Here is a 144179-nt window from a genome sequence, read left to right as displayed (position 1 = left end):
CGTTTGACCTGTTTCTGAGAAATCTATCCACTTTGCCAAAATTCTGTCATTTCGGGCTTTCCGCAACTTTTTCAGAATTGTACCCAATTTTTTTCCTAGGTTGCCCTTGTCATGAGGATCATCACCGTCTATTCTTTTCTTTTTTCCGATCTCATTCCACCTGCTTTTTTATTTTTCTTTTATTTTTATTAAGAAAATCATAAAAAATAAAGGAAAATAGCAAATTGAAGCCAAAAAATTCCAAACATACACGATAAATATCTGGTAACCCTGTGTATATGAATATACACTTCTTTGTGATTTTTGGACTTGGATTACCACTTTTTAGCTCCAAAAACACTCTTATTTAGTGATATTTACACATCTAGAGACCCAAATTCATCATTTGATCTCTTCTTGTTGCAAAACAAGGTATATAAGGGCATAAATATTATCAATATCCGCAATCAAACATAAAAAATGGCAAAATCATGTAAGACACTGCCCTTGTAATATAATTTTTGTTTTTCTTTGTTTTTTTCCGCTTGTGGCTGCTTTGTAGCTCCTGTATACCTCCCCCCCTCCTAGTCTGAGTCCTCCCGGACGACTATGAAGTGTCTGTGGGTGAAGCATTGTAGTTGTTTTGGTCATCAGTTCCCAATGCAATTGTAGAGCGATGATACAACAGTCTTTCCAATAAAGCTGCTCTTTGTTTGATTGAAGGATTGGTGGTCGGGTTTTGGGTTGGTTTTGGCACTTTGGTAGTAGAATCAGTAGATGGATTCTTCGTTACCTTGTTGTCTTTTTTTACAATCCAAATCTGCTTCCGCTTTGCTTGTGCTTGCCACAAACTCTTTGCGACCCAAACCTGCTTTTTTCTGTTTGTTGATTCCTCTCCTTGAAATACCTAGGAGTTTCCGTTGATTGTATTGAAGGGAGTTCCTTTTTACAAATCTTTGGGATCCAAATTTGCTTGCTGTAGCTTTGTGCCGTCATGAACTTCTTTGGAATCCAGATCTGTTTCACTGTCCTTGATTGTCTGGGATCACTCTGTTGTCTGGTATTGAAGACTCTGTTTTTCACCTTTTTGTTCTCTGGCACAGCCTTTTTTGGTCTCCATACCAACTTTGACTCCGTTGTTTTCCAAGGTTGAGCTGTTATATTATTGCTTGTCTTCCTTATCCACTGTTGAGAATTCCTCGTCGAAGAGTAATCCGGTTGTATAGAAACTTTTGGTTGCCATTGCTTCTTCTTTTTCTCTGGTTGTTGTTTGCCCTTGTCCGTGGATTCTTCCTTTGGAGTTGGCTCTTCTCCTTTGGTGAACTTAACTGATTGACTTTCACCTTCGTATTTGATAAGCACTGAATTAGAACTCCAGTCAATCATTGCATTGTATTGCTTCTGCCATGGTTGTCCTAGCAATAATGGATGTTGTGTAGCTGGTCTTCAACCACGTAAAACATATGAGGATACACATATTGGTTAATCTGTATATGTAAAACTGTGCATCCGACAGTTTTGATTGCATTCTCAGAGTAACTCTTTAACTCTTGCTTGGCAGTTTGTAGTTTAGTGTCATTTGTCAATTGTCTATACAAACTGAGTGACAGTAGGTTAGCTTGAGCTCCTGAATCCAATAGTGCTCTGGCTTTGATTTGGTTGGTTCCTACTTTGCATTCAATGATGGGTCCTTCTTTGTCATTCCCCATTTTTGTTATACTAACTGCGTTTATTCGTATTGCTCTTCATTGCGCTGTTTCTGACGCAGTAGTCTTCTTTTCTCCATTCTTTCCTTCGCCTCGGCTTGCGCTTCCTCCTCAATCTTTTTCTTTTTCTGGACACGCAGCTTTTCTTGATGTATTTTGAGAAGCATGTCTTGGGTTAGCGGCAAAAGATACTTTTTCACTCTGCATCCACTAATCCAATTGGGCATTTCTTCTCCGTCTAATGTAGCAAGTTTGACGGCTCCACTTGGTGATAGATCTTTAATCACCAGAGGACCCATCACTCGCTTTTTAAGCTTCTTAGCATGCTGTTTCAGAGTGTAAACTAGGACGTAGTCCCCAACCTTAAACTCTTTAGTCCGCACATGCTTATCAAAAAATTCCTTTTGTCACCTTTTTTGAGCGTAGATGGAAGCTATTGCTTTTAGGCGAAGCTCATCTAGCTTTTCCAGGTCATCTATTCTATCAGAGAGCTCGTGCCCTGTCCACTCTAGATCCTTAGCCACCCTTAAGGTTGAAATCAAGAATTCTATTGGCAAGATAGCATTTAGCCCAAAAACCATGTTATATGGGGTCGTTCCTATGGATGTTTTATACGCCACCCTATATGCCCATAATGTTGAATGTAACTTTTGGTCCCAGTCAGTTCTCGACTCAGATACAATCTTCGTAAGGACCGTGCATATGGTTTTGTTTGTTGCTTCAGCTTGTCCGTTTGCTTGTGGATGATACGGGGCTGATTTCCTATGGATTACCATGAATTCATCTAGAAGGATCTCTATCACTTCATTTATGAAATGTGTGCCTCGATCACTCACAATTTCTATTGGCAATCCATATCGTACAAAGACGTATTCATATAGAAATTGTGCCGTGGTCCTGGCATCTGCTTTTTGAGTTGCCTTTGCTTCGACCCACTTTGTTAGATAGTCTGTAGCCACAATGATGTATTGTGCATGAGTCTTATATGCAGGAGGTGAAATGGGTCCGACATAATCAATCCCCCATTTTGCAAAAGCTCTTGCCCCCATCATTGGTCTAAGCGGCATATCATCTCTTTTAAGTGGTACTTTGGTCCGCTGACAGTCATCACACCGTTTAACGTATTCCTCAGCGTCCATATGTAATGTTGGCCACCATATTCCTGCGGCTAAGACAAGTTTTGCTGTCTTATCACCTGAGAAATGGCCTCCACCTACTCCTCCATGAGCTTGCTCCAGGATTATCACATACTCAGACTCTGATGCGCAAATCCTAAGCTGGTTGTCTTTACCTCTCTTATAGAGTTGATCTCCTATTAAAGCGTAATCTCTAGCTTCTGTCTCTACAGATTTCTGACGAGCTTTTGACGTTCCTTCTGGGAAAGTTCTATTTGTGAGATATTCAACAATATACTGACTCCATTCTGGAGCGATCATTATCTGATATAATGTTGAATACTCGGCTGGCGGTTTTGATGAACATACAATACATACAGTGACATATTCATGTACGCTTTCTTTCATTCCTGGCCAATAGACTCCCAATTGTAACAAATTCCTATATGTGTTCCTTCTTGAACAATGAAATGCACATTCCTGAACATGTGCTTCGCACAGATATATATTATATTCCTCAGGATTGATGCATAGTCGTAAAACATGATCATTTCCCAATTGATACAACCTTCCTGCAATCAATTGAAGATTCTTGGATTGCTGAATAGCAATATGTTTCAGGTTGTATTCTCTTCTATCGAACTCTCCTCCATAGGTTAATAGGTCAACGACATTTTGAGACCACTTCGGTATCATTTCTATGTTGAACAAGTACGCGTCTGGCATGTCGTCATCTACTCCTATAGGGTCTTCTCCATTCGTCAATCGCGAAAGATGATCAGCTCTAAGATGTGTTTTTCCTTTCTTTACTACTACCGTGAAGTCGAATTCCAGTAAGATAATGAACCATCTCACTATTCTCCCGGTATTGCATGGTTTATTCACTAGGTAGAGCAAGGCTTGGTGATCCGTAAAAAACACAAACTTGTTGGCTAGAAGATAATGCCGAAATTTCTTCACAGCATAGATCATTCCTAATCCCTCTCGCTCTGTTGTGGTGTAATTCTTCTCTGCATGGTTGAGCTGTCGACTGGCGTAACAGATAGGAAAATCCATGTTTCCTTCTTCTGGCTGAGCCAGAATGCATCCTATTGCATATGCCGAAGCATCTATATGCACATGGAATATCTTCTCCCAATCTGGTGATTTCAAGACTGGAGCAGTAATGAGTGCCTCTTTCAATTTCTTGAATGATTCCTCACACTCCTCTGTCCATTCAAAGTTCACTATTAGCCTGTAAAGTGGTTGGCCTATTATAGCGTACATGTAAATGAATCGTCTATAATATCCGCAATGTCCCATAAAGCTCTGTACTTGTTTCGCATTGGTTGGTCTAGGCATATCCACTATAACTTTTATCTTCTCTAAATCCGTGGATATTCCGTTTTGTGAGACAATATGTCCCAGAATTCTGCCCTGTCGGACCATAAACACACATTTCTCAGGATTGAGACAAATGCGATATGTCCTACATTTCTCAAATACTTTTCTTAGGTGTTCTAGATGCTCATCTCTCAGTAGAGAATGTACACATAAGTCATCCATGTATATTTCGAGAAACAGCCTTAAGTATTCTTTGAAAGCATGCGTCATCAGCCTCTGGAAGGTTGCGGGAGCATTGGTTAGACCAAAAGGCATAACCCGATAAGCATAAATTCCCCACTCCGTTGCAAAAGCTGTTTTATGTTGATCTTCCAGTGCTATGGCTAGCTGGTTATATCCTGAAAAACCATCAAGAAAGGAGTATGCTGTTTTCCCTGATACACGCTCTAGAACATGATCAGTTATCGGCAGGGGATAATTGTCCCTGATTGTTGCAGCATTCACTTTCTTTAAGTTGACACACACTCGGAGTTTTCCGTTCTTCTTAGGTACTACCACAATCGGAGATACCCAATCAGTGTGTTCAATCTCGTATATGAATTCAGCTTCCATTAGCTTATCTATCTCTTCCTTGATTCGCTTAGCAAAAGTATCATTATATGTGTATGGTCTCTGTCTGCTAGGCTTTGCGTCTTGTTTCAGTGGGATTGAGTGTTGGCATATCGATGGGTCAACTCCCTTTAAGTCCTTATAAGACCATGCAAACACATCCCTATACTCTCTGAGAAGACTCAAAAGTCTCTCTTCCTCGCTTGGAGACAAATCTGTGGCTATGTACACCGGTCTAGGCGTCTCACCTGGAGCTGCTAAATCAACTTTTTTTGCATCCTCCGGTCCGTCATAAGATTCGTTCTCCTTCCTCTCTCGAATAGGTGGGGTTAATATCACCTTCCTATCCTCTATTGTGAATTTCCTATAGTGAGAGGGAACATCCATGTTTTCCTTGATTTTGACGTTTTCGTCCTCTCCACTCTCAATTTCTGTCGTCCAAACTTCTTTCAGAGTTTTCTTGAGCTCTCTGTACTTGTTTCTACGTTCTAACTTGGACTCCGTGTATTCTCTGTTGCGCTTGTTCTTTTCTGATTTTTCTGTTTCAGTTTTCGTTCCATTCTTTTGAACTTGATTTCTTGAGCCTCTTTTGTCTTTTCGTAAGCTCTTTTGATCACTGCCTCTCATTCTTCCAGAAATCTTATCCTTAACACAATCTTCAGCCTTTACTAGCATTAGGAATTGATTTTTTCCTCTTATTCTAGGCATCGGATTGGTTCTAACCCCTTTTGTTTTTTTCTTTGCTCTATAGTGTTTCTGGCGTTGTTTAGTTTGGTTCGGAAAATCATAAAATCGGACATCCGTTATAGTTTCTTCGTTTCCGCTTGAATTGTCCGTTGACTCGTTGTCTGCTTCATTTCCCCACTCTGGATGATTGGGAATGTCGTGAAACACCTCTTCTTCATCTTCCTTTTCCAGTGTATCGTTCTTTTCAGTTTCTTTTTCGAGTACAGTTCTCAACATGAAATACGGAACCACGTCGTACCCGTCCTTGTCGCAAAATTTCGTTGTGGGACCATCCGGAATTGCACAAACATCTAGGGTTGCTAGAATGTGTGTCCATTCTAATGGTTCAAACGTGTCCTCTGGAAAGGGTTCTCCTATATAAGTTTCGTCTTCGATAGCCCTTTCTAAAACACATTCTTCTCGTTTCAGACTTCCACATTTCGAAGCTCCACACATCCATAACTCCTTGGGTTTACCTAACCAAGCTGGAAATTCGGATCCCGCCAAAGTAGCTGAATCAAACTCCTCTACCGGTGTTCGGTTCACATCTTTGTAGCTATGGTCTTTCAGGTTCACACGTGTAGTGGTTTCCATATTTCTCAGGTATATGTGATCGTAGCCCCAATCTTGGACCATTTTCAACTGTCTCATGAATGGTCTTCCCAGTATGATATCATAGTTATTCTCCTTGCCAAAATCGACAATAGCAAAAGTATGTTCGTATTCAATGCCGCAAGAAGTCACTACAACTTTCTCTAATAACCCCATAGGTTTCTCCATGTGTCCATCTGCTAATTGGAGTTTCAACCTAGTCTTCCTTATTGCTGGTTTCCCCCATTTTTTCCAGATTTCTTTTGTAGCAATGGCTACCCCAGCTCCGCTGTCTAGTATTGCCATCGTGTTCACTCCTTGGAATTCAACTGGTAAGGTTGTATTCCCCTCTTCACCTTCGCAATACTCTCCGACCTTGTTTAAGGGTACAGGCTTAGCGTTCTTTTGTGGCTTGCTCAGCTCCTCAATGCTCTCTTGCAATCTCGATGTTGGATCTTTTATCCCGAATTTCTCCAAGCATTTTCCTACAGTGGTCCACATATGTGGTCTTAGCCTCAAAAGCTCAGCTAGAGTGATAGTGCATGTCACTGGTGTTGACAAAATCTCTATCAATCCTTGCGAGTCCATGACTTTTTCTGATGAGATTTTTCGTGAGGGAAGTGCTCTATGTCTCATGTGGTGTTGACCACTCTCTCCTATCCTTACAGTACGTCCATGTCACGTGAGACACGAGTCTGCTCTAATCCTCGGATTGCTCATTTGTTCTTCTGATGTATCATTCCAGTGTATGGAATGTGGCTCTCTCTCCTCATATGTATCTTAAAGAGTCCTTCTCAACTTCACTCTCAGTGTTTTCAGATGAGGTTTGCTCTCCATTGTTCTAACAGAGCCCCCATCTCCCCATAATGCAGATCCAGTCCACTTGAGATCCTGCCTCAAATTCCACTATGGGAGGATTCCTGATGTCCTTTTCCCAATTTGTCTGATTAGCTTGGCAACTTAGCTCGTTTGCAAAGTTTGCCTCTCTCACTTGTTTCCAAAATTCATTGTAATCATCATCTCTTTCGTAGCTCCTCTGTATGACTGGATGAAAACTCTCGACCTCCTGATCAGTTGTGTTCAATACTATGCGGTCATCCTTTTGTGTATTTTCAGGCTTTTGTGCACTGGGAGTCTTTTCAGCTACCCGTGAAACAATAGTCTCTTGCTGAATTGGGTTTTCCTTCCCACAATTCATCATTTCTTTTGGTGGTTCTAATAAGGCTTGTGCAGTCTCGATCATTCTCTGGCACATTTCAAGTCTCTGCTTTTCCAATTCCGCGTTTGGGTATGTCATCCACCTCTGTTCTTGTGTTTGGTTGTTCTTTAACCTAGCTTCGTAAGCTCTCATCAGTGCGTCCAATGGTTCGTGTACTGTGTCGACTAGCACTGATCCCGCGGAGCTTAAGCTCGTTGTTTCTTTGATACTCTTTTGTTTCGTTCTTTCCGGGCTCATCTCTCGTTTCCCGTTTTGACTCTCAAGTTTTTCTAATCTAGCTTTAGTTTGCTTTAGTTCCTCAGCTAGAATAGCGTCTTCACGTTCTTTTCTCAACTTCATGCGTGCTTTTCTAGCTTTCCATGTGTTTTTCTGACTCCGCGGTCCTTGACTAACTACGTCAGTCGCTAACTTTCCATTCTCAGGTTCTCTAGTGGTTTTCTTAGCTTGAGCTCTAGTAACAACTTGCGTTGGTATCAGAGTTTCGTTTTCAGACCCACTGCTGGTAGGAATAGTTTCTAGCATATTCAATGTCGTCTTTTGCACTTTGTTTGGATTCTTTAACAATCCTCAATGAAGTGAGTAACCCCACACTCAGTGCAATAAGCGTTAATTCTAATGATTTCCGTATGTGGGCAAACATTCATCAGATGGTCACCTCCACACTTGTAACAAGGTCCTAGTGCTGGTCTTGGTCCCATTTGATTCGTCCTTTGTGGATAGGATGGTCTCTGTCCTGCTAACCCTCCATGAGCTATGAACATCAAGGTTCTTGCGTCCATATTGTATCTCTCTTCATCAGAAGCACTTGTAATGTTGGTATTCCAACATTCCCCATCATGCCCCATGGTTCTGGTTGTTTTGGTTCTTCTGGTGGGTAATACACTGTCGGAGACATGTGTGCACCGATTCTTCATAATAGGCTTGAACAGGCACTAAGGCTTGTTCTTCCTGATTCTCTAAGGTTGGTGCATATCTAATGCCCACTGGTCTTGCTCCTGGTAAAGGTGGTTGTTGTCCCAATACCGGTTGCGGTCTTTCTATCCCCATAGGTCCAGGTACATTTCCCATTGGGTATCGAGGTACTGGATGTACTTGAGGTGGTGCTAATTGAGCAGGAGGTGCATACTGGCGCTCCCTTACATACCCTTTGTTGTAATAGCACTCCTCTGTTGGATGATTTGTCCATTTTTGTTCAATAGCACACCATTTCAGTGTTTTTGGCAATGGTTTTTGGTATGGTGCCATCCTTTTTAGAGCATCTTCTATCATTTGCTCTACATTTGGCATGGTTGTTGTTTGAACATTCTTTTTAGTGGTAGTCTCGCTCGCTACGGAGGAGGAGCTACTGGATGCAAAATCTGTATCCGCTGACACCTCTCCATAAACCGTACAGTTATCCACTAAGTACAATGCCTCTCTCGTTACTTGCTCGAAACTTGTACAAGCTTTCAAGTGCAAGTCCTTCTTGAGAGTGTCGTCCCTCAGTCCCTCAATAAAGAGAACAGATAGTCTGTCATCTTGTGGTCGTTCACGTACTGGACATCTCTCAATGTATTGTTTGAAGCGAAGTGAAGCTTCCTTCACTTTTTCGTGTTCTCTCTGTTTAAAAGCATATATTTGTGAGACCGTATTGTGCTTAATCCCTCGTTTTGAGAATTCCTCAGCAAACTCTCTTAGCAAATGGTCAATGTCATGGAATCCCCCAATGTTCATTGGTTGAAACCATGTCAATGCAGTACCTTCTAGAGTAAGACCAAATCCCTCGTATTGTGTATGGAAATCTGTTATCTGCTCAGCTCTTAAGACTTGCTTAAAGAGTGACACATGTGCATACGGATCTCCTGAACCACCATACTTCTTTGGCATACACTTGGCTACTTGAGATGGTCTCATACGTCTATGATCTACTACCAATCTCATTGCTCCTGTGTCTCGGCTAAAGCTTTCTCTAGCATCATGGACTTCATGGGTTACCCTTGTCGGTTCCCCTGCCCTGAATCTACTACTAGGAGGTAAATGTGATGGTTCCGCTTCAAACCTTGGACCTGGCGTGGTATAGGTGGGGATTGGAACTGCACTACCTCGATTCGTCTCCATTGACTCTCTGGAATGTAATGATCCCATTGGTCCGAGCTTCGAGTCCCAAGGTTGACTGAAAGAGTCAGCAACCTGAGTTCTTTTCCTCCTGTTGTCATTGAGTTTCGCACTCCATTGTTGGTGCTGGTCTATGTGAGTTAGAAGTAACATAATACTGATGTAGTGGTCCCCCAAAGTATGTATATCCTTCTAATTCTTTCTTGCCCATTGTTGAGTATTGCCTGCCATACTTATCGTAAGCGGCAATTTTCACTTCCGATCCCTCTGTGTAGGTAAAGACATAAAGTCTTTTTTGGTCTGTCAACTCTCCGGTGTAGGATTCTTCACATCTATAATAGAGATCTTGCTCCCCATTATTATATTTGTACAGCCCCACATAGATGTTATCAGTGTTGATCCTTGTAGTTTCATTCTCTCTTCTTAACCTCGCATTAGGGAAGTTCATTATTGGTGCTTTCTCCTCGAGTTCTTCATCTATTTTGGCTTTGGTGCCCATCAATCCCCACTTGTCCACAATGTTAGGGTTTAGGACTACCAAGTACATGGTACCCTCGTCATCTAGATATCTATCTCCGCTATAGCTCACAGGCACTAAGTCCTTGAACTCACTAGGTCTATCTTCTATCTTTACACAATAGCGGTCCATTCCATCTTTGTAGATCTTGGCACCTTGCTCATTGTCGTACTGGTATTTTATGAACAATAGCTTCATGGTGGCGGAAGGGTTTGATGATCCTGCTGCCATATTTTCTCTGTTGTTCAGGTTCAAGTGTTCCAAGTTTTCGGTGAAAATCTCGTAAGATCTCTCCGAAGAAGTATCAGAAACACTTCCTTCAAAGATCGGCTCTAATGGTTGCACCCAACTTTGGTTTACACTTCCCTCGGTTGATATGACACTTGTTGGTTCCCCCTTGTTTTGGTTGATTATTCCGGAGATTCCTGCCCGATCTCAAATTCATCAATTCCCCTAAAGGACTGTAGCTTTTCCGTCTCGGCAATTTGTTTTCCCCAAGTTTTTGTGGTCAGAATTGATCCAAACTGATTGATACTTGGTCAATTGTTTAATCTTGTCAGTTGGACAACTTCTGTTTCATCAAGTGAGAATTTTGTTACTGTTATGCTGAAAAAGACATTATACGCGTATGATGTCTTTTTTCACAGATTTTGACTATTTTGGTTATGCTCACTCTCAGTGGCCCCTTTATGCTCTGTTCACTCACAAAATTCAGTTTGAACTCTGTTTGAGCAAGTTATGGCTAGTTCAGGCTTTTCTTGGCAATTTTCCGCTTTTGACTTGTTTTTTGGGTCAATTGTGATCCAAATGGTATGAAACTTGAAATATAACCTCTAGACAGCTATTACAATGGATCTGTGTTAGCAAAGTATCAAAATATGTCCAAAATTAGGTCAAAGACATCATACGCGTATGATGTCTTTTTCATCAATTTGGGTCCAAACTTGATATTTATGCTTTCAACAGTGTTTGTGACAATCTTGTCAGGTCAGATTTCAAAAATAAGCAGTGGATGTGCCAAAAGACATTATACGCGTATGATGTCTTTTGTCCCAGATTTTGACTATTTTTGGTTTTAAGCCTTCTCCAATGTTTATAATTGAATTTCAAGTGTTTTTGTCAGGTTTGAATGTAAAAACAAGATTTGAATCCAAAATTTCCTATTCTTTGCGTTTCTTGGACTCCGACTTGTTTTTTTTTTTTGGGTTTCTTTGAGTGTTAATGCTCTTGTTTTAAGTTGATCTTAGGGTAAAACACCTCTTCTAAACACTCTGGCAATGTCAAATTTTCAATTTTAGTCTCTGTTTAGGTCCTAAGACATCATACGCGTATGATGTCTAAAGTTGCAGATTTCCAGTTTTTCAGCACAGAACTCTTCCAATATCTCTTTTAAGTGCTCAGCAACAATCAGTTACACAGAAAATTTTCTGAACTTTGTTTATTGCATATTTCACTACCAAATCGACTTTTTCAGTGATCTAACATGCAATCAAACACATCAAGCAAATAGAACACCAATTGATAGCTCTAGATCAGGATCAAATCAGGCCCTACCTAAGCTACTTCTAATCATAAAATGGATTTTTTGCAATTGAAAATATAAAGAGATTTACTACCACACAAGGAGTAGCAAATGCTTTTTATGTCAACAACCACTTAAACACCATAAAAAAAAACAATCTAATCTAAGCTAAACTAAAATTACTGTCAACACGGAAGACCCAGGAATACCCCACTTCCTAGTATCTCTAGAGACCTTCGGAGTCCACCACTCCTAGATCTTTTCTAACTAAAGTATACAAAGTAGTTTATACGACTCACCTCGTAGGATTAGTCTAAGGTCACCTACTTAGGGCTCTCGTCCCCGGCAGCGGCGCCAAATGTTAAGGCGGTTACGCCGCTAGCGGAAGCTAAATAGCGAGAACTCAACCAACAACAGAATTTGTCAGACGAGGACGAAGCTTGACCCGCAGGCGCATGGAAACAACTAGGTGGGTGTCAAATCACCTACTCGACCTTCTAATGACAATCACTACTAAGGAAATCAAATCTAAGTTCTAAAATACGCAAGTGACTGAAATCCGTACTACGAACGAATGCTATACAAACAGGATCTAGAATCATCGAATCGATCTCAAACTCAAGGGGAAGTCTATACACTAGGTAAGAACAACACCCTAAAGACTTGAACTGCAAAATCAACCTATAACCACTCCGTGCGGTAAACGCGTATGAAGACAGGCCGAAAAATACAGGTGACCGAAACTTGACCCCGATGGTACGAATGTGTAGCTCTACTCGTTGTGGTTCTATAGATATGCTGCACACTCTATTCCGACACACGAGTTGGAAGAAAACTCACACCGAAGCTCGTAGGAACTTACCACACGTAGAAGCCGATAGCGCGCACTCTTGGTATCTGTGCGTAGCTCTCACCGTTGCTAACACAATGGTGGTGTCGCTTCTCCAATGGCAGCCCCGTAGCTCGCGTAGCAAGGAGATAAGACTCTCTCTCTCTCTCTCTCTCTCTCTCTCTCAGACACAGTCACGGCGCTCAAAAACTCCCCTTTGATTAATTTTGAATCCTCTCTTAGGTTACAAAACTTTGGCTTATATACCTCAGCCTTGGAGGTGAAAACATCTCTAATTATTTACATCAGCAGGTGAAATTACGTCGGGATTACAAGCTGGAAACTCAATTGAGTCCCGTTACTTAATGAATGGCTCAAATCAAAATTAATGTCGGAAAGACATTTATTACAATCAATGGTTACAAAATGATGGGTGTGAACAAAAATGCGGGTGTGATCCTCTGCTGGCTCAACACCTAGCTACCTACTATGATAGCATCTTCGAGCAACATGGTACTACAACCTATAGATGAGCAACAAGCAGGAAAACTAATGTTAATGTGAGGGGCGTGTGATGATAGTATTAAAAAGCCTCAGTTGCATGACCTCTAAAAATTTGGAGTTGTTCTTAGCCTCATTAACAATAAAAAATGGCACAGAGGCTATTGCGTCACGCATTGTTTGCTCAATCTACCTGCCTCCAAAAATGGTCCACTCTGCTCAATTTTTTTATGACTTCTACTGGACCAAGACGCAACACTGCAAGCTCAAGTACTAGGTTCACTCCTTGGGTTCATGCTATGGAAATAGGGTTGCAAGAAAATGCACACAGCTTGGAGAAGACGAAGGAAGCTCAAGGCACACAACAGAGAGTAGTATTACTTAGTGTGCAATGGAAAGATAAGATAGCCCTAGAGTGATGGGCGTATATACAATGCACGGGGGGGGGGGGGGGAACTTGAGGGAAAAATGCTTTGGTGGTCTTAAGTGTGTTCACACACATCACTACCACATGTATATGGTAACAAAACCCCCCTGGGAGTGATGCACTGAACGAGAGTTGGCACATGGCACATAAAGTATAGGGAAGTGTCATGCCTTGAGGACATGATCAATCCACAAAAGGGTGTAATCCCAAGCTTTGTGAAAGGCTTCAAACTTCTCAGGAGAAAATGACTTTGTGAAAAGGTCTGCAAGGTTGTCATGTGTTGGCACATAAGCCAAGTTGATCTCTCTTGTTGAGAGTCCCTCTCTGACATAGCGGTAATGCACATCAATGTGCTTTGTGAAAGCATGAAAAATTGGGTTTCTCACAACCGCCAATGTGCTTTGATTGTCAGTGTAGATGATGTTGGCAGTGTCCTATCCAGCACCCAAATCAGTCATGAGGCGTCTGAGCCATACACACTCAACCGCAGTTTAAATACTTCCCTGTACTCACCCTCTAGAAGTGGCCACAATAGGTTTCTTCTTGCTCAACCATGATATGCATGAACTGTCAAGCATAAAATAGAAACACTTGTGGATGCTTGCATGTCAAAACAACCAACCCAATCTGAGTCCAAAAAAGCATGTAAATTTGGCAGTAATGATCCCCCCCTTGGGAGAAAATGAACCAAGATGTAAAGTGCCCCTCAAGTAGCAAAAGATCCACTTGACAACCTGCCAATGCTTAGACCCTAGGCTATGCATAAATCTACTAACCTGTGAGACTGCAAACTAAATATTTGGCCTTATGTTGCATACATAAACAAGGCATTCATTAACAGTTTGGTAAAGAGTGACATCAGTAGGATCACCAGTATCGTGAAGACTCGATTTCAAACATGTCTCCATGGGAGTGCCAATAGGTTTTCAATCCTCAAGTCCAAACTTACATAGCAATGTATCTATGTAACTTGTCTGACACAAGGAAATACCACCATCACATTGCTTAAACTATATGCCCAAGTAATGATGCAACAACCGCAAATATTTCATCTTGAAAGTAGCATTCAAATCAGCCCTAAATTCAGCAATATGTGCCTCATTCAGACCAGTGATCAGCAAATCATCCACGTATAGAACAATGATGAGAAGTGCATCGCCCTCACATTTTACATACGAAGTACTTTCTCTTGGACTGTTACAAAAGCCTCATTTAACCAAATGAGGGTCAGCTTTCTCATACCAAGCATGAGGAGATTGCTTCAACCCATACAAATATTTCTTACATTTGCACACTTTATCTTCCTGTCCTTTAATGACAAAACCGTGAGGCTGCATTACATAAAATTCCTCAAATAATCACCACTTAAGAAAGCAGTAACAATGTCTGATTGATGTACATCCCATCCAAAATGAGCTACCAATGCACATAGACATGCACAGTAGTTATACGACAAGTGGGAGCAAAAGTCTTTTCATAATCTATGCCAGCAAGGGTTGAATAGAACCTTCCACAAACACAACATTTTGTGAAACCAAGATACACTTTGTCTGTGGATGGTACAACCTATAACCTTTACTTTCAGCACTATAACCAACAAAAATGCATTTGACAGCCGTATCATCCAATTTTCCATGCTACGTTTGCAGCACCAAAGCATAACCCAAACAGCCGTAAACGCGCATGTGATCAATAGATGGCTTTTGATCATGCCATGTTTCATAAGGAGTCATAGACTAGAAAGCTTTTGTAGGACACCTGCTAAGTACATAAGTAGCATACATGATGGCCTCCACCAAAACGAATGTGGCAAAGCTTGACTCTTCACAATACATCATGCCATCTCTGTAAGTGGCATGGTTTTCCTCTCAACAACACCATTTTGATGAGGTATATACAAAACTCTACATTGGTGTTTATCCCCTAAGTAGCCATAAATGCATTAAATTCATGAGACATGTACCATGACCCCCACCCCCCCCCCCCCCCCCCCCCCCCTCGATCAGAACGGAGGGTGTCCATAGTACATTTATAGACATTTTCAACCATAGCCAAAAATTTCTTGAAGCAAATAAACACTTCGGACTTAGCTTTAAGGGGATATACCCATGCATGCCTGGGGTAACTGTCAATGAAAGTCACAAAGTAAAGGTAATTTCCCAAGGATGGCGTTTACATGGGCCCACAAACATTGCTATGCACAAGTGCAACCTGTATGTAGCCCTTATTGAACTATCCTTTGGAAATTTTGAACGTTGTATCTTACCCAAAATACAGCCTTCACAAACATGCTTCACAGGTGCTTCAAGAGGTGGCAAAGAAGCAACCATATCAGATTTCTACAAACGTAGCAAATTGGAAAATTTCAGATGTCCAAAAAGTGCATGCCAAAGTTTTTCATCCAAAAAAGCCTTTAAATCCACAATGACATTTGAAGAATTTTTCCCACACTTGTCATACAAAGTGAGATTATATAGCCCACGAGATAAAATGCCGAATGCAACAATTTTATCACCAAAATTGAGATCATGAAATGTACATTTTTCATCCACAAATTTGACATCAAGACCAAGTCTAGCAAGTGCAGATACATACAAAAGGTTTCTTTTAATCCTAGGTACATAAAGTGCATTGACAAGTGTGAAAGTACTGCCATTTTCACAACAGTTAGCACAATCTTTCCAACTCCCTTAACCGGATAAGAGGCATTGTTTGCACAAGTGACTGTATTCCCGTGAGAGACATCTTTGAGAGAGGTAAATAAGTCACGATGAGAGGTAATGTGCTTTGTAGCACCATTGTCAAAGTACCACACATGAGCATCTACAGCACTGACATGCATGCATCAACGATAGAAGGATCGTAAGTGCACTCTAGACTAAAAGCCCACTCTACATCTACATCAACATCACAATCTCCTTTCACAAAAGATTCAACAATGCTGCATTTGTAGTGGAACCAGCCTTTTTCTTCTTAGCCTTTATTGCCCTCAATTTCAAACACAATTTGATCAAGTGATCATTAGCTTTGCAATAATGGCAACGCATCTTCTTTTTTCCTTTTCATCGAAATTCCCAGACGAAGTGCTACCAATAGAAGCATTAGGAATAGGTGCCTTTCCACTTGCAGAAGAACCATGAGAAGTGGCTACATCGTTGTTACCACTTTTTCTTTGATTATCAATAAAGGCATGTTCAATTGCACTTTGTTTAGCCATGTTTTTTCTTGAGAGTAACTCTTGCAATAGCAATGTAATAATGCATCAAACTTGACAACTTTAGAATTTACTTGGGTCATAAGTCTCCAAGTACTGGCAAAAGTTTGGTAAGCATTTGGCAAATCATCAAGCATATATAGAATGCACAAGGGAAAAAACCTCCTCATAAAGAAAAAAATGCCCTGACGGTCCTAAGTGTGTTAGCCCATATCACTACCACACGTATATGGTAACACATGCCACCTCGTGGGCAACTTCATAGCCAAGTGCATCGAGCTTGTGGTAACTACACTTCAAGAAGCCGCTTTGCTACTCTTCAAGTAGCAACTAAGCTCACCTTTGCACAGATTGGCCAATAGTCACAATGAGATGCTCAACAACTTACTTTAATCATTATCGTCTCTGCCAAGCTCGCAATTCTCTCAAGACATCCCATCCGCTAGCTCTTGTACATCGAGGCATGAGGAGTGCTTCTAGTTCAATGTTGGTCATTATGCTGATAGTGGCACTATGTAAAGGCAAACCATCCGTAGCAAAGGTGGGTTGGGTGGATATTTGCATTGCAATTTGTGGGTGTACATGTGTGGCTAGGGAGGGAGAGAGAGAGAAGGAAAGAGAGAGAGAGCTAGATGGCAATTGTAGCAAGATAGAGAGAGAGAGAGATAGAGGGGGGGGGGGGGGGGGAGATAGAGTTGGTTGGTTGTTCTAGCTCATGAGGAGTGTACGGGTTGGGAATGTGGTTGGATGGGAGAGATAGAAGGGGGTTGGGTGGCAGATGTTGTATGCGATTGAGAGAGAGAGAGAGAGAGAGAGAGAGAGAGAGAGAGAGAGAGAGAGAGAGAGAGAAAGATAGAGAAGTTGATCAAATTTTTCTTACATGCGCCCGTGCCCACACACTTTGACGGCTGCAATTGTTGTTCCAATGGGCTCCCTCTACTCCTTGCCAGGTTGCCTTTGGAGTGTTAGTACGCCGCCTCAAAAATATTGTGGGTAGGTGTATACACCAACTATCCCCACTGCACTAGTAGCATAGTTGTTTCCCAATGCTAAAAAACGGGATGGTCATGAAGCTGTGGCTGTTGTTGCATGAGATAGGTGTGAATAGTGTTCGGTTTGCGTCCTTGAATGTGAGAACCTTGAGATAATTTCTTGCATGCATACATTTGGTGTTCAATGCTTGCCTCAAGGGAAATGGCAGTTGGCTCATAGGTGAGAGGGTAGATGAGTGACGGCCTTAGTGTGCATGCAGTCAGCGAACACAATGGGAAGGTAGGGTTGTGTGTGACTCCTATGATCAATATTTTCAGTGTAAGAAGCACTCTTGGTACCTAATCACTTTTGTTATCTGCTTGTGGTGCACCCCTATACTTCTCGTTGTTGTCGACGTCAGGTGCAAATCTCTTAGCTTATGGCACAGCGCCCGTGGACTGTTGTCATCAATAGCATGAGTTGTTGACTCGATTGTTGCAGCCCACGGTGTTAAGTTCTTGGCTTGTTGGGAACATGATTTGTGAAGTCTCCTTAGATTGTTACTACAATGTAAAAGACCTCGACAAATAAAAGTACTCCTCTCTTTTGCTTTCTCTTTCTTTGACACTCTTCTCTATCAACACGCCTTTTTCTATTACTCCTTCTCTTCGGACATCACCCTAGCGTAGTCGATTTTTCAACATTTTTCCTTTGTGACTAACAAGTATGAAGGGGATCGGGGAGCACCACAGACGGAGAGTGAGAGAGAGAGAAGGAGACACACACACGATGTGGGTGGGGAGACTGTGAAGTGGCAGCTCCCCCTATACAATATACTCACTATAAGTATAGGGTATAAGGCCAATGTGCCTTTAAGCAAGATCTACTAGTGTACAACTAATAGAAGGTGAGATATTCTCTCAACCTATGCCCACTGACTCGATGAGCTAGTGCATCCGGCTCTACTGATAGACAAACATCCCGCTGCGGAAGCCACACAGAGCTAGCTCCAAGCTCTGCAAAGAGTCTACAAGAGCTCATGCACTCCTGCAAGTATCCGTCCAATACCTGCAAACCTCCCCTATGCTCTATGCCAAGATTAGTCATCGAACAACTAATCAACCCTACTGCAAATGCTCCCACTGCAGCTGCTATGTCGGGCCTCGAGATCAGCATCTCGTACATGAGGACACCGAACGTTGATGCAACCCTGGCAACGTCTGCCACCTCCAACTCAGAACTCAACTCATGGCAATCATGTCCCCTATCATAGAGACCATGGCACTCTGACTCCGAGCTCTGGAGTGACTCCTCATGCCCGCCACATATCACATGTGTACCAAGAGTATCCATCTGTCCTGAATCTGCATCAAGCTCTGGCATAAGCATATCAAGAAATGACTCCACAATACCCGACATCTCAGCATCCATGTGAGTCATCTCTGTCATCACCTCTGATGACTCACCCTGCTGTGACTCACTATAGCTGTCTCACTCTACCTGTGCATCCGTAGACGCAACCTGCACAACAAGGTCACTGCTCTGCACTCCATGCAAAGCATCCTGCAACCCACAAGCAAAAGAGACTCGCCTGCTCTCTCGCTCTCTACCTGGATGCATGATCACAGAGACAACACCGTCTCTCCCGTGACCCACATGCAATGGGTAACCTGTACCACTCCTGGCACCTCTCGCAATCACTAGCGAACCCAAATGCATCACAAAATCTCGCTCTCGTAGAGAAATCTGACATCCACAATCTCTAAGCTGACCAATCGAGATCAAACTCACTGTCAAATCTGGTACATAGCGCACATGTCGTAACAAGTAAGATGCACCACTCGGTAATGACAGTCTCACATCTCTTGCACCTACTATCGTATGCATCGATCCATCGGTCAAACGTACACTGCCAAGCATCCCGCTAGAATAGCTACAAAACCATTCACGATGCGGCGTGACATGAAACATAGCATCTGCGTCCAGCAACCACTGCGAAGGGAGTGCACTATCCACATGTATAGCATCTCGTGCATAGCTCAAGGTAAAAGTGACATCCTCGCCACTAGTATACTCCGACACTACATCTGTCTCAACTATCAAAGCAACTGAGTCCATGGCATCACTACATACATCTCTGAGACTGTCATGTCTCCTACGATGTCGCATACGACGAAAACAGCGCCGTCTAACGTGTCCAGAATGACCACAATACCAACATGTCACCTGTCGGCGTGCTCGTGAATGTACATGTCTCACACGAGTCCGTGATGACTCAGATCTATCATACATATCATGTAATCTGCGCCAAAGTGCTCTCGAAGTAGTCTCATACATAACAAGAGCATATACAGATTCCGCAAGGTGCAAAGAGAGTGTAGATAGCGCCATCTCCTCTAGCTCCTGCCACTGATCGTCAGACATGTTTGAAGGTCTACCTGCATCACCACTCAATGGTCGATGCAACCCTCGCTGTGTCAATGCATCAAGCATACACTCTCTCCATGCTGCAAAGTCTGACCCATCAAACATGCACATTTTGGAGAGATCATAATCTGAGCGATCACCTGTCTCTGCCATGAGCACAATGTAGCAAACTAGAAAGTAAAACCACCTCACCAACAACACCTAGAAACTGTCTACAAATATGGCCAGAAACACAATGTAAAACCTATGAGACACACTCCAAAATAGAGCTCCCGCAATGTCAATACAAGCCTCGCCTGCTCTAGTATCACACTGCAATCTGTGAGCTAATCACCAAGCCCACACTATGCGGTATCGATGCATACACATACACAAATCTCCCACCTGCAGAGAACACCGCACACAAATGCTGAGTGCAACCCGCAATCTCTACCTAGATCGCATAAATGATACGCATAAAACTCCTGGGAAAATTTCGGCAGAGTTTCGACGCACAATGGCTATCAACACAAAATAACCATTGTCCTGCAAGCTCAATACAATGAGCAATCAATGCGCATCAAACTACACTCAACATACATGCATAAGCTCTGCAAAACTATGGCAAACAATGCTCGAGATCACAAGACTCTCCCACCCGAGAGCAAACCACTGTCTCAAGCAAAGAAAGATACACAACTCCTCACTCTTGCGAGAGTGGATACAAAAACACAAAACTGTGTCCAAACTGACAAAACCTGTCAAAGTGAGAGTAAACTCGATCACAAACTATGGCGAGAATCTGGGAAAAATCCGACAGAATTTTCCCTGAAAATTGAGCAAAAAACTCAAGTACAATCTCTACCATAAACCATAACACTACTCAATGCCAATGAGTAGAAATGCCAAAATGGCTCCACATTTTCACATACAATGGCAATCCGCACTCAACGTACATCAACGGAGTGACCGCGCATAAGCAAGCGCCAAAAGATTTGCAATCTGGAAACTTGATCAATGCGAAAACAACACTCTCAAGAGAGCTCACCGGCACTTGAAAGTGCTCGCCAAAATGCATGTATAATGGGCATCAACCATGCACCATAACCATATGCAAACCATCAGCAAAGACCATGAATCCAAGCACAAAATCACTGCCAAAGTATCCTGTGAAAACTAGTGAAAGAAGCTCCACCTGTGTGCTCCAAAAAATTGTGTTTCTCAAGAGACCGCCTCGGTGGTGTGTAAACGCCTCCGTACTTCGTTGCCCAAGTCTACCAAAAAACCCTCAAACCACAAGCTTAACACAAGCTGCAATTGCATCTTCAGCTCAGAATTTATGCACTCAACTTCAAGCATCTCCTGTGCTTCCAAAAGTGCATCAAACTCGCACACAATGCGACAACAGAAAATCTGGAATTTCTGTATACAGCCAGTCTGAGCTGAATATCAGCAAAACGGTGAGGAATTTGCAAAAAGTTTCTTCTGAAAAGTTGTAGACCACGTCGAAACGGATAGGCGAGAAGGTCAGAATTCTCAGATCAGCATTCTACAAGGAGAAAAACGAATCTGAAAACAGTGCTGCTGTGCACACAGTTTTTAGGGCAGCACCTTCACTTACACACAGTCTTCCACACTCCTTTCTGAGCTTCCACAAGAGCATACATCACTCTCAACTGAGCTCACAAGCTCCCATTGCATTCTCACAAAGCTTCCAAGTTTTCTTAATCTCTCTACCATTGAGAGCGAGCGAGCTATCGCCTCGAAGCTCTCAAAACCGTCGTGCTCTCCGATGTCACCATAGCTCTAATACCAATTGAAGGGGATCGGGGAGCACCACAGACGGAGAGTGAGAGAGAGAGAGAAGGAGACACACACACGATGTGGGTGGGGATACTGTGAAGTGGCAGCTCCCCCTATACAATATACTCACTATAAGTATAGGGTAACAGTGGGCGGGCACCCATGACCTGGGCGACCGGTCAAGGCACATAGGCCTTAACCCCAACAAAGTATGGAGTGTAAGGCTCATATATGTATCTCAAGATTGCTCCTATGATGACAAAATTTCTATGAATTTCTTATATTCTTTGATACGTGCTCTTGATGATGAAAGGGAGTCAAGAATACTAGGGTAAAGGCATTACACCTTTGCCCGAGGCCGGACGTCCAGTGTTTGACCTCCCATTGTATGTATATACACATTCCTTATTCTTTATATACACAAAGAATAGAAACTCCTCACCACATTCTAGGAGGTTGCTCCACCCACACAATGTGTCTTCTACACCGCGCATCGCTTTTGCACCTAGCGCTCTCACAAGTGGTATCAGAGCTTTGGTTTGCGCGGGTGTAGTGTGTTGATCAAGTCGATGACTTTGCAATGACAAGCGTATTGATGGCAGTAGATTCAAGAGAATGGAGAAGGGAGCAACTTGGCAACGTATGTGCATCACAGGTTTGCGAGCGGTTTTGCTCGTGTACACGGAAGCTTCTACGTCGGCATTGTGTGCACACAGATTGCAGTGCAAGAGAAGCCCAAATTGCATATTTGAGCTTGGGCATTTATATTCAGCTTATGTAGAGACGTCCCACTCGCTCCCAAAAAGGTAAGAAAACATTGCATTGGATTCCTAAACAACTATTGGAAGCCCAAGGCTAATATGAAGGAAATGATCAAATCTGGGTGCCAAAACGTAAATTGTGTTCTTACCTGTCACCTGACCCATGTGAGTCAAATTCTATGACAATAAAGCCGATTAAAGATCGTGGGAAGGAAAAGGTCACAGAACACTATACACATGATCCGGAGCTAGTTTGGGTACCAAAGAAAGAACGATTTATTCCACCAAGCTCAAATATAGGGAAGTCAAATGAAGCTTCTTGCTCGTCATGTAGTTCTTATACGGAAATACAAGCTTCAACACAACCTCGACCTACCATTGTAAATATCCGTACAAACAAGAAAGAATTTTCACTTCCCGTCGTAAGTTCACCACCTACAACAACGTTGCAAATAAAATCATGGGAGAGTACCTTACCACCCTTGCAACTAGATGAAACGCCTAGAGCGATCAAAAACTATTGGTCAAAGTTTTACCCATAACAACTTGGAACAATTGGTTTCAAAAGGTGACGACATCATTCCAAAAGGTATGATCTACCCAAGAAAGGGGGGAGTGTTTGCTAACATCCATCATTCGCTTGCTCCCCTCTTAATCTTCCTCCCTGACCTCTCAATCTTCCAATCTTAGGGAATGTATATATATTGCCTTATACTCACAAAAACAAAAATAAAAAAGTAAAAGATGAAGAGCCACCAAACAAAAATCTGGAAACCTACAAGTTCTATATATGACACAAAATTATAAAAAGACATTATGCACAAGGACACGACCTTTTGACACGACTCTTAGAATATTTGCACTCTAACCATCATCTATCTGTGTGTACAGATATGGCTAGTACGCTAGAGTCGTCCACTCCTACCTTGGGTGAGAGGTACCCTCTTTACTTTTCACAAGTGTTTCACATAGTCTACTCGGTGCTTGCATGTGAATGGGATTTGGTAGATATGCTAGCGTGTGAGAGGAATTTCAAGGAGTTAGAATGGCCGATACGTCTCTTGACCACGACTGATCCATACTTAGTAGAGGATGTCTCTCCGATTGCACAAGCTTACCCTCTTGACCAAGATGACTATAAATGCCTAGTGACGTTCTTAGTGAACGTTTGTGCCTCTAATGATGAGGAAGAGTTACATGATTTCACAGATGGCACGTAAAATCTCAAGGATGATGAATTTGTTTTTCTCGATGATGACAAGGATAGGGGTTTATCCTTAGGGTTACCTCCCCATCTCTACAATATCCTGTTCCCTTGACTCTCTAGGGGGGGGTGCAAAATAATTAGGTTAGGGTTTCTTATGTTGTTTGATTGTGTTCAATAATGGTTGGTGCCTCTTCCCACTGATGTGCCTCCTAGAGGTATTCCTTGTGTTTTCTAGTGTGTACAGGAACGTGTTGCCGTGGTTAGGATTTTGGACTTCATGGAATCTTTCTCTCGTTCACTCTTCAAGTCGAGCACGATCATCAACACGAAATTGCATATGCGTATGAAATGATGAAAACAAATAAACAAAAAAATCAAAAGTGCCACAACATAAAATCTTAAGCTGGAAAAGAAATCCCAGCTTGATTTGGTACTTCACTCACATGTATCGCCTATGATACTAGAGCCATAGAGGTTCCCAATGTGGGCGCCTTTCCTTGAAAAGCAAGAAACCCAAGCCATACAAAATAAGCACACACATCAAACAATGAATCAATGTGAAAATACTTTGGGGGGTCAAAGAAAAGGGAATAAGTCCAGGCGATGATTTCATGAGCAATTCCTTTTATCATAGCTTAACTACAAGGTCTTCTAGGTATAGCCTCTAGTCAGCCCTCAGACATGAAATACTTGGCTCTCGCGATTAAACAGCTTAATTGACCAGAGAAAATTGAGAAACTTGTCCATGGTATTAATAGTGGACCTCTAATGCCTTTCGATCGTTAAATTAGTGACCCCATACTTGTTTATTTTTTTACCTTTACAACTGCTTATGTGTTTGATTATATCACATTTTAATGTTTACTGTTGACAAATTATTTAATATTCTGTTACCGATCAATTTGCGTGTCTACAATTGCATATGCTTTTTAATTATATATGAAAATGCAGTTACTGTGCCAATTTTGGTTAATTTTGTAGTGATTGAAGAAGGCTAAGAACATTCAATCTCGGATGCTCTTCCACCTTGACGAACGGGCTTCATCTTAATAGCTTCCAGGGACGGAATCTACATTAGGAAGGGGGGAATGTTAACCCTCACGGACACCCTATCACCTTCGATGGACGCCTTATTATTTATTTGATTGAGTCATGGACCAGGCTTGTCAATCCAATAGGTGTGTAGGTGATCGTCAATGAGAGGCGCACCACTTATCTTATTATCACAATAATTTTACAATGATTGGCCACTGTGGACGCCCATGTATGAATGGGTCAAACTCTTATAAAAGGTCCATTTGACCTAAAAATCCTCATTCTTGGAGGTGTAAGCTAAGAATTTCCCTTGCTCCATCTCTGTCTCCTTCTCCTTCGTGTGCTCTCATGTGTAGGTGTGTGTGTGTGTGTGTGTGTGTGTATGTTTGAGAGAGAGAGAGAGAGAGAGAGAGAGAGAGAGAGAGAGTGATCGAGCATTGTGGTGGCATCGACGGTGGCTTCTTCTTCTTTGCAGCACAGGATCCTTCACGACAGAAGCATTGAGCGGTGAGTGACACACCATTGTTTCTGTGAGCTTGCTAGGACTGTCTAGTTGTGTGCTTGCAGCCTTTCGAGGCTCACACACAGTGCACAGGCAAGTTCCCAGTCTTCGACACGTGCAGCAAAGCGCACAACTATAGTTATTTTAATCTTGCTACTTTCCATGTTACAAGTCCATTTTCGTTACAGGAACAAAGAAATTTTGGTCATCCTTCACATCTCCTATAGTCACCCTTACATTTAAACAAGCTCCATATAGCTTCCTTGATGAGTTATTTGCTGCACGAATCATCCATCTATGATTTATATCAATTGGCCATTTTCCTTTGTGATATAGACTCTTTGACATGATTTAATCTCTGACTCATGATTTATCAGTGCAATGTATGGTTCTTCTAAGTCTCCCATTTTTACTAGGTCTCAATAGTTGCTCTTTCCCAATGACTCTTGAAGTAATAACTTGTGAGTTGTCTCGATTTCATCTTCATCATCCAAGAAGCGAACGTGTTTTACTCTTCCTCTAGACTTGTAGCATCTAACAACGGTTTCACCACCTTGCTCACCATAAACATGTACTCTCTGTGCATCTAAAGTCTCGCCTTAACCTTGTACATGGATAGCTTCAATAAGAGACTGTTGCTTTCTCTTAATTAATGTCAATGGTTTCTTCATGGAACTCCCACTTTGCTATATCAAGGACCTCCCTAAGGTAAATTCAACATCACTGTTAAAAATCCTCTCTTGAAAAACCTTTCTGAGATTTGTTGCTAACTCTATATGAGATTGAAGCTTGTAAGTTGGACTCTTTGCTTTACCTTTTTCTTCTTCTTTTCTTTAGTAAATTCGTGCATAGGCACTTCAGGTATAGGAATTTCTTGTGGAGAAATTGTTCTAGAAGGCACTGTGTCATTTATGCCTCCACTACTCATGGCCCTCTTTGAAAATCCTTCATCCCCATTCTCATGAACGTGTTTCTCTTCAACAACGACCTCATTGGCTTGACATTTGGCAATGTATGCATGCATTGACAAAGAGTCTACAGGGTCATCCCAACCTGTTTCTAGCCAAATGAAATCTGTAGCTTCATGCAAAAATTCTTCAATCACTTTACCCTTCATAGTAGATTTTATTGCGTATGGCCACAATTTTCCAATATCATTAGATACTTTTTCTTGAACCTTGACTCCCTTCTGGCTAATAGGATCTACCTTGAGCCCGTAAGCGGCTACCTCAACCATTGAGATGGCATGGCTAGTAGCCATGTCCTCAACTAGCTTCTTCATCCATCCTTTGCCAAAGTTTGTCCCCAAGGGCTTACCTGTTTCATTTAAGTGAATCCTGGCACCTTTAAAGACGATAGTAGATGGAGAACCCCTAGGACCCGTGAAACTACTAACTCACTTTGTAACAAAGATCAGAAGTGTCTACTGATGATGAGCAGGGTTAGTGTGCAAATCTTTCTCATCTACATCATATACCAAAACCTTCTAGCATTGCATCTTCCAATGTCTTTGGATGCAAATGAGTAATTGTAGCATTTATTTTGGGATGCAATCCACGAAGAAAACCTCAAAACTTGTGGAACTCGTTCAATTTATCGAGCTTAAGGATAGTCTCTTTGTACTTGGAGATATAACTAGTTAGAGAAGAATTGTGTATGTGACAATTATTGGGGCCTTCTAATTCTTCTCTGCCTCACTATTGGGTAAATATTTCTTTTGGAACACAGTCTTAAATTGTGCCCACATTTTGGATTTTTGTGTTGGTGGAAGAGACATCCACCACTTGTAGAACTTGCCTTCCAAGTCTAGTAGGGTCTTTGTAGGCCAAAATGTATACAATGTAGCTTTAAAAGGATGCCCATCCATCCACTTATGAAGAAAAGTATTGATGGCATTGTTGTTACATTCTTAGTCTTCTCCTTTAAAAACCACACGTTTAAGATCCTTCTTTCGTGGTGAAGTTGTGAGCATCGGAAGTATGTATACAATGTAGCTTTAAAAGGATGCCCATCCATCCACTTATGAAGAAAAGTATTGATGGCATCGTTGTTACATTCTCAGTCTTCTCCTTTATAAACCACACGTTTAAGATCCTTCTTTCGTGGTGAAGTTGTGAGCATCAGAAGTATGAGCATCTTATGCTTCAAGAGAATGTGATGGAGGAATCTCATTTGAGCTAGTACGGCCATGTGAAGAAGGCATTGACCGACCAATCAACTGCCAACCGGTTCATGAAACTAGTGATTAAGGTATATAAATGGATCAAACTGGTGTTGAATAATGCCAAATTTTCCTTGATCTAGTGATTACGAGTGATCAATGCATTGAGACCTTGGATATCGATCAATCCATGACTGTTTTGAACTTTGGTGTGCAATTGCATGCAAAATGTCCATCATGGGAGCATCCAACACCATGTGTGGATGCAGTTGCTGTCATGCTAACTTGTACCACCTAAGATATGCATACAAATGATGATGAACGAGGAATGCAAACTTTGACGACCGGCTTCTAGGCGATTTTGTACTACCGTAGTATTATTGCTATCGTACAACACTATCAGCTTTGCGAACATGGCTCATGCAAAAAAAAACTATTTGAAGATGGCCATAGGCTCAAAACTTTAAGCATGAAAAGCTGCTAATTGGTAGCCTCTGTTTTGGAAAAGAAAACTTGAGAACCCATTTTTAAAAAACAAAAGATATATTATTTTAAGAAACATCTCAAAAAACAACTCTAAAGATAAAGTAGCCGTGAGAAAACCCTCTACTTATGGAGGGGGGTCACCCAAAATAGGGTGATCAAATTAAGTCACACACTAAACATATGAAACTTCAACTCGTTAATGGAGATGGTAGCGAGCAGGTTGCACCGAGTAGAGAGTTGTGTTCACGTAGGAAAGGATGGCCGTTTTGATTGACAACTCAGTAGCAAAATATGTTGGGCATCCTAGGGCGATCAGTGATAGCTTCAATTTCGTTTGAAAATATGGAGGCCAACATGGCCCCTTCGTTCTCACAAGAGATGATTCCTATGCTGCTTTGTGATGGCATTAGTGCTAAAAGATGGCACCTACGACTTGTCTCATGTAGACAGAAACAAAGTAGAGAATCGAACTTGGCTTTGATACTGCTATAAGGTTGTATGCCAAAACGTCCTACTCTCCACCTAACCATCTCCCTTTATAAGAGCCCCTTAACTCTAGCACCATTTAGCTTTGGTCTTATCTCTAGCGTAGGACCTGGTCCCACATGACTCTTGTCTTAACAATAGACGACATGGCCACATGGGATGTCAGAGGCCTTGAATAACCATATCAGTGGTTAGCCTGGCGCACCTCAAGCCTGATCAAGCTTGGTGAGTGTCTAGCCAAGTGTGAACATGCCAAGTCAAATTCTTTAAATGGGAGTCCTATGGTTGGGTGGACAACTATTGGCAATGCTCCTAGTTAGAGAGGTCCTTGATGTAGAGCTCAGGTAGAGAGGCTACGACGCTTGCATTTCACTAGAGCTCTCAATGAGAGGCTACTATGCGTATGATTCACAAGAGCTCATGATAGACTATGGTGCCTATGTTTCACCTACCCTACAAGAAGTTTGCACACTATCAAAGTGCTTATAGGCATTGGATAGAGATCCATACTTTATAGTCATAGCTTTCTCAAAGGTACATTGGCCTTTTGGTGAAAGGCTGTTAGATATTAAGGGCCTATTGTCTTTAGCTCTCGGTCCACTAACACTAACCTCGGTAACTTCATTATGTCATTTAATATCAGTACACTTAGGAGTAAAGCTAATACTGCATAGCTCCACCCATCCACTGTGTGATCTCCTTGCTTTGACTTGCATCCATGATGACATCATTATGTGAACTTATCTTTGAGTGACCTTATTTTGCATGACCGATAAAATAAGGTCGGTAAGAAAAGAACCGAGTCCAAGTTTTGTATCTAGTAGTTTGCTAATGCAACATTTCGATGTTTTACTACAAAACTATGGCCGTGAATTTTTGACCACAAATAGAAATTATCCTTAACCAGAAATTATCTTCTCTTCTATGCTCCGTGTTTTTGCTAAGCTGTGTTCTCTGTCTCTATGCTAGAGAGAGAGAGAGAGAGAGAGAGAGAGAGAGAGAGAGAGGAAACGAAGGCTTTTCTCTTACTGTGCCCATGGGCCGCGTTGAACGTTATAACCTGCGTCTTCCCATCTCGGAGTGCCGTTCGTCCTTGGGATGCCCACATTCCTTAATGATTTCCAATAAGTGTCACTCATCACTCTCTCTCTTGAGTGATGAATGACACTTATTGGAAATCATTAAGGAATGATTAGTGTCACATTCCCTTATGATTTCCAATAAGTGTCACTCATCACTCTCTCCCTTGAATAACAGGTCTTGAGTTCAACTCCTCGTCGACTAGATCTTTAAGGTCTCTTGGGATGTTAAAACTCTCTTCTTCTTCTTCTTCTTCTATCTCCCACACACACAAACACACGAAAGTCTCTCTCTCTCTCTCTCTCTCTCTCTCCTGAATAGATTCCACGTGCAGTAAGATGCGACGGTAAAGCAAAGAGTACAAAGGCGTTCGGAGAAACGGTTGCAGCTTGAGCCTTGAAGGCAACGAGCAAGTCCAGTCGAATAAAATGCAGCAGAGAAAAGGAGTTGTCGCTATGAGTGAAACGTAAGCAGAGCTCTCGAATAGCCCTCTCTGGGCGCAAGAATGGTAAGCTCTTCACTCTTCTTGCGCATCTCTGCTTTCTTGCCTCATAGCTTCCATTTCTTCTTGAATTGCACTCGCATAACTTCCTTTTCTTTTGGGCAGGCAGAGGAATCAACACATTCTTGTACATATTGTGATTCTGAACATACGCAACTGGAGTTCGCCCTCCATAAGATTAGCGCCGTTCATCTGAAAAAGGTACAAAGAGCGCTGTTTCAGCGTGGATTTTCATCTATATGTTTGGTTTGCAACTCCTCTCTGAAGGACTTGAAGCTCATGGAGCTTCATTTGCAAGAGAAAAAACATACAGAGAGAATGATGCTAATGAAAAGCTTTCTTTGCTCCGACAAGTGCACATGTGTCAGTTGTGGTGTAACTTTCTTCAATGAGGTGGTGTTGGAGGCCCATCGCTTGCTGCGTGTACATGATTTGGAAGCAAGCCCTCCCGACACCCCGAAACTCAATGAGCTTTTGAAACAGCTAAGTGGGGTATGTGGAACTCGGTTCCTGTCGAATGGTTCCCATCTCTGTAAAGTATGTAATGTTAAGGTGGATGGAGTTCAAGAGTCAATCATGCATCTCTTCTCACCAGCACACGTTACTCGGTTGAGATCATCTTCGTGTATGGTATGCAAGAAGGACTTTATGCATGCAAGTGACCGTGAATCTCATCTCAAAAGTGGCAAGCACTCACTGGCCATGCGCAAGTGCAGTAACTTCTTAGAAGAAGGTGATACTCAGAGTCTTCTTCGAAAAGGAGGATATCCATGCATGTTTTGTATGATATGGTGTAACAGTTGGTTGTGCCTGGAAATACATATTTTAGATACACACCACAACAAGGTTTCAAACCTACGGAAAGCAATTTTTCCGCCCTCTTCAAGGATCATCTTTCTGGCTGGCTCAGAAGGGAGTGGAGCATCTTCCAGCTGCAATGAGTCTGAAATGAGCAAGTGGAAAGAATGGAGAGGTGAAACATTGGAAGAGAGTATTTGGTGCCATCAATGTGGAGTTACACTGGTGGGCATTGATGAAGCGAATCAACATTTGAACACTCATGGCACTGAAAGTTGTCAAGCGTGGAGAGAATTGCATTTGGTTAATGAATTGGGTCTGGCTCAAATTCCTAAGATCTATGACTGCAGTGTCTGCGCTATGAGCTTCAAGAGTGATTTCATGCTAAGTGTGCACACAGCGTGCTTGGAGCATCATAGAAGATTGGCAGCCTTTAGTTCAACTAGCACTGTTCATTGTTGCTCGAGTTGCGGCATTCTTGTCAAAAATGACAGAGATGGTGATGATGTTTCTATTTGCAAAACCTTGAAAGGGTCGCTGCATATAGCAAAGGACACAGAAGCTGTTGTAAAACCTTTGAAGTCACCATCAACTGGCTGTTGTGTGGTAGATGATTTCAGAAGCTTAGGTGTCACAAGCTTTTTGAAAGGCACTCATCAAAATCGAGCTCTTGTTGCAGCTAACGAGACCATTATTGACGGCGAGGCAGGTCACATACAGCATGATGGCGTGCTGGAAGCAGATGAGAGCAACCAAGGTCACAGCAAGGCAAATCTGCTGGATGTGTGCACGGTGCCGGTAGAGTGGGACCCCAAGATGAATCAAACCAACACAGGCATGATAATTAATGGTGGTATCAATCATGTGGCCCGGGTCAATAGTGCTTATCATGGTGGTGGCAATCATGTGGCCAGTGTCTATAATGGTGACGTCAATCTTCGCCATACTGCCAAGGCTGTTGCCAATGGAAATAACAGGTTGGCTGTGCAGATGGGTGAGAATGCTATTCCAGTTGAAAATAACTTTGAACCTGAGAAGGATAGTCCGCAAACAAATGTGTGGGTTGCTGCTAAGTCGCACAAAGTGCAAAGTCAACCACCACTCGAGCTTACTGAATTTGAAAACAAAGTACTGGTGCCAGGTGAAATGTCTCAAGAGAAGGGAACCATTTTAGTGAATAATGCTTGCCTAGGAGACTTGGGTGTGCCAGTGATTGTTGCAGCTACCTTGGCTCCTCTGAAAGATCTTCAGCAATCTTTGCAGTCAATAGCAGCAATAGTCACAGAAACCTTGTCGGCTGCCTTGCCCAATTTCTATCTTCAACAGTCAACTTCATCCTTAAAGAGAAAAAGCCAGGGTAATCTTGACAATACAGATGATGCGGCCCAATTGAAGAGATTATGCGGGGAGAGAGCTTTAGAAGCTGCATTACAGCAGGGTCTTAGATCAGTTAGTTCGAACACAATTAAATTGGAGAATGTGGACAGCAGAGTTCCGACCTGTGCAGAGGAGGACGTAGTAAGGCATAGTAGCACAGGAGAGGATGAGGTGAAACATGACCTGAGAGCTGTCCTAGCAGTGGCGGCATCAGTCATTCCAAGCGGCCCACCAGATTTATCTAGACCTGCCAGTGAGAAGGATCAAGCAGTCACACAGCCAAGTAAACAAGCACAAGAGTCTGCCGATTTGAGAAGTGAGTGCTTATCACTGGGTGTAATGGGCAATCAAGCTGTTGTGGAGAGGACCTTACCAGATAGGCTCCTTGAGGAAACTCGAGCTCGAGCAGAGACGTTTCATCTTCAGACGGGTGCTGCTCTTGCTTGTCCTGACACTGAAAACCAGACCCAGTCATCGGCTCTGTCTCCCTCTGCTAAAGACAGTAAGAGAGATGAAGGATCAATTCAGGCACAAACGCCTGTAGCACCACCTTTAAAGGCCGACTCGCACTACTCCAAGAGTGAAAGTAATGATGATGATGATGACGACAATGAAGATGATTACTCTTTTTTGGATCCAACAAAATGTCAGGATAAATGGTGGGGCTCAGAATCAGATGACAGCGATAGCATGTAACAAGAAGTCTTCCTCGTGGCTGTATGAATAACCCCGCATATAGATCGTTAACATGATATTGAAACTCACTCTCAGCAGTAATCTCACTCCTGCCCTCTCAGTGGTTGAGCCTCATGGCAATCCAAGCCATGGCCTTCCTTGTTACCATATGAACTAGCTGGTGCTGCACGACAGTTTCAATGTTTGAGAGTGATAGATATGTATTTTGCCTTAGGCCAATCTTCTGTTTCTGACTGTGTAGCTAGTCATACTTGTCTGGCATTTTTGATATGAAACTGTTACCTATACTAATGCCAAAGGTTTTTGTTGGCTTTGTGAAGGTCTGGTGTGCTGCCCATGTTTACATACTGGTGAGTTATGCTGTGTACCAACCAGTGCCGATGTAGAAGTTTTAGTAGTACAGACACAGGCATTTTGTAGTGGTGATTGCGTTGAGCTGTAAAGCAGCTGTGAACTTAGTTTGTGAGCCCCTACGGAGAGATTATTACCCTTTTGAAACTTCTTGATCCAAGTCCTGGACAGGTCTTTGCCCATCATGAAATTGGAACTGGGTCGAGCAGTATGACAGTAGACGTGAGCAAGCGCATTACGATTGAGGTTGGCCTGAGCCACAAATGATTGCTTAGCCGTGGGCCTCTGTGCTGGATTAAGGGAGCTGACACTCTCCACTTTCACAGAAGTAAGCTATACTAATCATTCTTCCATGAGGGTGATCATATTGCATGTTTTGGCAGTTGAACAGAACCTAAAATATAGATATTGGCAGGTTTTAAGTAATTGACACCCATGCAGCAGGGATTTTGAGTTAATACCGACAGGGTTTTTGAATATAAGAAGGATAGGGTCTTGACTTGAGTTAGATATCTTGGTCAGTTTGCTCCCTGTTGCAGATCACTTCTGATGAGATGAATTTTTCCAGTTGAGATACTTTGGTTTGTGCTGAGCTTAAAAGGATGGTTTCATGGGTTTGTGTCACCATTGTCTTTTCACGGTCCCTTGATCATGTCCATTAGGAGTGCTTCTATGTGGCTCTTGCCCCATGGCGCTTGTTGGCTGGAGCAATTTGACTTTAAGTGGAAGCGTAGGTACCTAGGTGTACAGGAGCTTCTCTCCCAGAATGAAGAAGGAATGTGTTTCCATATTGCAATGCATTCATAGTGGGATAAATAGAGTGAGATTTCTTGAGCCTGTTGATGGCTTGCTTTTCCTTGAGCCCTTACAATTATTTGCAATGTACTTTGAAACTTTCTTTAATGATGGGCTTCATGGCTATGAAACTAGGATAAAAGTATTGCAGTCAACTGCCCTTATTTGTGGTCAGTACATTTTTGCCTCACTTGTACTGTTCACAACTATCGGTCACAGAATATGTTAATTTTTTGTTCTTAAACAACCTCCAAATAGGAGACATCGTTTTTGAACACTACCCTTTTGTTTGGCAATCCCGGAGGGCCTTCTTATGATGAGCTACTTGGAGGAGAATAGAATACCTTCATGAACTTCTTGGCTTGCCCAAAAGACAAGGTCTTAGTGGTGCCCTTGGTTTTTGTCTTGGTTAAGATTCCAAATTTTCTTTACCACCCTTGTCAATTTGGCTATTGGTAGAACAATGGACTTTCATTGATATGATTGCTCACAAAGGATGAAAACTTATTTGCTCTACCTATAATGAGAGGCTCCACTTGTGTCATCACTCATGTAACTAGTTATGCAATCCATAATCTTTTAGCATCTTTTGCTTTTTCTCCAATTATGCTCGTGTAGCAGCTCATTCCCTATGAATAACATGAAATTCTTGAAAAGTCTCTCTCTCTCTCTCTCTCTCTCTCTCTCTCTCTCTCTCTCTCTCTCTCTCTCTCTCTCTCTCTCTCTCTCTCTCTGTGCCCTGCTCGCTGCCCCCCCGCGCGTGCTCCTACCTGCGTGCTACTGTGGGTCCTCTTCAGCGTTGCTGTGCCCGCCAGCAGCCCCGCACGCTGTTGAGCCTCTGCAACCCCTGCGCTGCCGCCTCCCCTCGCGCTGCCTCTGCAAGCCCGCCCCCCCTCGTTTCGCCTGCAGCCCCGCTAGGTGTCCCCCCCCCCCCCCCCCCCCCGCGCCCCCCCCTTCCCCTCATGCTACGCGTAGGATGTCCCCCTCCCCCCTCCTCTACGCGTAGGGTGCCCCCCCCCCCCCCCCCCCCCCCCCCCCCCCCCAATTTTTAACGCGTAGGATGTCCCCCCCCTTCTTCTATGCGTAGGAAGTAATTTTTTTTTTTCGACATGGTTTCAGATTCGCTATGTTGTATATATCGTTCGGTCTCATAGGTCAATTTGGCCTTTCGAAGACGTTAATATACCATTTTATTTCTTCTCTTTTTGATACCCCTCCCCCCCCCCCCCCCCCCCTTTCTTCCCCCTTTCTCTCTCCCCCGTCTGCACTCTATCGCCCCCTCCCCTGACATACCGCCCCACACACTCCCACTCGCCCAGCTACCGCGCTCGTCGATAGTGTGGGTGCACACGCATGTTTAGTGCCTCCTTGGCGTACAGTGATCAAGCATGAGGAAGCTGAACGATAAAGCCGACCCCTTAGAGAATGCCATTCAAAAGTGCAAAGAGGAAATGACGGAGATCATTACCAAGATGAACCGCAATTTTTTGGGCACAATAAACATGCTCGAAGGACGCATGCTGATCCAAGAGAGCAAGATAAGTACGCTAGAAGACCGAGTGACAACTCAAGAGGAAGAGATTACGTCGCTCAAGAAAGATCTCGCTGAAGCACAATCAAGAAACACACTGGAAGAGGGCAAACTGCAACCCTCAGTAATCGAAGAAATCAACACAATCAAGGAGCAAGTACGGGCCATCAAAGAGGGAGAAGAGCAACACAAAGAAATGACGACTTCTTTGGTGGATGTTCTTACCAAAACTCAACACAAGGCGGATGAAGCCGAGAAATGGATCAAGGTGGCCAAGAAAGGAAAAGGCAAGGAGATAACGCACATGTCCACACCCACTATCATTAATCAGACACTAGAGGAGGAGCAAAGGAGACGGGTGCGCGCTTTGCATGTGAGAATTTGCGGTCTTAAAGACAAAGGTAATGTGGACGAAGAAGTAAAAGAACTCACAGCCTTGATGGGGGTTCATGAGCCGACGCACACAAGGGCATGGAGAGTGGGCAACATAAAGAAAAATGGAAGCAGTGGAGAAACCTCAAAAGAAAGAGCACTCATCCTCCGTTTTCCCTCCATGGAAGCGAAGAAGTCCTTCTTGAAGAAAAGACCAACTCTTAAAGAGACTGGCATCTTTCTCTGGGATGATCTCACCCTCTCGCAGATCGCTCATATGCAGGAAGTAATGCCGGAGATTAGAGCGGCAAGGGGAAAAGGCAAGATTGCCTTTTACCGAGACGGAAAAGTGGTAATACTAGAGCGACGCTCCACATGACGGTGCGAGACTTATGGGACCACACTTAAAGTGGCTGCCTGGAACTGTGATGGATCTATGCGTCTTGATGTAGGTGCTTTTGAGGATAGCTTTACTCGAAGAGACATCATCTTTTACTCTGAGACACACCAGGCCCCTGGGCAATCGATGCCTCACATCAGTGGATACAGGTGGGAGACAACTTACATATTGGAGACACGCTCAGAACACGGAGGGCAGGGCTCGGGGGGAGTGGCAGTGTTATTTAGAGAGGATCTGCAGCCACTGATACATATAGCCCGCAGGGATGAGCAGGCTAGGTACATACATGTGGGTGAGATTGAAAGCAGAGACAGGCAGATATCCCTACCTAGCTATTTGCTACTTTCCCCCAAGTACATCAGTTTATGCACCACCCAGAGGACAGTCCCCTTTCTCTATTCTGGATGATGACATATGGGAGTTCTCTAGGGATGGTGACATTATCATCCTAGGGGACTTCAATGCTAGGACTGCCCATCACTAGGCAGTGTTTTATGATACTTCAGAAGAGATGCTAAGAGAGCTAGATGTTGTGGAGACTGGCCTGTCCAGACTATCACACGATGTGGAATATACCGAGTATGGGCGACACCTGATAGACATGGGCAATGCACATGGATTGGCCATCTTGAACGGCCTACAGACATTTCCTGCTACTGCGGGAGGTTTTACATGTTTCCCTCACAGGCATGGAGCCAGCACAGTGGACTATGTCATGGCACAATCGAATCTCATCTCTAGTATCCAGGATCTCAAGTTGGGCCCAGACCGGTCGGGGTAGCAGTAGATCATGCTCTGGTGTCGATGACCATCTCTTTCCAGTTCGGTGTAGCACACAGGCCACGGGTAGCAGCCCCTACTCGCTACACATTCACACGGGAGACGGATTCTGTATACATGGACGGGATCTACAGACGCCTATGCACTGAGGACCCGGGACGACCTCTGGAGGAGCTAACTACTATACTGACACAGACATTACATGAGGCAGCAAGCAGAAGCATACCCACACACCCAGCCTGAGCAGAGCCGCCGATCAAGGAGCATGCCTCAGAACAGCTGGTATGATGAGGAGTGCCGCCAAACTAGAGCCAGACTTTAGAGGGAGGTGCTTTTGGGGGACGTCACTCACAGACAGTCACACAGATTGACTTCCGACGCCTGGTACGGTGGAAGAAGAGGGCTTTTTTGGCTCGACTCGAACAGGATCTATATCAGCTATTCTTGATTCAGGACTCACGTGAGGCTTGGCGGCTCTTTCATGAGCAGTCCCCCCCCCCCCCCCCCCTCTGCTATTTCCTCCACAGAGACCTGGGGTCAGTACGCATCATCTTTGTACACAGTACCTGGACAACCGCCCCTCCCCAACCCCCCCGACCCATGCCCACACACATGTGCTTTTTTCACCGCTGAGATGGTGAAGAAAGCTATTGACAGGATGAGGACTGAGAGAGCATATGATCATGATGGCTTAGTCGCTGAGCATTTCATACATGCCAAAGACCTACTAGCAGAGCTTTTAGCAGTTATGTTTAAGTGTGCCATGTGTGAGGGCCTACCAGACACTTGGAGCCTATCTACGATAGTACCTATCTTCAAGTCAGGAGACCCCATGGAGCCTGGGAATTATCGCACTATTATGATTGGGCACACACTGGCACGATTGTATGCATCCATTCTTGAGCAACAGCTGAGTAGATGGGCAGAGAGGGAAGGAGTGCGTGCAACTGGGCAGGCAGGGTTCAGGAGAGGCTTCTCTACTCTTGACCACATCTTGACACTCAAGGCCATCATCGAGGAAGGCAGATCTCATGGGAGACGGATCTATTGTAGCTTTGTGGACTTCTGCAAAGCTTTTGACACAGTACCCAGAGCTAGATTGATGCGCAGATTACAAGAAATGGGAGTACCCACAGAGCTCATTTGGGGGATCATGGCATTGTACACATCAGTAGTAGGGCATGTACGCACCCTGGAGGGACTCTCAATACCGGTTCACTCCACTATTGGGGTGAAGCTGGGCTACCCGCTCTCTCCTACTCTTTTCGGTATGTATGTGGATGAGGTTTCTGACTACATTGACAACGATGGGGATAAAGGTGCACAGCTGGCAGGGACATGGATTCCACTTTTGTTATATGCGGATGATATTGTGTTGATCTCCGAATCCCCAGAGGGAATGCAACGCCAATTGGATGCTTTGCATACGTTTGCCCACGAAAGTGGTTTGTCTGTCACCCTTGGTAAAACCAAGGTTATGGTGTTTAATACCACCCCACAGTGGATCAGGAGATCAGCACCTACATTCACATACGGCCAGGAGACTGTGCAGTACACAGATGCTTACACTTACCTTGGAGTGGTTTTTAGCGGACCCACATCCTCACTCAGAAGAGCAGTAGAGACCAGACTGACTAGAGCCCACGCAACATTGGGTAGATTGGAGAGGATGTGTTCGCTAGTTCAGTTTCAAGAGCCCCGGACGAAGCTATGGCTCTTTGACACCTTGGTGGCCTCAGCATTGCTCTATGGGGCTGAGATATGGGGACCTTCATTGGATCACCACGGGAGGCCAGGTCGCACAGACGGATGGGGGAACATGGAGAAACCTCTCGTCTCTATGATCTCGCGGCTCATTAGAGCCAAGGCATCAGTACCACGGGCCATTATCTGAGCAGAGCTAGCGGCCCCCCCACTAGTGGTGGAGGCGCTCACCAGATCAGTCTCCTTCATAAACCGCACATGGGAACTTCCCAGAGACAGATATGCTCGCATAGCACTTGAGTCCTCTCGACAGTTAGCCATACAAGGAGATACAACATGTTGGTATGGGGAGATGACATCATGGTTTCAGGCGCATGGGTTCAGCATAGACAGGCTACCACCATTCCAGTACTCATTGGATGCACCATCTCTCATTCTTACATAGTTAGAGATCACCAAGCTCATCCGCCAAGACCTGACCCAGCTAGACACCAGGAGGACATGGATACAACCAGCACAAGAATTGGGCACGAAGATGGCTTTCTACAGAGACCACCTTCTCCAGCTTACGGAAGATGGTTTTGTGACGAGACCCAGATACATGGATACTCACTTGTCTCATGGGATACGATGTGCTATTGGCCAATTACGCACATCGTCTCACCTGTTGCGGATTGAAACTGGGAGATACAGCGGAGTACCAGCAGAGGCCAGGACATGCCCCTTGTGTGACATGGAACCTGAGACAGAGCTGCATTATACATGCCGCTGCCCCGTCTACTACGAGATACAAGGCCGCTTCCATTGCTTGTTTAGAGAGGGTTTTGGACCACTCTCAAGAGTAATGCAATACGAAGATCAAAGATGCCTGGGTTGGTTCTTGCTCGAGCTGCGCAGACACAGAGAGAGCCTGATGAATGGCGAGGCTAACCAGTCTCAAAGACGGATTACAAACTTCTTCAGAGCAGACACGGGACAGCCGCAAGAGCCACTCCCACAGCAGAGCTCCTCCTCGTCTCACGCCAGAGGCACACTGATCGACCGAGCGATTGAACTAGGGAAATCTAGGCGCCCATGACTGCGAAGGACTACACAGCATCGACGGAGGCTACGTCAAAAGATTCAGAGCACGCTGGCCAGGCATGCACGACGCCCTGTCAGACTACTAACCATGGAGGAAATTGATAAGATTCGCCAACGAACGATGCTAGATCTTTTGTGATTCAACTATCCCAACTAGCTGCCCATTTTTGCTTAGTTTTCTGCTTAGCTCACATCGACCAATCTAGAATCCCATAATATATATCTTTGTTTTGTACTATTGTTAGGTTATTTTGTTACTGTGACTTTGTATCAGATCCACCACCTTGTAACTTTCTGGTCTCATAGGTCACTATGGCCTTTTGAAGACGTTAATATAACATTTCATTTCTCTCTCTCTCTCTCTCTCTCTCTCTCTCTCTCTCTCTCTTGTATTAGCCTTCACCCCACCCCTACCCACTATTTTCTTTTCAGTTCTTTGTACTTTTTGTACCCAGACCAGGATTTTTTTATTCACCACATGTAACCTTTTGGTCTCATATGTCATTTTGGCCTTTTGAAGACGTTAATATTACATTTCATTTCATCTCTCTCTCTCTCTCTCTCTCTCTCTCTCTCTCTCTCTCTCTCTCATATCTGTTTAGTAATTTTGTAATTATGAGGGTGATTCTATCTAGCTACTAGGAATTGCCTAGTTTTACTGATTCTCGAGTCACTACCCCAATGTAACAACCATCTCCCTCTCCATGTCGAGAGGAGGTACTCTTTTGTATGCATGTTTTGGTTCCAAGGGTCATTTGTGATCTCCCCATAATGAATCTCTCTCTCTCCATACACTCTAGCACTACTATCTTCAAAGTTATAGGTCCGATGATTCAATCACTTGGTAACAAAAACTTGAACATTTGCAAATAAGCTTTTAATGGTAAGTTCAATAAATTTTCAAGCTTAACAATACCATATTGACTACAACAACTTTCAAAATGTTTTTCTATGATAACAAATAAGCTGCTTGAAACATACACTTTTACAATGATTGTTTGTTGAGCTCCTTTTCTTGGAATGGTTGCTAATTTTATTTCTTTGCTTAAGCTTTAAAAAAAGTGAATTTAAAAGAAGAGCCTAATTCCCCTTTGAAGTGATTCTTGAAAGCTGAGTTATAATACCTAAAAGGTACAAAGCTCTATAGTATTTGGTATTTTAGCTTGTTACACTTTCTACCAACTACTTGCGTGTGTACTACATGTGTTATGAGGGGTTTGATTAGGTTACTTGTGTTGTACTTCAATGGATGAGGGCCTTATGTATTTTGATATGACATAACATTGAACAAACAACTCTTCATTCTTTTTGGCTTTCTAAAAGAAACCCTTAGTGTTGGGCTTGGTTAGGGGCACTTTCATAGTTTTCAGTGCATGATGGAGACTTACCTTTTATTTCACATCCTATCCTTACTTTTTTTGCATTCTATTGTTTTAGAATGCATGATGGAGACTTACCTTTTATTTCACATCCTATCCTTACTTTTTTTGCATTCTATTGTTTTAGAATGCTAAAGTGAAGTTTCACCTTACATAATTTTAGTAAATTACACACACACACACACACACATATGCTTTTTTTGCATTCTATTGTTTTAGAATGTTAAAGTGAAGCTTCACCTTGCATAATTCTAATAAATTCTACACACACACACACATATTAATTAGTTCTTTTTATTTCACCTTACATTTCACAACTTCACATGACTTTACATTTCTTGCATTTTATAGCTTGATTCCAATTAGTCTTAACATTCAAAAAATGTAAAGCCATGTGAAGACTTCTACCAGACAATGATGCTTAAGAAGAATTGGTTTAGTCCCCTTAACAAGATATGGAAAAAACAATGGCCGGAGGAAAGGTGGGAGCAAGTAATGGAGAACATATGGAAGCCAAAGGTTTCGTAGCACATGAAGGTATTTTTGTGGAAGGTAATTTGGGGTGCTCTACCGACGGGGATGAAGATTCAGGAAAGAGGGATTGGGTCAGGTCCATGCTTGGGATGTAGGTTGGCTAGTGAAGATCTAGCTCACCTCTTCATGGATTGCCCAACTATCAAAGGCCTCCCAGGGAAAATATGTAAGAGGGTCCAAAGAACATGGAAAATTGATTTTTACAATATTGATATTTTCCTTGGAGGGAAGAATTCAGGTGGTCCTGCCATCCTCACCAGCACTCAAATCGTCAGGTACGTCTTCTTACATAATGTATGGCACACAAGAAAGCGCCGTGTGTTTAAAGGAGGTCTTGAGGTGGCAAGCTTCGTAGAAATTATACAAGAAAGCAAAGTGCTAATATGGACGCTCAGACACAAGAAACACTCGGAGGATTGGTCTAGGACTACTTGTGCCTTGTTGACACCAGAGGGCATGCCTAGGACGGGGGAAATTCTTGGCTATCGGTAATCAAAAGATCTCAGAAGAACATGATAAGGGACCCTATGTATCAAGGATAAGGGGGCGAGTTGGGTGGGATAACTGCCCTGATAGCTGATGTAATTATGGTCCCTGGATGACGTCATGGCTCAACACGAGCATGACAAGACCTTGTAATTATTTGGGTTGATAAATATAATTCACTCACAATTGTGACTTTTGCTAAAATAAAAAATAAAAAATATCAAGAAACTCTCTTTTATTAAGCGGCTGCTGATCGAGTTCTTCCTCACAAAGAAAAAAGATTTGCAAAATGTTTGGACGACTTTCTTACATATTTCATCCGTTTTTCTTTCGTTTACCATGGTTTGCAGCTAGCTAGTCTCGATTTTCAATCGGCTCAAGGCTAAGCTGATGCAATCCTTTCTCAAACACTGATACTAGTTTAAACAATTTTATCACTTTCTTATTGTTTTTGAAAGCCTTCGTGACCCTTTCACTTGTTCTATAGAACAACGCACTTTCTTGTGCATGATGATACAAGAGGATGTTCGTCACTGCTGCCAGGGTCGTTTGGCTGCACCACTTGAGCCCAAGACCAAGGTCACAAAGGACGACGGGTACTGTGGCAACCCAATGCCCTAACCGGGCACACATGTGCATTTCGTTGAAAAGTGTGTGTGTGTGTGTGTGTGTGTGTGTGTGTGTGTGTGTGTGTGTTTACATTTACTTATGCTTGTCTGAGTTTACTCTCTACATGTTTGAGTTTACCTTTCCCAAATCGAACGCCGCTGCGCGTCTCTGCTTTTGTGCGTGGACTTCTTCTCCGTGGATCTCATCACTGGGGGGTCATTTAAGACCCGTGTTCTTTAGTCGTGCAACAGCACCATCACTCATGTGCAAAGGCATGCACACACACACACACACACACACACACACACTCATGTGCTAAGGCGCACGTGCGCACATACACACGCTCTTTATCTTTGGTGTATGAGTTCCTTAGGCCGGGTTCAGACGAGCCCGACGGTAGAAGCTTGCTTTTTTTGCTGCCGCCACTTTATGTGTTCACAAGAGGTGGAAGAGCACAAAGTCCCCATAGCCTAGTGGGAGCACATCCAACATCATGCACCATGCGATTGAGTTCAAGACTCTGCCCGCCGTATCACGTTGAAAAGTAAAGCGGAAGGTCTGTATTCCCAAAGGGGGAGATGTTGCTAGAGGGTTTTCCTTTTGCACCAATAGGAGATTGGCAATCCGAACGCACGCTCCTTTCATCTTCTATGTTGACGCGTCGTCCGAACCCGCCCTTACTAGGGTTGCCTCCCCTTTAAGTGCCACGGGGTCCCAAACCATGGGATCAATGGTCCCAATTGAAAGGCAGGATGGCCACAAATCTGGATCATTGATCGATTAAATCTAAACTCGGGATCCCGAGTTTAGATTTCACAAAACTAATCTTGGGAGGTCAACCACGTGAAACTGTGAGGAATCTAATCTCGAGATATCCTCGCTTCCTCGGTCGAGTTTTGAGCCCTCACCATCATTTTAAGGAGCACACACCTTGATCAACATGCTCGCGTGCGTCTCGTTGAAATAGATATGATTTCACATCAATTTGAAGATAAACTCGAGATTTTGACATAAAAACTAAATTCAAGATCTCGAATTTGATTTTTGTGGACCCTGATGAGTTTAGTTTTTACCCACCCACTACCGAGATCTGCGAACTCCCTTTGATGCACAAGAGCCCTCGATCCCATGGTTGGGACCTGTGGTGCTAGGAATGTTATCCTCTCTCTCTCTCTCTCTCTCTCTCTCCCCGTGTTGGCCCTGTCAGGCCTCTACGAGTGGTCCAGGCTCAATGGCGGGCGCTTCAGCGTGGCCTCTCTTTCCTGGCGCCTGGTGCGTCCCTCGTTCATCTCACGCCATGGTCGGTCCTCCCTCGTCAATCAGCCCTCCTGTCGACCTCCAAATGATGCGCATATTGCCCTCGCCCAGGAGAGCCGTGCAAGCAAACATCTACGATTCTCGCAGGAAAATTGAAGAGCTACCTTCAGTTGAAAATGAAGCAGGTACTGTCTCAACGATGGTCTGCAGTGCGTTCAAAGAATGCTGTAACCAAGAAAATGCGAGTCTACATTCAGTGTCTGCCTATTGGTGGAATATCTCTTTTGCTATGTTTATGCTATCATGTATTCTATGTCCCCATGTATATGTACATACTAGATATGGAAGGGGGCGGGAGAGGCGCTTGTGTGAATGCACAGAGAGAGAGAGAGAGAGAGAGAGAGAGAGAGAGAGAGAGAGAGAGAGATTCTTCCCAAACTTTTACACACTCATCTACTCTGAAGTGCCATGGTATCACACCGTGCTTCTGTGCATCGCATTGGTGGGTTTAACAGGCATCGACATTGGAGTTACATCTTCTTGCCGCTACATCCTGTTGCTTCGTGCTCTATCTCCCCGGGGTTATGAGCTTGCTTGTTTCTGAACCCCACAGCTTTATGTACCAATAGACGTGACGGTTCTACATGTGATGGTATAGTAGCTTTCCAAGCTAGAACCACATGCTGCTCCTCTCGTGCTCGCGAAGCGAAGAGATTGTGCTTTCTTTTACACAATCTCTATGGAGTAACTTTGTTGGCACAACAGATGGTCCATGCATTGTGAGCATGGCAATGATTCAGCTTCATATGTTTGAACTAATATTTCTTGGTCATTGGAATGGGTTGAAATGGCAATTTTTTTGAAGTTCAAAGTTTGAACATGGGAGCCTTGGAGGGAAGCAAAGCTTATAAAATGCACCCCTCCTCACCTCTTTCCTTCCCTCAAGTCTCATGCTCTCAAGCTCGACCAAAGCTCTAGTCTCTCAAGCTCTCTTTCTCCATTGCTCTACGATCTACCCTCAAGGCTCAAGCTCTCAAGCTCTTTCTCCATGAGTCCATAACTCCATTGCCCTCAAGCTCTCTTTCCCTTTCTCTCGAGGAGTCAAGACGCGATCAAGTCATAATAAGGTTGAATGGTCTTCAAATCGTGTTTTTTGTGAGTATTAGAGTCAAAGAACTCTTAACACTACTTGTATTCAAACACATAACGCTAAAAATTGCATTATTTGGGTGTTTTTTATTCCTCCCGTTCCGCACCGTTCTTGTTCAAGGCTTGCTCCCGTTCCCTCGTTCCGGCCCGTCGCCGTTCCCGTTCCGCATTCCGGGTAACTATGGTCCCAAGTCCATGTTACGTGAAGGTTGTGCTATTGTTTCAATGTCATTTTATTGACCTTATTTTGTAAAGGGCAACAATTTATTATTGTAAGGGGAGAAGTTTTACGTGTAGGGTTGTAAAGATGGACACTTGCATCATTGGCCACTAGTTGTTAACGGGTTGTACTGGTCTAGGGTCATTTGTCTGCATCCATCACAAATCGATTCAAGTCCCTTGGAGCTCTATCCACACCCTACGATTATGTAGGCCGGTTTATTGGATGCCAGCGCTTGTGGTAGAGGTGTGGCCCACACACCGACAGCTCCCAAGCTTAGCGATGTGCCCAATTGGCTCTATGGCTGACATAGTGTGTATAATGTGCAGTGGAAGTGATTTATGGTGACAACTCAACACTCAGTGCGTACTCAAGGTTTCTTTTAGTTCATGAGAGAGATGTGCAATGAAGGTTATGTGATAGATTCAGAAGGTCGTCAGCTAGGTGAGAGGACACACATTCAGTGGGCTAGATGGGTTGATGAGGGAGTAGAATTTACACTATTGGTCAAATGCTTCCTTGGTTGAGGCATAGGTGATTGGAGCTACCTATGGGATTCGCGGAGGGGTTGTTGCCCGTATGAGAGAGATTGATGAGGCTATTTCACCCTACTTGCATGCCCTTATCGGGTGTCAGTGCACATGGCTCTGTGTGCCATGTGGACATGCTTCATCGACATCCAGAGCCAGTTTTCCTGTGCTTCCTAGATAGGAGTGTCTAGAATCCTAAGAGGATTAGTACCAGCAATTTTGTGAGCCTCGCAGGGTATGCATGTCCGGATGAGTCTTAGATTAGGTTTTCTAATTTTGGAACCCTCTTGCATAAATGTTTTGTACACGCGCTTTGACCGATGTTATTACACTACAGTGAACATCTGGCATGACATGCATGTAGTTTAAGGATAGAGGAATCCAACGAGCCATCCCCCACGTTGAGCGGAATCCCGGGTGGGTAGATAGACGAAAGTTTCACTCGATTTATGATTTATTTTGTTGGGTCTAGTGGACAGTTTGCCCTACCTAAGCTTAAGGGAGTTCGTCAAAATTGAGCTCTATAAAGAGAAGTGGGCAGCCAAGCATCTGAACAAGTTACAGATCACCTAGCGCTAGCAAAAGAGCAACCTAGCGTTTCCAGTTGCTTGGAATTGCTGGATCAACACTAGCGTTTTCAGATCAGCACCAACATTCTCAGATCAGTTGCTTGGAATTGCTGGATCAACACTAGCGTTTTCAGATCAGCACCAACATTCTCAGATCAGCACCAACGTTTTCAGATCAACAGCCGCCGCTTTCAGATTTCAGCACTTTCCTCACCAGATCGGCCCGGATGTGTGATCGTTAGCCATCCTCGTTGCGGTCCAGTACTAGGCAGCCCATCAAGCCTCCCCTCGGCCATTCCCTCGCTGGCATGGAGTGCTCCATTACTGTTCATCATCGACATCGTCGAGATCTGCGTTTTCAGCCCGTCATTCCTCTCACATCATGAGTGCAAATCAGCCCCAGATCTACCCTCTTGGTGCCAACCCACATGGAGAAGGACCCAAAGGTGCATCAAATCAGCCCCAAAGGTGCCTCGTCTTGAGGAGTTACCGCGGCAACAGTCATCATTTGAGTCAGTAGTGTCTGCACTTGAGGTATTGCATGTGTGTACATTCCATTTACGCAATCAAAAGTAAATACCACATCAGCAACGGTGTCGGGGGCCCTTGAGAGGGTTGTTGGGACCCCATGGTGTCATTCTCCCCCCTTCCCTCCCCCCCTCTCTCTCTACACATCGCTACCGCTCTCTTTCATTCCACAAGGCTGGGTCGAGGAGGCTCCAAATCAGCCCCACAACCATGCTTAATAAATGCTGAAAATCACTTATTAATAAATGGCAGGCTAAGAGGTGGTTCACGCGGCAAAACACCACGGCAAAACACCTATATGGTGAAATGTTGTCCTATGCAAAAGAGTATGTAACTATGACCGGCTTGGACATGCACGTCCTGCTAGAGGCTCCCAAGGGTGCTAGGGTAGGTCCTAAGGTAAGATTGGCGCTAGACTCTAGCAGAAGCTTGTCCACGCGGCCCAAGGGCAATGCGCACGTGATTGTCTAGGAGTTCAAGGCCCAGATGACACCCACAACTTGGTAAAATGCTGGCCAAAGGTCACTTATAGTAAGTTTAATAAAGACGTGTTTCACATACCTATTTAGGCTTGGTATTGCTAGACTATGGAAACATTCCCCAATGCCCACACCTATGAAACACTAGCAATGCTCATGTGCAATCCGAGGGTATGCAACTATGCTAAAGTGTGTGGACATGCATGTCTTGCATACAAGCTCACAAGGGTGCCTGAACACTTCCTAAGTTCCTAGGCTGTCCTAAACCCTAGAAGTAGGAGTTAGCTTGTCCACATGCACATAGTGTTAGATGTGCACGTGACAGTGTGAGCTTGATGCCTATTTCGTATGCTCGTTCTCTGTGCTTGTATGGCTTGTCGATTGTCATATGTGTAGGATGGATGGTGTCCCTCCCCTCCCCGTGTTCAGAGTTTTGGAATCTCAAGTGAACTGCCCAATGTGAACCCATTATTTATTTTGGCTTTTAGGTATTTATGTTACTTATTTGTCAAAGTTTGGGTGGGGCAATTTATTGAGGTTGCTATATAAGCAACCCCTTGCCTCCATTTTATACACAGTCAGTTATTCATTGCCAAGGTTGATTGGTTCAAGAGACTCTCTCTCTCTCTCTCTCTCTCTCTCTCTCTCTCTCTCTCTCTCTCTCGTGCTCACTCTCCTTGGCCTCTAAGCTTCCGCATCATCGACATTGACATGGTATCAGAGTCTTGGCGGAGTAGGAGCACCACCCGTGAAGAGAGCTCCCCAACCGTTGCGTTTTGAAACGCTCTCAACCGGCGCCGCCGCTATTCTTCTTCCTACAAGCGTCTTGAAACAGTGCCTAGGCAATGACGACAGCGACCATCCCTTTTATGTGCATATTGAAACATTGTCAGCCACTAAGGTGTTCTCCCCTTGCAATGACAACGCCCACCACCGGGCCCCCCTAACCCAGTGTTTTAAAACGTTGTGGGTTGAGGTGGATAGGGCATCTTGGAGCCTCGCCTCAAAGAGGGACTAGTGGGGTGGCTTGAAAGAAAGTAACCGAGGAGGAAGATTCTTGGAGTGGCTTGGGAGACAAAAAGGCAAGCAACTTGAGCGTAAGAGGGACAATTTATAGAATTTTTGAGGCTTGGTTCGTGCGGCCACCTTTGGAGTGCGAGAAGGTTTTTGGGATTACCAGATCTTGCAACTTCGACTTGGCACCCCCTTGATCGAGCGCCAGCAACAAATTGAATGGCAATAACTACACTCATTGGAATTTGATCATGCGACTCTGGTTCTAAAGGAAAGCTTATGGGATATTGCCAATGGTTCAGAACCCCGTCCCATGAGGGATCCCAGCAATAGGCACTCCTGCCTTCAAGATGACGAATATCTCAAATCGTGTGTCGATTGGGATGCGGTTAATGCGAAGGCAAGGTCGGCCATTGTGGAATCTCTTACAAAGGACCTTTCTCTAGCCATTCATACTTTGAAGACTGCCAACGATATGTGGTTCAAGCTCGTAGGAAAGTTTGATCGAGATTCTACGATGCGAGTAGTCACCCTTCTTGGACAGTTATTTGCCATCCAGTTCCACGAGGAAGTTCCATGCAATCATTTCTTACGAAGGCTAAGTTATTCATGATCAACTATTGGCTATGAAAGTGCACTGACGAGAAGTAATCTCATTAAAATGAGCATCAATATGGAGTCCCCCCAATACCTGGTGAACTTCACCAATCTTCAATGGTGTCACCATGTAGTAGACGACTCAGTTGAAGAGAGATCTAAGAGAGGTCATCCCTTAGAGTGGAAGGTTATCTTTATGTGTCCACACAAGTGTGAGGAGAGAACACCTTGGCAGTTATCGTGGGAGGGAGTGAAAAGCTATGCTGCAGCAACCTGTGCAAGAGCTCCTCTTAAGACTATCACGGGATCCCATCTTTCTTATTGACTTCACACATTGTTCTTTTATTGTACATTAGGGTTGGAAATTTCGGCTATTTTTCGCTAAAACACACCCCTTAACAGAGAGGACTTTGTGGTCAGATACATCTCTTTAGTTCTGCACACGTTTATGGCCAGCTTTCTTTCTTTCTTTCTCAAACGTTTCCATTGTTCCACTATAGCATCATACATTTGGTACCATTTGTTCAATTGATGAAGTTAAAGGCAATCCCGAAGTCGATTGCCTGCAGGGTACATGGTACGCTTGTGGCTCTTGGGTTTGTCACAAGCGGCACAAACACCCTGTCCCACAAAATGTCGTCCAGCCACGGTTCGATTTCCATTGTAGTTTTCTTCATGGATCCGGCTTGCTAGATCATCTATTGAAGGGACAAGTTTACTGACAGGGGTATCATCGCTAAAGCAAAATATCAAAAGTTATTGTATGAGAAGGGCTAGATCTTATTGAGAGACAAGATGCTAAATTGTATTTAATTTCTAGCTTCTTTTTGGAGAGGTTTTCTAGGCAATTTAGTTCGTGGCTTCCTCCTCAACTATACTTCAAGGTCTTAAGGGAAACAGACTGCTCCTCAGTTTCATTGTTTTTGGGATTCCATAGAAAGTTGGCTCCAAGTTCTGCTGCAGGTTTTTCTAGGTTAACTTCACTATTTTGACAAACCATCTTTTAGGTTTGCTGCGGGTTAAGTATTGATGACAGTTGTGGCTTTGTCAACAGATCTTCCCGAACTAACTGCGCTACCTCCTCCACGAGAAGGCCGAATCAACATTGTGATCAACAATGACAATATTAAGCGTTTGGACTTGTCCCCAGCTCATGAAGTTCTCAGAGGCTATCAATTAGGTGGGTTTGTCTTTATATATCCCACTTGAGGGGAAAGCTTGGGATGCATTTGAAGGCATTGTTCTTGATTGGTAGGTATTGAGGCTCTCTTTCATTCTCATTGCAGGTCTGCCATTGGCTTGCAGGTGATGATGGATCAGGCCCATCACAAGACATTCAACATCTGCTTGAGAGAACCGTGGGTTTCATCATAGACTATGTGCCAGAGGATCCATATGATATTCGCGAGCTTTCAGAGATGTCTGACGTAAGGCTATGGTTTGTGCGGCTTGATGTCGCGTATCCTTGGCTACCAATTGTGTTGGATTGGCAAGCAGGGGAGCTTGCTCGGTACGCTTCCATGCTGGTGCCGCACCAGGTCAGTTTTCAGAATATTAAAGATCACAGTTACTTTAGTGGGAAGCTTGTTAATGGCCACTTTTGAAAATAAATTTGCATGAGTTGGTATTGGCACTCATGTATTAGAACTTTCTTAAGCGAAGTATTGGCCTTCTGACTAAAAAGCTCTTTTCTGTTGACAGATTAGCAAGAGGTTAGGAGTCGTATTCAATCCAGAGGCCTTGCAGTTATTCATGATGAGAAAAGTGTTTGCAAGTCTTCAGTGGTTGAAAGCTTGTAAGTTGCTGGAAGCTCCTCAGATTGTGAGCGACATGTCAGAAGCGTTGGGTTTTGAAGTTGATACGAAGTCTTTGGAGCAATTGGAGTTCACAGAGCAAAATGTACAAAAACCAGACTCCTAAATAGCAGCTAATCCGATTACATCAAAAATCTTGTTAATTTTGTGGCTGATTTAAGCAGTTTAACTAGCTTGGGTTTTTACGGAGGGAAAAATACTTTTTCTTATGGTTTAAGAAGGATATTCTACAGTATTTTGACAACAAGAGGATAGAGTTTTGCATGTGTAAAACATCTCATAAGACAAATCAGTTCTAGTATTATGCATACCTTCAAAAGTTGATATATACATCTACGATTTGAAATTGATCGAAGTTGAGAAAGCCTACAAAATTTAGAAGCTTTACTACAAAATCCTTTAAATATAGTTAATTTTACATCGGCGTTTCTCTCATATAAGTTGTGACTTTCATTTTGGGAATTTTTGTTTTCCAAGTACTGTTGACTTGATGAACATATTTTCAGCAAATTGGGTACCAATTCAAGTTCATGTACTTGAGTCAGCATTTTACCTTTTTCTATTATTTGACACAACCTTTTTGTTTTAGCTCTCAAGGGAATCCTTTCTTTTGAAAATGTCTGTTATAGTCCACACTCATAGTGGAGACGTTATAAAGAATGCATTTATCTAGACCTTATATAATTTACAGACCAAAAATGCGATTACTTGATTTTCCCTCAGCTGGCAACTAGATCAATTCTGCCAATGCGCTACTTATCTCATCTGGACCGTATGAGTTCTTTGTATATACAATTCTGGGACTATCTATAGGTACCACATCCTCTCTTTGGTAACTACCAGTGCTTCTAAGTAGATTCTCTGAACCAAGCTTGACACTTCCCTTCAAAACCATGGTTCTATGGGTACCAGAAAGTAATCCCTCATAATCTGTGTCGCCTCTTTCCCCAACAAATACAAGCACGTTGGAGATGTCCAAACCCCATCTTACAAACAAGTACCTGAAAATCAGTTCAAATCAACATTGGAATAATGTCCCAACTTGGATAATAAAATGGCAGACAATTAACATAATACTCGATTGATGATATGAAGCCGACATGACAGAATTATTAGAACCACATGGCCTTGAAAAGTCACACTAAGCCAGAAGCAATGCAGAACATATAAGAATCCATACAAGACCCTTTCAAGCTACAAAAGAGGCGGCAAAGATGCACGTAAGTAACTAACATGAAGAACATATATGGCCATTAAGGTGTTAACTGACTCACCTCAGGGCTTGTGCTCGAGAAGCCAATAGAGGAATTATGTGCAGCCGACTTGAATTCTGACAATAGATAACATGGCAACGCAGTCCTTGGTTTCTTAGTCGCTTCCGGAACTCATCCACTTTCAAACACTGAAAGCAGAAAACCATGACATCTTCTCACTTACTTTTGAAGTATTAATGCACCAACCAAATTAAACAACATTGGTTTCTTAATCGCTTCCGGAACTCATCAATTTTAAAACACTGAAACAGAAAACCGTGACATCTTTTTAAGTATTAATGCACCAAGCAAATTAAACAACATATGTTTAATCTTGAAACTGTTCTCCCCCCCCCCCCCCCCCCCCCCCCTCTCTCTCTCTCTCTCTCTCTCTCTCACACACACACACACACACCACATCAAAGTCGAGGAACATACCATGCTTGCATTTTTTGCTGTGTAGGCAAGACAGTGGTGAGTGCATCCTTTGTCCTCCTCATCTAGTGCCTCACACAGCTGTTGATTTGTAGCTGCCGACCATTTTGCAATACTCCGCCTCAAGATGTCCCTATGCCAACGATAGGCAATGTGGGCTTCATAATCTGAGTCTACGCAGAACTGCAATTCATTTGAATTGCCCGTATCATCTCCAGTCGACACACTTGGATAAAACAATTCACTGCCACTGCTACATACGAATGCATCGAACTCGTATGTAGAAATCCCACCAGAATCCAACATCTTCAGGATTTCATGGAGCTTCAATGAAGATGACAAAATATATCCAGCACCCCGAAAAGTCAATTTTGATCGTGTCGCTTCGAATATATGCTTTACAACAGAGACAAACTCTGCTGCATCATAACTATCAACAGCTATTGTAATTAAGCGCTTCCTCCTCCTTACCGCGGGAGTTCGAATAGAGTTGCTGTTTAGCAAGACTTTCTTGTAAGGTATTGGCCTCAAGTTCTCGGAAGAGTCCGCCGATGATTTCTCCTCCACTTTGTTTCCCTCTGAAGCAAGCAGCTCACCAATATCAATGGAACCATCAAGAGAAGCTCTATCCCCGTCAAATGATATTTTTAGGTCATTGACATCTCGCAAGGAATCTTCTTGAGAGTCCGAATCAACATCTGAAAACTCTTCGTTTCGCCATTTAGGATGTCTCATCCTACACAAGGCAATTCGGGAAAGATACATCTTGCAATGCTCAGGCCACGAGTACAAATAAATATTTTTTAAACCATTTCGCTGGCATTCTGTCCAATATTGCTTATCTGCAAGAAGCTTGAGTAAGGCATCAGCAATATCTTCATGATTGTGCGGATCAACCAGCGATCCATTTTTAAGCACCTGTAATATCAGAAATCATCTCACTTTAGCTTTTATAATCATACCTTACGTGAACTTATTACAACTTACAATACACTGCCAAAGTTACAAATACAAGCAAGTAGTTGGACAAAAGTTAAGAGCACATTGTTTTGCAGCCAAAGATGTCTGGAAAATAATGCGAGCGAGCAAACCAAGAAAAATGACACCTTCAATGCTTGAGGTTGTGCTTGTAACCCGTTATGATCATGCTCTTGGTCACCAATCAAGGGAGATGTGAAAGTGGAATCAATAAAATTGAAGCCCCGGTCTGTGAGTCCTAAGGCTATTGACCCAAATGTACAGAAGAGAGAGAGAGAGAACGACAAGGAAAGATCGTCTTACTGTCTCAAATAGACCGATGTGGCCTTTGACACTAAAAATGCTATACCTCATCAAAGGAAAGAAAAACCAGCCTAGAGCTAAAAGGCTAGTATAACCCACTATATAAAATAAACATTTAAAATTCAAAATCTGGAAGATATTGAAACGATCTAATTCAGAATCTCTCTATCATGGGAAGCTGCGTCTCTACATGATTGAGATGCCTTGGCATCCTTCTATTGTGACACCCTATAATAGATCTGATCTGTCTATGATGTTGATGTCTGGGTCTCCTCTCAGGTGGGCCTGAGCGTCTTGTCTAGCTAAGCATCACTTCATATCGAGCATGACACCTCTAGAAGACAAAGCCTCTCGATGCTGTATTTTTGCTGATGTTGATGAAGCTCACATGATGTTAGAAGCTGTACTGGTACTCGAGCATGTGGCCATGAAGAAATCAGTAATCGTGCTATGCCTCATCGGCCTGGCTGTCTCCTTTCTTGTAGAATGGCTGTCTGACATTTTTCGAGTTCCAAGAGGAAGAAGCCCAAAAACATCTTTGGTCCTAAAACTGCATGATCCAAGCAGTGGTATCTCCCTTGGATATATTAGTACAATGTACATCTCCAAGAGTAATGCTCCTCAATCTGTGGCTCCCTCTCATAGAGCTAGCCAAATCAATAATCTCCAGGATGCTGCCTCGTAGGAGGGGAAAACCAGGTCAACAGAAGAGCGCCTCTCTAGGGCACCCACTACCCAAAAAGGCTGCCAGTGAATGTCCAGACGGTGATCAAGTGGTACCACAACCTAAAAGACTAGCCACCGGTGACAGCCATGATGATCCGTCTAAGCAACATCAAAAACAAGTGTCCCATGACAAGAGACAATGAAGGAGTATGAGCGGAAGTGCGACGCGAGAGAGAGTGCGAGAAGAAGAGCACGACGATATGGTGAACTCGCTCTATTGCAATGTGTAGAGCATAGTGAGTTCTTATTAGGTTTTTACAAAAGAATGTGTACATACCTGGTGGCCCGCCCACTTACCTGGGCGACCACATTGTGCTTTATACCCCAACAACCTCCCACTTAAAGTCCAATGTGGTACTTAAGTGTGAGAGAAGCTACTATACAAGCTAATATACAAGAGATGTAGAGAAGTGATGTACTACCCTACACCCAACTGCTTGCGAAAATGCGCAAAGCTCTCTGGGGGAAGTCCTTTTGTAAGTAGATCAGCAGGATTTTCTGTGGTGTGAACTTTGACAAGCTGAAGTTGCTTATCCTCGAGCATTTCCCTGATGAAATGATACTTCACATCCACATGCTTTGTCTTTGAGTGATAAACTGGATTGCGAGCCAATTGTATAGCACTTTGACTATCACAATATAACACACGCATCTCTTCTTTGATTCCCAAATCTGTTACTAGTCGATTAAGCCAAATTGATTCTTTGCATGCCTCTGATGCTGCAACATATTCAGCCTCTGTAGTAGACTGAGTAACACAATCTTGTAATCTAGAACGCCATGATACTGCTCCACCAGCCAATGTAAAGACATACCCTGACGTAGACCTTCGGTTGTCTAAGTCACCTGCATAATCTGAGTCTGTAAAACCCTTTACACTTAGCTCCCGACTCCCATAGCATATGCGCATACTCTTTGTAGCTTTCAGGTATCTCAATATTCCTTTCACTGCCTCCCAATGTTTCTTGCCTGGGTTTGACATGTATCGACTTACTACTCCCACTGCAAATGCAATGTCTGGGCGAGTAGCAATCATGCATACATCAAACTACCCACTGCAAACGCATATGGAATCTTATCCATTTCAGCTTGTTCTTCTTCAAACACAAGACAATCTTGTTTGCTTAGTTTCACATATGGTGGCAATGGAACACTCAATGCCTTTCCCTTCTCCATATTAATATACTCTGTTTAAATTAACCAAATCAACTTCTTTGATCTGTCTCTCTCAATGCGCATACCAAGTATATGACTTGCCTCACCCATGTCTTTTATGTCAAACGATTTTGCCATCTTTGACTTCAAAGCTGAAATTTCTTCCAAGTGCTTGCCAGCAATCAACATGTCATCCACATACAAAATAAGGATCAGCCAACTGCCATCCTTAGCCTTCTTTGTATATAGACAGTGATCGAACTCACTACGTTTGTAGCCTTGAGAAAGCATAACTTGTGGAACTTATGGTACCATGCCCTCGGTGATTGTTTTAAGCCATAAAGACTCTTTAACAACTGGCACACCAAATCTTCCTTGCCTTTCTCAACAAACCCTTCGAGCTGCTGCATGTAAATTTCCACATCTAAATCACCATGCAAGAACGCTGTCTTGACATCCATTTGATGCAACACCAAATCTAATATGGCAACCAATGCAAAAAAGCATCTCAATGTAGTCATCTTGACCACCGGAGAGAAGACTTCATCAAAGTCAATGCCTTGTTCTTGCTTAAAGCCCTTGGCAACAAGCCTTGCTTTGTACTTTGGCTGACTATCATGAGCGATGATCTTATACCTGTAAACCCATTTACAAGGTAGAGCCTTTTTGCCATGTGGTAATTTAACTAGCTTCCATGTCTGGTTTTTATGCAGAGCTGTCATCTCTGACTGCATGGCCAATTGCTAATTCCCGGAGTCCTTCATTTGCACTGCTTCCTTGTAACATGAAGGCTCATTGCAATCAGTCAACATGACATAGTTCATGGATGGAACAAACCTATCAGGAGGTCGCGTGGTTCCACTCTATCCTGTCCTTGCTCCTCTTGAGCCCTGACATTTTGTCTTGCACGTACAGGTCCATCTTCTTGGAAGACAACTCTTCTAATCTCCTCAACCCTCTCTGGTTTAGAATGATATTTGGCTTCATTAAAGTGAACATCATTGCTGCGGATAACCTTTCTGGATTCGGGATCCCAAAGTCTGTACCCCATCTCGCATGAATTACCATAGCCTAGAAAGATGCACTTTCTACTCTTTTGGCTCAAGTTTGTTCCTAAATTCCTTTGGAACATGAGTATATGCCTCACAGCCAAAGACTCTGAGATGCTTGTATGAGGGCATTTTGCCTGACCATATCATCTCGGCCATTGAATCCTTCTGCAAAACCTTGCTAGGAGATCTATTTATAAGATGAACAGCTATTGATACAGCTTCAACCCAAAACCCATTTGGCAGTTGTGCATTAGACAACATACTTCTGACCTTCTCTTGTATGGTCCTATTCATCCTCTTAGCAACACCATTATGAGGAGGATTGTAAGGAGCAGTAAGTTCACGTTTTATACCTTTTGACTCACAAAAGTCCTGAAAGGCCTTTGAAACATACTCTCCACCATTGTCAGTGCGTAAGCATTTAAGCTTCTTGCCACTCTAATTCTCCAGAAGTGTCACAAACGTTTTGAAAACACTAAACGCTTCATCCTTGTGCTTGAGAAAGTAAACTTTCCTCGAGTAATCATCTATAAATGTCATAAAGTAAGAAGCTCCCCCTAGAGATAGGTTAGGCATAGGTCCACACAAATCACTATGAACAAGTACCAACTGTGTATCTCTTCTACTGCTTCTATGCTTATGTGGCTGCTGTGTTTGCTTACCATACAGACAATGTTCACACAATTCAAAATCATTAAATGACAAGCCAGGCAAATAACCAGAACGAGACAAGATTTCCATTCCCTTCTTGGACATATGTCCTAACCGGCTATGCCACAAAGAAACGTTCGGCTGCTCGGTTACATTGATTACATTTTTAGAGACATTTGATACATAAATCATGTAAAGTCCTCCAGACTTTACTCCATGTGCTACTGTCATAGAACCCTTGGATATCTTCCACATATTCTGTCCAAAAGTGGTGACGTAGCCAGCATCATCAAGTAAACCTGTGTTGATCAAGCTCTTTGTAATTGCGGGAACATGTCTCACATTCTTCAGCATGAAAGAAGAGCCATTCTAAAACTTCAATTGAACATCTCCAACACCTAAGATCTCACATGTCTGCCCATTGCCTAGCCGAACATGATCTTTAGTGGTCACATAAGACGTAAACCACTCCTTGTTTGGAGACACATGAAGTGATGCCCCTGAGTCTATAATCCAGTCACTCTGTGCATTTCCATCAGATGCTGTAAGAAGAGCTGAGTCCATCGTATTCTTCAAGAAGTAGATGTCTCCTGACACTAGACTGTCATCCTCTGCAACAGTGTTTGTCACATTTATTTCTTGAATCTTCACTGAGGACTTGTTCTTCTCACCATGGTCTTCAGCTTTCTCTTTGCCTTTTTCTGCTTTCCATTCTCTGCAGTCTCTTTTCATGTGACCCTTCTTGCCACAATGATAGCATTCTATGTCACTCTTGCCTTTAGCACTGCGGGACTTGCTACGAGACTAATTCCTCTTTCCACCTTTGTACTTTTCTTTGGTCCTTCCCTTGACAACTAAGGCTGTTCCTTTGCCTTTGTCCATTGTCTTTCTGTTGGTTTCTTCAATAAGCAGACTGCCTTCTACACCTGCTATGGTCAAACCATCTGGAGGTGCAGAATTACTCAAAGCTGTGCGAAAAGTGTCCAAACTTTCCGACAATGTGATCAACAGGAACATAGCTCTAACAGGTTCATCAAACTTGACACCTTGAGCTGACAACTGACTGTAGATGGTGATGGTGTTGAATTCATTCAGATGATTGGACATAGGTGTCCCTTCTTTCATTTTCAAGTCAACAAGCTTCTTAAGCCAATATACCTGTGAAGCTGCACTCTGCTTCTCATAAAGATCACTCAGCTTTGTCCATGCTTGATAAGCCGACATCTCGTCTGCTACATTGAAGTAAACGCTTTCTGCCAAAGTCAGCATAATGGTAGAAAGTGTCAATTCATCCATTTCACTCCATTCATCTTCGTCCATATCTTGTGGTTTTATCCCCTTGAGCTTTATAGGTTTTATCTGCTTCTTTTGTACCAACACATGCCAAATCTGCTTCTTCCACAATGGGAAATTGGTTCCATCCAGCTTCTTGATATTGTAAAGAGCAGTGTCCTGTGATCCAGCCATAGTAACGCTTCACTGTAGTTTACTTTCCTGGGAAAAATTCGACAGAGTTTCTCCTGTAAACTGACCTCTGAACCAATATCAACCTGTCAAATGAACCAATAAAGCTTTTGATTCTGCAGAAATTTCGGTAGAGTCTCCTTTGTAAAATGGCTCTGATGTACTAAAAAACAGACCAAAAACAGACCAAAAACAGCTCAAAAAACCACTCTCTCTAACTCTGTAAGTTGTGGGTAAACCTGTCATGCACCTGTAATGTCTCTCACTGTCCTGTCACTGTCCTGTAAGCGTAGACTGCAACAATGCCTCAACGGCAATAAAGCAAAGATGCAATCCCAACTATCTAACTCACATTCAATACATCCTAGCTGCCTATCTAAGGGTGCTCGAGGGATCGCTCCAAGACCTGTATCACCGAAAGGATCTCAACATTCGAGAATCCCCCAGCTCAATAAAACCTCACTCGACCCTCAACAAAGGCTGCAGTAAATCTGACAGTACATAGACTTCTCACAAAGTCATACATCCACAAATTTCCCACTGTATGCTATAACCGCTGCGGCGGTTGTTTCCTGCGTAACTCACAGCCAACAAACCCTCAACAGACATACATCATTTCTGACAATACATCCCATGTGGAAGTACCTGCAATGTCAGGATGAAATCTTGAATATCAAGCAGCAAACACAAGCTACCCGATGAACTGGTGGATGTCGCCTACAGTCTGTGTGTAGGTGTGCCCGTGTCGTATGTGACATGCCTCCAAGAACTGTAAGCCGTCCTTCGTTGTGTAGATAGCCACAAATCAGCACTTTGGAAGTGCAGATATCCTCAGCAATTGCAGTCGTAGGCCGAAACCCCAAAATTGCAGAGTCGGATCTGCACCCGTCGAGACTACGTAGTCGAAAATGGCTTGCGCAGATCTTTGTCGAAGCCGAACGGTGGCCGAGATGACCTCAGAATGAAATTCTGAGTACACCGAGCTCTTCGGCCTTCCCCGCAAGAATTGGGGCCGTGTCTTCGCCTGTCGAATCTCACTCCAATCTGAGCAGGTGACTCTGGCTACCTGCAAATGCTGCCCCGAGCCTCGATCTGAGCTCTGATACCAGTTGAAGGAGTACGAGCGGAAGTGCGACGCGCGCGAGAGTGCGAGAAGAAGAGCACGACGATATGGTGAACTCACTCTACTGTAATGTGTAGAGCATAGTGAGTTCTTATTAGGTTTTTACAAAAGAATATGTGTACATACCTGGCAACCCGTCCACTTACCTTGACCACATTGGGCTTTATACCCCAACAGACAATTGGTCGACTAGAAGGTGCAAAGAAAGCACACCACCCCTCATGAGAAGGCAAAGTAGCCCGTCCTCCAATAATGCTCTCTCTGCCAGATGCCCCATCACATGACACCTAAGGCACTGGTCTGGTTTGCCGCAACCACAATCCTATGCGAGTGTGACGCCCTATCACGTGCACATTGCACTTGAGCCACGTGGACAAGCTACTACTACGGGTCAGCATCAATCGTAGTTAGTATAGCTTAGGGATCTAGCCTGGCACTTTGTGAGCCTCTAGAAGGACATGCATGATTAAGTAGGTCAATAGTTGCATACCCTCACCTGCACAATATTCTCATAAAGTCACTACAGCATTTAGGCATATGAACAACCCCTTAGTCCATTTAATAATAAGTGAACCCATTCTAATGTGGAGTCGTGGGTTTTCCCCTACTGCTTTGACGTGTTTTAGGATTAGGGTTTGTGCGTCGAGGTCATAGATGCATCCGATCACTGTGTTCGTTTCATCAGTCATAAACTCTCTCTCCCTAGAAAGGTGGTCCATGCTAGTCTCTTTGACAGAGCCAAATCCTCTTTGCCATGATTAGATTTCCTCTCCTTTTTCATTTATTATACTTCCATATGTAATCACCTATGTGGCACTAAGAACATCTGAGTGACCTTCGTGTATTGAACTAACTTGATTGAGTTTTGTAGATCCCGGCTGAGGGGCCTATACCCTAGCAAAAAAGGAAGAAAACAGAAGGTTTACCAACTTACACATCTCAGCCGAGTGGCCCAAAAATTTATTAGGTTAGCTTTAAAAGACCTAAACCCCAATAACTTACAGTACCCCAGTCGTTGGGCCCTAAAGATTCAAATAAAGCGGGCGCGCGCACAGAAAATTGTGTAGCCCAGAGGATGGCGTGGCAGCTGTCCGGATGACCTGCGATTTACAAAAATCTGGCCACATCGCAACGCTATACGGAAAGCCCCAAGGTCTTTACCACGTGAAGAAGCAGATGAGCCACAGAGAGTTGTACCTTGTTGAAGCAATAATAAAGAAATACCGAATGGGACGCTAGTCTTTGGGGCCATTGCCGTTTGGGGGTGGAATTCCGCCGCTCCTATCTCGCATGGATTTTCTCTCTCTTTTCCCCCTCTTTTATAGTTATTCAAGGTGTTTTGAAGTGCTAAAGTGTTGTTGTCACAAAGTGATGATGTGGCATACCCAACTGGAAGAGAAATGGCCAGGTGGACAAGAGAGACGAGCCGACCAACTTAACGAACTTCTAAGCACCAGCCCAGGGGGTCTAATCCTAAAAATCCAAAAGCTTGAACTCGGAGGAGGTTTTCTATAAAATGCGCTGACATGCTGACATGGCACTTCATACAAATGATGACGTGGCAAGAAAGTACAGAATTTCCGCATTTTGCGCTGCTGGTGCCACGTGGCAGGCTGTACGGATTTCGTAAATTACGTTGGCTGCTTTTGGGAGATCCTAGCGCTAGCTTTTGAGAGCAGATGCTTTTGAACTGATTGCTTTTGGGACTCTGCTTTTAGGCAACCCTTGTACTGTTTATTACTGTTTATAAAAACTACAGAGCATCTGGACACAGAGTCTGAGAGCAGAGGATCCTAGGGAGTTGTACTTTGTAGTGAGCAATATTAAAGAAATATCGAAAGGGATGCCAGTCTTTGGGACCAGTGTAGGGTTAAGGTAGATAGGTTAGTATGTCATTCATGGCATAAGCATGCTTGGAGAGGTTAGTGTAGAGCTTGAGAGAGAAACTATTGGACAATACAATATAGACTATATTTACAAATGATAAAGCTTACAGATATTCAGCAGAATGTGCCTCTATATAGGCTTGTACATATAGACAACGTTTTGACACATGAGCACAAAAGGTGGCTTGTGAAGAACACTACTACTAAGTGTGTTTATTCAAAACTGAACTAGACTAGAGACAAAGACACAAGAGAGGAATGTGTGTTTGATTGATTGAATCTGTTACAAGAGGATTTCTTATATAGAATCTGAAAAGACACGATCAAAAGACATGACCATAGGCCAATAGACATGACCATAGGCCAATAGTCGTGTCCCTCTGCTGTAGAGTTGTGACCCTTCGGCGTAAAGGTGCAGCCATTCGCTGAAGAGGCATGGCTATTCGCCGAACATGTGCAACTCTTGGTCGAAGAGACGTATCCTTTCGAGAATAGGGGTCTCTGATCTGGTACATCTTTGTATCTGTAAGAGAATCACGTAAAGAAGGTAAAGAATACGTCACAATCGTGACATTCCCTCCCATTTAAAATAAAACCCTGTTATTAAATAATTGTCATGCATTTATCAAAAAATTCTTGTAAAAGGTTAGGATATTGTTGCATTTCTTCATCCGTTTGCCAAGTAGAGTCTGACTCTACAAGGTCCATCCACTTGACTAGAAACTATCTTCCTTTTGTCGAACATCAAGAATAAGTTCTAGGACTAAAATCAAGTGTTCTTCCTCAATTTCTGGAACATAGGATGAGACATCTGGAATAATTGAATCTCCTGGGATATATTTCTTTAACCAAGAAATGTGAAATGTTGGATGAATCTTTCCCCATGCTATTGGAAGTTCGATTCTGTAACTAACTGTAGAATACTTCTTCAAAATCTTGAAAGGACCATAATACTTAGGCCGTAACTTGGGAAAAACAGACTTTACTGTTTTGTATCGATGCGAGGCAACATATAGTAACACCAAATCTCCTTCTTGAAATTCTGTATGGCGACGGTGTTTATTTGCTTGATTTTGATAAGTCTGTCGAACATGTGTCAATCTGTCCTTGATCTGAAGAAGGATATCTTGCATTTCACTTCCCAATGATCCGCTAAAGCAACTTTATGTTGAATCACAAAGTTTGCGGCAATCAATGGTGTATGTCCAAATGCTGCTTGGAAAGGAGTCATTCCAATCGCTGAATGAAAAGAATTATTGTAAGCAAACTCCACCAAAGGCAAATATTCTTCCTAAGAATTTAGGCGGTTTGTACGTAATGTCGCAACATTTCCTCCAATATTTGATTCACTCGTTCAGTTTGTCCATCAGTCTGTGGATGATAAGCTGAACTGAATAAAAGATTCGTTCCCAATGACTTGAATAAGGAAGTCCAAAAATGTCCTGTGAACTTGGGATCTCGATCTGAAATTATTGATTTTGGCAGTCCATGGATTCGAAATATATGTTGCACAAATAACGAAGCAATATCTGGTGCTGAAGCAATAGTTCTGCAAGGTATGAAATGTGCCATCTTTGAAAATCGATCCATAATCACCAATATCTAAGTATTGCCTTTTGATGATTTAGGCAACGTTGTAATGAAATCCACACTGATGCTTTCCCAGCGTTCATTTGGAATTGGTAAAGGTTGTAATAATCCTTGTGGTAACTGTCTTGAGGCCTTCATAGTTTGGCAGGAGTGACAAGCTTTAACAAAGTTCACTACGTCTTGCTTCATTTGAGGCCAATAAAATACAACTGCCAATAATTTATACGTTTTATTGATTTCAGGATGAGCTGTATAAGGAACTTCATGATGTTCTTGAATAATCATCTTCCTCATGCGTAAATTGTGTGGTACGCAAATTCGGTCTTCATAATATAACAGATTATCTTCTAATGTATATGCTGCAACCAGATTCATTTCTGCTTGTGTGGGAGTATTTGTGCGATGTACTCGAAATACTTCAGCAAAATCTCGATCTGTCAAATATTCATTCTTGAAACAATCAGGAATATCAAAAGTAACTGTAGATATTGCCATGTTTGTAGCTTGTGGCATTCGACTGAGTGCATCTGCTACCGAATTCTGAAGTCATGGAACATATTCAATAGTCATGTGGAAATTTGCCAAGAATTCCACCCATCGACCTTGACGAGGATTCATAACTGGTTGTGTAAAAATATACTGCAATGATTGATGATCCGTTTTGACAATAGAGTTGGCTCCCAAAAGGTAATGTTTCCATGTACGATAGGCATGGATAATGGCGAGGAACTCTTTGTCATAGACTGGGTAATGTATCTGTATAGCAGTAAACTTTTTACTATCAAAGGCAATAACTCTGTCATTTTGCATTAATACTCCACCAGAAGCACGATCTGAAGCATCTGTCATTACTAAAAATGGTTTGAGAGGATCTGCAATGGCCATGACTGGAGTAGTAGTCAAAGCCTGTTTAAGATCATTAAAAGACTTTTCTGCTTCTGTGGACCATGTAAGCTTTTCAAACTTCGTCAACTCTGAAAGAGGAGCAGCAATGTCCGAAAACTTGTAAACCTTAGTATGGTAGAAATTTGCCAAACCCAAGAATGAGCGAACATCAGATATTGTTGTTGGAAGAGGCCACTCAACAATAACTTTGATTTTCTGAGGGTCAACTACTATTCCATCAGCTGATATAACATGGCCAAGATAGTCGATCCGATCCTTGAAAAATTCGCTCTTTTTCTTGTTGATATAAAGCACATTAGTCCACAATATTAAAAACACCAAACGAAGATGTTCTTTATGCTCTGCAATATTCTTGCTAAAAACGAGAATGTCCTCCAAATAAATTATAACAAATTTATCCAGATATGGATCAAAAATCTCATTCATCAATGTCATAAACGATGCAGGAGCATTGATTAGTCCAAAAGGAATTACCAAAAATTCATAATGCCCATATTTTGTTCTAAATGCAGTTTTATACTCATCACCTGCTTTAATTCTGATTTGATGATATCCAGACTTCAAATCAATCTTCGAAAATATTTTAGCACCCAAAAGGATCAAAAAGTTCATCAATCCTTGAAAGAGGAAATTTATTTTTAATTGTCAGCTTATTTAACGCGCGGTAATCTATGCACAAGCGCATAGAACCATCTTTTTTCTTTACTAACAAAACTGGAGCACCAAAAGGACTTTTACTTGGACGAATATGACCTTTATCAAGCAAATCAACGAGTTGTTGCTGAATTTCATGAGATTCGGAATATGAGACTCGATATGGAGCTCGTGTAGGCGGAGCACTGACAGGAATTAAATCAATAGGATGATCCACTGGTCTACGAGGAGGTTACAAGGGATGCCCAAAAGCAGAGCCCCAAAAGCTTCAAATCAAAAGCAATTGCTCTCTCTCTCTCACAGAGAGTCAAAACATGAAAGCAAAAGCATTCTCTCTCTCTTTCTCATTTAAGTAGAGAAAAAGCGAAATTTGCGTCGCTCATCATTTTCCAAAAAAATATATATTTTTTATTTTTTTTAAATAACCGCCTCCACGATTTCCGGAAATTAGGGTTTCTGGCAGAAATTAGGGTTTGCAGGAATTTTAGGGTTTCTGGCAGAAATTAGGGTTTCTGTTGTCCGCCACGTCATCACTTTGTGACTGTGCTCACAAAGTTATTAGAACAACCGCCGCTGTCGACCAAAATGTTAATCGATTTGCCATGTATGAAGCCAAGAAGACTTAAAACCTGGTTAGACAAGGTGTTCGGAACGGGCTTAGCATTATTGGCATTTTTCATAAGAAATGTAGCCACCTTAGAAACACGAATTGTACTAACCACACGCTTGCCTTTATTTTGCTCTGGTGTAGATTGCTCAGAAGTGGAAGGTAACATTAAAGGTGTCTCTGCATTAGCATTGCGTCGCAAATTGGACGGTTGAGGTCTCTTATCACATTGGTACCATCTATGTGGTCCACCACAAATTGTACACTATCCATCTTTGGACTGTTGTGAAGTAGACTGTTGAGGAGGAGCGGCAAAAGTTGAAGCTTGATTGCCATACGAACGTCTGTCTGAATATGAATTTGGCCGAAAAGTTTGACGGCTTCGATGACGTCGATTGAAAAGAGACCAATCATTTTGGAAATTAGGTCTACCGTTCTGCGCTCTAGAACTCCAAACATTAGACCTGGATGAAGAACTAGCAGTTGATTATGACTGCATAGAATTAGGGCCATTTTGTTGTCTGCTACCTGAATAAGAGATTTCTCGCTGGTTGCGAAAAGGAGCACGGGGTCCGCGACCAGATGGGCGATCACCGGCTCTACCAGACTGAAAATTTTCTCTACGATAGTCTCCTAGTCTTTCCACATAACTGATGGCTTCTTTAAGTGTAGAGGGATTAGCCTTATGTACATCATCACGTAAGGTGGGCTCCAATCCGTCAACAAAATAGTGTAATTTTTCCTCGGGACTGAATGTCATTACCTCCAAGTTCAACCTTTGGAACTGAGATACATATGCAGCCACTGAGCCTGTCTGGCATAGGTGACGCAAAGCAGAGCGTGCATGGAAATCGGCACTAGCTGGCACGAAAGCCTTACACTACGCTCGCTTGAATTTTGCCCATGTCGATGTGTGTTTGCCTAAGGTTACCCGATTTTGCCACCATAGGAAGGCGCTATCTTTAAGGAGACTAGCAGCTAAGGCCACTTTCTTGTCATCTGGCAATTCAAGATTATTGAAATACGTGTCCATTTTGAACAGCCATTGGTCAATGACTCGCTTATTACGGCGGCCATCAAAGGGTTCTGGCGGTTTAATGTCTACTTTCTTTTTATTAGATTATGTGAGTAAGCGAAAAAGATATTGGAGTTCAGGATTATTAACTTGTTCTGGTTGATCTGGCATCGGATGATTTCCGCCCTTTACGGAAGAAGCTGCACTAGAATCTGGCGGAGAAGTCGATTGCTTCAATGATTTGACCTCTGCTGATGAGGAATGAAGTAGTGTTTCAAATTGCTCGACGTGACACTTGGACTGCGAATTGCTGCTGGATAGCAGCCAAGAGTGCCTGTCCTGGGTCTGTTTCTGACATGATGAAGTCAGAGTTCGTATCGAGGCGAAGCTAAAAAACTCCACCCTGTAGCCAAAGTTGGCGGTGTGTGAACTGGCTCTAAGAACTCTGCAAACGCCGAGTCGTCCTCTGTGAGATCCTCGACCTCGTCGAGCTCTGGGGTATAATCTGGCACAATTTCCTCCGAATGAGAAGGAACCAATGTGTGCGCAGTCTAAATCTCCGAAAGACTATCAACGAAACACGCTGGGATATGGTGTGACAAGTGCGGAAAACGAGTAAGGATGAACTCGTAATGTTGTAACTCGTCCTGTTGACACTGAATGGTCACTTTCCAAATCGACCAACGCTAGAAGCCAAAGCGGCGCTGACAAATGTGTACCAAGTATTCACGTTCCAGCGGGTTCGGTGGTTCAGGAGAGTACACCGACGATGGAATGGCTGCGGGAATTTCCGGAACTGGAATGGGTTCGGAAACGGGTGCATACGCAGGTTCTGGCAGAATGGGAATCTCTGGGAGAATTTCTTCTAGCACTTCGTCTACGTACGACAAGTACAGAACGGGAACATCGTAAGCGTCATCCTCCATGAGGAATGCGAGACTGGCGCGCAAGAATCACCACGAGGGAGTGTGTTTGCCAGAAAGCCAGCGCTGGAGATTTCCCGTAAGAAGATTGCGCTGCTGTCCATTTTAATTTTTTTTAAAATGTAGCCTTAGGTAAATTAAACCAAGTTGAGTTTTTGATCGGCCGGTCAACTTTTGGGCGGGCAGAAACTTTTAATAAATTTAAGTGGTTATAGGCTTTCAGCTAGCGTAATGGTTTTATTGCTGTAGCGTGGATTTCAGCCAGCGAAAACAAATTCAGCCACGTAAAAAGTCCAGCCAGCGAATAAATTCAGCCTCGTAAAGATGAAACGCTGCAAGGATCAAGCGCTGGGAACAGTACTAGGGCTTGGGGAGAGGTATGGCTCTTGGTGCCCAAAGGGTGTGACTATTGGTAAGACCTTTTATGCGAAAGGGTACGAGCGGCCAATTTGAGCAAGGACTCGCAAGTTGCGGGGTACGTCGCACACACACATCACTATACGCTGTAGTATAGTATAAGTATGAATTGGATAATACACTTAAGTTACCTCATACTCAGATTCGTGTGTGTACCACCGTTCTTCTGCTGCCATACAACACGTAGATTGTCGCGGGTAGGGTGAGCAACAGCGAAGTTAGGTAGACGCGAAGTCCAGAGGCCCAGGAAAAAAATTGCTCTGATACCACTGTGAAGAACACTACTACTAAGTGTGTTTATTCATAACTGTACTTAGATGAAAACTGAAAACTGAACTAGACTAGAGACAAAGACACAAGAGAGGAATGTGTGTTTGATTGATTGAATCTGTTACAAGAGGGTTTCTTATATAGAATCTGAAAATACACGATCAAAAGACATGACCATAGGCCAATAGACATGACTCTAGGCCAATAGTCGTGTCCCTCTGCTGTAGAGTTGTAACCCTTCGGCGTAAAGGTGCAGCCATTCGCTGAAGAGGCATGGCTATTCGCCGAACAGGTGTAACTCTTGGTCGAAGAGACGCATCCTTTAGAATAGGGGTCTCTGATCTGGTACGTCTTTCTATCTGCAAGAGAATCACGTAAAGAAGGTAAAGAATACGTCACAATCGTGACATGGCTGGCAATGCACAAATACAAGTGGCTTTTTTTTACACAAATGTTGCAAGAGGCTTTTCACATGGCTTGACACATAAGGCTTTTCTAGGTGGAAGAGACTATTCACATAAGAGATGCAACAAAACCTCGCATCCCAACAATCCTCCCCTATGTGGGTTTTGGTTGCATATCACTCACACAATCCTCCCCTCAAAACACACTAGGGTGAAGCACACAATTCACAAGCCTCCCCTTGAACACAAAGTTGCCTCTCCTAAACACAAAGGGTGTAGGCACACAAAACGTCAGGGTGTAGGCACACACAAGCCTCCCCTGGCACAAATAGAGGGTAAGGTACACAAGAGAGATAATGCTCACAGCACAAGTCGTTTGCTCTTTGCTGGAGGATTTTCTCCCCCGCACAAATTTGCAAAAATTATTGTAATTTGTTTTGTTCACCAGTTGTAGGGTTAAAGGTGGATAGGTTAGTGTGCCATTCATGGCATAAGCATGCTTGGAGAGGTTAGTGTAGAGCTTGAGAGAGAAACTATTGGACAATACAATATAGACTATACTTGCAAATGATAAAGCTTACAAATATTCAACAGAATGTGCCTCTATATAGCATAGTTACATGGGACTGCGGGTCGGGGTCGGGGACGGGGACGGGATGGCAAAAGTCAAGAAACGGGGACGGGGGTCGGGACGGCAAAAAAAAATTTAGAGTTTTTTTGGCATTTTTTGACCTATAGACATGCCACACACATAGAGCATCACTTTGACCACAAATTTACACCAAATAGACCAAAGAACATGAGTCATATAGACGCAAATGTGCTAATAAAACATCGAGAAATGAGGACCCAAAGGGTGGCTTTTATAGCCATTGGGGTGCTTAAAAGTTCAAACATATGTCTATTAGAGAGAAACTAGCCTCTAGAAATGATCAGGTTTTCAAATTTTAAAAAAAGTCCCCTCCCATCCCCTGCCGTCCCCTCCGTCCCCTGCCATTCCCTACCGTCCCCGCGACGTTTTGCCTGCATTCCCACTTGGCAGCCATTTTTCCGTCCGTCCCCTGCCGTCCCCACCCGTCCTCGTCCCGGAAATGGGCGTCCCCCGTCCCTAGGGTCCGTTCCCTCCGTCCCCTGTAACTATGCTATATAGGCTTGTACAAATAGACAGCCTTTTGGCACATGAGCACAAAAGCTAGCTGCCAATGCACAAATACAAGTGGCTTTCTTTTTACACAAAGGTTGCAAGAGGCTTTTCACATGGCTTGACACATAAGGCTTTTCTAGGTGGAAGACTGTTCACATAAGAGATGCAACAAAACCTTGTAGTAGCCAATATGTCGTCATTGTATTGCCACATTGTGATGTTGTTGTCAATATTTTGATCCAATGCAGAATGCAAAGGAAGATAGAATGCACAATATATGTACAATGGAGGGAAAAACCACGTGGGAAAAAGCCCTCATTATTTATGCTTTGTACAAATAGACAGCCTTTTGACACATGAGCATAAAAGGTGGCTGCCAATATACAAATACAAGAGGCTTTCTTTTTACACAAAGGTTGCAAGAGGCTTTTCTAGGTGGGGAGACTGTTCACATAAGAGATGCAACAAAACCTCGCATCCAACAGCCAGTGCTTCTGTGCACGGAACTCCACCATGCCGTGTCGACTCTCTCTCTCTCTCTCTCTCTCTCTCTCTCTCTCTCTCTCTCTCTCTCTCTCTATATATATATATATATATATATATATATATATATATATATATATATATATATATATATATATATATATAGTAAACTTCAGTGATTTTGAAGTGTCTATTCGTGTAAGGATTCTAGATACTAATCCTTAATTAAGTACTAAAACTCATGATTAAAACTTAAGAAACTTGAACTGAACTCAGAAACAAGACTCAGAAGACTCTGTGTTTGATTGATTGAATGACTCCTTGAAACTAAGTACAATAGGCTCCTTATATAGGAGACGAAGAGACACAAATGAAAAAACACGTCTCTTGGTGAAGAGACATGACTTTAGACGTAAAGACACATCCTTTAGGCGAAGAGTTGCAACAATTGGGCGAAGAGTCGCACCCGTAGAGCGAAGGGGTCGTCGAAGGAGTGTGGCTTTTGGCGAAGAGGCACGTCTCTTTAGCAAAGGGTCGTGACCATCCAAGCGTAGGTGTTCTCCTTGGCATGGCACTTTGCGTATCTGCAACTAGGAGTGTATATAATACTGCAACATAGTCACAATCATGACATTCCCTCCCTCTTTAAATAAAACCCAGGGTAGTTGTAGAAACTACGGGAAGAAGAAAACGTATTGTTGTAGTGCTTCTGTATCCAAAGCTCTTTCTGTTAAGTCCCACGTCATGGCACTATTATTGAACATGACTAATTTGCCAAACTGAAAACTGATCATATCTGCAACTTGATAAGTGCCTTTGTTTAAGTCATTTGTAACTTTGAGAATTGTCCAATAAAAGATTGAATCCGTATCTGCTTCGAGTGGAATTATTGGTAAACTGACTTGAGTTTTTTGTTGAGTGATGACCACTGGTTGAAGGTACTACATTGGTTTGTTTGGAACAATAAAATCCTCCTGAAGGAATGTCATAGACTGAGGCTCAGTAATGCAGGTATATCCATCTGTAAAGGTTTATCTGTGGAACAAGTTGTGTCCAAAGATTCAATTGCAGCCACTGAAGTCATGCTGAAAAGATTCTGTATCTGTTTTATCCTCTGTATCATTGAAAGTAAGAACTGGTATCTTCAAGTTTGAAAAATTATCATTCACCATAGCATGTGGTATCTGTTTAGAGACAAAGGCTGTATTTTGCAAGGGCGGTGACGAGGCGAATTTTCCTGCCTAATCACGGCCAAAGAAGGGGTTACGTGCTTGTTGGTTGTCACATAAGAACTGGAATCTTCTTAATCTTCAGCTTTCTCAACGGGTATTAAGGCTTCCAATTGACAAGGAGGAGGTTGAGAAAGTTGTTGCCTCTTAGACCTCTAAAGGATCCTCTTGCACAAGGAAAGGATCAATAAATCTTCGACTTTACCACCATCAAATAAAAAAGACTTAAATGTAGGGCATGGCTCGCGAGGGGGAACTTGTCCAACGTCATAGTATTCACGACCGAGTACTCGACTAGGGTCGGATATATGTGCCACTAAGTAAGCCCATCTTGATATCTCATGATCCGTTGGAAGCTTCATATTGCTGCTTTTGTTGCTGATAATTCGAATAAGAAGTTGGTTGCTTAGTACTATAACATTTCCAAGAATATTCATGTTGAGACTTTTGCTGCTCACACGAAGATACTTTGTGTCTAGTTGTCTTTGAGAAACCATGCTCTGGGTGAGAAAATTTGTATTCTGAAGGTTTTTGTTTGAGTAGTTCTTCCTGGTTGACCACTGAAGCTTCAAAAGAAGATCGCAGAGGAGTAACATAAGTCCGAGAAGAAGTAGGACGACTCCAAGAAATGTTTTGCGTCTGCATCTGATTCAATTGAGTGTGAAGTGATGCGAGACTCGTGGAAAGTGCTGCCATCTGCTCCTTGATAAGAGCGAGGGCGTCTTCTGATTGTCCTCCTCCTTCCTGTGATGTTTGCATGGTTACTCCTCAAAGGGAATAACGAACAGGTGCAGGTTTGGGTCAGGAATAGGTTCTAGGATAGGTGCTCCGTGAGCAAAAAGTGCCTCTAGAGTCGCGGAATTTGGAATATTTAGGATCTTTGCTCTAGAGAATCTAGAATCACGAACACTTCATGTGTAGGAAAATTCACCCGTAAGATTTCGTCGGGGAATTTCGTGTACTGATTTGCGTCGGCCGTGTGTGCGAAATGCCAGGTGCACACAGAGTAAGCACTAGAGGGAGAGGTAGCGTAAGTGTTATTTTTTTTTAGGTTTAATGAAGGGGCTTTCACACAATGGGAATAGTTGAGGTTTTTTTTTTGTTTTAAACATGGGTGTTTTCACCTTAGACTTTTATTTATGGGGGTTAGCCGGCCACTTAAGCTTTAAAATTAAAGTCATTTCAATAACGTAAAGTTTACTGGTTGCCATCGTAAAAAACTGCCCAACGTAAAATAAAGTCCACCATTTAGGAATTGTTGCCGCTTGGTGAAGCAACGCTTGGGGAAATTTGTTGACGCTTGGGAGAGCATGTGATGCTATAAGTCTCCAGCAAAAGGGTACACGCAGCAACGTTTCAGAATTTCAGCCAACGAAATATTGTAACGCAAGGCAACCGCATGAACAGCCAGCGCATGGGGGAAGGAAGGGGTGTGATCCTTTGGGAAGGGGTGACTTCCTTAGTGCCGTCTCGCGAAGAGGTGCCCTTTGGATATGCAGCAGCCAACCAAGGGAATTCAGCCCCTTGCCAAGTGAATGGGCACACAGGCGAAGCGACACACGCATATGTGAAAGGGTGCCAGAAGGTGAAGAGGTACCATCCTTTCACATGAAGAGGTGAGAGCGCAATCCCGAAGGGACACCACCCAATGAAGAGGCCGGGTACGTGGCACTCCTGCACACCCACATCTACATCTTTGTCTTTTATGTATATAATTGGAACAGAGTAAATTAAAGTTACCTCATACGTGTAGTAGAAGTACACCACTTTCCTCTGCAGCCATACAACACACTAGTTGAGGGTTGTGGGTAGGGTCGGCAACGACGAGGCTAGGTAGACGCCAAGTCCAAAGGCCGGGGAAAAATTTGCTCTAATACCACCGTAAGGATTCTAGGTACTAATCCTTAATTAGGTACTTAAACTCATGATTAAGACTTAAGAAACTTAAATTGAACTCACAAACAAGACTCAGAAGACTCTGTGTTTGATTGATTGAATGACTCCTTGAAACTGAGTACAATAGGCTCCTTATATAGGAGACGAAGAGACACAAATGAAAAGACACGTCTCCTGGAAGAGACATGACTTTAGACATAAAGACACATCCTTTCGGCGGAGAATCGCACCCATAGAGTGAAGGGGTGTGACCAGTCGTCGAAGGAGTGTGGCTTTTGGCGAAGAGGCACGTTTCTTGAGCGAAAGGTCATGACCATCCAAGCGTAGGGGTTCTTCTTGGCATGACACTTTGCGTATCTGCAACTAGGAGTGTATATAATACTGCAACACAGTCACAATCGTGACAATTCGTGTGTTGCTATCGATTTCTCGCTTGAAGTGTCCAAGCTTGAATCAAAGCTCATAAAGATTCTTCTGTAACAAACTTGGACACTTCAAGTCAAGAATCAACCGCGACAGCACCAAATAACCACTTCAAAACAATTCACAGATCACAATAGATTTGCACTGGCCCGGCGGAGTTCCGTGCCTAGAGATATTGGCCCCAAAGACTGGCGCCCCTTTCGGTATTTCTTTTTGTATTAATCAATCATCAAAGTACAAGAGAGCGGTTAGGGTTTCACTCTCAGACTCTGCGTCCAGATGCTCTGAGAAGTGAGGCCCTCACCACTAATTTAAAGGTTACAAGGGATGCCCAAAAGCAGAGCCCCAAAAGCTTTTAAAATCAAAAGCATCAGTTCTCTCTCTCTCTTAGAGAGTCTTTTCTCTTTTTTTTTTTTAATAAAAAAAAGCAAAAGCAAAATTCGCGTCGCTCATCATTTTCCAAAAAAAATAAAAAAAATAAATAAAATTTAATAATCCGCCTCCGCGATTTCCGGAATTTAGGGTTTTTGGCAAAAATTAGGGTTTGCAGGAATTTTAGGGTTTCTGGCAGAAATTAGGGTTTTTGCTGTCCGCCACGTCATCACTTTGTGACATACCCCCCTCTTGAAAGCATTGTAATCGACCGCGATTACGCCTGCAAAACCGACAAAAGCCATAAACCGTCTTAGCAGACACTGACTGTTAGTACCTACGTACTAGGAACACACATCTAGCACATGTACAAAATCGGCAGTCACATCACACGACATCACAGGACATCACCAGACATCACAGGACATCACATGACATTCAACATTCATTCGGATCTTAGACCATGATTTATCGGCAATGTAGCTAGCAATCACATCTAGGTCCAATCGGGACCTCATCGATGTCCGATTGACTAACCCCTATTGCAACCATGTCTATTCGAGATCAATCAGACCAAAATGCTGCAGTCATTTCGTCTATCAGTTCCTGTACTCACAAGAAGTCAAGAACAAATCAGTATCATAATCAGGAATTCCATTTCATAAAGTCATCCAGCAGAATACTGTCAGCTCTCAGTATCTCTGAAGCTCAAAGAGACATCAGTGACTTTAGTATCAAAATCGAGGCATCTGTTGACAAAGGAGTGGAGTAACTCCCCTCTTGTGCATCCCACTGCACCAGATCTTCGGCCAAGCTGAATTCTGGGTTCCATTTGGAGTAGACTATGCTAAACCAAAAGCATCGAGGTAAAGTTTCACAATCTGAGGAGTATCTGCTAGGTCCTCCTCCTCCAGCCACTTCGCATCAAGTGCAGGATAATTCTTGAACTTAACCAAGAACCGCCTTCGAACTTTATCCTTATTCTTCGTATCCTTATGTGCCAAAATCTGTTCAGGAACAAGGATCTCCTCGTTTTCTTCCACTTCGGGTTGCTCATCAGGCTCCCCATCATCAGGCACATCACCTTTAAAAGGTTTCAAGAGATTCACATGAAATGCATTGTGAATCCTCCAAGTATCTGGCAGTTTCAATCGAAAGGAGACTTCATTTATCTTTTCAGTAATCTGGAAAGGGCCGTAGTATCGCATACTAAGCTTTGGAAAAAGCCTCTCCTTTCCCTTGTTCTTTCGTAGGCGTGCCTTCTCAAAACGTAAGAGCACCCAATCATCCTCCTTCAATTTCATGTCGCGACGACGGCGATCCGCTGCCTTTTTCTGTCGTTCTTGAGACTTCTGCAAAGTCTCGCGAACCTTGGCAAAAGCCATATCCAGATCTCGCGTATATTTATCCGCTTCAAAGATCTTATCTTTCGTGCTCAGGAAGGGTGGAACCTTCGCAGCACCTTCAACAATCTCAAATGGCGCCTTACCCGTCGACGAGTGTATCGTGTTATTGTAGGCAAATTCCACCAGAGGTAAATATCTTTCCCATTGAGTCTTCTGATCTGAGATATAAGACTTCAATAAATCTAGAACCACTGAATTGGCAATCTCGGATTGCCCATCAGTCTGCGGGTGGAACGATGACGAGAACTGTAACCGCGTGCCAATGTTCTCCCAAATTGCCTTCCAAAACAAACTCGTAAATCTGGGGTCTCTGTCGGAGACAATTGTCTCAGGCATGCCATGTAATCTGAAAATCTGGGCCACAAACAGTCTCGCTAAGTGATCCGGCTTGACTGTTTTCTTCACTTGAATGAAATGAGCCTGTTTGCTAAATCTGTCAATAACAGTCCAGATACCATCGTGACCACTCTGTGTTCTCGGGAGATCAAAAATGAAATCCATCGCTATACTTTCCCAGGGGCGGGTGGGTATGGGTAAAGGCTGTAACAATCCCTGTGCTTTATGCCTATTAAACTTAACCTTCTGGCATACCAAGCAACTGCGCACAAACTCTTCCACATCTTTCTTGAGTCTCGGCCAAAAGAAATATCTCTCTACCCCTTTCATGGTGGTAGCAATGCCGCGGTGACCCGTAAAAGGTGGACAATGGCATTCAGTCATAACCTTTTCCCTCAACGGCTGTGTAACGCACAACATAGTCTTTTTCATCAAGTAGCCTTCCCGAAGGGAGTATCCAGCTACTATCTCCCCCTCCCGTATCCGTGTGAAAATATCTGCAAAATCTGTATCTGTGGCATACTGATCGACCATATCCTCGAAGCTCCTATGATGTATCGCGGAAATAGCCAGAACCAACGGTTTCCGAGACAAAGCATCTGCCACCACATTCTTCTGTCCCTGCACATGGACAATCTGGAAGTGGAACTGTGACAAGATGTTCGCCCACCGCATCTGTTTTTCCGAAAGCTGCTTCTGTGACAAGAAGTAGCGCAAACTCTGATGGTCTGTAAAGACAGTAAAATCCGCTCCGAGTAGGTAATGCCGCCACTGAGTAAGAGCATGGATAACCGCCAAAAGCTCTTTCTCATAGATCTGTGCTGTCATCTCCGGCCTAGAGAACAAACGGCTCTCGTAAGCTATGACATGGCCTTCTTGCATCAAGACCGCACCCAGACTACGACCACAAGCATCACAATATGCAAGTCCGGCAAAGTCAAAATAGGTCCCGTAGTCAATTTCTCTTTCAATGTCTGAAAGGCAGTCACCTCTGTGGGTCCCCACGAAAAAGGTACTCCTTTCTGTGTCAAGATATGCAAAGGGGAAGCAACCTCTGCAAACTTTCGTATGAACCGCCTGTAGTACGAACATAGTCCCAAGAAGCTTCTAACTTCATGGACATTCTTCAAGTCGGGCCAATCACGGATAGTCTCTATCTTGGCCGGATCCATTTGCACTCCTGCTGCTAACACAATGTGTCCCAAAAAGTGTATCTCTAGTAGGAAAAATTCACTTTTCTTAGCATTAATCACTAACGTGTGATCTCGTAATTGCCTAAAAGACGTGAAGCAGATGATCTCTGTGTTCTGCCTCATTCTTGGAGAAAACAATGATGTCGTCAAAGAAAGTGCCAACAAATAGTCTGTACTCTCGAAAAATCCTGTCCATCATCCGGTTAAATGTCGCAGGAGCATTGGTTAAGCCAAAAGGCATCACCAAAAACTCAAATAACCCAAAAGTCGTCCGAAAAGCTGTCTTGTAGACATCTCCTGGTGCTATCCTGATCTGATGATATCCACTCTTTAAGTCAATCCTGCTAAAGCACGAGTATATCATCGATCCTAGGAATCGGAAATCTGTTCTTGACGGTGATTTCGTTGAGAGGGCTATAATCGATACACATTCTCCAAGATCCGTCTTTCTTCAAAACCAACAACACTGGAGAGCAATACGGTGAAGTACTAGGCTGGACAAGACCCTTTTCCAAGAGGTCTTTCACTGAGTTCATAATCTTTTCATTCTGTACTCGGCTCACACGATAAGGTGGCCGATTCGGTGGCGTGCTTCCAGATATCAGATCAATGGTATGATCTTCAAGTCCTCTCAAAAGCAATCGGCATGAGCGTGGAGAAAAAAAAATCTTGGCGTTCTTTTCTTTAGGTCAAAACATATTCAACTTTTATCTATCGTTCAGTTCTCCCAAAAGAATGAGTAAGAAAACTGAAGTTCATCAAGTACAATCTCTAAGCCCTTCATTTATTTATCAAAGTCGCTTTCTCGGCCCGGTAGTCAACCACGGCATAGTTCTTGTGGTACCAAGGGATCCCGAGTAGAACGTCACTCACGTGCCCTGAACACCCCTGTCATTGCAAACGAAGTTTGCCAATGCTCGGTGTAATGGCAACATCCCATCCGGGTGCCAGTCGAACTACCTCCGCCAGTGGCGTCAGTCTGTCGGCCGCAGTTCCAAATCGAGCCGCCAATTCCAAGTGAAAAGAAGTTGGCCTTGGCTCCTTCAAAAGAGCTTCTTGATCCTTCACTTTGCCCCCAAAAAAAAACGGCAAAGTTTGTACTTTCATTCATTTGATTCGATGCAAGTCCCACGCAATGTGGTACCAGTTCTGCTTTTCTATCTGCCTTTTCTGCCACATTCCTCAGTTGCTCTCGAACTCTCAGACCTGTCGTCGTCTTTATCATTCTGTTCTTTCTGTGCCTTATCAGGGCACTTTGCGGAAATATGTCCATGTTTCCCGCATCCAAAGCACTTCCCCTCTCTGATGAAGCGAGCTCTCTCCTCAGGAGTAAGCTTGGGTCGTGCATCCTTTTTTTTTCTCTGGGTTGCTCTTTTTCATTCTACTTTCATTCCCAGAAGTCTGTTTGGCTCGTTGTGTCATGGCCTCATCTGTGGGGTAGGTCAGACTGCCAGAGTGAATGGCAAAGCCCCGCTTCGCATGACTCATCAACTCCTGAATAGAAGCTGACTTCTGTTCCAAGCAGTGATCTCGGATCTCTGTAGGTAGACCCAAGGTAAACCGCTCAATTTGTTCTCTGAACGAGATCTTCTTGAATGAAGAGGCAGGTAGAAAAGAGTTCCAGAATCTTTCACAGTAAGAATTCACTGTATCGCTCTTGGTCATCCGGAGATGGTTCCAAGCAGCTCGTATATCTCGCTCAAACTCTTGAGTCAACCAAGAAGAAATAAAAAGCCTCTTGAATTTCAGCCATGTAACCGGCACAGTCTTGCTTAATAGAAGCGTGGACCACCAAGTGCGAGCATTCCCCTTAAAATAAGAGGCAGCTCTTCGAATCTTGGAGTGCTCTGAATAGCGTCCTCCCGCGAAAGCGATGTCAAACTGCTGTATAAAAGACAAAGCCTTCGAAGCATCGGAGTATCCCGAAAAAGTATCAAACTTGATCGAGTGGCCACCTTCCTTAAACTCTCGGACTTTCTTGCTTTTATCTTCGAGAAAGTCATACTGGTTGGCTTTGTAAAAATTCTTCTTGTTCGCATAAAACTTTCCGTCATCGGAATCTGAGCTGTCTGTAGACGAGTCCTCAGTAGAACTGTCAGTCTCTGGGCGAGATTTAGCCTTCTTTGCCTTTCTCTTGCCCTTTCCAAAGCGTTGCTTCTTGCTTCGCTTTTTACCTTTTCTGTCTTCTTCGCTCGAATCCGAGGAGCTAGAAGAACTGTCAAAAGAAGAAGAAGAAGAAGAACTGGGTACTCCTTCAAATCGAACACGCTTCTTCCGTTTCTTTGCTTTGTCGAATGTCGACTGACGACCCAAATATCCCGGGAAGTCAGTACCTTTGTTCTGCTTTTTACCGTGCTTTTTGCCTTTCTTTTGCATGTCGAAAAGTTGAGCAATCCGTGCATCAACCACGTTCTCCAGTTCCTGCTCCGTATATTTTCTTGGAGGCAGAAGGTTTCTTGAGAGCGGGTTTCGGGAGTGGTGTTGTGGTTCTCTGCCACTTCATCTGTACCTCTTCCAAAGAGATCTGGTTCATATATTTTGCCATCTTCGGGTCCTTGGCAAAATTGAGCATCATCTTTGTTGCATCGCCAATCAATTGACGACGCTCCATCTCTGTTTGCTCCGCCTGAGTAGGCCGAGGCGGGCCATACTCTCTGTCTGAATCTTCGTTGTGATCCCAGCCCGCATCTCCAGATGCAGAGGGAGTCGACTGATCATTGTCTGAAGCCATAGGTGCCGCGGAAAAAAAAAAATTCGGGGATCGGATTTCCTGTAGAAGAGAAATCGGCCGTGCTCTGATACCACTGTAACAAACTTGGACACTCCAAGTCAAGAATCAACCGAGACAGCACCAAATAACCACTTCAAAACAATTCACAGATCACAATAGATTTGCACTGGCCCGGCGGAGTTCCGTGCCTAGAGATATTGGCCCCAAAGACTGGCGCCCCTTTCGGTATTTCTTTTTGTATTAATCAATCATCAAAGTACAAGAGAGCGGTTAGGGTTTCACTCTCAGACTCTGCGTCCAGATGCTCTGAGAAGTGAGGCCCTCACCACTAATTTAAAGGTTACAAGGGATGCCCAAAAACAGAGCCCCAAAAGCTTTTAAAATCAAAAGCATCAGTTCTCTCTCTCTCTTAGAGAGTCTTTTCTCTTTTTTTTTTTAATAAAAAAAAAAGCAAAAGCAAAATTCGCGTCGCTCATCATTTTCCAAAAAAAATAAAAAAAATAAATAAAATTTAATAATCCGCCTCCGCGATTTCCGGAATTTAGGGTTTTTGGCAAAAATTAGGGTTTGCAGGAATTTTAGGGTTTCTGGCAGAAATTAGGGTTTTTGCTGTCCGCCACGTCATCACTTTGTGACATCTTCTACGGAGGATGCGATCCTTATTGAAACACACAGGTTCTCGAGGAGAATCTGACAGAGCAGTCAAGATTTTGTTTGTGAAAGAATCTTCGTGTCCCTGTCCCAGACTTATTAGGGATTCCCACTCCATCGCACATCGGACGCGCTTCCGTCTTCATTGCTCAGTCTTAAGGGGCATAAGCCATAAAGAACCCAAGAACACACATGGATTCTCGTGGAGAATCTGACACATGGCTGCTCCAGAGCAATTTTCCCAATCCAGCAAGAAGAGGGGGGGGGCAAATTTGTGTGAGGCTGCTTTTGATCATTCAAGTGCTATTGTGTGTGTGAGTATTGGATGCAAGTGATCACAGCTTTAATGGAAAGCTTGCCTTCTCCCTTGCTCTATGTAGCACGATGATTCCACTCTCGTGCACCTCTCTCCTCCTTTGAATACAGGAATCGTGATGCCTCGCTCGAGGGCTTTTCATCTGTATGTACAGTTGTGTGGGTTCATGCACGATTGCCAAGGCAAGGGCCTACAAGGTGTCGCTGTTTGCTTAGAAGCACTCTAGCTCCAAGGCCGTGCTTTGTTTGAAGTGTTAATTCCAGTCACAGGTTTATTCGTGAAATTTTCCTCTATGTCGTAAAGTCAAGTAAAGTTTGTCGAGCAAAGATTCCGGTGAAAGCTAAAGTCTACCACCCTACGGGCCGGTTTCATGGTTCCGTAGCCGAGTCAGAATCACTTTTTCCTTAAAGAGTCAGCCTTGGTTGGTTTGTGGCGAAGACAAAGCATAGGAACTCGGAATTTCACTATGGCTGACCAGACAAACAACGCAAGGGAAGAGGGTTCCTCTTCACAGGACAAACAGGCTATTCCTCAAGTGTTCGAGGTTGGCGAGAATTCAAGGCCACCATTGTCTGTACCTTTTGTTGATTTGAATGCTCCACAAGGTCAAGGGTATATGACTGGGCAACTAGACGACGATGCGTTCAGGACATAGTTGGTTATTGCTCTAAATGTGTGCTCTTGATTGGTGCAGAATCCTAGATTTATGGAATATCTACAAGCGCCGCCAGTGCCACAGCAGACAAGGCAACAGTCTCATGCTGTAGAACGGGTTCAAGCTCAAGCCCAGGTCCCTTGTGCATCCCAGCAAGGAGGGGAGCACTCACATGTTGCGGAGTTACGTGGGGCTCCAAGACAAGTTCCTTCAGTCCACGAACAAGTGGTTAGGACGCCTATTCCACAAGCTTTATCAGTTCAGCCAGCCACCTTTCAGAGTCCGCACGTTGCATTAAATGGACAGGGAACCAATTTCCAAGCTATAAAACATGTTTTCCCGCCACCCACGGTACATCCAAGGTATTTCGGGGGTGGATCAGTGTTTCAAAGCATGGCTGGTTATGCGCCTGGAAACCAGCAATATATGCTAGGAACAGTGTTTGGGGGTATGCAAGGCATGATGCCAAACCCCATGTATGGAGATATTGGCATGCAGCAAGGGTTTTAGAGCAACTAGGGCCAGTTTGGGGTGCCACAAGGCAATTTTGGCATGGCTGGTTTTTCCAACCAACAGTCACATGGCACCAATGACGCAAAATTTCAATGGCCAAGGGGCGCCGATGACCCCTATTACAGTGCCCATGTTGCAAACACTTCCCTATGACAATTTGGGAGCACTAGAAAAGCCAAAAGCCTACAAAGAAGGTGGTGCAATTGTGAAGTTTGATACTTTCAACGGCTTTGAGGATAAGGCAAAGGCTCTTACTTTCCTCCAACAGTTTGATACAGCTTATGAAGGGGGGAATTGTACAGAGGCCACTTTCTTGAAAGGCAATGCCCTTACTTGGTGGACGACATTGTTGATGCAAGGACAGGCACCCGCCACATGGGTATACTTCAAGCAAATGTTTGCATCTGCATGGCTATCAAATGAATTTGAAGCCGATGTCATGAGGGATTGGCACCAACTCACTACGGCTACTTGCAAGAGCCTACAGGAGTACAATCGGAGGTTTTGTAAAGCGTTGCTCTCAGTAACCTCCTACAGGTTTTGTGCCACCGAGAGAGCAAATTGAGAAGTATTGTTGTGGGCTGCCTACAGGGCTTCAAGATTATTGTACAAAGGACAGAGTGGCTACCCTTCCTCAACTTATGGAAGTTGCCAACATGGCTCCGTTTTGAGTGCCGATCGCATCCGTAGCAAGCCCTCGAGCTCCCGCACCTGTAGGGCTACTTGCCCTTTGGATCGGACAAGATTTCTCGCGTGAAATCTCTCCAAATTCACATGTAACTGCGGGGGATTAGCAGCTAGCTAATCCAGTACCTGTGCAAATGGCTCTTGCCTCGGCAATCGCGCATGAACCCACACAATTGTACATACAAATGAAAAGCCCTCGAGCGGGGCATCACGTTTCTGTATTCAAAGGGGGGGAGAGATGCACAAGAGCACAATCAACGCCCTACATAAGACAAGGGAGACGGCAAGCTTTCCATTAAAGCTGTGATCACCAACACCCACTAGAGTTCACTTCTGAGTCAAATCAGCCTCCTCTCGTGCCCCCTCTACGACCCTCTAACTGGGAGCACATCGAGCAAATATTGTGTCCGCGCCTCCAATTATCAGCCAGTTTGAGTCCGTCTACTCTCGCGAGAGCCAGCACTCTCTCTTCTTTCCTATTCATGATAGTGCTCCTATTGAGCTGCAGCACGTATCCACGTTTTTGTTGAAAGCCGGCCGTCTTATAGGGCCATAACGCTAGGCACGAATGCCTCTCATCCCACTTGTCTCATGCGTGGTAGCGGACTGTGCTAAAGTCAACCGCTGGGATATACTTATTCATCCAATTCTTGGTTCTTGTCGTCCAAGTCCACTTCTAGAACGGTTGGTTGTTAGGCTTCTTGTTTACCAGGGAGCCTATCCACGTGGATGAAACCGAGCGGTACTTGTCAAAAGCCCTTGCTCGTTGTCCCCCACAAAAAGCAAGTACGGGTGGGATGTTAAACTCATGGTGGAGAGTTGTCGTCTCTACAGAGGTCGACCTTGCTCCCTTCCCGAGTAACATTCGCATCCCGGTGGCGACGAGGCGCTGCAGAGAGTGAAGGACACGCTGATCATGGGCCCCCATATTTTCCGCGCCATAACAAATCACTGGATACATGCACACCTTAAAAACAGTTAGTTGAGACCAGATTGGGATGGCTCGGTTTGCCAGCAGGGGCTGACATGCGAATAGGCTTTTCTAACCCTTGTTCGCTCGTTCCTTGACGATGCGTTCAATGGAGAAGGTCGAGTCTACATCGATGCCAAGGTACTTGTATGTTTCACCTACTACAACCATCTCATCATTCAATAGAAAGATCCTCATAGAGAGATCCTGCAGGTCCCCGTGGAACACCATGACCAATGCATTTTTTAATTCCAAAGGTCATGCCCCAGGTCTGTGTGGAGAGAGAGAGAGAGAGAGAGAGAGAGAGAGAGAGAGAGAGAGAGAGAGAGAGAGAGAGAGAGAGAGAGAGAGATGAAACGCAATGTTATATTAAACGTCTTCAAAAGGCCAAAATGACCTATGAGACCAAACTGATACAATCCCTGTGGATCTAATCCAATGTCTGGGTACAAAAATAAAATGAAGTAAAGTGAAAGACTAAAACTAAAAGACTAAAATCGTCAAACTGAAAATCATCATCATCATCATCCATGCCCACGGATGCCCGGCATCGTGCGTTGTCCGAGAAAGTATTGCATCGGTCGTTGAAGAGCTTCATCAATATCCGCCTCTGTAAATAGTCGTACCGGGCGTCTCCCATGTCGTACTAGGATAGTCCTGATTCTTTGGTGGAGCCTCCACCGATGTCGTCGTCGTCCCCGTAGACGTGGGCGTCTAGCTCTCCCGAGCTTAGTGGCTGTCCACTAATATACCTCTGGTAGAAGTGGGCTCTGAAGTCTGTTGTGGCAACAACCGCCCCTCCTTCCTCCCCCTCCCCTGTGCCCATTTACCAGGGTGTCTTGGCTGCAATTGTCAATTGTGGATCTTATCAGCCACATGTTTTTCCTCTTTGTTTTTCATATTTTGTTCCCTGATTGTTTATTTTCTCTTCAGCTCTCCCTTGTTTTGGATCTGTGTGGAATTTTTTCTGTTGCTTTTTGTTTCATTGTTGCCTATCTTTTTCCCCGTGGTTTATATTCCCAGGACCCAAAATATCTCAGGGATTTTTCCCTGCAATGAATCTCCTAGTTATATGGTTGTATTAATTGCCTCCAGCTTCAATATTATGATCGTTTCCAAGCCCCTTTTCTCTTCAAATGAAGAGAGAGATTCAAAATAAGTCAACAAACAAGAAAGGCCATAAAAATATCAAGCTAATTTTGACTCAAAATAAACTTAAAAAGGTGCTGAAATCCCACAAACCACATGTATAAAAATTCATCAACCTCATGCTAGATTGTATATTAAAGCGCCCTTCCCTTAAATCTGTGAACTCCATTCCACAGCATCAGCAGGAGCAAAAGTGCTCCACCATCTCCCATACAAAAATGAAAAATACTGCCAACTTTCACATAAAACCCTTCTTAGTTACTAGTGAAAAAACAAGCAATCATCAAACATTGCTTATCATGCTGGTAACCAATAGAGCAATCCACCAACAACGATCATCTTTTTTTCATCGGGCACTCCAAAATAAATGTCAAGTTTACCGTTTCCATCAAAACATGTTTTGATGCCATGAATAGCTAATCGTGTCAGTAGTGCAAGACATGAAAGTTTTTAAACATTGTGTATGCATATATTGAATAAGCAGTATACTGTTCTTCCCAAAAGGGTGTTGGGGGGGTTTTGGGGTGGGGGGGGGGGGGGGGGGGGGGGGGGAACAAAGCTCATGGACTTATTTACACTCCTTTATTATTAGAGGTGAGAAGCCACTGCACTTACACGATGAATGTCAACAGGCCCTCCATTTCTTGTTGCAACAGTTGGTAAACCATTTGCTGCAGCCTGCAACACTCAATGTAAAACAAAATGTTACAGCAGTCCTCGTTCGTACCCGACGAGATGATAAATGCTATTTATCATGATACCTCTATCAAAGTAAGCCCAAAGGGTTCCACCAAAGCAGGGTTAACGAACACACCCTGTGACACAAGCACAACCATGAGAATCAAGTCGGTATAATCATCTATAGTTGAACAAAAAGACACACAAAAAACTTGCTAAACTTCCATTGATCTCATCATATAGACAGAAACAGGTTGGTTGATTGATTGTAACCAAACTCTAAAACATTCATCTTCAACGATGCAGACTTACAAACAAGACTGCCTACAGCTTAACACATTATTGCAAAACGTGACAAGACATCTAAATGAGATGTATTATGCAAGACAAATTAATGATTATGAACAGTTGCATTTCATATGCAAGCCAAAGTGTGTAAGAGAGACAAATGCGATCGAATTTAAACTTAGCTATGAACAAGAAGAAAGTGTGGCATTTTCTAAACCAGGTTTGAGTTAGGCATGAATAATGACGAATAGCTGGCATGCTCGCTGCTGCTGTCTCTCGCCATCACACACTTTTTTTTTTGGAAGAAAAAAGGGAGCTGATACCAAGGACAAGTGGATCTCTCGGGATGCTCGTGAGAGCCTCTCACCCAAAGGAAATACAACAATGTGGGAAATGTCACAAGACGGGCACCATGTGCCAATAGAAAAGAACAGACTGAACAGACTTTTAGCACTTCATTAACAACTGAACTGAGAGAGAGAGAGAGAGAGAGAGAGAGAGAGAGAGAGAGAGAGAGAGCCAACACGCGACACGGAGTGGCGGAATTCCACCCCAAAGAGTATTGGCCCCAAACCTTGGCGTCCCTTTCATTGCATCAACACAATACAAGCCGGTACTCTAGACTATGCACCTTCGCCAGGAAGCATGCCAGAGAATGAGCCCTAACCTCATATTTAAAGGCCCTTGGCCTGAAAAGCAGTTTACATGAAAAGCCTTCAAACTCAAAAGCTTCTGGTCCAAAAGCAAAGCAAAAAAGCTTCCAACGTAAATCACGGAAATCAGTACAACCTACCACGTCATCAGCTAGCGCAAAACGCAGAAATCCGTACAGCCTGCCACATCATCATGCTAGCGCAATTTTTGAAAATCTACCACGTCATCAGTTTTTGCGTGTGTGTGTGTACAGGTCCTGCTTTATTTAAATCTTTGTCACTTGGGGCCCCATCGGACGGGGTCCCCATAAGTTGGTAGGACTTCTTCTGTTACTTGTTCTTAGGGTTTAGGCCCCTCGGCCACATCTGTAAGTTGGCTCCATTCTTTAGGCTTTGACACGTCAGCAGTTTGTTACATCTCCCCTTCTTGAAAGAGAGTAATCGTCCACGATCACAGCATATCTGCAAAACAACTCAAGTTAGCTCAAAAAATTTCCGAGGGACAATCAGTGTGCTCTTTTTATTAAAGAGTAAGCTTCTCCTTTCTACTCTTTTGATCAAGGAGTTAGCTTCTCCTTTCGGTTGTTTTGATCAAGGTCTTTTGATCAAGGAGTTAGCTTCTCCTTTCGTCCAGATCGGAACTCTTGATATTCCGGCGTAGTAAAATTAGCCATCACACCCAGACCGTACTGATCTTCTACGGGTGTCTTGATGCACTAAAATTACATACCCAAGCAATCTCATCCAATTAGGAATATTCAGTAATTGACACATCACAATGCAACACAAATGCTCACATATGCATATTACAAGACACAACAAACAGCGCCGTTGAGCACTCCCCCGAGACAAACGGTCTGCAGTATGAAGCTACCCTCGTCACTCCCCCCGCAAATAACCTAAAAAGAACCGAGCCATGAGCTCAGAGGACTATACAACCAAATGCTCCCCAGACCGCAGTCTTCGTCGCTTGGAGGTTCAAGCATACAACCAAACGCTCCCTAGGCATCGGCCTGCGTCGTTCAGAGGTTTTCTAGCATACAACAGAACGCTCCCCACGCATCGGCCTACGTCGTTCCGAGGTTTTCAAACATACAACGAAACGCTCCCCAAGCATCGGCCTGCGTCGTTCCGAGGTTCAAACAATACCAAAACAGTATTTCTCACTTCTCCACCCGGGAGTAAAATCACCAATCATTGAAACCAGTATCAAACCAGAGTCAAACAATTCAAATCGGCACCAAAACAGGTTCAAAACAGATACCATCCATTTCAAATGAATTCCAAACAAGATCACCAAACAAGATCAAACAGAACTCAAACTTAAAAAGCAATCTCGACATTAGTCAAGCTCGAAAAGTCGATTGACTTTCCATCTTGAAACCTGCACCAAAAATTAGGGTTCAGTTCCTTCCATGAGGTCGTAGCCGAGCACAGCATGGTCCATCAGCTCTTGGACAGACAATGTTTCTTTGGTGGCGATGGTAGTCCCAAGAGATAGCAATCACACCGAACCTCCAAGGTCATCTACTCGTGAAGAGACATCTACTGAGAGATGTCGAGAAATTTCAAGTTATAATCTCCTAGGGTTTCCATGGCAAGCATTTCAGGATACCCCACTCTGCCAAGAGTTGCACTCCGAAGGAAGATGTCAGAAACCATATAACTTTGGACAAATTTTTTTCTTGAAAGCTTGCCAAGTACTTGGAGTGTGTGGCTTGGTTGCTATAGACATCAACATCTGCATGGCACTGCTTTTGAGAAAAACAATGACTCGAAACAAATCTGGATCCTTCTCTTGCAAGTGACCTTAATTGGCTTATGCCCTGTAAGACATGAGCGGTGAAGACGGGAGCGCGCCCGATGCGCGATGAAGTAAGGGTGGGAGTGGCTAGTAAGTTCAGGTTGGAGGGCGGAGATACCTCAAATAAAGCTCTCTCTACTCTTTTGTGGCACCGGTATGCTTTCAGAAAAGCACACCTGATGCTCTGATACCACTGTCACAAGACGGGCACCACGTGCCAATAGAAAAGAACAGACTGAACAGACTTTTAGCACTTCATTAACAACTGAACTGAGAGAGAGAGAGAGAGAGAGAGAGAGAGAACACGCAACACGGAGTGGCGGAATTCCACCCCAAAGAGTATTGGCCCCAAACCTTGGCGTCCCTTTCGGTATTTCTTTATATTGCATCAACACAGTACAAGCCGATACTCGAGACTCTGCACCTTCGCCAAGAAGCATGCCAGAGAATGAGCCCTAACCTCATATTTAAAGGTACAGCCCCCCAAGTCACAAAGCCATGCTGCAAACCAGCTTGAAGGTACATTGCTGCCAAGTAAGGTCATCACCAGATTGGGCAGCCTAGTAGCCCCCGTGAGCTAACATCTACATGGGGTATGAAATGCGCTTGCTGAAGCCCCAATCCAAAGCCTTTGTACATGCTTGTGTGTACATAGAGAGATGTGATCTCTCTATTGCTTGTATGTGTGCTCTTTTGAGTGGGTGTATGTGCTTATATGAGCATTCCATGCTTGATTGATGAGAATGCATGCTTGCTTTTTTTATTATAGATTGTAGCAATATCATGGTACTTGGAGCAGACTGAACTAGATATATACCATGCATGATGATCTTGTCTTTCCGGCAATTATGCATATGACTATGGAGAAGCAGCATGTGGTATTTATAAATTTTTACTTGCCAAGTAACAGCTATACAATTGAGTTGATTGATAATACATACTCAATGTGGAATATCTGCTTGGGATTTTGGGAGCTCTACAATGCGATGCTAGCCCTACCTGTATGTACTATGAATGAGCGGTGGATACTATAATCACATGGCTGTCTCATAGAGTCGAGGTATATCAAGAGATTGGTCATATACGAGTGAAGATGCTTTCACAACATGAGGCCTTGAAAGATGATAATTGCCAAACTCATCGATTTTATGCTTGGTTTTATCCTTCCTATGCTAGGTAAGACATTGTAAGGTAAGAGAATCCACAAGGTGAATCGATTACTGATCCTCAAATGCATCATTGAGTTGTGCTCGCATTTCTATGGTGAGTTGTCAAGCTCTTCTGAGGTGATGTTTATCAAGCATGTGAGAGCATGTTGGGATTAGTAAAACTCTCTTTGGGCATTGCTCTCCTCTTAATGCAGTCATTACCGAAGAGAAAGTTGCATGTGTGCTTCACCATCTACCCAAAGACAAAAGTCCGTGTTGGAATGACATCACTAATTTATTGTTTCTTAAAATATGCTGAGGATTTCCATTCTGGTAAAATGCCCCGTTTTTGGAAGTTTGTTGTGATTAAGCTTTTGCCAAAGGTGCCTTCACCCTCTAATATGAAACATTGGAGACCGAACTCTTTGATATTACCCGATCTGATATATCCGACTCAATATGGATTCATATGTGGGCACAATATCTCTCATAACATCCTTAATGTTCAAATAGGGATAGATTATGCATATGTAACTGAGCAAGAGATGGTCATGATACAATTAGATCTCGAAAAGGCTTTGATCATGTCAGTTGGCCTTTTATTGCACAATTAATGCAGTGTGTGGGCTTTGGTAGATGTAAATCACAATTGATTTATATGATTACCAATGGTTCCCAGTCTTGTGTGTTCATTAATGGAGGAATCACTAAACCTTTTACGTTAAAGAGTTCTTTGCAGCAAGGTTGTCCATTGAGCCCTCTACTCTTTGCTTTGGTGACTCATTCCATGCTTACACTCCTTACACATTTGGCTCAAGAAGGTCAATGATGACGACTCCATTTTTTTGAAAGCCGAGAAAGCTAACATTGATAATGATATGTTTGCATGGTCTTTGTTTGCCAAAGCATCTGGATTACGTTTAAATACACGAAGGGGGAAAATCTCAAAGTTCAAGCATGAATAACCTGCAACTAACCCAGAACTTGTGTAACCCACTAAAGGTGGATAAGAAGCCATTATAACCAAAGTAGATAACACTTTCTAGGGGGCATTTTGGGTAAATCAAGCATCATCGACCTAGCATGGGGTGTATGTAATGTTTGATTCAATATACATTTCATCTTTTTACTTAATTCTCATGTACATACTCCTCTTCTTTTCTGCTTCTCCTCATGTACTTCTCCTTTCCTATCTCCCTCGATCTTGGAAACTGTAAGGATTCTAGTTGCTAATCCTTCATTTGTCACGTGACACATCCAACCCTATGTGTCCGTGGACAAGCTACAGCACAACAAGGGTTCAGTCAGTCCAGATTTAGGAGTGTTCTGGCACTTTTGTGAGTCTGTTCGCAAACCGTGCATGCCTAGGCAATTAGAGTAGATGCATATCCTCCGGTTGCACACAGCATGATCATAAGCATTCCCATCAGAATCCTTCAAGGGAATTTTGCAGTGCATTTAGCCTATTTTTCCTATTTTTGACATTTTTCATTTATTATTTTTAAGTGACTTTTGTTGGAAAGTAGGTAGGGCAAATTGAGTAAGTTTGTATATAAGCAAACTTAGACTAGCACTAATTGGCAGAAGAGGCAGCAAGAGCTCCATTGCTCAACAGGCAACTTCTCACACAAGAACCTTGGTGGCGGTTTCTCCTCCAAGCAAAGACCCTCAGCCTTGGCGTTTTCCCATCCAAGCAAGTATCGCCAAAGATCCTCAATTGCTAGCGTTTTTCCTCCAAAGAAAGCTCTGCAGCCCTTGCGTTTTTTAGAAGCCCTAGCGTTTCCAGATTTGCAGTCTTTGTGCATGGCCATTTTTCAGCAGATGAAGACCGGCAGTTTTCAGCCCTAAAGCCATCAGTTTTTCAGCCCTAAAGACTTGCAGTTTTCAGCCCTCATAGCAGCAGATTTTCAGCGACAAAGATCAGTAGATACCAGCGTTTTTCCTAGCGTTTTCAGCAGTAGCAGATTTCAGCCAGCAGCGTTTTTGGACAGCAGTTCATAAGCGTCAGATTTCAGCCCTTAGATCGATCTCGCCATCCCTGTCATCGTCGTCGATATAGCCTAGACTTGCATCAGTCCCATGCATTCAGTTTGTACTAGTTTGTGCAATCAATAGTAGACCACTCTCGCCGACGAGAGTGGGGCCTTCGAAGGAGGGTTTTACAACGTCTCTGGTGTCGTATTCTCTTCTCTCTCAAGCACAGTGTCCATTCACTTTGTTTGTGTCCACTCTCTCATTAAAGAACGGAGGGCTCTCCCTTCTAAAAAGGAACCTTGAGCACAATTCAAAGCACTCATCTTGAGCAAAGTTCAACATTCATTCTGCTACTGTAACAGACACTCCAAGTCAAAGAATCAATCGCGACAGCACCAAATAACCACTTCAAAACAATTCACAGATCACAATAGATTTACACTAGCCCGGCGGAGTTCCGTGCCTAGAGATATTGGCCCTCGGTATTTCTTTATGTATTAAAATCAATGTCAGAGTACAAAGAGCGGTTAGGGTTTCACTCTTAGACTCTGCGTCCAGATGCTCTACAGAGTGAGCCCTAAACCGTGTATATAAAGATTACAAGGGATGCCCAAAAGCAGAGCCTCAAAAGCTTGAAAGCAAAAGCAGATTCTCTCTCTCTCTCAATGAGAGAAACAAAAAGCAATTATGCCTTTCTCTCTCTCTATCTTCCAAAACGTAGCCAAAAGCTGAGATTTGCGTCGCTCAAAAAAAAAAAAAAATCACCTCCGCGATTTCCGGAAATTAGGGTTTCTGGCAAAAATTAGGGTTTCTGTTGTCGATAGCCACGTCATCACTTTGTGACATACCCCCCTCTTAAAAAGTAATCGACCGCGATTACGCCTACAAAACCGACAAAAGCCATATATTGTCTTAGCAGACACTGACTGTTAGTACCTACGTACTAGGGACGCACATCTAGCACATGTACCAAATCGACAGTCACATCACACGACATCACAGGACATCACTAGACATCACATGACATTCAACATTCATTCGGATCTTAGACCATGATTTATCGGCAATGTAGCTAGCAATCACATCTAGGTCCAATCGGGATCTCATCGATGTCCGATTGACTAACCCCTATTGCAACCATGTCTATTCGAGATCAATCAGATCAAAATGCTGCAGTCATTTCGTCTATCAGTTCCTGCACTTAAAAGAAGTCAAGAACAAATCAATATCATAATCAGGAATTCCATTTCATAAAGTAATCCAACAGAATACTGTCAGCTCTCAGTATCCCTGAAGCTCAAAGAGACATCAGTGACTTTAGTATCAAAATCAAGGCATCTGTTGACAAAGGAGCGGAGTAACTCCCCTCTTGTGCATCCCCCTACACCAGATCTTCGGCCAAGCTAAATTTCCGGGTTCTGCTTGGAGTAGACTATGCTAAACCAAAGCATCAAGGTAAAGTTTCACAATTTGAGGAGTATCTGCTAGGTCCTCCTCCTCCAACCACTTCGCATCCAATGCAGGATAGTTCTTGAACTTAACCAAGAACCGCCTTCGGACTTTACCTTTAGTCTTCGTATCCTTATGTGCCAAATCTGTTCAGGAACAAGGATCTCCTCGTTTTCTTCCACTTCGGGTTGCTCATCAGGCTCCCCATCATCAGACACATCACCCTTAACAGGTTTCAAGAGACTCACATGCAATGCATTATGATCCTCCAAGTATCTGGCAGTTTCAATCGGAAGGAGACATCATTTATCTTTTTAGTTATCTGGAAAGGTCTGTAGTATCGCATACTAAGCTTTGGAAAAAGCCTCTCCTTTCCCTTTTTCTTTCTTAGGCGTGCCTTCTCAAAACGTAAGAGCACCCAATCATCCTCCTTCAATTTCAAGTCGCGACGATGGCAATCTGCTGCCTTTTTCTGTCGTTCTTGAGACTTCTGCAAAGTCGCGTAAACCTTGGCAAAAGCCGTATCCAAATCTCGCAAATATTCATCCGCTTCAAATATCTAATCTTTCGTGCTCAGGAAGGATGGAACCTTCGCAGCACTTTCAACAATCTCAAATGGCGTCTTCCCCGTCGAAGAGTGTATCTTGTTATTGTAGGCAAATTCCACCAAAGGTAAGTTCTTTTCCCATTGAGTCTTCTGATCCGAGATACAAGACTTCAATAAATCTAAAACCACTGAATTGGCAATCTCAAATTGCTCATCAGTCTACAAGTGAAACAATGACGAGAACTGCAACTGCATGCCAATGTTCTCCCAAATTGCCTTCCAAAACGAACTCATAAATCTGGGGTCTCTGTCGAAGACAATCGTCTCAGACATGCCATGTTATCGAAAAATCATCGTGACCAATCTGTGTTCTCCGGAGATCAAAAATGAAATCCATTGCAATACTTTCCCAGGGGTGGGTGGGTATGGGTAAAGACTGTAACAATCCCTGTGCCTTATGCCTGTCAAACTTGACCTTCTGGCATACTGCGCACAAACTCTTCCCCATCCTTTTTGGGTCTCGGCCAAAAGAAGTACCCCTTTCATGGTGGTAGCAATGCCGCGGTGACCCGTAAAAAGGTGGACAGTGGCATTCAGTCATAACCTTTTCCCTCAACGGCTGTGTAACGCATAACATGGTTTTTCTTATCAAGTAGCCTTCCCGAAGGGAATATCTTGCTACTATCTGCCCATCCCGTATCCGTGTGAAAATATCTGCAAAATCTGTATCCGTGGCATACTGGTCGACCATATCCTCGAAGCTCCTATGATGTATCGCGGAAAAAGCCAGAACCAACGGCTTACAGACAAAGCATCTGCCACCACATTCTTATGTCCTTGCACGTGGACAATCTGGAAGTGAAACTGTGACAAGATGTTCGCCCACCGCATCTGCTTTTCCGAAAGCTGCTTCTATGACAAGAAGTAGAGCAAACTCTGATGGTCTGTAAAGACAGTAAAATCCGCTCCGAGTAGGTAATGCCGCCACTGAGTAAGAGCATGGATAACCGCCAAAAGCTCTTTCTCATATATCTGTGCTGTCATCTCCGGCCTAGAGAACAATCGGCTCTCGTAAGCAATGACATGGTCTTCTTGTATCAAGACTGCACCCAGACTACGACCACAAGCATCACAATATACTTCAAATGACTTCTGCAAGTCCAACAAAGTCAAATCTGGTCCTGTAGTCAATTTCTCTTTTAATGTCTGAAAGGCAGTCACCTCTGTGGATCCCCACGAGAAAGGGACTCCTTTCTGTATCAAGAATATGCAAAGGAGAAGCAACCTCTGCAAACTTTCGAATGAACCGTCTGTAGTACGAACATAGTCCCAAGAAGCTTCCAACTTCATGGACATTCTTCAAATCGGGCCAATCATGGATAGTCTCTATCTTGGCCGAATCCACTTGTACTCCTGTTGCTGAGACAAAGTGTCCCAAAAAGTCTCTGAAGCAGATGATCTCTGTGTTCTGCCTCATTCTTGGAGAAACAATGGTATCATCAAAGAAAGTGCCAACAAATAGCCTGTACTCTCGAAAAATCCCGTCCATCATCCGGATTACTGTCACAGGAGCATTGGTTAAGCCAAAAGGCATCAGCAAGAACTCAAATAATCCAAAAAGTAGTCCGGAAGGCTGTCTTGTAGACGTCTCCCGTCGCAATTCGGATCTGATGATATCCACTCTTCAGATCGATCCTGCTAAAGCACGAGGATCCTTGTAACCTGTCGAGTATATCATCGATCCTAGGAATCGAAAATTTGTTCTTGATCGTGATTTTGTTGAGAGCTCTATAATCGATGCACATTCTCCAAGATCCGTCTTTCTTCAAATCAAACAACAGTGGAGAGCAATACGGTGAAGTACTATGCTGGACAAGACCCTTTTCCAAGAGGTCTTTCACTGGATTCATAATCTTTTCATTCTATACTCGGCTCACACGGTTCGGTGGCCGGTTCCGTGGCCTGCTTCCAGGTATCAGGTCAATGGTCTGATCTTCAGGCCCTCTGAAAAACAATGGGCATGAGTGTGGAGAAAAAATCTTGGCGTTCTTTTGATCAGGTCAAAAAAGATTCAACCTTTATCCATCGTTCAGTTCTCTCACAAAAGAATGAGTAAACAAACTGAAGTTCATCATGTACAATCTCTAAGCCCTTCATTTATCAAAGTCGCTTTCTCGGCCCGGTAGTCAACCACGGCGTAGTTCTTGTGGTACCAAGGGATCCTGAGTAGAACGTCACTCACGTGCCCTGAACACCCCTATCATTGCAAACGAAGTTTGCCAATGCTCAGTGTAATGGCAACATCCCATCCGGGTGCCAGTCGAACTACCTCCGCCTGTGGCATCAGTCTGTCGGGCGTAATTCCAAATCGAGCCGCCAATTCCAAGTGAGAAGAAGTTTGCCTTGGCTCCTTCAAAAGAGCTTCCTGATCCTTCACTTTGCCCCAAAAGCGGCAAAGTTTGTACTTTCATTCAATAGATTCGGTGCAGGTCCCACGCCATGTGGTACCAGTTCTGCTTTTCTATCTGCCTTTTCTGCCACGTTCCTCAGCTGCTCTCGAACTCTCAGGCCTGTCGTCATCTTTATCATTTTGTTCTTTCTGTGCCTTTTTAGGACACTTCGCAGAGATATGTCCATGTTCCCCGCATCCAAAGCACTTCCCCTCTCTGATGAAGCGAGCTCTCTCCTCAGGAGTAAGCTTGAGTCGTGCATCCTTTTTCTCTGGATTGCTCTTTTTCTTTCTACTTTCGTTCCTAGAAGTTTGTTCGGCTCGTTGTGTCATGGCCTCATCTGTGGGGTAGGTCAGACTGCCAGAGTGAATGGCAAAGCCCCGCTTCGCATGACTCATCAACTCCTGAATAGAAGCTGACTTCTGTTCCAAACAGTGATCTCGGATCTCTGTAGGTAGACCAAAGGTAAACCGCTCAATCTGTTCTCTGAACGAGATCTTCTTGAATAAAGAGGAGGGTAGAAAAGAGCTCCAAAATCTTTCACAGTAAGCATTGATTGTATCTTTCTTGGTCATCCAAAGATGGTTCCAAGTAGCTCGTACATCTCGCTCATATTCTTGCGTCAACCAAGAAGAAATAAAAAGCTTCTTAAATTTCAGCCATTTAATTGGCGCAGTCTTGTTTAAAAGAAGAGTGGACCACCTAGTACGAGCATTCCCCTTAAAGTAAGAGGCAGCTCTCCGAATCTTGGAGTGCTCTGAATAGCGTCCTCCCACGAAAGCGATGTCAAACTGCTGTATAAAAGACAAAGCCTTTGAAGCATCTCAGTATCCTGAAAAAGTATCAAACTTGATCGAGTGGCCACCTTCCTTAAACTCTCGGACTTAGTCTTTGTAAAAATTCTTCTTGTTCACATAAAAGTTTCCGTCATCGGAATCTATAGACGAGTCCTCAGTAGAATTGTCAGTCTCTGGGCGATATTTAGCCTTCTTTGCCTTTTTCTTGCCCTTTCCGAAGCTTTGTTTCTTGCTTCGCTTTTTACCTTTTCTGTCTTTTTCACTCGAATCTGAAGAGCTAGAAGAATTGTTAGAAGAAGAAGAAGAAAAACTGGGTACTCCTTCAAATCGAACATTCTTCTTCTGTTTCTTTGCCTTGTCGAATGTCGACTGACGACCCAAATATCCCGGGAAGTCAGTGCCTTTCTTCTGCTTTTTGCCGTGCTTTTTGGCTTTCTTTTGCGCATCAAAAAGCTGAGCAATCCGTGTATCAACCACCTCTTGTAATTCCTTCTCTAAATATTGTTTGTAATCAGAAGGTTTCTTCAGAGCGGGTTTTAGGAGTGGTGTAGTAGTTTTCTGCCACTGCGTATGCACTTCCTGAAGAGGTGTCTCGCTCATATATTTTGCCAATTTCGGATCCTTCACAAAACTGAGCATCATCTTTGTTGCATGGCCAATCAATTGACGACGCTTCATCTCTCTTTGCTCCGCCTGAGTGGGCCATACTCTCTGCCGGAATCTTCGTTGTGATCCCTGCCCGCATCTCCAGATGCAGAGGGAGTCGATTGATTCTTGCGTGAAGCCATAGGTGCCGTGGAAAAAAAAAATTGGGGATCAGATTTCCCGTAGAAGAGAAATCGGACGTGCTCTGATACCACTGTCAGACTTGGACACTCCAAGTCAAGAATCAATCGCGACAGCACCAAATAACCACTTCAAAACAATTCACAGATCACAATAGATTTACATTGGCCCGACGAAGTTCCATGCCTAGAGATATTGGCCCCAAAGACTGGTGCCCCTTTCGGTATTTCTTTATGTATTAAAATCAATGTTAGAATACAAAGAGCGGTTAGGGTTTCACTCTCAAACTCTGCGTCCAGATGCTCTGCAGAGTGAGCCCTAAACCGTGTATATAAAGATTACAAGGGATGCCCAAAAGTAGAGCCCCAAAAGCTTGAAAGCAAAAGCAGATTCTCTCTCTCAATGAGAGCAACAAAAAGCAATTATGCTTTCTCTCTATCTTCCAAAACGTAGCCAAAAGCTGAGATTTGCGTCGCTCAAAAAAAACCCAAAAAAAAAAAAAATTCACCTCCACGATTTCCGGAAATTAGGGTTTCTGGCACAAATTAGGGTTTCTGTTGTTGGTAGCCACGTCATCACTTTGTGACAACTGCAACATTAATTACTTAAACTCATGATTAAGACTACAGAAACTTGAACTGTACTCAAAAACAAGGCTTAGAAGACTCTGTGTTGATTCATTGAATGTGTGATACAAGGGCTCCTTATATAGGAGACGAAGAGACACAAATGAAAAGACATGTCTCCTGGTGAAGAGACATGACTTTAGACGTAAAGACATATCCTTTAGGCGAAGAGCTGCAACCATTGGGCGAAGAGTCGCACCCGTAGAGAGAAGGGGTGTGACCAGTCGTTGAAGGAGTGTCGCTTTTGGTGAAGAGGTATGTCTCTAGAGCAAAAAGTCGTGACCATCCAAGCGCAGGGGTCCTCCTTGGCATGATACTTCGCGTATCTGTAACTAGGAGTAGATGTAATACTGCAACATGTTGGAATTAGGGTTGCAGAGAAACACACATAGCTTGGAGAAGATAAGGAAGCTCAAGGCACACAATAGAGAGTGTATTACTTAGTGTGCAATGGAAAGATAGATAGCCCTAGAGTGATGGGCGTATATACAATGCACAGGGGAAAAAACCTCCTAAAGAGGGAAAAAATGCCCCGGCGGTCCTAGTGTGTTCACACACATCACTACCACATGTATATGGTAACAAATCCGACCTGGAGTGACGCGGTGAACGAGAGCTGGCACATGAGTAAAGGGAAGTGCCATGCTGTAATGTGCAACGGAATGAATGTTGTAATTTCTCAAGATTAGTGATCTTTATTGCTCAAGGTTCCTTTTAGTTCTTTAGGGAAAGAGAGAGCTTTCCGTCTTGTAGAGTGCTATGGTCACGAACAAAGTGAGTGGATATTGTGCGTGCAAGTGAATGAGACTGAGAGAAGGAGAGAGAAGAGATACGACACCGATAGATTGTAAAACCCTCCTCCGAAGATCCGACAGCCGGAATCTGGACGTTGCTCGCTACTGCTGCTCGCCCCCCTCCCCCTCTGCGCCATCGCTCCCCCCCCCCCCCTACTGCCTCCCGTCCCCTGCCTGCCCGCCCGCACGCGCGCCAGCCACTCCAGCCCGCCCCTCCTGCCCCCGCTTGCATCCGCCTGCAGCCTCGCCTCGCGCTGCCTCCCCGCCAGCCCGCAGCGCCCCCCTTCTCACGCCACCTTCCCCCCCCCACGCTGCCCTTTTTTCCTCGCTTTGCTGCCGTTTTTCTTCCCCCCCCCCCCCCCCCCCCCGTCTTCGTCAATCCTGAAGGACCTACACTTGGCTCTGCATCTCTGTTATTTCAAGCAGTGCTCGGCGTGCTCGGTTGCAGAGCGCCTTCACCGACTGCTTCTTCGCCTCAGCAGTAGACACAGATGGAGGCTCCAGCTCCGCCACAGAGGGACTCATCCAAAGCCCCCTCGCCCGACCCCGCTGAGCCCACCATTCGACTTGCTCTTTTGTCGACAGAGCAAGCGAGCCTTGCCGCAGAGGTAGAGCGCTTGCAGGCGACTTCTGTCATCTGCAAGGTTCTCGGCACCCGTCCTAGCAGAGGAGAGCTGCGAGACCTTCTCCACGCCCGCCTTCTTGCAGAGGTGGGCAAGATTTTGGATGTCCAGATCCTCGGACTGGGGTACTACCAGATCGAGTTCGAGACTTCCGAGATGGCCTCCAAGGTCATAGCTATGAGTCCACTGGCCATCCGAGCATCACGCGCCCACTTTCGACAGTGGCGACATGGTTTTGACCCGACTTCGGATGTGCTAGTAGAGGAGGCAAACATCCTCATCTCAGTCTGCTTTCCGGGTTTACGGAGGGAGTACCTTCCACTTCTCTCCAGGATTGGCTCCGCCATCGGGACTGTCCTGGAGACACCTCATACGGCAGCATCAGTAGCTGCCAAGGCGGCTGGCATCCCTTCAGTTCGAGTTTTGGTCAGAGATACCCACACGCTCCCGAAGGTCATCCTTCTGCCTCGGGTGAGTGGGGGTTGGTTTAGACAAAGTGTGGAGTACTCAGGTCTCCCGAACCAGTGCTTCATTTGTAGACAGATGGGCCATCTAGCGAAGGCCTGTCCACGGAGGAGGCCACGACCTACACCTCAGCCTCAGCCCCAGCCTGCCAAGGCTGGGCCGCAGCCACAGCCAGCGTCACAGCCCACAAATTCTGAGCCACCCTCCGAGCCTGGGGCTCCAGCGAAGGAGGGATGGCAGCAGGCCCATGGCGGTCGACACCAGGGACCACAGCGGCAACCTGGCACTCAGAGTGGCCCTCAGGTGCCTACTCAACAGCAGTGGGTTCCCACGGGGAACCGCTTTGGTCCTCTTGAGCAGGAGGAGCCCCCTACGCCAGCCTCCACTTCCGCTTCACCCTCGCCAGCCACCCCACCCTCAGATTTCCCTTCATCCCCTCCCCCGCCCACTCCCCACCTCGCCCCCTTGTCTTTGTCGCCCCACTCCGCTTCGTATCTCCTCCGCCTCCCCCTGCTCCTTCTCCCCCTCCTCCTGCTTCAATGCCACAGTCAACTCAGGAGACTAGTCCCTCGCCGACGGCTAGGAGATCTCTTGGCAGCGCCTTTGCCACGAGTCGCCTAGCGAGAGAGGGTCAACCCTTCTTGCGGCCCCCTCTACAGATTCAAACATCTTCCCTTGCAGCTATCCCTCGTGGTCTGACGAGCATTGACCTCCGACGCCGCTGGGATTTCTTCGATTACGGATTCACTCGCTTTCTCCGCAATTCCGCAGCAGACCACGAGGCAGCCTGCTTCAGGGTCCACGCTCTGTTCCTCGCCGCTAGGGGGACAGAGGCCTTGGACTCAGCAGTTGGTTTTTCCTTTCCCCTCTGTGGTCGGACCGAGACAGAGTGGTCCCTAGACTCAGTGGTGGGATGGTTGCATACACAGGTTCTCGAGTTCTCTCACCACATGGGAGAACTTGGAGTTACAGATTTGCTGCAGACTTTGTGGCCACTGGCCAAGTTTGCGGTGACACCCCCAGACTCAGCAGGATGTAGGCACATTGTGGTGTACTTTTTTGCTGATACGCAGTGTTTGCCTTGCTATGTATACATTCATGAGGACTCCTGGACAGAGGAGGTTGCTTTACGCACGGCTCGCTCTGCATGGGCTTGGGCCAGGCACTCACTACAGGCTCGCCTATCTAGAGGACGCTCGCATGTGGATTACTCCCCATCCAAGCTTGCCTCGAAGATAGTCCGTCTTGCTGCTGCGGCAGCATCTGTTCTCTCTCGCTCCCCATGAGGATCGTCTCGTGGAACGTGCAGGGATTAGGTGGGCCCCAGTTTCAGCGATAGTAGGGCCGATTGCGTCAGGAGCTTCAGCGTTGCCTTGTGGGAGGAGAGATTGATCTCCTTATGCTTCAAGAGCACCATTTGTCTGAGAGCCGCATTCGGCGATGTGGTCAGATTCTGCGGGGACGTTATGATACCTTTTGGTCAGCTGCTTTTGGACCTGGAGGCATCCAGGGTGGGGTATGTATGACTGTTGCGGACTCATTGCAACAGGCCATTGTGGGCAGAGGGATTATTGTGCCAGGCAAGGCTCAGTGGATTACTTTGCAGGTTCAGGGTGGCCTTGTGGGCTTCCTGAACATCTATGCGCCCAATGTGGCAAGTGCTCGTGCAGAGTTTTGGTCACAGATTGTTGAGTCTCTGCCACAGGTTGACCATTGGTGTGTAGGAGGGGACTTCAACATGTTGGAGGACTCCTCTGACAGGATCGGAGGCAGCCATGCTACTGTACATGGAGTCGAGTTAGCAGCTTGGGAGAGGTTGTGTATGACTTTGAGGGTCTCGGATACATGGCAGCACTCTGGCTTTGTGAGGCCTCCAGAGAGTCTTGCCTTCTCTAGGTCGGACCGCAGAGTGGGAGGAGTGAATCTATCGCGGATAGACCGCTTCTACACTAGTGACCACTTCAGTGACTTGGGGGGATCAGTGGGCATCCTGGCAGGGACATCCTTCTCGGACCATGCACCAGTGATCCTCACAGTGGCAGACAGGCAGAGGAGTGGGAGCACGTTGCTTCGCATCCCAGAGCGGGTCTTGTTGGACTCAGCACTCAAAGAGAGGGTAGAGGCTCTCTGGACAGAGGGCATGGACAGCCAGGCTCTACCTGCGGACAGAGTGGCCTTAGGCCTAGCTCAGCTTAGCCACTTTTTTCTCCAGGAGTCTTTGGCTCGACGGGCTGCAGCGAGAGAGGAGGAGCAGTGTCTCAGACGAGGCATTGCTTCACTACAGAGGATGCAGGAGCAGCATCCAGACAGTCCATGGTTGGAGAAGCAGTTACAACAGGCTCGACAGGAGCTTGCTTGCACAGAGGAGAGGCGCCATGAGTTTGCCTTTCACCGACAGGCATCTCAGTGGACTCGGGTGGGTGACAGAGTGACAGGTGCTTTTTTTGAGACAGTGGGACCTCGGCACTCGCATGCCAAGGTCAATCAGTTGAGGAGACCCGATGAGTCAGTTGTTTGTGAGCCTGAGGATATGCGTGCAGTTGCTACTGACTTTTACCGTGAGCTACTGTCGGCTGAGCCCCAATCAGAGAGACAGGATGCATGCAGGGAGCAGGTTTGGGCGCAGATGCCTTGTCTTGTGACTGAGGAGATGCGCCAGAGGCTAGAGCTACCTCTTCAGCTTGAGGAGCTGTACACGGCTCTTAGGGCCCTCCCTCGTGGTAGCTGTCCAGGTGAGGATGGGTTGACTCCCAGCTTCTTCTTGGAGTACTGGGACCTGCTTGGCCCAGATCTTTGTAGTGCCTTTCAGTACATTCTGCACACAGGAGTGATGCAGGATAGCATGAGTGAGGGCCTGATTTACCTCATTCCGAAGGAGGGTGGCTCCTTGGATGAGATTCGACAGTGGCGCCCCATCACCATCCTCAACTCAGCCTACAAAATTCTTGCCAAGGCTCTGAGTTTGAGGATTCAACCACTTTTAGAGAGCCTTATACATGGGACTCAAACAGGTTTCGTCAAGAAACGCAGTATCCTTGACAACATCTTCACTTTCTGGGAGGCTTCTGCCCTGGCACGTCTCCGTGGGGAGCACCTTGTGATTCTTCTTCTCGATTTTGAGAAGGCATACGACAGAGTTAACTGGGACTTTCTAGAGGGCACGCTTCGCAAGATGGGCTTCTCAGATGCTTGGATCAGAGGGGTGTCAGCTTTGCACATGCAGGCTCACAGTCGGGTGCTTTTGGCAGGAGGTAGAGGTGAGCGCTTCATGCTCACACGATCGGTCAAACACGGTTGTCCTCTTGCCCCCTTTCTCTTTCTGTTCTATGCGGAGGCGATGAGCAGATTTTTGGTGTCACAGCAGGTAGGTTTGAGGGGCTTAGCACTCCCTATACGGGGAGATGAGCTTATGGATGCTGAGTTTGCCAACGACTCGGCCTTGTACTTAGAGGGCCAGGAGGCCAATTTACACAGATGTGGGCAGGCTTTGGAGACCTTCTACTGTGCATCGGGCGCATTGATCAACTAGAGAAAGACAGTGGCTTTCTCGGTTGGTAGTGCTCCTTTGCCAGTTTGGATGCCAGGAGAGGGTTTCAGGTGGATTCCTCCAGGGACTGCAGTTCGGTACTTGGGTTGTCAGGTTGGTTTGGATTTGTCCCCCGAGCAGCAGATTGCTCCTCTCCTCCTGTCCATCAGGAGAAAGCTGTTACATTGGAGCTCAGCACGACTTTCACTGGCTGGTAGAGTAGTAGTTGCCAACCAGGTGTTGTTGGCGACTATGTGGTACATCACTTCTTGCTGGATCTTCTCGAGTTCTTGCATCAGCCAGGTAGAGAGGCTGATCAGGAACTTCCTTTGGTCAGGTCGCGACAATCAGATTGCCCGAGCCAAGGTGGCTTGGTCGGTCATCACACTTCCTTGTTCTCAGGGAGGGCTTGGGATCATTGATCCACCACAGCAGAGCAGAGCCCTTCTTGGGAAATTCGTCGTCAGAGGACTTCTTCCAGGCGAGGAGCCCTGGAAGGAGTTCTTGCTGCAGAGGCCTCGTGCCAAGGTGCCTCATTCAGGAGGCCCTTGGCAACCTTCGACCAGATGGATCTTTACAGAGTTGCGCCGAGTTGGTTTGAGCAGGAGACTGGAGGACCGATTCGCTGTGAGTTTGCTTCCTTCTTGGGAGCTATTACGGCATGGCCTAGAGCAGAAACAGCCGACGTGCACGAAGGAGCGCCTACGGCAGCCCCTCGTCTGGAACCCCATGGTTAGCACTCAGAGAGGCCACTTGGTTGGGAGTAGGCCACATGTTTCTTGGGGTCCCATGGCAGCAGGTCCAGCGCGCTCTCTAGGTGACTGGCTAGAGTTCACAGGTTTGTCAGAGGAGGTGCAGGCTGTCCAGCTACAGGGCATGAGAGGGGTTCAGAGCATGTGTCACGACATCTCAGAGTCAGTTCCAGCTGAGTGGCTCACGCCTCTCGAGCCAGTAGCACCCCGGTGGATGGGAGCCTTCACACGATTGGAGGTTCTCATTTCAGTCAGGGCTTGCTCAGAGACTGTCCCAGCCCTGTTCTTCGAGCTTCAGGGTGGGGGACGATTACAGCGAGTTGCAGTCGAGGCCCCGCAAGTAGCAGAGTGCTGTTTCCAGAGGATCCGAGTTGTGGGCATCTGTGGGAGGACTTTCGTCATAGACCCTGACCCAGCAACTCTTGAGACAGGACACTGGAGGCTATGGGCTTGGGAGTGTTGTCCACTGGCACGAGTACAGTGGGATCCTGGTGAGTGGCTATGGAGGGACCCCCTCTCTTCTGCAGACCGCCCAGGAGTCCCTTTCTTTCAGTACACTGTTCGGCTTGGACGTCATATACTTGCAGCACAGAGAGAGGCCCGCCCAACTGCAACACGTCATTGGCAGGAGGAGGGCCTCACAGTTGAGTTCTTGGCAGCTTTTTGGCAGAGGCTATGGGACTCAAGACAGCCGAGGCGCGTCACTTTGTTCCAGTGGTTGGTTGCACACAGAGCCACAGCAGTAGGGAGCAGGCTTGTGCATAGTGGTCTCTCGGCCGCATGTACAGCCTGTGACCAGTTGGTGGAGAGTCAGCGACACTATCTTTGGGACTGTCCCTCGGCCCAGCAGGTGTGGCTACGAGTTCTTCGGCTGATGCCTGCCCTCTCCACGGCTCGACAGTACACTTGGGGGACAGCGGCTTGGTCCACCCTCACGGGCCCGGCACTTCAGTTTGAGCTATCTTCCACCAGCAGGATGATAGTGATACAGGGGGGGCGACCTACACTCCAGCCTGCTACAGACCTTACTCCACAAGAGTGGTGCAGTGAGAGAGAGGAGTGTTGGGAGCTCATCAGCGGCCTAGCTCTCTGGTTCATCTGGCGGGCCCGTTGTTTCCGCATCTTTGAGGCTCGCCCTGTGCCACCAGCAGAGACTGTTCGTGACTTTTGGCTAGAGCTGATCCATACTCTCAGAGGACAGCTTGAGGGACTACAGGGCAGCTCCGACCGCATGCGGGAGCGTCGCGAGGCTTTCCTTCGACTATGGCGCCCTGGGCCTTTCTACACCATGGTCCAGGGGGTGCTCAGATGGCACTACTGTCCACCTGTGTGGCTTTTCCCTCCTCCCATCTCTTGATTTAGCCCCATTGTATATATGCTTCTTTTTCATTGGGAGAGTCTCCCCATCATGCTTGTTGTAGCCCTCTCTTGCAGAGGTGGATGTAGCCCTATGGGCAGTTTTCATTAACTAATAGAAGGATCTTTTTCTCGGAAAAAAAAAAACCCTCCTCCGAAGGCCCCACTCTCGTCGGCGAGAGTGGTCTACTTTGATTGCACAAAGGTGTACAATGCGTATGCAATGGACAGATGCAAGTTGGACTATGCCGATGACGACGACGGTGATGACGACGACGACTTGATGGCTGAAATCTGAGATCTTCTAATCGCTGAATTTCGAGACTGTTTCGGTGGCTGAAAATGACTGTTTTGGCTGCGTTTTTATGGCTGAAAATGGGGGATCAATCTGCAACCTTCTTGGGGTGAATCTACTACCTTGCTAACTGCTGAAAATGCTGTGGTTTCATGCAGTTTAGGGCTGAAAACAAAAACGCTGGCTGATCTTATCTCTTGCCAAAAACGCCAGGCAGATCTGGGTCAAGAACCAAAAACGCTGGGCCTTGGGCTGAAATCGCTGAGCTTTTGCACGGGTTCTCTCGCGTTAGTAAAAGCCTGCTGCTTCTGTTGGTAACTGGGGAAAACGCCAAGCACTGGGGAATGATGGCGATAGCTACTGATAATGGAAACGCCAAGGATGAGGGAGGTATGGCAATGGGGGTCATGAGGGTGGGTACTGCTGAGAAGTTGCATGTTGAGCGGGAAGCTCCTGCTGCCTCTTCTGACAGAAAGTGCTAACTTGGGTTTACTTATATATTAACTTAGCAAAATTGCCCTACCTACTTTTGTTGGAAAGTCACTTAAAAATAATAAGTGAAAATAACCAATAAATAGGAAAATAGACTAAATGCATTGGAATATTCCCCTAACTGATGCTAATGGATTCTGATGGGAATTCCGATGATCAAGTTGTGTGCAACCGGAAGATATGCATCTACGCTAAGTGACTGGGCATGCACGGTCTACGAATAGACTCACAAAAGTGCCAGATCACTCCTAATCTAACTTGACGAAACTGACTGAACCCTGCTGTGGTGTAGCTTGTCCACGGACACATAGAGTTGGGATGTGTCACGTGACACATGCCCTGAGGACATGATCGGTCCACAAAGGGGAGTAAGCCCAAAGCTTTGCGGAAAGCTTCAAGCTTCTCACGAGACAATGCCTTTGTGAAAAGATCTGCAAGGTTGTCCTGTGTTGGCACATAAGCCGAGCTGATCTCCTCCTGCTGAGAGCCTCTCCCTGACATAGTGGTAATGCACCTCAATGTGCTTTGTGCGAGCATGAAAAACTGGGTTCCCCGCAACTGCCAATACGCTCTGACTGTCAGTGTAGATAGTGTTGGGAGTGTCCTGTCCAACACCCAAAACAGCCATGAGGCGTCTGAGCCATACACACTCGACCGTAGCTGTGAAGACTGCCCTGTACTCAGCCTCACAACTCGAAGTGGCCACATTAGGTTGCTTCTTGCTCAACCATGATATACATGAACTGCCAAGCATGAAACAAAAACCACTTGTGGACACTCTCGTGTCAAAACAACCAGCCCAATCTGAGTCCGAAAAAGCATGTAAGTCTGGTGGCAATGAACCCCCCTTGGGATAAAACAAGCCAAGATGTAAAGTGCCACTAAGGTAGCCCTCTTGACAACCTGACAATGCTTAGACCCTGGGCTATGCATAAATCTGCTGACCTGTGAGACTGCAAACTGAATATCCGGCCTCGTGTTGCATACATAAATGAGGCAGCCAACAGTAGTTTGATAAAGAGTGACATCAGCAGGATCGCCAGCATCATGTAGACTCAACTTCAAACCTGTTTCCATGGAAGTGGCAATAGGTTTGCAATCCTCAAGTCCAAACTTACATAGCAATGTCTCTATGTAACTTTTCTGACACAAGGCAATACCACCATCACACTGCTTAAACTGTATACCCAAGTAATGATGCAACAGCCCCAAATCTTTCATCTTGAAAGTAGCATTCAAATCAGCCTTAAATTCAGCAATATGTCTCTCATTTGGTCCAGTGATCAGCAACCACAATGAGAAGTACATCACCCTCACGCTTTACATACAATATTGCTTCAACCCATACAAAGCCTTCTTACATCTGCACACTTTGTCCTCTTGTCCTTTTATGACAAAACCGCGAGGCTGCGTTACATAAACTTCCTCAAATATGTCACCATTCAAGAAAACAGTAACAATGTCTGATTGATGTACATCCCAACCAAAATGAGCTGCCAATGCACATAGAGAACGCACAGTAGTCATACGACAAGTGGGAGCGGAGCAAAATTCTCTTTATAATCTATGCATTTTTATTGTGCATAACCCTTTGCAACAAGTCGAGCCTTATGGCGATCAATCTCACCATCCGGCTTGCGTTTCAACTTGTAAACCCACTTTCTACCAATGGCCTTTTTGCCAGGAGGCAAATCACATAAAGTCCATGTGTCATTTTCTATAAGTGCATCGTATTCTGATTGCATAGCAGCCATCCAATTTTCTGAATTCTGTGCTTCATCAAAAGACAGAGGCTCCTCAACATCATGTAAGCTAGACACAGCCAAAGCATAACAATCTGATACATAAGATGCATGGCGAGTGCCTGAACGAGTACGACTAGACAAAGTTGCATCCAATTTACTGTCACACAAAGTGTGCACCAGCCATTTTGGCATACCTCTAGCCTGCTCATTTTCAGCCCTTTCCTCATCAAGTACATCATGTACATCTGCATCAATAATAGGCTGATCTAGAACATTTTCAGAAACCCCCATAGGCTGTACATTTGCCTCATTGGAACTTACATTCGTATTTCCACCACTCAAAAGAGGCAACAAAGTGTCATAAATGTCCTGTGAGCTTACATTACTATCTCTAGTACACGACAGCAAGGGCTGAACAGAATCTTCCACAAACATTACATCCCGAGAGACCAGAATACATTTTGTTTGCGGATGATACAACCTGTAACCTTTGCTTTCAACACTATAACCAACAAAAATACATTTGACAGCCTTATCATCCAATTTTCTGCGCTGCACTTGTGGCACCAAAGCATATGCCAAACAGCCAAAAACACACATGTGCTCAATAGAAGGCTTTCTATCATGCCATGCTTCATATGGAGTAATAGACTGCAAAGCTTTCGTAGGACACCTGTTAAGTACATGAGTGGCACACACAATGGCCTCAAGCCAAAAAGAATGCGGCAAAGCTTGACTTTTGACCATACATCGTGCCATTTCCGTCAGTGACCTGTTTTTCGTCTCAGCAACACCATTTTGCTGAGGTGTATAAGGCACTGTACATTGGTGTTTTATCCCACGACTAGCCAGAAATGCATTAAATTCATGAGACATATACTCCCCCCCTCGATCAGAACGGAGGGTGTCCATAGTACATTTCGAGACATTTTCAACCATAGCCAGAAATTGTTTGAAGCACATAAAAACTTCGGACTTCGCTTTAAGCGGAAATACCCATGCATGCCTGGAGTAATCATCAATGAAAGTCACGAAGTACAGGTAATTGCCCAAGGACTGAGTTTGCATGGGCCCACAAACATAACTATGCACAAGCTGCAACCTGCGTGTGGCCCGAACTAAACCATCCTTTGGAAATTTAGAACGCTGCATCTTACCCAAAATACAGCCTTCACAAACATGTTTGACTGGTGCTTCAAGAGGTGGCAAAGAAGCAACCATATCAGATTTCTGCAAACGCAGCAAACTGGCAAAATTCACATGACCAAAACGTGCATGCCAAAGTTTTGCATCTGAAATAGTCCTTGAATCTGCAACAGCATTTGCAAAATTTTGTCCACACTTGTCATACAAAGTGAGCTTATACAACCCACGGCACAAAAGGCCAGATGCAACAATTTCATCACCAAAACTGAGATCATAAACTGTAAATCTGTCATCCACAAATTTGACTACAAGTCAAAGTCTAGCAAGTGCGGATATAGACAAGAGATTCTTCTTGATCCCAGGTACATAAAGTGCATCAACAAGTGTGAAAGAACTGCCATTTGCAGCAGTAAGCACAATCTTTCCAATTCCCTGAACTGGATAAGAGGCATTTTTGGCACAAGTGACTGAATTCCCATGAGGGACAGACTCGAGAGAGGTAAACAATTCACGATGTGAGGTAATGTGCTTTGTAGCACCACTGTCGAAATACCACACATATGAATCTGCAGCAACTGACAAGCATGCATCATGGACAGCAGGATTGTAAGTGCACTCTGCGCTAAAAGCCCATTCTGCATCAACATCAGCATTATAGTCTCCTTTCACAGAAGACTCAACAATGGCTGCATTTGTAGTGGAACCAGCATTTGCAGTGGAACCACCCTCTTTCTTCTTAGCCTCTTTGGCTTTCAACTTAGGACACGACTTGATCAAGTGATCATTAGCTTTACAATAATGGCAATGCATCTTCTTTTTGCCCTTATCACCAGAATTGCCAAACGAAGTGCTGCCAGCAAAAGCATTAGGAACAGAAGTTTTGCCACTCGCAGCAAAACCATAAAAAGTGGCTGCGTTACTGTTACCACCCTTTTTTTGAGAAGCAATAAAAGCTTGTTCAACTGCACGCTGCCTAGTCCTGTTTTTTCTGGAAAGTGACTCTTGCAACAGCAATGTGCATAATGCATCAAATTTAACAACTTCTGGATTTCCTTGGGTCATAAGTCTCCAAGTACTAGCAAAAGTCTGGTAAGGCATCAAGAACAGTCTGCACTAAGGAACTGTCTGAAATGACTTCACCTGCTGAAATGAGTTGCTTATTGATATCCTTGACACTAGCAAGGAAAGTGTCCATATCATCTTCCTCATGCATAATCTTTGACTCTAACTCTTTACGCAGCAAAGCAATTTTAGCCTCATTCCGACTTGCATAAAGACCAGCCAAAATATCCCAAACCTGTTTTACAGATTTTGCTGAACGGATGTGAGGAACAATGGTGCGCTTCACAGACAACGCAATCAATGCATGAGCCTGCGCATCCTTAACATCCCAACGAGCTTGTTCTGCCGTAGGCAAAACAACTCTAACAGCAGCAATCCTTGCAACAAGACCTGCAACATCCTCAACATCGCCTACATCCTCAGAACCAGGACGTACATCAATGCCCTGCACAATGTTCCAGACGCCCTTTGACACAAGAACATGTTGCATCATATAAGCCCACATAGGGTAGTTATCCCCATCCAACTTGTCCTCAGCAACAAACATCTTGAACACATCTGTGTTGTTGTTGTTAGCCATGGTAAATGCTGCACCTGATGTGAAAACTGCCCGAAAATAGGAGAAACGGAGCGGGAACAACACGTGCTATATAGCACAAACCGTAGAAGACTATAAGGCACCTGTTATGCAGAAAACGACACTGATAGAAACTCTGCACAAAATGACGAAATAGCATATGCAGTACTGCCTGTAGTGGAAACAGAGGCCGAAATGAGCCCAAATCAAAAATCTGAGCAGACCGAGCTCTACGAGCTCACCCGAAAATATTTGTAGACCTGCGAACGCTTGCCAAAGCTCACTGAAATCGGAGAAAGTGAGCAGGCGTGTACTAGAGCAATTGGCGACTAAGCCCGAGAGGACGCAACCTGCTCTAATACCAATTGTTGGAATTAGGATTGCAAAGAAACACACATAGCTTGGAGAAGATGAAGGAAGCTCAAGGCACGCAATAGAGAGTGTATTACTTAGTGTGCAACGGAAAGATAGATAGCCCTAGAGTGATGGGCGTATATACAATGCACGGGGGAAAAAACCTCCTAAAGAGGGAAAAAATGCCCCGACGGTCCTAGTGTGTTCACACACATCACTACCACATGTATATGGTAACACAACATAGTCACAATCGTGACATTCCCTCCCTCTTTAAATAAAACCCAGGGTAGTTGAAGAAACTCAAGGAGAAGAAAATATATTGTTGTTGTGCTTCTGCATCCAAAGCTCTTTCTGTTAAGTCCCACTTCATGGGACTGTTATTGACCATGAGTATTTCGCCAAACTGAAAACTGATCATATTGATCATATTTGCAACTTGATTAGTGCCTTTGTCAAAGTTCTTTGTAACTTCGAGCTTTGTCCAATAAAAGATTGAATTTGTATCTGCTTCGAGTGAAATTATTGGTAAACTGACTTGAGTTTTCTGATGATGATGAGTGATGACCACTGGTTGGAAATCTGTAAGGTATTCCATTGGTTTGTCTGGAATATTAAAATCCTCTTGAAGGGATGTCGTAGAGTGAGATAGAATAGTTTTTGGAGGTATATCCATCTGTAAAGGTTTATCACTAGAACAATTCGTGTCCAAAGATTCAATTGTAGCGACTGAAGCCTACATCTGTTTTATCCTTTGTATCATTGAGAGTAAGAGTTGGAGTCTTCAAAGTTGACGAAGATTCTTCGTTCACCACTGCATTGGGTATGTGTTCAGAGACGAAGACTTTATTCTGCAAGGACGATGACGAGGCGAGTTTTTTGCCTGGATCACGGCCAAAGAAGGAGTTATGTGCGTGTCCGTTGTCACACAAGAACCAGAATCTTTTGAATCTTCAGCTTTCTCAGCGGGTATTAAGGCTTCCAATTGAGAAGGAGGAGGTCAAAGGAGTTGTTGCCTCTTAGACCTCTGAAGGATCCTCTTGCACAAGGAAAGGATCAATAAATCTTCAACTATACCACCATCAGACAAGAAAGACTTAAATGTAGGGCATGGCTCGCGAGGGGGAGCTTGTCCAACGTCGCGCCATTCACGACCTAGTACTCGACTAGGGACAGATATATGTGCCACTAAGTAAGCCCATCTTGATATCGCTCATGATCCTTTGGAAGCTTCATATTGCTGCTTTTGTTGCTGATGATTCCGATAAGAAGTAGGTTGCTTAGAACTGTAGCATTTCCAAGAATATTCATGCTGAGGCTTTTGCTGCTCGCACGAAGATACTTTGTATCTAGTTGTCTTTGAGAAACCATGCTTTGGGTGAGAAAATTTGAGTTCCAAAGGCTTTTGTGTGAGTGGTTCTTCCTGGTCGACCACTGAAGCGTCAGAAGAAGATGGCAGAGAAACTGCATGTGTAGTCCGAGAAGCAGTTGGGTGACTCCGAGAAGAGGTTTGCATCTGCATCTGATCCAAACGACTGTGAATCGATGCGAGGCTTGTTAAAAGTGTGGCCATCTGCTCCTTCATAAGAGCACGGGCGTCTTCTGATTGACCACCTTCGTCCTGAGAATTCGGCATGGTTACGTCTCAAAGGGAACTCGAACATGTGAAGAAGCAGCTTTTGCCACGGGTACTGCAAGAGCAGGAACGGCCTATGGAGCGGGTTCCGGCTCTGGCAAATCGGGAATCTCAATAACTTCGGGTTTTGGAGTATCCAGAATAATTATGACTTCCGGCTCTGAGCTATAGAATCTAGAATCATGAACACTTCATGTGTAGGGGAATTCTCTAGCAAAATTTTATCGAGAATCTCGTCTATGTGCGGGAGATTCGGAATCTTGCAAAGCTCCGTGCCATCCGGTTCCATCTGGGAGCATATATGAAGGAATATGGTGCAGTAATGCTACCAAAACACGCTCCAAGAAGGCAAGCATTATATCCCATAGCTAGCAATCGTATGGTAGGAGAGAGAGTCCTACGTTGCCTGGTGTTTTTTTTTTTAACGCTGGTGGTTATTGTCCCCAATTAAAAGGTGTCCACATTGAGTTATTCTTGGGGCAAGCCAGCCAGTTTTGAGGTTCACCACCGGGCAATTTACCCAATCAAATTGAAAGCGTTGAAACTTATGCGCTGCTGGTTTCTTTACGTAAAAAATCCAGCACAGAAAGTCAAAACAGCCAGCGCAGCGTTTCAGCCCAGCCTAGCGATTTGGTAAATTGTGCGCCAAGGGGTGTGTGAAAAGGGTGCGGAAAGAATTTTTGCAAGCTTCATTTGATGAAGTTCACCCCCTATGGCCGGCCACCCAATTTTGGGGCGGGCGGCCAACTTAAATAATAGAGCCAATACAAGGTGCAGCCAGCGTTTTAAAAAAAAACACTCTCTACCTAACTTTCAACCAGCGTATGTTTTACCAGTGCATCACAACCAGCGAGTAAATTTTCTTATGCACAACTCTTGCCGCTTGGCGCATGTCACGCTTTGGTGAAGGGGCACCTCCGTAGAGAAGAGCCCGCGCGAAGAGGCACGACACGGACACAAACGGCAAAGCACGATGGAGTGGCACTGATCAGTGCCCTTTCACATGAAAGGGGAGTGTATAAAGCGAAGAGGTGCTACCTGCTGCCCAAGGGTTGCATAGGGGAGGTGGCCGATTGCGAAGAGGCACCGAATTTGGCCGCAGGTACACCGCACACATTCGTTGTTGTCCTTTATGTACATTATTGGAACAAAAATATCAAGTTACCTCATATGCTCGTATGCACATGCGTACGACCTTTCTTCTGCTTCCATACAACTCCAGGAAGGGGATAGAGTGTAGCCACGAGGGTGAGAGGCTCACAACCTTCGGGTCCACGGGGAAAAATTTTCTCTGATACACTGTAAGGATTCTAGTTGCTAATCCTTCATTAATTACTTAAACTCATGATTAAGACTTAAGAAACTTGAACTGTACTCAGAAACAAGGCTTAGAAGTCTCTGTGTTGATTCATTGAATGTGTGATACAAGGGCTCCTTATATAGGAGACGAAGAGACACAAATGAAAAGACATGTCTCCTGGTGAAGAGACATGACTTTAGACGTAAAGACACATCCTTTCGGCAAAGAGCTGCAACCATTGGGCAAAGAGTCGCACCCGTAGAGCGAAGGGTGTGACCAATCGTCAAAGGAGTGTGGCTTTTGGCGAAGAGGTATGTCTCTAGAGCGAAGAGTCATGACCATCCAAGCGCAAGGGTCCTCCTTGGCATGGCACTTCGCGTATCTGTAACTAGAAGTAGATGTAATACTGCAACATAGTCACAATCGTGACAGAGACTATGCCAATCCTAGCACTATTGGAGTTAATGTCTCCAATAAACAATTACTTGAGAATTTCATGCCGCATTGAGAAAAAGTTTGTTTATTGGAAGTCCCACCATGTTAAGACTAAAAGCGACAAGTGATTATGCTCTCCATGCTTTCCTTTTTCTTGCCTCTCGTGTCTTGGTCTCAAAAACCCTTGAGAGTTCTTACACAACCGATTCGGTTCATGTTGTGGAAAAGACGTGCTAATCTACCACATTTGGTCTCGATCTCTTGGCCACATATTACATGTCCTGAACATTTGGGTGGTGTAGCCTTGTTAGATGTGTGGTTACATCTTCTTGCACGTAGATGGACCCTACTTCAAACTATGTGCATTCTCAGCCATGAATTGATGTGCGCCTTGAGAACATTGATACAGGACAAGGTAAGTCGCGTAATGCAGCTTTTGGTGGGATGGTTTGAATGCCAAGAAAAATATGTGGTGTATGTAGTCAGTGAGACACACATTTGGAGAAAACAGAAAGAAGCAACAACCCAATGTGGCCAATCGGCTGAATCCACAAAAACTCCAGGAAGGCCAAACTAAGCTGACTGCACTGAATGAGCTCTCCAAAAACAAGGAAAGCCAAGCTCATCTGTCTACGTTGAAGAGGCTATTGTATGCTGTAGCAATCACTGTGGACCACCACTGGATAGTGCCCTCCTAAATAGTCTAAGCTTGCGTCATCCTCCATGAAGAGAGAGTCAGACGAAGCAATCTACACTGTGAAGAGACTCTCAAAAAAGGAGTGGCTACACCAATCTATCTGTACCATCCTACCGATACCTCCTGCATCCAATCCTTCAATGTCAACCAAAGCACGATCCACGCCAAAAATGCCACCAAACCACGACTCGATGTCTATCTATGTGAGCTGGGATAACATCTCTTAGGTCAGGAGATGAGACTGCTGTGAGGTTATCGAGGGTGAGTGTAAATAACTATGAAGGTAACAATGCGATCGATCAAGAGAGTAGAATAGCAACTGTATTGACATCCAAGCCCGGCTCCCGATGCAATGTTATCATACCTGATCTCCCCCATCTTGGGGTAAACTCATCAGAAGTGCACGCACAACGGAAGAAAACACACGCTCGCGCGAGAGAAATGAAAGAGAGAGAGAGAGAGAGAGAGAGAGAGAGAGAGAAATGTTATAAATGAAATGTTATGTTAACGTCTTTGAAAGGCCAAAATGACCTATGAGACCAGAAAGTTACAATTGGTGAACCTGATACCAAGTTTGAGTACGGAAAGTACAAAGAGCTAAAACTAAAACACTAAGGAAATGAATCTTAAGCTGATTTGGAACTGAAACGAGATAGAGGGAGGGGCGTGGTGGGTTCAAATGAAATCTCTCATCATGGTGAGTACTTTGGCTGGGCGTCTTGCATGTCGAGCTAGGCGTCTTGCATGTCGAGCTAGAGAGAGAGAGAGAGAGAGAGAGAGAGAGAGAGAGAGAGAGAGAGAGAACCAACCAAAACGGCAATAAATTAGATGATTATTACCATGGGGGCTAGGGTTTCTTATATACCTCTTAACTCAATTGCCCAACCCAATCATCATGTCAAATAAGTGAAAAATACCTAAAAATGACCAAAAAAAAAAAGACGGGATCTCATTGGGCATTCACTTGAGATCCATAACTTTAATACCCTCATTGCAACTCATAGTGAACATATGTAGGAAGACTAAGTCGATCAAGAAGCTATCATGGACACCCCCACAATGGTCAAAACTACTGGATACACCTCGAATTTGCAAGCGTCAACTTGTCATCTCGCCTCACAAAAAGTTAAACTATAAACCACGCTATGACCAAGATTCCCCATTAGTGAACTATTAACACATCACGTCCAAGATTCTTCAAGACAATGAGCTTTGTAACACAACCTATGCATAATCCTACTAACAATCATCAATTGTCTACAGCGCATGCATAGTGTTTTGTATTCTTCATGTTGGTTCCTTTCCAAATGCAATGTCCTTGATCTTCAACACAAGGGCCCAAACACCGATGACTTGAACTCCGACACACAAGTAGAACAGCAACTGCACTACCATCTAAGCCGCTCCCAATGCAATGGTATCATACCTAATCTCCCGCATCCTGCAGGTAAACTCCCAAAAAGAGTCCAAAGCATTGAAGTCGAGATCTCACTTGAAGTACCCAACTATTCAGGAGTAAGATTGTTCATTCGGGTATGGAGACTTGCAAGGAGCTTCTTCCGGATAGAATTCAGCATCGAGTTCCCCTAGTAAGAATATTCACAAAGATGCGCACGGTCACCTAGAGCCGGGGAAAAAATTTCCATGAGCTTGTTCAGAGCTTGGGAGAGGCTGCGACCTGGCCTCTTACAATGACAGCCTTCTTGCATGGAGCAGAGACTTTGCCATTTGAGTTGGGAGAGGCTGAGACCTGGCCTCTTACAATGACAGCCTTCTTGCATGGAGCAGAGACTTTGCCATTTGAGTTGACATCTAGAAGACACGCTGAAGCAACTCCTTTTATAGGCTAGCCTTGCTCCTATAAATAGGACCCTTTGCCATGTGTGCATTTGTGCATTTCTTGCAATAGGGATACCCCTAGGCCCCTATTCCAATAGACTCCTAGCCTCTAGCATCCTACCCGTAGGAACATCACTCCCCCCTTGAAGTAGAGTTTTTGTCCTCAAAAACTCACCTTGAGTGATGATTCATATAAGTTGGGCTTTCCCACCTCTAATCTCACAAGTCAATGTGGGAGATAAGATGATACAGACATTAGAACACATACTCTTTTCTAATGTTAAGCTCTTGGTACCCTAGCCTTTTAAGTTAAATAGAATAGAATCTGCCAATAATAAGACAACTGACATTAGAAGTGCAAAAGCCCACTCGTTCCCAACTCTTAACATTCTGTACCACCATTGCAAAATTAACACAAGGTTTTGAGCTCAAACGTCAAAATCCGACATACACACATGTATTAACTGTTTCAAAAAGTAAAAGTACTAACCTTTGTCTTTGCAGCAAGACGATAGATGTCGGACACTTCAGCTTGTTTGTGATGTTTTGGATATGCAACAAGGCCATAAAGATCATACTTGTCTATTAATTTTAAGATAGTTGTAAGTACTGCTGCATTGCCGCTTGACATTCCATCAATGTCATCCCGATTTCCCATGATAAGGGTCTGAAATTGAGAACATCTCTATCTCAGTGATTACAAGAGCTTCAGTAAAATTGGAAGCCATACAGATATCCAGCACAGATTTTCGACCCTTTCCTAATGATAAATGAAAGCGGAAACAAAATATATAGGACGTAATGTCAACTTCTGCAATATGTACTAAATGACCCACCAAATTAGCCAGCTCTCGAAGAGGGCGAGATTCTCCAAAAGCTTTCACTAAGGTGGTCATGTTCTTCTTTGAATCAGGACGTGCTAGCGCCAGAATCATTGGCTTCCTTGGATTTGTGAAAAAACGCATGATCTGGGAAAGTATAGTCTGCTTCAGAGATAATTTTAACTACATTGCTATACACAGGCTTTGCTCAAGAAGCTTTCTCAGCACAATGAAAGCAGTGTGCAACAGACTATGGTGAGCAATGGCACCTCAGTCCATATTGGAGGCTCTTCTTGCAAGGAGGGAACGTCTCCAACTGCGTCAAAATCATCAGCTGCATCTCCGGAATCAGGCTCGATAGTTTGATTGAACTCCATTCCCGGGGGAATAACCTGTACTAATTCAAGGTAGATGGTTCAATTTGCTTCCATGCCAAATTGGTTCCATATATACTTACGTGGTCAAATGGGCGTGCAAGAGACTAGGAGTGTGTGCATACACAAATGCATGAGCGCATGTGTGTTTTTGTGCGATTGTGTGTGTGTGTGTGTGTGTGTGTGTGTGTGTGGGAGAGAGAGAGAGAGAGAGAGAGAGAGAGAGAGAGAGAGAGAGAGAGAGAGAGAGAGAAAGAGAGAGAGAGAGAGAGAAGAAGAAGAAAAAGAGAATTTTAACGTTGTAGGAAACTATCCCAAGAGACCTTAAAGATCTATCTAACAAGGAGATTTGAACTCAAGACCTGTTATTCAAGAGGGAAATGGCATAACCAATCTACCACACTTGGGTGATAGAAAGCTGAAATAAAACTTACCACCATGCGGGGAAAATAGTGACCATTGCAGCTGACACCATGCTTAGTTTTTGCCCTGAGATATCTAGCAATATGCGCGTTAAAACCATCATAAAGTCCCCACTGCTCATCGATTTCTTGTTTGGTGCTGGTTATCACGAGTTCTGATGCATCAAGTGACAGTTCCTCAGCTTCTATACGCCGCATTATTTTGTATGTTGCATTGATATCTTCTTTGGATTGACGACCTTGTTTGAGAAGTTGTTCCAGCTTATTTCTTCCTAGAGAGTGACCAGTTGTGACCATTGGAACATTTAAAGCTCCAGAAAGCATAGCTGCTGCATGGGCAGCATCTGCATAGTGCCCATGAACAACGTGGGGCCAGACAAGCTCCCCGTTCCCTACCTGTTCACCCAATACCTTAGACATGTTGCACACATGAGCAAGTGCACCATCAACAAACTCCTGGATGTATGGCCAAAGCAGTTCTTTGCGAAGATAACATTCCCTTGGACCAAAAGGGATCCTCACTATGTAAGCTCCACTGCTCTCACCAAGCTCTTGTTCCTCATTTCTGTAATTCCTATGGGTAAGCTGTTCCGTGGGCTCACCATAAATCCAATTTACTTCTGGTGAACATATTTGACGGGTCAGGAGGTCCACTCGATACACCTGAGGCATCAGGGCCAGTGCTCTTGCCAATTCTACAACATATTTAACCTGATCAACAAGATAGCAGTGCATAAGTTCTTGTCTTATAATAATCTTTTTGAAGGGCAATGAGTGATGCAAACCTGGCCACCTGTATCAGAGTCCCGACCAAGCTCCATATCTTCACCACGTACAAGCCCATGCAAGCTACAATGAGAAACTGCAACCAATCAGGAAAGGACCAGATAGTAGTTTACAGGTGAAGTGCATGCCAGAAAACCACCATCCCTCTCCCACTCAGAAAAAAACCCTGCACCTTTTTCGCATGCCACCAGAGTATACAACCAAATAGCATACCTTATCAGTATAATGTACAGCTTTTTCTCTTTGTGCTGTTCTGCCCATGCTTCCATGTAATCAACTGAACTCGCTCTCGGCATTCTACTTTCCACCAAAGCAGGATCTGATTTTTCTCCCTCTGAAAAATCAGATATGTCTTCTGTGGCATCTTTGTGGGCTTGCTCACGTTCAAGGCGCCGCTTTGCAAGCCGTTGGGCATGTTCCCACTCAATCTACACAAAATAAACAACTATCGAATGAACTATGCATTATGTGCAAAAGGTCCTGAACATGTCACATGAATTGCAAATGAATTAGAAAGGATGGAAAGCTCTATAGTTTACCCACTAAATGGGGGATGACATAGTTTAAGCTAAGATATGATGTCCATTGAATAGCATTGGAGAAATTCAATTACCAACACAACAAATTCTACCTTGTGGAATAATTTAGGCAGGCTTTACCTTATAATAGCATATGAACTATCCAGTCATCACCTTCAAAGTTTAACTTTAAAGCTGTACAGGTGAAAAGGTGCTTGACAATTTTCCTAGCAGTCAACATGTTGGAATGGTAAAATTCAGTATACCTTCATAAGTTCAGAATAATCTGAACTCACGAATTATAAGAGGGAATAAAGCACTCATAAAACTATAAAAGCAAGGGACACAAGAAAAAATAAAAATAAAAATAAAAATTCCTAAAAATCGCTTTATTTGCTATGAAACAAAACTAGATAAAACAGAACATTATTAACGTAAAAATGTTTTTAGAAAAAAGACACGCAAAATAAGTTGACGCAGCTTACTTGGCTAAAACTAAAAACAGTACTCAACTTTAAACAAAAAAGAAAAAGACAACTTTAAAATTCAGGGCCAACGGTACGGAGCATAGCAATCGCATTAATCTGCCATGCCTAGTATTATGATGATTGCGGGATCAGAATGACCATTGATATTCCAGGTTACTTTCCAAATCCTAACATTACGAGTGATGCTATGAAAAACACAATCCTTTTTAAAGCACTTGGTAATTTTAAATCTCCAAGACCGAGCCATCTGCTCTCTTTATCTACAAATCGATAACGTACAAAGGACAACTCTCACCCAGAATGGTGCTTGTTAATGCTAAACCTCGGATATGAGCCATGTATGCATCATAAATGACTATCCCGGATTGCAAAAGCAATGTACATAAAACAAAATCTACTCGATCTACCTGTTTCTTTTTGCGTGCGAGGTGCCATATCCTCCAACACATATTCTCCAACCGGATGTTGCGTTCGTGAACATTTTTTGTTGCCGTTGCCTGGAGATTTAAGAAAATACACAAGCTCTCTCTCTCTCTCTCTCTCTCTCTCTCTCTCTCTCTCTCTCTCTCTGTCTGTGTGTGTGTGTGTGTGTGTGAGAGAGAGAGAGAGAGAGAGAAAGAGAGAGAGAGAGGCTTGCCTTGAGCCAAGACCGATGAATATCACTCTCGTCGAAGCCACCAACAACCTCCTCGACAAAGTACTTGGTAGGGTTGAAGATATTGCTTTCTGCAATGGGGGCGGGAATCGGAGAGCGATGGTGAGGCTCTGCTGCTGAGCCAGCATCCAGAATTGCCTCCAAATAACCGTTAATCCATTCGTTCCCCGCCATCGCCAAATAAAACCGGAGGCAAACTAGTAGCTTGCAGATTAATGTCGATCTCCGTTAACATCGCATCTCAAGCTTCTGGCTACGGCATGTGCTATGGAGTGCGGAAGATGTGTGTGTGTGTGTATGTGTGTGTGTGTTGGGGAGAGAGGATCGCGGAAAAGCGAAACTCCCTATTTGGTCTGGAGTCTGGACTCTGAACAAGGCCGATAAAGCTAGGAAGACAGAAAGGCGTTTTCTTTCTTTGTGAACATTCTTTTGTCTCTTCTTAAGTTCTTGACACTATCACACAGTGTCACACACTAGGCTACATTGTCATACAACTATGTTTGACACTACAGGCTAGTACAGGGAAGACTTGTGACCTGCATCATTGGTGACAATGCCGTTTAGAGCCCCATCCCACTAAGCGCATGGAGTGGCTATAAGTGCTCAAGCTTGCCGGAGTGTGGTCTCGCCAGGTGCTTAGAGTTGGGTGGCACTGTAGGGGGAGTGGGGTTAGTGGGGGGAGTGTTTTGACTAAAACCAGAAAGGCCAAAATCTCAAGCGTGCACATCGATCGCCAGGTGCTTAGAGTTGGGTCGCATTGTAGGAGAGTGGGGGTAGTGGGTGGAGTGTTTTGACTAAAACCAAAAAGGCCGAAATCTCAAGCGTGCAGATCGCGTGAGTGTTCTACTCCTACTACCCCTCAAAAAAACGTAGTAGGTGATAAGCTATTTCTTTGGTGAGCGGCTCTTCTCCTTGTTCATAGCGAAAGGCACCTAATAGAAATCACGAGCTCAAAAGACTTTTTCTTCTTGTTTTTCGATGAGATTCCACCCTCCTCAGAGTGCGACCCGGTGTTAAGCTAACCTGCGGGATAATCCCACTATTATTGGGGCGACTCGGCTCTTAGAGTGCATGGAGGGGCCTAGTTGTTGCGTTGCAGTGCGCATAGAGCAAAAGCATGCTAAAAACGGATATTGTATAACAAGTTTTGCAAGCTGACAGGCAAGCCATTCTTGATTTCTGTTGTATGCAACCCTCGTGTGACGTCTTTGGAGACGTGCGATGCATGTTAGCAGTTAACCCCTCTAAAACCCCAAGACCTTGGTGGAACGAGGCTCTTAATGCCTTAACATCTCTTTCTAATTCTTCGTAGCCTCCTTGGTGACGAAGATCTCCAATCGCCAAGGAGAGCTACAATTAAAATGCACGACAACTAGCATCACCTTGCTATGCCAATTATAGTGGGATCCCCCATAGGCCCTTAAAACTTAAAAGGCGCCTTTTGGGGCATCCTCCAATTGCAGTTTTGTACCCCATACCTACTTGAGAAACAACATGTGCAACGATGATTGGCTCTTCATGGCAAGTTTTTCATTAAGGGTGTCTCAACCACCCTCCACATGGATGATTCGCCCTTTCGCTTGCTGTAGACGCAACACTATTGAAAAGCCACCAGCTGCTGTGAGCGCACAAGGTTTCAAGACTTTAGTGTAGCTAAATGATCCTGGCCATTCAAAGGTCTCTTGGGGGAATCTTAGCGCAACATCACTCTAACTCTAGTTTGCCATCACCTTATGGGGCGTATGCAAGATAGAGCGTACCCACTTCCCGCAGTTCGCACCCAACCGTGAAGTCCACAACGCGACTAACTCGTCGAGTTTCGCTTGATCCCGAAGCACGAGATTACGACACGTGGTACACAACTAGAACTCGTCGAGTTATTGATTGAAAATGCCACATAACTCCTTGACTGACGTGGTCCTTCCACGCATATGTCCACACGGCATTGCCACGTAACTCGGCGAGTTGCGTGGCATGCAGACTTGACAACTCGTCACCTTTGCCATGTAATTCAACGAGTTACGTGGCATTGCCAAGAGGTAACACCACGTAACTCGACGAGTTACATGACATTACGTCTTGGAAATGCCACGTAACTCGTGGAGTTACTTGGCAAAGCGCAAGTAACTTGCCGCGTATCTCGCCCTAGTTACGTGGCATTCTGGACGAGTTGTCCAATGTTCATGCCATGTAACTCGGCGAGTTACATGGCCTACTGACTTAAAAGGGTCAGCAGTCCACGTAACTCGTCGAGATACGTGGACGCCATGTAACTCGTCGAGATATGTTGGCACCACGTAACTCGACGAGTAACAGGGATACATTTCCAAGAGACCCAACGGGTTACATGGCTTGCCATGTAACTCGGCGAGTTCATTAAATAAAAAGAAAAAAATTACTCTATTTTAAACGTGTAGGTCAAAACTCGAGCTTGAAGGATAGAGTTCATCTTTGCACCTTCGAGGTCACCATCTCTCCAATCCACAGAGGGGGCCTGAGAGAGTGACACCAGATAGGCGGTGACACGCCGCATCTGCATATTCATTTGCAAGAGGTTCGCTTCCACTCTCACACACACATCACACACAAAATGTGCCTCTCTCACACACAGACACGCGCACACATTCAGATTGTGCGCCCCTCTCTCTGACACCCACACGCATGTGCATAAGATTTTGAATGTGGCTCTCACCCTCTCCATCACACACACAATGTCACAATCTGTTTGCGCACGTGTCTGTGGTTGTGTCGCGGAGTTTTGGGGGGGGGGGGGGGGGGGGGGGGGGGGCAGGGCTTGGGAAACATTTTTTGTGGAGTCGGTTTTGGAACCTTTTCACACGTATATAAGCAGTCTAACTCTAAATTTGAGGGGTTTAGGGTCTGTGCGCTCCTTGCTGCACTGTCGAAGCAAGGGACTTGCCGATACACCGTGTGCGAGCCACAAATGGCTCCAAGCACACAACAAGACTAATCTAGCAAGCTCAAAAGAGGGCAATGGTGTGTCACTCACCGCTCTATCCTCCTGCCGTGGAGGATTCCTCGCCGCGATGAAGAAGAAGCTGCAATCGTGCCGCACTCAACCGCTTCTCCGCCGTCGTGCCTTCGTAATGCTCGATCGCACACACACTCTCCCTCTCTCTCTCTCTCTCTCTCTCTCTCTCTCTCTCTCTCTCTCTCTCTCTCTCTCTCTCTCACATACACACACACATGAGGAGGTGAAGAAGAAGAAGATGGAGATGGAGATGGAGCAAGAGCACTCTTCTATTGCACAAATGAGAGAATGAGTGAATTTTAGGTTTAGTTGGCTTTTATATGAGCTCACCTCATTCACACTTGGGCGCCCATGCTTAGCCAACTAATCCCTTGAATGTCCCAGTTAGAGTGCGCCTCTCATCGGCGATCACTCTTACCCTTTTCCTATTGGTCCGACAAGCCCAGTACCTGACTCTACCAAATACATAATACACGTCCGTTGTAGGTGATGGGGTGTCCATGAGCCGTGAGGGTTAACATGCCCCCCTTCCTGATGTAGATTCCGTCCTCGGAAGCTATTGAGTTGAAGCTCGTTCGTCGAGGTAGAAGAGCATTTGAGATGAATGTCCTTAGCCTTCTTCGGTCACTGCAAAATCAAACAACATTGGCACAGCAATTGCATTCTCATAAGTGATTAAAAAGCATATGCAGTTTTAGGTAGACAAATTGATTGGTAAAAGAATTTTAAACAATTTGTCAGCAATGAACATTAAATTGCAATGTAATCAAATGCATAAACAGATGTAAAGGTAAAAAATTAAACAAGTCTGGGGTCGCTAATTTGACGATCGAAAGGCACTAGAGATCGAATATTAATACCATGGGTAAGCTTCTTAATTTTCTGTGGTCAATTAAGTTGTTTAATCGCGAGAGCCAAGTATTCATGTTCGAGGGCTGACTATAGGCTATATCTAGAAGACCTTGTAGTTAAGCTACCATAAAAGGAATTTCTCATGAAATCATCGCCTGACTGATTACTTTTTCTTTGACCCCCCAAAGTCTTTTCACAGTGATTCAATTTTGATGTGTGTGCTTATTTTGTATGCCTTGGGTTTTTTGCTTTTCAAGTAAAAGCGCCCATATTGGGAACCTCTAGGGCTCTAGTACCATAGGCAATACATGTGAGTGAAGTACCAAATCAAGCTGAGATTTCTCTTCCAGCTTAAGATTTTACAGTGTGACACTTTGATTTTTTGTTTGTTCATTTTCAGCATTTTAATTTTGTAACTTTGGGGGGTCATATAACACTGATACACCTCCCCAGGCTCATCACACTAGTAAACTCCCTTTATAATACTTAAGCTAAAGGTCAATAGGGTCAAGCCCACTAGAAAGCCCTAGTACATTTCACACAAGGCTGCCTAAATCGGATTAAGAACCTAAGTAACCATTAATTATTAGGAAGGCATTCCCCATGGTATTAAGAGAAGATTTCTAACACTTAACTTGGTCAAACTAGTTTTTCGGACTGCTTGATTTTTAAACCTAGACAAGTGATTATGACAAAAAATTACATTGAATTAAATGTTTGATACTAAGCAAATGCGGTGAATATTAGGCTACCAATCACAATTAAAGCTGACAATCATAGATGCAAAAAAGATAAGAGGCAATGCTAATGGACAAGAAACACCTGTTTGTGTCGATGGTCGCGCTTGATTTGAAGAGTGAGTCGAGATAAAGATTCCATGAAGGTCCAAATTCTACCAATAGCAACACGCTCCTGTACACACTAGGAAACAAAAGGAATACCTCCAGGAGGCACATTAGTGGAAAAAGGTACCAACACTTATTGAACACAACAAAAAACATAAGGAACCCTAACCTAATTATTTGCACTCCCCCTAGAGAGTCAAGGGAATAGGATATTGTAGAGGTTGGGGGGAAACCCTAAGGCTAAACCCCTATCCTCGTCGTCGAGATAAACAAAGTCATCATCCATGAGACCATATGTGCCATCCGTGTAGTCGTGTAAATTTTCTTCTTCATCATAGGTGCCCATGTTTACTAAGAAGGTCACTAGACGCCTATAGTCATCTTGGTCAAAAGGGTAGGCTTGTGCAATGGGAGAAACGCTCTCTACTAAGTATGGATCAGACGTGGTCAAGAGACGTATCAGCCATTCTAACTCCTCAAAATTCCTCTCACATGCTAGCGTACCTATCAAATCCCATTCACATGCAAGCACTGGAAAGACCATGTGAAATATTTGTGAAAAGTAACGAGGGTACCTCTCACCCAAGGCAGGAGTGGATGACTTAGCGTACTAGCCATATCTGTACACGCAAATAGATGATGGTTAGAGTGCAAATATTACAAGGGTCGTGTTCTTGTGCATAATTTGTTTTTATGATTTGTGTTATGGCTCTTGCTCTTTTACTTTTTTATCTTGTTTTTGTGAGTATAAGGCTTTATATATACATTCCCTAAGATCAGGAGATTAAGAGGTCAGGGAGAAAGGTTGAGAGGGAAGCAAGTGAATGATGGATGTCCACAAACACTCCCCCCTTCCTTGGGTAGATCATACCGTTTGAAATGATGTCGTCACCCTTTGAAACCAATTGTTCCAGTTGGTAATAGGTGAGGATTTTTGCCATTAGTTTCTATTACCCTAGGTGCCTCGTCAAGTTGCAAGGGTGGTAAGGTACTCTCCCAGGATCGAACTTGAAGTGGTTCATCAGGTGATTCTTGAACACTGGGAGGTGTGGATTCTTTTGTAGCTTCATGGAGGTCCACTACTATAGATGGAGGCTGTGTAGAAGCTTTTACCTCTATGGATGTATTACATGAGGAGCTAGAAGCTTCATGGAACTCCCCCCTTCCTGAGCTAGGTGGAATAAATTGGTTTTGCCTTGGAGCCCAAACTAGCTCTGGACTAGGTGTGTAGCATTCTGTGATCTTTCCCTTCCCACGGTCTGCCATTGGCTTTAGCGTTACACTGTTTGACTCATATGGGTTTGTTGTCGATAGGGAAGGACACATTTTACGTTTAGGTACCCAAATTTGCTCATTTCCATCATAGTAGCCTTGGGCTTCTAATAGTTGTTTTGGAATCCATCGTGATTTGGTCTTGACTCTCCTAGGGCGCGCTCTTGGTTTTCCCAAGAAATTTTTTCTTGGAATGGATGGGAGGTTTGAGGTAGTTGGAAGTAAGGCCTTGAGGACCCATTGATATGTACTCTTAGGTCGTGCAGGTTGAGTACTTGCAATATTACTGCTTGCTGCAACTACAAGTGTTGAAGTGCTAGATTCATGGGTAGCCGGCAAAGACGAGTTAACCACCTTGGCTTGTGAATGTTGGCTATCCTTCAACTTTGCTAGAGTTTGCAACGTAGGTGACTTTGCTTGAATGATAGGGGTAAGAGTCGGTGGTCGCGTCGTGACACTACCAGTATCCCAATCAATAGTGCATTTGGTTGCCAACATCCACGTGCGTCCCAGGTTTACGTTGCCTTCCATAGCTCCTGCGTGCATGACTAGAAAACTCTGCACTATGCTTCCATTGTCATAGACAACAGGGGTCTGAAGGACTCCAAGAATAGCAGTTTTCTTTTTATTAATGCCCTTGACTTGCATCGTACTCGGGGATAGGGTCGGTTTCCCTAATTGACACCAAACTCCATAGGATAACAAATTGTGTTTAGCTCCCGTATCTAGTAAGGCATTGTATAGTACTTTCCCATAGGGGCTATTTAGATCAATTGGGTATCGTAGGGGTGGCTCAGATTCTAATGAGTCGTCATTTGTGTCCTCGAAAAATGCTTGCGTGATTCCCATATTAGCCTCTTGTTGGCGTCTAAGACGTTGTTGTCGTTCTCGAGCCTCAACTCTTGCTTAGATTTTTTAAGCTCTGCTTGTTCCTTGGCAGCCTTCTTTTGATGGATGGCTTGCAACTCTTCCTGGCTTAGAGGATCATAATATCTTTTGAATTTACTCCCATTAAGGAATCCAATGGTTTCAACTCCATCTAGAGTCTCCACACGAATGGTACCTTGCGGGGTAATTTCACACACTCGATATGGCCCCTTACCAGCGTATTTCAATTTCTTCTTTTCATTACGTACCCCATACATAAGAACTTTATCACCAACCTTGATGTCTTTATCCTTTAAATGGCTATCAAACCACTTCTTTCTCCTATCCTTTTCCACTAGAGCATTTCGCACAGCTAATTGCCTCTCTTCATCTAGCCTTTCCAGGATATATAATCGCTCCACTAAGGGGTTACCATCCCAACCTTCTTGAGAAGCTACTCGAAGACTAGGAATGACAAACTCCCATGGCATAAGTGCTTCTTGGCCATACACCATCTTAAACGGTGTGCAATTAATAGCAACTTTATACGAAGTACGATAAGCCCATAAAGCTGATGTAAGCTTTAGGTCCCAATCAGTGCGATGAGCCTCAACTGTCTTTGTCAAAATGGAGATGAGAGTTTTAATGGTACTCTCAGCTTGGCCATTTGCTTGGGGATAATAGGGTGTAGACTTGTGGTGTGATATCATGAAGTTTGACGTGAGTTCTTTTATTACTTCATTTATAAAATGAGTTCCATTGTCACTCACAAGTTCAAAGGGGCATCAAAAACGTGTGATAATGTTCTCAAAGAGGAACTTAGCTGTTGTTTTTGCATCCGCCTTCCGTGTTGCTTTTGCTTCAGCCCATTTGGTTACATAGTCGGTAGCCACAATGATATATCGTGATTGCATGTTACGTGCAGCCGGACTAATCGGTCCTACAAAGTCTAAGCCCCACTTTTCAAATGGTTGGGTTACCTTGATGGGATGTAGAGGCATCCTATCGCTTCTTTGCGGCTTCTTGAAGCGTTGGCATTCATCACATCCCTTTGCAAAAAGTGATGCATCCTTAAACAGAGTGGGCCACCAATAGACTGACTGTAAGATCTTTCGGGCAGTCAAGTTTCCTGAAAAGTGACCACCAGCTACACCCATGTGTGCTTCTTGTAGAATATATAAATACTCATCCTCGCGGGCACAGAGTCTAAGAACATCATCTTTTCCTCTCTTATAGAGAGTTCCAGCCAGTAAGCAATAGGGTTCGCATTCCTTGATTAATTTTTGAGCTATATCTTTTCGCAATTCTTTGGGTGGAAAACCATTAACTAAGAAGTTAACAATCTTTTCACTCCATTCAGGCATTGTCTCAACAATGAACAAAGGAGTATCAGGCAATTCATCATCAACCCCCGTAGGAGCTTCGCCATTAGGGATACGAGATAAATGATCCGCCATGACATGTTTCCTCCCAGGCCTCACAACAACGGTGAAGTCAAACTCAAGAAGAATTAACAACCATCGTGTAATTCGACCTGTGGAACACGGCTTGTTTACTAAATATAGCAATGCTTGATGATCAACATAAAACTAAAACTTGGTAGCAAGAAGGTAATAGCGAAATTTCTTTACTGCGTAAATCATAGCTAGACCTTCGCGCTCTGTAGTAGTGTAGTTCATCTCGGCATCATTTAATTGGCGACTTGCAATGCTAATAGGGTAGTCCAATTATGGTCTCCTGGTTGAGTTAGAACACACCCAATAGCAAAATTTGATGCATCAATATGCACATGAAAAGGTACATTCCAATCAGGTGTTCGCAGGATTGGAGCACTTGTTAGGGCCTTCTTTAATAACTCATAAGATTGATGACATTCTTCCGTCCAGTGAAACTCGATAAGAAGCTTGTACAATGGACGCGCTATCTCGGCAAAGTTTAAAATAAATCTTCGATAATAACCAACATGGCCCATAAATCTTTGAACTCCTTTATAGTTCGTAGGTGGTGGCAAATCGGCAATGGCTTTAATCTTACTCTCATTTGTGGATATCCCGTTCTTGGACACTATATGCCCTAGAATGACTCCATGCTTAACCCAAAATTGGCATTTGAAAGGGTTCAATGAGATGCGATAAAATCTGCACCTTTCAAATATTTTTCGTAGATATAACAAATGCTTCTCCCAAGAAGAATAAACACAAAGGTCGTCTAGGAAAGCTTCACAAAACTCCCTTAGAAATTCTTTAAACGCAGTGTTTATTAATCGTTGGAATGTAGCAGGGGCATTTGTTAAGCCAAAAGCCATAACACGAAATGCAAACACTCCAAACTCTGTGATAAAAGCAGTTTTAGCTTGGTCCTCTAATGCAATTGTGATTTGATTGTAACCAGAGTACCCATCTAAAAAGCTATAAGCTTCCTTGCCCGCAACTCTTTCAAGCACATGTTCTGAATATGGCAAGGGATAATGATCTCTCCTAGTGGCTGCATTAACTTTCTTGAGGTCCACGCACACTCTTAGTTTCCCATTCTTTTTTGGCACAATGACTATTGGAGAAACCCATTCTGAGTGCTCAATAGGGTATATGAATCCACATTGGATAAGTTTTTCAATCTCCTCTTGTACAATTTTGGCGTACTTAGGATTCATTGGATAGGGTCGTTGCTGGACGGGTTTAGCAGTGTTGATCATGGGAATTGTATGTTGCACCACAGAAGGTGGAACGCCCTTCATGTCATGATATGTCCAAGCAAAGATATCCTTGTATTCCTTGAGGAGCTCCTTAAGTACAGCCTCTTCAGTTTCGGTAAGGTCTTGAGCAATAAAGACTGGTTTAGACTCCTCACCTGGTTCTGCTAATTCTATCTCTTTAACTACCGCTGGACCATCATAGACTCCACTGCTTCCATTGGTAGGTATTCGTTGGGCTTTGGCATACACAACCTTTCGCTCCCCCGTGGTATAAGATTTAAAATTTCAGGAGCCGTATGTAAGTCAGCAGGCTCTTGTCCTGACGGAGACCTTTCTTTTAGTTCTGCCTCCTTTTGTTGTTGTGCTAACTCTCGGTTTTGACGTCTTCTTATAGTTCGACTCAATTTCGGCTCTGTAACCTCCAATTGAGCGAGGTCAATGGGTCGTGGGCTGCACCACATGACACTCTGGAGATGTTCACCCCAATTGTCTACTAGCTTTCGATGAGCATCACATGCCCCTAGATAGCTAAGCCATTCTGCAGTAGATCTTTCCTTGTTTATCCTAGCTCTCACATTTGCTCGATATCGTCGTCTCTTATATGACCTTTGTTTCTTGTTAAGGTTTTGATTTTGGTAAATGTTTGAACTCGACTCGCTTGATAGGTCTTCGCTTGTATCTTCTTCACTCTCATATAAATTACCATAGATGGTCGTACTAGACCTTGAGTGTTCAGTTTCTATACTTGGCTCACTCGATGTTTCCTCAGGTTCTGAATCCATTTCTCCCTGAGATTCCGTTTCTGATGTGTATTGGCCTGAAGCCTTTGAGGAATCATCGGTTTCACTCTCAGGTAGGTGTGCCTCTTTCTTATCATCGGATGTTACATGCGCTACACCTAACATGTTTACTGGTGCAATGTGTGGTATCTCTTCCCCATTGGTGTTACCCAGGTTGTTCCTCTAGCTCCCCATGTATCTATAGTTGCCGCTAGGTGTACCCAATCGACATTGTCTGACTCAGCCATTCCGGGTAGGATATCCATATAAGGAGATTTCTCCCCAATATCCGTGTCTTCGTTACACGTGTAACAATACTGTAATGGAGCTGAGTGAATTGTTGTGTCTGATCGATTATCAATGATGAATTTATTTCCTAGAGGATGCGTTCGACCACTTAAAAGATCAACTCGAATGACAGAGTCTTGGAACTGTAAGTAGACGTGGTTTTTGGACCAGTCATGCACCATTTTTGCTTCCCTCGTGAATGGACGCCCTAAGATCATCTCAAATGACATAGGATGCTTGGAAAATCCATAACAATGAAAGTTTGCCTTACCTTGTGTCCCAAGACCTTGATTCTGAGATCCTTTAGCATTCCAATAGGCGTAACAATAGATCCATTAGCCATTTTTACCACTACGCTTGTGGCTTCAAGGTGAGGTCGCCCCATAGACTCCCAACAACTCTTTGTCACCATGCTGACTCCCGCACCACCGTCAAGGACTCCCTTTACAGTTAATCCTTTAGTAGTGATTGGCAGAGTAGCATTAGATTCATCACCTTCAAAGTATTGCCCTAACTTGTTAACGGGTACTTCAATTACAGATTCATGTCCCGCTAGGTCAGATGGTGGTGCTAAATGTTCCTCATCATTCATTACCGAGTCAGGTTTGTTCATATGTGCAAACTGTGGTAATCCGGCCTGTAATTCTCCATTGAGGAAGGCTCGAAGAGCTGAGACTAGCTCGGGGTCTTTATATAGTTTGGACATGATGGTGGTTCTAACTTCTGAAGACATGAAATCCATCAATTTGGAAACATTTAATGGCATCTTGTGGGACGTAGGACCCTGACAAGAGAATGGTGAAGATGGAATCTCCACTTCCTCAAGGGGGTCGGGCATTCTCTCACCAAACATTCTCTCTAGTAGGAAAGGTGTGTGTCCACTTTGAGATGTCCTACCCTCACTCTCTTCCCGAATGATACTGGGTATAGCTAACGGCCTGTAGTTCTTGTGAGGTTGAACTTGTGTGGGAAACACTGTGTCCGACATCTGGATATGTTTGGGTTCAGGTTCTAATGTTCGTTGAGTTTCTTCCACCAAACCCCTTAGTTGTTGGACTCGTTCAATTTCCATTGTTGGGTTTGGATAGGTTCCAATCTTTCTCTTGCAATCCTCATCTTTTGTCTCTCGTGGCTTATCTTGGGGGTTCGCAACTGGGTAGTTTAACTTTGAATACTCTTTTGGTGTTTGTCGTAATTCCCTCTCGTGATCCTCCTCACTGGCTTTTTCCTTTGTAGTAACAGTTTTGGTCTCCGTGGTCTCTATCGAATCTGAGTCATCCTCAGGGTCATTCATATACACGGGATCCTCTCCTGTCCCTATGTTAGTCTTTGAACTAGGTTTTGAGCTAGAAGCATTAAGGGATTTCTTTCTTCGTGTTTTCTTCTTTCTCGCTCGGCCAATGGATGCAACATCTCTCTCTTCGAGGATGTAATTTTGCTTTTGGAGCATCGACCGTGTGAGTGCATTCATTGGTGCTATGTTTATAGTTGGTGGTGTCCCATCAACAATTTCTATTATGTTCAATGGTGTGATTTTCGGTGCGTTTGGATTGTTAGGACACTGTGCGATCAAATGATCTATGCCACAACGATTACAAGTGAGTATTGGCATTGCCAATGCACTCCCTTGACTTGTTTGCATTAGTGCAGCATTCTTTTGCATTCTAATGGGGCACTCAGCTACTCTATGTGGTCCACCACATTCGTAGCACTGAAGAGGTGGTCTCTTGGTAAAACTATTAATGTTTTGGCCTCTTGCTGCTAGCGCAGTAGCTTGATATACCGGTTTGATTTGTCCCCAATGGTCTTCCATATAGTACATGGGACACTCCTCAAGCATGTCGACTCCATAGGTGATACTAGAGTCTATGTCCTCTTCGCAATCTACATAAGTACTAGATGACTCACAACCTATTTGGTTCATAGGTGTAACTCTTGGATGAGGGGGTTGCGGTCCTAGCACTGGAGGTGGCAACGGTGTGGTTTGGACCACATTTTGGGTTCTAGGGACCATGTGTTGTAATGACAATTGTTGCTCCATGGGTGGGGTAGGCATCAATGCAGGAACTCGAGGTGAGTCTGCCCAAGCTATAGGCGGTCTATTTTCCATGATGCGTTTAAGCATTAAGCAATCCTTCGCTTGATGGCCATACCTACCACACGCGTTACAAGTCCCGTTAAACTTTACTCTGAAAGTAGGGCATTCACTCGTAGTATGTGGGCCCAAGCAAATTGAGCACCATTGTTGCTCCCTTCTTGGATACATATGAGTGTTTTGTGGAGCACGATTACCCTTAAGGCTTTCTTAGATGGCCTTGGTGAGATCTGCCAAAGTCATCTCAGATATCGTTTGCTCTTTCACGATTGGCTTTATCTTCATTGGCTCATGCCCTGATGCTTGCGAGCTACTAGACTTCGGCTCGGCAGACACTCTTTCTCCTGCAATCATTAAATTATCCTCCAATTGGATTGCATTCATGGTGACTGCTTCCCAAGTAGTGATACCTCTAATGACTAGGCCATTATAAATACTTTCATGTCGTAGTTCCCTAATGAATCTATCGAGCAATTGGTTGTTGTTGAATCGCTCGTTTGGATTGCATCGAGAATTCAAATTCTTTAGGCGACTAATGAAGTCTCTCACGGATTCACCTTCTTCTCGTTGGGCTTTCTGGAGCTGAGAGGCTACACCCCAAAGTACTCCCTCTCGTATGTATTCTTTTAAGAACAGTCTCCTAAGAGTAGAGTAGATCGTTTTTTATTCTACTCTTAAGGTTCTATACCAATCTCCAGCCTTTCCGCTTAGGGTCAAACTCAAAGCCTTACACTTATGTAGCTCATTGTGCTCTTCCAAGGAATCGCACACATGTTCAAAGACTTCCATATTCTTTCTAGCATCTCCGTCTCCATTGAATTTCTGTGTGAGCTTAGCTACTTGAACTGCCTTGCTCCTAGGCTCTCTATCAGGTGCACTACGCATGTTTTCCGCAATAGAGCGACCGATAGTTTGAGTAAATGCTGCCAAATCTCCTATTTGAGCAGGTATAATGGGTGTATGTGCTCCTGGAACCACATGTGAGGTGGGAGTTGGCCTTGGCCTTGGCATACGCGCGGCTCTTGGGTCCCAAATTTCGTATGGTGGTGTACCAGACGGTGGTCCAAAGTTTACAGGCGTGGCCCTAGGCATAGGGGGTGCCTGATATGGCATGTTATTATTAAATGGCATGGCTCCACTTGTATAAGAGCTTGGATAATTCCATTGTGGATTGTAAGCTCTTGGAATAATCGGAGGTGTAGGAGCTACATGAGGCTGAGGTACGACAGGTGCACATGATTGATACATACATGTAGGTATAGTTGGGGGCACTGTGCTACTAGGCATCGGCGCAGTGTTAACAAATGAACTCCATGGTGTACTTCTTGTCATGCTCACCATTGGGATATGCATGGTAGCCGTAGTGTCATTAAGAGAAAGATGAGCTAGATCTGGAAAGGTAAAGCTGCCACTTGTGGGCTCAGATTGTACTGAGGCTCCTGGCGAAACAACATATGGAGGATCAATGGGGCTCACTGAGGGAATCTCCATTTGTGACAGGGTTGGTTGGTTGGCCTTTCCCGTATCCAAGAATCTCATTAGGCCTGTTGAAGGCATGTTGATCCCTGTGTTCTGTCTTTCTAACTCGACAATCCTATGGAGGACATCACAGACTTTCTGTTGTTGCTCATCTATGCTAGTAGCACTCGATGTGGATTGTAGAACATCTAACCAACCCACATGATAGGTGTGTCCTGTGTACCGATCAGTTAAAGCTTCTGCTTGTAGGTCATACTCCCAATTTTCGTTTAGGAATATCCCATCTAGGCCTGGCGTGCTGGAGGTTTCCCTTGAAGTGGAAGCATTATTGCTCCCCATAGCTTGCCCCTCCGTGACTGCTACCTTGGGAGCACTCGGTTGCTCGGCTGGCATGATTGTTGTCATAGGAGCCTTTGCTTTCAGGGCTCGACTTTGTTCTAGCCCTCGTAGGTTCTCAATTTCCCTCTCCCTTGTTGGTTGCATATAGCGTTCGATCTCTTGCACTTTGGCAAGACTCCTACCATCGGGTAGTAAAACCTCAGAGGGAGATAGTCCTTAGGGATCAGGAGGTGCAGTCGATGGAACATTCACATGCACACTCTCAAGAAGCATAGGGTCCATTTTAGGCAGGAATGACGAATTTACTTCCCCACTCCCTTCATTTATTTCATTAACCGCATGTTCGGAGCGAGTAGCTCTACTAAGGGTCTCTTTTAAGCAGCTAAACACGCTGGACCCAGGCCGTGGGCCCATGGCATGCATGTCTTGACTTGAACTATCAGGGTTTGGTGTAGGATACCCCTCCATGACTTCGTAGTCAGAGGAAGAATCACTAGACGCGATATGAGGATCTTGGGTCGCGCTACCTTGAATCCCGGCCGAAGGTCCAGAACCTAGGGTGGAGGAATAATGGGTGTCCGCGTAAATGGAGGCACTACCAATATGCTCGTGCTCTAACACTCGTCCAGAGCGTAGGTTCATATGACTTGGATCCCCTAGAAGTGTCAGTGAGGGCCCGTGAAGGCTGCTCACCTAGTAATTTTGGGTGTTTTGCAACCCAAGTCTTTTCTTATTTTTTGATTTTTTGGTCCTTTTTTTCTGAACCAGCTATAGAATAGAACGTATGATAGCTCAAAACGAGTGTCTCGGTCAGAGGGACGTGCCGTGCTTTACAGCCCTCCATTTGGTCACTTTATGCCCTCGGAATCCCTAAAACCGTCAATTACTAGTAGGGAACTAGACCCGAATTAGAAAGTCTAAGGGTGCAAGTAGGAAGAGAAGGGAGGAGAGTGGAGGACTTGCCCCACATGCTCTCATTCCCTCTTGAGGGGGTAGGGTATATATATAAGAGTGAGTCTAGTATATATCATAGGATTGAGGCCTGAGGCCTGGGCCTGGGCCTAAGCTTGGGCTTGGGATTGGGGAAATGATCCCGATCCTGATCAAAATTTTAGTGTAGCCCCCCAGTCACTCACGCTTAAATATTTTCGGTTTTTTTTTAAATATTTAATTTTTATTTATTTTATTTTTTTATTTTTTTATTTTTTTGGGCGACGACCGCGCGCGGATTTGGTGACCCTTTCTTGGCCACACACACTCTCACCTACCTGACCTCCCAGTCAACAGCTCACAGACAGCTCACTACCTTATCTACTTACTAACTGTGCTGCTAACCACTAACTAATCTGTTAACTGCTTGCTGACAGTGAACTAACTGTCCACCTACTTCCTCTCTCGCTACCTGCTGTGCAAACACTGTGTGCAGCCAAACCTTGACAGAAAACTGTGTGCAGAACTGTGTGCAAACAGAAATTGTTAACTGCCTTCCTACTTATTCATTCACTGCAAACAAGCTAACGACTACTAATTGTGCAAAGACTGTGTGCAAACAGAAAACACAACATTATGCAGAAATCACAGAACTTGCGGACAACACAGAAATTAACAACTTGCAGAAAAACAACTCATTCCTCTTCTTTTTCCTCTTCTTTCCTACTTTAAACAACTCATAGGAGAAGCACAAAGTGCCTCTTGGGCTTAGTGCAGGGCGATTCCCCGGCAACGGCGCCAAAAATGTGCGCTCCTTGCCGCACTGTTGAAGCAAGGGACTTGCCGATACACCGTGTGCGAGCCACAAATGGCTCCAAGCACACAACAAGACTAATCTAGCAAGCTCAAAAGAGGGCAATGGTGTGTCACTCACCGCTCTATGCTCCTACCGTGGAGGATTCCTCGCCGCGATGAACAAGAAGCTGCAGTCGTGCCGCGCTCAACCGCTTCTCCGCCGTCGTGCCTTCGTAATGCTCGATCGCACACACACTCTCCCTCTCTCTCTCTCTCTCTCTCACACACACACACACGAGGAGGTGAAGAAGAAGAAGATGGAGATGGAGATGGAGCAAGAGCACCCTTCTATTGCACAAATGAGAGAATGAGTGAATTTTAGGTTTAGTTGGCTTTTTATGAGCTCACCTCATTCACACTTGGGCACCCATGCTTAGCCGACTAATCCCTTGAATGTCCCAATTAGAGTGCGCCTCTCATCGGCGATCACTCTTACCCTTTTCCTATTGGTCCAACAAGCCCGGTACCTGACTCTACCAAATACATAATACATGTCCGTCGTAGGTGATGGGGTGTCCGTGAGCCGTGAGGGTTAACAGGGTCACTACAAATCTTATATTATAACTAAAAATTCCATAATTTGAACCGGCTCGAAAACCTTCTTGCCCAAATTTGAGCCGGCCATTTTTCATTTTGAACAGGCTTTGGATAAAGCATACCTATCTTTTCCCAAGCTCTAGGACACACACACACACACACACACACACACACACACACACACACACACACACACACACACAGATTTGGGGTTGGGGGGCAAGGCTCGAAAAAAACCTAGATTTTGAATCTTTTAAAGCCTCCAACTATGGAAGGAAGTAGGTTACTTTTTGTTTTCCTAATTTAAAAAAGTAGGAACTTGCAGACATAGGTTAATTAAGTTTATCCCAAAAGTTTGCACTTCGAGAACCTACTACCCGAAACCTAGGCATCGCAAGCAAATATTTTTGTCTAGCGGAATTTGAAGCCATAAGAAAACCTTACATGATGATTTGTTTGATGTGGGAGCTCCAAGATCGAGAGACTAATTGGAAGGCTCTTACACCTTTAGCTTCATGCGTGATAGCTCGAAAAGCAGCTCCAAGTTTCTTTCTGCTTGGAAAGGTTGTCCACAAGAAACAATTAAGATTCATAAACTTCTAAAAGAATTTGAGTACACATTGCTAAAGAAAACCTTGTAAAAGTGGAAGTGATTGAAAGGAAAAAAACCTGATTGGATAAATTCTAGAATTGGAAACTCTTATTACATAGTACATAGGCTCCTCTCTCTCTCTCTCTCTCTCTCTCTCTCTCTCTCTCTCTCTCTCTCCCCCTCCAAAAGACCAGCCTGCGCCATATACTATCCTTGCTCCGATCTTGATGTAGCAGCTGATGGTGGTGTACATAGGAGCCACTTTTTTCCTCCTCAAAAAACTAGCCTCGAGTATTGCATGGCTTAGAGCCGACCACACAATCAATTGTCATATGGCTATAACCTTAGTATGGGCAATAAGTTGTGGCCTATCTGCTTCAGGCCACCCAATCCGAAGAAGTGAACGCCTAAAAATTGGGAACAGGGCCAAGACGAGGTGTTCCATGTACTTACATGCCCACTAGAGTAATTGGTGTCTTCATCCTTGGGCAAGAACTTTAGAAAGTCCAATTTATACTTCACCAATGTATATGCATCCTACGGGCTTGCATCATCGGTTGAAAGGAAAATGCAGTCTAATCTTGCGGAGGTGAGATTGAAGAGTGCTCATAGTCATGACTTTTGACGCACACTACTTTGTCTCTGGCTCCTAGCCATCGTTTGTGCTATGCTTAGAACTCATCCTAGATAGATGTAAACCCCTTGGATTTGTGCATATTAGCACACAATGATTGTGCCGTAAATACAGTTGAACGACCAAATTTATCGATGGGGGTTTAAGGCCGATACTCAATTTCCACACCACAATAGTGAAAGGGTTACCTTATTTACCTGTTAGAATTTTGTTGCACACTTTTGCATTTCCTGATACTGATTGTGTTTCCTTTTCCGATTCAGTCACCATGTTGCAACAATTAGAGCATGGCCTTGTTCCTACACCCTCTCTAGCAGACATACACACTTTGGTGATGGAGTTGTTTCATGGGGCAGAGCACCTTCGCAGTCTTTTAGCCTGCCCAGAGTCTAGGTGAACGGCAGAGTCCTTAGAGGCTACAACGACAGTGTTCGGTACGAGGCACGACCCCCATGCATTCCAAGAGTGGGCACTCACACACCTTGTTGGGAGAGCAGGGTTGTCATGGCATCAGGTGGAGGCCCTTCCTTCGATACACTCACTCACTTTGCAGTAGTTTCGTCCACGGCCAGGAGACTTAGTGGCACGAGCACCCTTTCCCATAGAGCATTGTTTACACCCTTGCTCGAGAGAGAGCATACTCTTCTACATCACGTGACATACTACGGTGCCTTGCCTCACCACTTGGAGGTTCATACCTACTTTGCTTTCTAGCTTTACGTAGAGTTTGTCCTCGGGCTTGACGTGGACTACTTCGACAGACGTCCAGGAGGGGATCACGGTTTTGGTAGACTGGGACAGCATCAGAGGCTCCTTGGGATGACCGAGTTCATAGGTCATCCAGCTCACTGATGTCGAGTAGAGGCGATGGTTCCTTGGAGCGTAGTCTAGGGCCTCAGAACACAGCTTGGACGGGAGGTCCGTTCCATGGGCGACACACTCAGCCACCTTGTCGAGCGGTTTGCACAAGTAGGAGGCCCTTCTCAAGTACATTTTTGTAGTTTTCACCTACAAATATTTTATTGGTAGAGTGGTAGAGAATAATACATATTTTTATATACTAGGTGCCGTTACGTACTACACCGCTTAATAGCCCACACGGACAAGACCGTACTATTGCCGCTACTTCTTCCACGATATACATAACCTTTCCAATGTTTCCTTTTCTTTGGTTATGAATGTTATTCATTATTCTTATCATTGTGGAATTTTGTTTTTTCACAATTAGGCCACTTTCTGTACACCATCGGAGGAGCCACCTCCATTGAGCAGACCTTCCACCCAGTTAGTGCCCAGTACTGCCTTTACAACTACTCAAGTACATTCACTCATCTATGGTTTTATAATTTCAAAATAAATTTTGGAAAGTTATTTTTTAATTTTGTGTTTGTTGTAGGCTGACCCCTCTCTAGAGCTCCGCGGTCGTGTAGATGTGCTTACGCGAGAGCTAGCCACAGCGCAACAAAGGGTTGGAGAGTTGGAGTAGGCACTTAGAGACACTAGAGAGGCTTTGGGGGACTCCACCATTGAGCGTCACATTGCTTACTTCCGAGCGAAGCACTTCACATGATTGCACTCTTACCTTAGTCGCTCCCTCAGCACACACAAAGTTCAGCCCTCGATACCACTCTACCCTTACATGCCTGATGTGGGTTTTGACAGGTGCGAGCTTCCGATGGGCGTACATGCCACACTAGGAGACCATGTAGAGTGTTGCATTTGTCTCAACCTGTTTGACGACGACAGCTTCTACGCTTTGGGATATGGCCACCGTTTCCACCTCTACTGCCTCGTCCACAGCATGTTTCGATTGTCCGATGTACCACCAATAGATACCGATCATCTTGTACCACCATTTGGGGCATCAACGACCTTTTTCCACCACAAGGACAGATAGTAGACCTTGTCACTCACCGCCCCCTTGGGGCGAGTGACGAGGCAGACATATAGGCGATCATGGCAACGCTACTAGAGGACAGGGTATTGGAGGACGAGGTACTACAGATGGCAAAGTCAGTGGGTACAGTTGGGCGAGCGGTTACAGAGGCAGAGGAGGTTAGGCAAGAGTGCTTCTGACAGTGGGATGTCCTCATAGAGCGTTCTAGAGATAGAGCACTGAGGAGGCCACTCGGTGGTACTTCTCTCTGCCCAGAGACAGACTTTGCTGACTTACTACTTGTTGGTGAGCTGCTAGCAATGGAGGAGGGTTCTCGCTCACAATTTACCTCGTGAGTATATGCAAATTTACGAATTTGGGAGATGGGACAGCATGCACATTGCACACTAGCCGACCAGGAGCTGGCTTTTAGTTCCAACGTGACAGAGCTCGGGTAGAGGTTGGAGAGTCTTCAGCAGGTAAGGCCCGCTTTAAGCAAAGTGCAACACTTGGCAGTTAGAGCACCATAGCACAAAGAGTAGTGCAGGTCCCCCCGTGCTAGGGTGCAACTCGCACCCTACATAGAGCATGTAGCTTCAGACTCTGATTCAGATTGATTTACTTGTATATATTTTTGTGTTAGTTGCATTTTCTATATGGTTGTAGTTGCCACGTTCTATCTTATGCATTCCATTTTTGCACCTATCGTGGCACAATGTGTCCTTATGATTGTAGTTGCCGTCTTCAAGTGTTTGCGATTCACTTGTATCGCTCTTTTGTACCATGTCGATCTGTACCAAATCTTTGCCCTCGATGGTGTTTATGATTATAGTCGTCTTGTTCGAGTCGCCATATTTTAATTTTTTCCCTTTGTACAATATGTCCTTAGTAATTTGTATCACCATGTTTTAATTTAGTGGTTTACTTGTATCAAACCTTTTTACGATGTGTCTCGTTGAGCGTAAATGCCATGTTTACTTATTGCAGTCTATTTGTTCTAAACCTCTATAAACTTTGCCTTTATGATTATAGACATCTCGCTATAGTGTTGGGTGTTCACTTGTACCACAACTTTGTACAATTTTTCCTTATGATTGTAGACAACACATGTTCTAGGTGTTGCAATTCAAGGTAAAACATCCTTGTTCGATGTCTCCTTACGAGTGTAATTACAATGTTTTGCTTTATGCAATTCTACCTTTGCAAAATGTGTCATTATAATTGTAGTTGCCATGTTCTAGTATTTTCAATTCACAAGTACCACACTTTTGTACGATGTCGATTTGTACCAAAACTTTGCCCTCAATGGTGTTTATGATTATAGTCGTCTTGTTCGAGTCGCCATGTTGGAATTTTTGTCCTTTGTACGATATGTCCTTGAAATTGTAGTCGCCATGTTTTAATTTTGCGGTTCACTTCTATCAAACCTTTTTGCAATGTGTCTTGTTGATCGTAATTGCCAATTTTACTTATTGCAGTCCATTTGTACCAAACCTCTGTAAACTTTGTCTTTATGATTATAGTCATCTCGTTATAGTTTTGGTGTTCACTTGTACCACAGCTTTGTACGATCCTCAATGGTAACACATCCTCATTTGATGTCTCCTTATGAGTGTAATTACACTTTGCTTTATGCAGTTTTACCTTTGCAAAATGTTTCATTATGATTACAATAGTCGTGTCCTAGTTTAAGTGATTCATTAGTCCAAAGCGGAAAAATTGACGATTGTGCCACCCTAGATCGACGAGACGTGAGCGGATGGCCACGAAACTCTGTAGGGGTGGAGAAAGCACACCAATACCCGCCCTTGCAAAGTTTCATGGCATCATAATCCGTCTCGACGGTCTACGATGGCACAATCACTAGTTTTTTACCATTGGGCCCTTGGCGAGGCCAAAGCGGAAAAAAATTGGCGATTGTGCCACCCTAGACATATGAAATGAGAGTGGATGGCCATGAAAATCCGTAAGGGTGAGGAAAGCACACAAATCCATGGCTCTGCAAAGTTTCATGGGCATTGAAATCTGTCTCGTCGATCTAGGGTGGCACAATCGCTAGTTTTTTACCATTGGGTCTTTGGCGAGGCCAAAGCGGGAAAATTGGCGATTGTGCCACCCTAGACTGACGAGACGAGAGCGGATGGCCATGAAACTTACAAGGGTAGAGAAAGCACAAGAATCCCTATCCCTACAAAGTTTCATGGGCATAGCAAACCTTCTTGATGGTCTACGATGGCACAATCACCAGTTTTTGACCATTGGGCCCTTGGCGAGGCCAAAGCAACAAAATCGGAGATTGTGCCACCCCAAACCGACGAGACGAGAGCGGATGGCCATGATACTTTACAGGGGCGGGGAAAGCACACAAATCCCTGCCTTTGCAAAGTTTCATGGGCATCGCAATCCGTCTCGACTGTCTATGGTGGCACAATCACCAGTTTTTTACCATTGGGCCCTTGGTGAGGCCAAAGCGTTAAAATTGGTGATTGCGCCACCCTAGATAGACGAGACGGAAGCGGATGGCCATGAAACTCTGTAGAGGTGGTAAAAGCACACAAATCCCCACCCTTGCAAAGTTTCATGGGCATCACAATCCGTCTCGACGGTCTACGGTGGCACACTTGTCAGTTTTTGACCATTGGATCCTTGGTGAGGCCAAAGCAAAAAAAATTGGTGATTGTGCCACCCTAGACTGACGAGATGTGATCAAATGGCCATGAAACTTTGTAAGGGTGGGGAAAGCACACAAATCTTGACCTTTGAAAAGTTTCATTGGCATCGCAATCTATCTCAACGGGCCACGGTGGCACAATTGCCAGTTTTTTACCATTGAACCCTTGGCAAGGCCAAAGCGAAAAAATAGACGATCGTGTCAACCTAAACTGACGAGACGGAAGCAGATGGCCATCAAACTCTAGGTAAGGGTGGGGAAAGCACACAAATCCCCAGCCCTATAAAGTTTCATGGGCATCGCAATCCGTCTCGATGGTCTATGATGGCACAATCTCGCGAGTTTTTTACCATTGGGCCCTTAGCGAGGCCAAAGCGAAAAAATTGGCAATTGTGCAACCTTAGAACAACAACACGGGAGCGAATGGCCATGAAA

The 144179-nt window shown here is 44.2% G+C and overlaps 3 protein-coding genes across 3 annotated transcripts; 2 read left to right on the top strand and 1 right to left on the bottom strand.

Annotated features, from left to right (window-relative positions):
- Window positions 1-29633: 29633 nt before the first annotated feature.
- On the top strand, window positions 29634-32880 carry LOC147448824 (uncharacterized). The gene is made up of 2 exons (XM_086521285.1): window positions 29634-29779; window positions 29879-32880. The coding sequence occupies exons 1-2, from the start codon at window positions 29777-29779 to the stop codon at window positions 32642-32644; spliced, it is 2769 nt and encodes a 922-aa protein (XP_086377411.1). The 5' UTR covers window positions 29634-29776; the 3' UTR covers window positions 32645-32880.
- Window positions 32881-43777: 10897 nt separating this feature from the next.
- On the top strand, window positions 43778-51022 carry LOC147448823 (protein CHLORORESPIRATORY REDUCTION 6, chloroplastic-like). The gene is made up of 4 exons (XM_086521284.1): window positions 43778-44110; window positions 50066-50191; window positions 50317-50549; window positions 50713-51022. The coding sequence occupies exons 1-4, from the start codon at window positions 43822-43824 to the stop codon at window positions 50929-50931; spliced, it is 867 nt and encodes a 288-aa protein (XP_086377410.1). The 5' UTR covers window positions 43778-43821; the 3' UTR covers window positions 50932-51022.
- Window positions 51023-51469: 447 nt separating this feature from the next.
- Window positions 51470-121556, bottom strand: LOC147448822 (putative sucrose-phosphate synthase 1). The gene is made up of 13 exons (XM_086521282.1): window positions 121132-121556; window positions 120902-120991; window positions 119702-119916; window positions 119488-119551; window positions 118715-119413; window positions 118176-118298; window positions 117922-118053; window positions 117576-117752; window positions 85553-85606; window positions 85407-85469; window positions 52517-53431; window positions 52100-52227; window positions 51470-51826 (listed from the first exon to the last, which is right to left on the bottom strand). The coding sequence occupies exons 1-13, from the start codon at window positions 121321-121323 to the stop codon at window positions 51556-51558; spliced, it is 3123 nt and encodes a 1040-aa protein (XP_086377408.1). The 5' UTR covers window positions 121324-121556; the 3' UTR covers window positions 51470-51555.
- Between the last annotated feature and the right edge of the window lie 22623 nt (window positions 121557-144179).

This window comes from Adiantum capillus-veneris, chromosome 10 (assembly GCF_014529385.1).
Source record: "Adiantum capillus-veneris isolate H3 chromosome 10, ASM1452938v2, whole genome shotgun sequence".
In the NCBI taxonomy this organism is placed as follows: domain Eukaryota; kingdom Viridiplantae; phylum Streptophyta; class Polypodiopsida; order Polypodiales; family Pteridaceae; genus Adiantum; species Adiantum capillus-veneris.
This window is presented reverse-complemented; position numbering and strand designations above follow the sequence as displayed.

Coding starts and splice junctions, on each gene's coding strand:
- LOC147448822 (XM_086521282.1), bottom strand. CDS start 121,323: ATGGCGGGGAACGAATGGATTAACGGTTATTTGGAGGCAATTCTGGAT. Junction 120,992..121,131: donor TTCATCGGTCTTGGCTCAAG/GCAAGCCTCTCT, acceptor TTAAATCTCCAG/GCAACGGCAACAAAAAATGT. Junction 118,299..118,714: donor ACTATTTTCCCCGCATGGTG/GTAAGTTTTATT, acceptor GAATTAGTACAG/GTTATTCCCCCGGGAATGGA.
- LOC147448823 (XM_086521284.1), top strand. CDS start 43,822: ATGTTATCCTCTCTCTCTCTCTCTCTCTCTCTCTCCCCGTGTTGGCCC. Junction 44,111..50,065: donor TTCAGTTGAAAATGAAGCAG/GTACTGTCTCAA, acceptor CTTTGTCAACAG/ATCTTCCCGAACTAACTGCG. Junction 50,550..50,712: donor CCATGCTGGTGCCGCACCAG/GTCAGTTTTCAG, acceptor TTCTGTTGACAG/ATTAGCAAGAGGTTAGGAGT.